Source organism: Eschscholzia californica, unplaced genomic scaffold (assembly GCF_041429995.1).
Source record: "Eschscholzia californica isolate CP2 unplaced genomic scaffold, dmEscCali1.0.p SCAF_1, whole genome shotgun sequence".
NCBI lineage: Eukaryota > Viridiplantae > Streptophyta > Magnoliopsida > Ranunculales > Papaveraceae > Eschscholzia > Eschscholzia californica.
The window spans coordinates 43,637,532-43,781,710 of record NW_028238198.1 but is presented as its reverse complement, the minus strand read 5'-3'; the positions used below and the strand labels follow the sequence as shown (position 1 = coordinate 43,781,710).

The 144,179-nt window shown below is 39.5% G+C and overlaps 5 protein-coding genes, 1 long non-coding RNA gene and 1 pseudogene across 8 annotated transcripts; 1 reads left to right on the top strand and 6 right to left on the bottom strand.

Moving 5' to 3' along the window:
* Window positions 1-23,797: 23,797 nt before the first annotated feature.
* LOC147567028 (uncharacterized) lies at window positions 23,798-113,050 on the bottom strand. The gene is made up of 2 exons (XM_086653650.1): window positions 112,228-113,050; window positions 23,798-27,023 (listed from the first exon to the last, which is right to left on the bottom strand). The coding sequence occupies exon 2, from the start codon at window positions 26,337-26,339 to the stop codon at window positions 25,299-25,301; it is 1,041 nt and encodes a 346-aa protein (XP_086509776.1). The 5' UTR covers window positions 26,340-27,023; window positions 112,228-113,050; the 3' UTR covers window positions 23,798-25,298.
* LOC147567031 (uncharacterized) lies at window positions 50,631-53,105 on the bottom strand (annotated as a pseudogene). The gene is made up of 4 exons (XR_015231370.1): window positions 52,641-53,105; window positions 52,015-52,530; window positions 51,777-51,928; window positions 50,631-51,188 (listed from the first exon to the last, which is right to left on the bottom strand). The product of XR_015231370.1 is annotated as an uncharacterized LOC147567031 (transcript).
* Window positions 53,909-55,599, bottom strand: LOC147567030 (F-box/kelch-repeat protein At3g06240-like). The gene has a single exon (XM_086668857.1). It carries the CDS (start codon window positions 55,396-55,398, stop codon window positions 54,133-54,135), a length of 1,266 nt encoding a protein of 421 aa, XP_086524983.1. The 5' UTR covers window positions 55,399-55,599; the 3' UTR covers window positions 53,909-54,132.
* Window positions 71,256-72,227, bottom strand: LOC147567029 (uncharacterized). The gene is made up of 2 exons (XM_086656548.1): window positions 71,634-72,227; window positions 71,256-71,519 (listed from the first exon to the last, which is right to left on the bottom strand). The coding sequence occupies exons 1-2, from the start codon at window positions 72,225-72,227 to the stop codon at window positions 71,256-71,258; spliced, it is 858 nt and encodes a 285-aa protein (XP_086512674.1).
* A 15,811-nt stretch (window positions 113,051-128,861) lies between the features above and the next one.
* Window positions 128,862-130,443, bottom strand: LOC147567027 (uncharacterized). The gene is made up of 2 exons (XM_086656510.1): window positions 129,937-130,443; window positions 128,862-129,626 (listed from the first exon to the last, which is right to left on the bottom strand). Exons 1-2 carry the CDS (start codon window positions 130,441-130,443, stop codon window positions 128,862-128,864), a joined length of 1,272 nt encoding a protein of 423 aa, XP_086512636.1.
* Window positions 130,444-134,011: 3,568 nt separating this feature from the next.
* On the top strand, window positions 134,012-134,518 carry LOC147567026 (uncharacterized). Its single transcript, XM_086656498.1, has one exon. The coding sequence runs from the start codon at window positions 134,012-134,014 to the stop codon at window positions 134,516-134,518; it is 507 nt and encodes a 168-aa protein (XP_086512624.1).
* A 4,273-nt stretch (window positions 134,519-138,791) lies between these two features.
* On the bottom strand, window positions 138,792-141,438 carry LOC147567025 (uncharacterized). Of its 2 annotated transcripts, none has more exons than XR_015230650.1 (3): window positions 141,155-141,438; window positions 140,440-140,514; window positions 138,792-139,014 (listed from the first exon to the last, which is right to left on the bottom strand). It is a non-coding gene; the product is annotated as an uncharacterized LOC147567025 (long non-coding RNA). The 2 variants fall into 2 exon arrangements; XR_015230651.1 differs by having other exon boundaries at window positions 140,440-140,495.
* Window positions 141,439-144,179: the final 2,741 nt, after the last annotated feature.

Here is a 144,179-nt window from a genome sequence, read left to right as displayed (position 1 = left end):
TCAGCGTCCTTATCAAAAGTACTATGCACTTTAACGATTCTACCTTTTCGAGGCTCTCCATCAGACGAAACTAACATATATAACCCGTCTTCAGGATAAGAATCTTCGTAAATATCACCTCCATGAATATCCAATAAGATTTCTCCATTCTTTGATAATTCTATGGGATTCGAGTGATAAACATTTGTGGGTGAGGTAATAAACATTTTAGTCCAAGATTCAACCACTCCATACTCTTTCATCTCCCAGAATTCGATGCCATCCTTATTAAGATTTTTGAGTAAGCAAAGGCTTCCTCTCAACGCACTTACATTGGTCAGGAACAGCTCAGCTGAATAGCTATAGTTAGCAGGTAATGGTAACTCATTGAATATCTCTTTGACAATGTCGAAAGAAATTATGGACGTGTAAGGTGAGAGAAACCAATGAAAATATCCATTCAAAACCACAGGGATGTGATCATCCCAGCCAAAATTAAAATCATATGGAATAACGGATGGATTGGTTCGCCATGAATTTGATCCTAAAGTATAGACTTGCACTTTAGAAACCTTAAGTGGATATAATGACACAAAAGTTATCAATTTGTAGTCATCAATCACATGATCGTAACCAAAACAATATAAGCATGAAGTTTCTTCACCTAGTAATGGTGGCGATGGAATTTCCTTGTATTCAGTAGTAGAGGGATTGAAAAGAATAGGATACTCGAAACAACATGTATTTACTATGCAAATCAAGCCATTACAAGAACCAACAATTTTAGCATCCGGAAACAGCTTAATGATCACCTCTTGTTGATCAAAACAGAACGATGGATCATAAGCAATTGAGTAAAATTCGCCATTTAGTCTGGAATTAGTCAGCAATAGATTAAATTTGTCGTTTTGGATAGAGTAATCTAGTTGGATCTTAATAAAATTAGGGTTTGTGATTAGGTCAAACCAAAATTTAGATACACATCTGAACCGAACTAGAGATTTCACAGGACATCTCAAGAGGATGTTGAAGATGATATCTTCTGGCAGGATTATCATGGCTCTCGCCTCGCTGCTACGAAGAAACCAGCACTTCAACCGTCTCACAAAAGCTTTTAAGATAGTATTCGTAGTGGATATGTTTTTCGGTTGCAGCTCCATAGATAGAATATAAATAGATATTTATAGAAGGTCAAGAAGAACTTACAGATACAAACCTTACTTGATCATAGATATATAGGAGAAGATTTAAAAATAGTACTCGTAGTGGTATTGATATACTAGAAGAATCTGTTTTGTTGTTACCGATGGAGATTGTGTTTCTTATTTCTTAGTCTTATTCTGAAATCAAGTTTGATTTTGAGATGGATTACAATAAGAAGTTTGTATGTGGGTTAATTTGATAACAGAATTTCAGTAGGATTAGGAAACCCTACCCTTTCAACAAGAAAAAAAAGGAAACCCTACCCACACCGCCACACGTAGTGTTTGTTTCTGGGTTAATTTGATATAGACACTCAATAATATGTGGTATTCCATGTTGACCCTTTTTGCCAAAATATTACTGATATAGACCCCAGTTTCTAGTTTTCTCATAAATTAAGTGGTGTGTATGCCATTGGCACATGCCAAACTTGATAGAATTACCCATCTCCACATGCCACACTTGATGGCTCATTATAGTCTTACTTTTTCTTTTTTTTTTAAGACAACGGTAAACATCGTATTATTTATATAACAAGAGTTTACAGAAGGGAAAACAAAGTTACAACAAAGGAGATAAAACCTGAAAGATACAACTTGAAATTAATTCTCCTCAATATAACCCTCTTGGTTGTACGATAAGCCGTCGGACTAACTATGTAGTATCTAGTAGTCCAACCATCATTCACAGGAGGATATGAAGCAACAAAACTCAACGGATAAATAATCAGCAAAGTTTGGGTCCATTGCAACTCATCCATAGTCGAGCATGAGATCTCACGAAAACAGCCCATCTCCATAAGACTTCGAAACTGATCTATCCATACATGTCCCAAACACACAAAAACGAACAACTCCCATGTAGGGTGGTATAGGAAATTATCATCTTCGGAGAAGATATATAAATTCCAGAGTTCGGAATCATGTGACTCCAAGGTTACCCTCCAGACTTATCTCGATAGAGAAATAATACCCAAATGTCTACCAAAGGAAGAAAATTTGGATACCTGATATTTAGGGTTGCTGATCCAATTCAAGTCGAAAGACTAGACTGAACCAGTTAAAAGAAGTAGCATGGCTACTAAAGGTGGAGAGAGTGTTACTAGATTTGTATTCCATGACAAGTAAAGAACATTTCCATTTCGAAGAGCAACTAAAGAGATGTATCCCTTTACAGAAGAGAAGCAATCAGCTCTAATAGTATCTTGGTAGGTAGAACTAAACAATCTACCAGGGTCGAATGGTCTGCCCAACACGAATAAGGCCCACGCTCGAGAAGAAATTCCTGGATCAAAAGAATGCCCCAAACAGTGACTCATATAGGCCAAAAGGCAGGTAAGTGAGTTGGGCCCAGAACATATCACCAAGCCCATTAAGTTGTAATAATCGACCAAAGTGGGAGAGCAAGTGTAAGGACACGTGTAGGGACGCGTTTAGCATTCAGAATGAACAAGCTCTACACAGGAGACATGTGCTATATCTTCTACAGTTGGCCGGAAAGGAAATCATGAACAAAAACTTCAAACAAACCCTAAAAGAAAAATTCATCTACTACCATCCTAACAAGGTTAACATATCATGACTGAGAAAGAAGGGTGAGAGAGTAACAAAGAATCTTCTGGAAAACAAACCAGGAAGATGAGGAAGAACACAAAGAGATAAGAGAGTATTCTTAGAAATTTATACACTAAATTCAGGGAAACTAAATATGATAAAATAAATTAAAAAAATTAATAAAATAAAGTGAAATAGATTTGATTTCATTCGTGATGGGCCTAAAAGGTTACCCTAAAAGGTCTCCACCCGCAAGTATACGGGCGTCAAGTAATAAGTCCGGTAAGACCGGTTCGTTCCTCAGAGACTAAGTTAAACTAAAATCTAACCTTAAAACTATTGAGATTTAAAAATGGTTTGATGGAGGTTTAATAAAAATAAAACAAAAAAAATAAATAAACAAAGAAATAAGTCGGTATTCAGAAAAAGGGAACCTAGGGTTTTCGAATCCGTCTTCGTAACAATTCTAACGACAATTTAATTTTGATCTAATTCAAGAGTTCTTTATATAACTCAGGTTTTAGTCCATGAACGGTCTAAAAACCCGGAAGATTTTATCGTTAAAATGGTAAAAACTTTAATAAATTATCGAGAAAATAATTATTATGACTTCGTCTAAAACCCTAGATATAAAATTAGTTCTTCATAATAAAGGATGGAAGCTTAACTATATAGAAAAATGAGAGAAAAGTAGAAAAGTTGGATTTCTTACTGATTTTGTAGCCAAACAGAGCCTAAGGAATTGAATTTCTTCTGTTTTTCTGAAATCTGCCAAACGCACCCTCTGGGAAAACGATTTGCTCGTCTTCCCGGAAATGGTTTCCCTCTGGGAAATTTATTTTCTCACCTTCTTCGACCTCCTGTTTCTCTCTCTAAACTTTCTGTTTCTTTCTCTTTTCTTAATCTTTCTGTTAATTCTCTCTCTCTATCTCTCTCACAAAGACAAAGTAATTAAAATCAAAGAGATATAAAATTGACATCAAAAATTACCTCCATTAAAGCTCTCGGGTTTCTCTCTCTCTACAATATCCTTCTCTGTAAACTCTCTATCTCTCTGTAATCTCTCTATCTCTCACAAATAGAAAAATACAACCAAAGAAATAAAGGGAAAAACTAAGAAATCAAAAGCTCTCGGTTCTCTCTCTCTCTCTACTTTTTTTGTTCTAAAACCGATCATCTAAACCGTGATGATACCTACTGTTCTATCAAAAACCGATTCTCTCTCTATTCTCCTCTCTCTCTTTCTCTAATAATTTCTGTTAGGGTTGAGCTCCGGGAAGATGAACCCCCAGCCGAGAGATGATCCTTCTCTCTCTCTCTACTGTTCTTTATAGACCGAGCTCTCCTTCTCTCCTCCTTTGTTTCTGATTTTATTTTGAATCGAATCCCATCGAATCCGAACAACCCTCTCGGTTGTTATCTTCCTCTCTGTTCGGTTTTGATTCTTCTTAAGATCTTCTCATCCATCTTTCTCGGTATTAACCAACAGATCCTACTTGAATTTGAATTTGAGAAAGGAGGGAGAGAGATCACGTACTGCTACTTATTCGGTGTGTTGCGGCCGGCTGAAGAGATTTCAGCGCATCCTTAGATTTAAAGCACGTGTCACTGAGGTGAAGCAGGCCGCTGGATCTTAATGGACGTGCTACTGAGACTATTTGTCCCGATTTGTGACCGACAGTATACCGATAATCTTCACTTGGCCGTCAGATTACGTTGTGTCCTCCTGATGGATCTGCGCCACGTGGCTCTAGGTGTTTTGGTCAAATGATTTTGACCCCAATCTTTGACCTTGAATATTTCATTGATCCGGACTCCGATTTGACTTCCGTTTTCGCCTACGGGCTCGTCTTGGACTCTACTTTCTATCCGAACACTAATGTTGACCGAGAAGTCAGAATCAACAAATGACCAAAATGCCCCTAGTCTGTATTCTTTCCGACTTTATCCGTTTTGCACGCGTAACTCTGTAAAAAGGTACCTGAACATAAAAGAGAGTAATTCGTGAGAGTAACTGCTCTAGAGAGACTAACTCGTCTAAATTAAGAGACTCAGATGGGACATTTTCATGTCTCATCAATTCGCATCTTACAAACCTCTTACAAATAAATCGAAGTTTGATCACAAATAGTTGACCAAATCAACAGAGATATTCAATCAACAAAGATATCCAATCTGGATTAAAGAAACTGATTTGGTATTCGATTTAATTTTTAAAATACCCTAAATCTTGATTTTAGGATTTTAAGACCCATGAATCCAGAAAAATCAAAGATTTCATCTCTTAATAAAAACCTAACCGTATGAAACCGATTATAAATCATCAACGATCCTTGATCTTCTGAACCATATGAAGTCGATTTTTGATCTTCTTCTGGAAAATCCGGCGAAGGGGGTTTCCTTTCACCGGAGTTCTGGTCTGTTGAAGAACAGACCAGTTCATTTCCATGAAAATAGGGGCCATATTTAAATTTACAGAAATTTGGGGGCCATAAACTATATAGGAATTAACTATTAAAAATTTCTTTCAAAATAATTCACCCTACTGTCACGCCGACCCTGGGCCCAAAGCGAGCCTTGCTTTGGGCCACAAAATTTAGGGGCCCCCAACCTCTAATCTTCTCTTGAGCATCAACCACGGGCCAAACCTATTACAATACTAGTTAAGGGCCCCCAACTCAACTTTTGTTTATCAAATGGCAACAATTTACGGGATTGGGAAGCCAACATTCTTTACTTGGTGAACAATAGTAACGTGGGACCCACACGATTCATTAGTTCAAGCAAATTAGTTTTTTTTTTTGTTGAACTAACTTTCATTTAAATCAAAACGTTATTACAATATTTGCCAGCTAAGATACAAGGTACATTCTTCCACACTTTACCAATATTCTTCTTCCTCGCCCATTTTGCTAGTTTGTCTGCATTTGTATTAAGTTCTCTCCCGGTGTAAGTGAATTTGATCATCCGAAATTCTTTCCTGCATTCCTGTATTTTCTTTATGTGATTGATAGATTGCCATTGTATTGCATGTTGTGTGTCGTTCAGGTGTTTGATAAGGTTGATGTTGTCACTTTCTATGATGATGAAAGTATGGTTCATTACTTTAGCCCATTCAATACCAAGTAAGATTGCCATAGCTTCGCTCTCTTCACTGTTCCTAGCTCTAGAAGATTTTGCCTGTGCGCCGATAAACTTCGATTCTGCATCATGAGCATTTATGCTAATTCCCATATTGGATATTATATTCATAAAAGATGCATCTACATTGATCTTAATAAAATTATTTTGAGGAGGTTGCCATTTTTCATATATAGTGGGGAGGTTAGTCCTAGAAGTGATATTTCCTGATTTATTGGGGATTCTCGGATAATTTGCAATCATATTGATGATCTTATGTAGATCATTGATTTCATGTTGAAAGCAGTGATCACATCTACCTTTCCATAATATGCGCAGAATCGTAGACAAGTGAATATTCTCCGCGGTGTAGCAAAGATGAAAGAAATTTTTGACCAAGTCATAGATATCCTCTCGAATAGTATCCCAGTTGGATTGAAAGAAGAATGGCGGGTAGCCATCCGGCCCGGGGCTGCCTCCTTTTTGAGACTCTGTATAGCCCTACCTTTGTTATTTGATTGTTCTTGTAGGGTGCCCACCTTTGTCCTTTAAATTTCACACTATACCCAAACAAGTACTGCAATGAAAAGAAAACATAAAGTATTATAAGAACATGACCACAACATATGTATTGGAAAAAATTGAACTCCCGCTACAATATATCAGGAGGGTTAAAGAAATGATTAAAAAAAGGGTTATTTCCCAAATGTCCCCCAACTTTGTGACCAGCTTCCTGCCTAGCCCCCTAAATTAGCAAAAATACCCTTATGGCCCCCTTTTTGAGTTTCCGTTATAACACCGTTAACCAGTCAATATTTCTCTCTCCTCCATCTCATAACCTCTCTCTGCCACCTCATCTTCTAGCCAACTCATCATCTTCTCCGGCAAAGGTCGTTGGCCGACCAATTTTCCGGCCGGCGACCTTCAAACCTAAAATTATTTGTTTTTTCTCTTCTTCTTCCTCTCTCTCCTGTTTTCTCTCTCTTCTTCTTCCTCTCTCTCTTGTTTTCTTTTTCTTCTTTCTCTCTCTTCCCTCTTTTTTTTCTCTCTTTTTTCACTGTCTCTATAAACGGCCGGCGGGTCTGGGAAGCCAGACCTTCAAAGGTCTCTTTTATTTGTCGGAAAAAAGAGTCCATCATACCAATTTTCATTTTTAGAGAGAGAAACCAAAACCACCAAATACTCTCTCTCTCTCCTTCAAGGTCTTCTTCTGAGAGAACTTTGATGGTTCTGAACTTCTCTATACATTAATGGGGGATCTCTAGTTTCTTTATAATTTAGTCGTTCATTTGTACTGATTGTTGACTGATACAAATCGCGACGGCTGAATTTCTGGTTTTGGGGGGAAAATAGGGATCATACACAAGTATCATTTGGGAAATAACCCTTAAAAAAAGAGAAAACTAAACTTGCCCTTAATTGGTAGCTCCTTATGCTTTCAACTATGTAGCGAGCCAACTCAAATATATCATGTTAACGTACCATATGAAAATTGGTCTCTAGAAAGTAATATTTTCACTATTTTTCCACTCATTGAGTTGTCGGTCGATTCTTATATAACCCCTAGTTTAAAATTGGTCTCTAAAAACTAATATTGTCATCCATTTTTCACTTATTAAGGTATCCGCCCATTCTTATACGACCTCTAGTTTAAAATTAGTTTCTTGCTCGACCCTTATATGCTCTCCTTCAATTACGTTCTTATCTTCTTTCTTTGTCTCTTTCTATAACTTATTTCTGCATTTCAACTCTTCATTCTTATCGATCTCATAAAAAAAAACTCTTCATTCTTTCTAAAAAAAATTTAGCTAACACATTCTTATTTATTTTTCGTCTCTCCTTTCTCACTTCCTCTTCGTCTTCGCAAAGTCACATTTGCTCAATTTTCTTCCCGGTTCATACTGCATCTATACAAAAGTCTGTGAGAATATCTCAAATTATTTGTTGGTTTGGAGGGGATTGACCCAAACCGCACTATTTTGGAGGATCTTTTCCTTTGTCGGAACAGATAGAGAGAACATGAAGAGGAGGAGAAGAAGAGAGAGAAGGGAGAGAAGAGAGGAAAGATAAATGGTGGTGGTGGCTGGAGGATTAGAGAAGACGAAGTAGAAGAAAAAAAAGTTTTGTTGTCCTAGAAAATGCAAAATCCACAACATTCTCTCACAATTTAGTGCCCTAAAAGATTTTCTTTTTCTCGGAGCGTCGATCAAAATTTTACTTGGATGGCATACCACATTTTAAAAGTTTTTTTTAAAGGGGCTCAAGGGCCTCAAAATCTAAGTTCGCTTAGGGCCACCAAAAACTCAAGACCGGCCCTGCCTACTGTTCACGCATTTTCTTTCCCTCTCTGTTCACGTCCAAATTTCCAGCTCTCTCTCTCTCTGCAAATCAATAGAGTTGAGAGAGAAAAAGATAAAACAAATTTCCCATAAATATGGGAACTAATAGTATGCTGAAACGAATATGGGAATTAATTAGTTGTCAACGTGGGATGCTTGGATGTCAACGCGGAGTTATTATGGTGTATCATGGTGCAAGTTAATAAGCAGCAATACGCTCTAAAATGAACCCATGTGCATGGAAATATTCTATGTCGTTTGATGAAGGAGGGTGCACAGATGAAGGGATAGAATGCCCTGGGATCATCGTAGCAACCTGTTCCAGATGTATTGGATCTCAACTTCTTATCCATCCCGAGAGTGTACCAGCAGAGCCCCATAGTGTACCGAAATCTCATGTTACTGTTCTGGATTTGCGACACGCGTCTACGGAATTATTTGCTTCACTAGTCAACTAACTTTGACCCGCATTTTGACTTGGTCTAACTTCCTCATCCAGGCACCGATTTGACTTCCGTTTTCGCCGTTGGGTTCGTCTTGGACTCTACATTTCACTCGACCACCAAATTTGACCACATAGCCAGAATACCATAATTCTCAAATGACCAAATGCCCTCAGGAGTGTCTTTCTCTCGATTTTATCCATTTTTCGAGCTTAATTTCATAAAAGATACCTGAGTAGGAAAAACAAGCAAATCATGAGAGTAACCGCTCGAAATGGACTAACTAGTCCGAGTTAAGAGATTCAGATGGGACATTTTCATGTCTCATCAGGCATGTTTCGGGTTCGGACTTCTTCCGAAGATTTTTTTTCCAGCTCATTCTCTTGATTAGTCGAATCTTCAGAGATTATGGAATAGGTGTGTCTAAGATGTCTGCCTTGTTTTCGGGTCTGAGAACGAGTCCTAGATTCCGTTCTCAAACAATGAAGTTATCTCCATTTAACTTTTTTTCTCTAGAAGCAAACAGATGTTGAAGGATTCTTTGGTTGTCGTAATTAAACTACATGTAAGAAACGCAAAAGTCACTTAAACTTTGTGTCCTGACATAATTCTTAATTTGCCTATATTATTCTAGATTTATTGTCCCCTAAGGATAATATAATTTCAAGATCCCATTCCTTCGAGGTTAAGCGTACTTGGGCACTGTCCTTAACCCGTCGTCCTGGGTAAGTAACATTTTACTAATCATACTCTTATGATTCTTAGTTGACAAATTTCACACTTAAGTTTCAAATTGTACTTTAGCCCCGAAACCCAAAACCCTTTTACTGACTCGTTGAGAATAACCATTTAGACATGTAGACCTCTTCATAGATCTACCCGTATTGTCCCGAGCTAAAAGATAGCACCCTGCTTTGGCAGACCCACCATTAATGAACAAGCACTCAACAGGTGTCTTAATCTGGGTAGGCTCTACTTAAAATTCTTTTTGAGACTATTACGTAATTTATCAAGTTGCGTTACTGTGAAGTCTAGCATAAACATTCATGATTTATTACGTAAAAGTTTATGTGGGTTTGCGTAATGATTTATTAAATCTTATTATAGCCCCTAAAAGATCTCATCTTTTAGGTTATTTCTTGTTCACCTATGATTCGTTTAGATTCATATCCTTGAACCTCCATTGATTACTCCCACTTGAACCATGATCTCATCGTCCGGTTCATCAATGCATTCTAAGACCCTATACTCTACGTATTATTCGGGCACACACACTTGTGCTTAGAAACTAGACTCAATTACTTATCTAAAGGCATACTAATCTATCCAATAAGATACATTTATAAATACAATATAATGACATTCATAATTTAAAATAAAATATGTAACCTAGACTCGTTTCTAGGTTCGCTATATTTCGTATAGCTAATCGTGGACAATTGTGAAATCTCTATGTCTAATGGGCTCTAAAGTCTATTTTCGTAAAATTCGGACTAATGGCGCATTATGTTTCTTCCTTAACGATTTCCAAAATCGATTCAAGGAAAAACTCAGTTTGGGCCCTCCGATGGCCCGGATCAGTGTCGGGAAAATATGCTTGGAACCGGGAAAAAAGATTCGAAAAACTCTCATTCGGGTCAAGGCCCAAAAGACCTCGAGTCAAACTCGAAAAAACCCAAGTCAACCCTGGTCAAAGTCCATTGACTTGTCTCGGGTCAACCCTTGACTTGTCTCGGCTCACCCTAGGCACAGGCCGGACCTAGGGGCAGCATGTTCCTATCGCGCTTTGTCGTCCCTCGTTCAGACGTGTCTTACCCTAACTAGACGCGTTCCAGACAGGTCAGTCGCGTCCTAGACTCTTCTGACCTAGGAAAGATCGTAGGCATCTCAGATGGGATGCCTAGGATGCGTCCTAGACACGTCCAAACCATCAGGTCTTCAGTGCACCCTCTCAGACTCCAGGTCCGAGAGGTATTGAAACAGTCGGACGCGTCCTAGATGTGTCTCGGGTTGGGACAGCACGTAGGCCATCTCGGATGCACGGTCCAAGATGCCTTGGTGCATCACAGTCGCGTCCTGGACGCTTCTGTGCTTGGACGGCATAGGAATCTCGAATGAGATGCCTCCTGACGCGTTCCAGACGCGTCTTAGACGCATCTGGATGCTCCAGTCGCATCTTAGGTGCATCTGGTAGCTTCCAGACGCATTTCAGGCGCGTCCAGTCGCTCTAGACGCATCCTAGATGCGTCTGGACTTGCGTCTAGGGTCTACGATTTACCAGACGCGTCCTAGACGCGTTTTTCTCGGACTTCCTTGTCCGTCTCGGACAGGGATATCCCAGACGCGTCCTAGACGCATTGGGATATCCGAGACGTATAAGTCAAGGACTCCTAGTCCGTGTTGGACTGGGATATCCCAGACGCGTCCTAGACGCGCCAAAATATAGGTTTGATGACCTCTAAGTGCCACATAAGAAAATCAATTAGTTTTAAACCAAAATATAGGTTTTTAGAGTTTCTCTTGAGTGTTGCATTGGAGAAGGTTTTGCAATAGAGTATCTCTAAATGGCCAAATAGCAAAGAGACTATTTAGAGATCCATTTTTCACACTTGACACATATGATTTTTTGAGTTTTTCTTGAGTCTTGCATTGGAGATGCTCATTTCCAATGCAACACTCAATCTTAGAAGCTCGGAGTGCGACATAAGCCTTCTAGAGTTTTTTTTTTCAAAATATCATCTCCAATGCAAAATTTAACTTACATCTTAAAAGTGACTTGGTGGTTGTTGAATAGAGATATCTCAAGAGGACACTCTAGAAATGATGCCTCTTGAGATATCTCTAAGTGTCAACTCATCATTTATTATATTTTTAATTTAAAAAACTTATTGCCAAAAACGAAAATCTAATAAAATCAAAACTAACAAAAAGAAACTACTCTCCCTCTTTCACCGTAGGTTCTCTCTTGGTAGAGTTTCGTTCTCTATGCGTGTTTTTCTCTCTCTAGATCTCTGTTTCTCGATGGCCTCTGTTAGTGGTTGGAGACCATGGGGAAGACTTGAAGAGAAACAAGTATAATTGATGGCTATAATTTTGATCTTGTTTCTGATAGTGGTTCTAATGAATATCCATTGCAGAGTCAACGAGGGGCATTAAAAATCTTCAAACTTTTCAATCCATATATGAGTAAACCAGGCTCAAGAAAGTTCAATTAGATAGAGCAAAATGAGATCATTCAATATTTACACTGCCATCCAATGAAGATAGAGCTAAAAAGAAAAAAGAAATCCATTGACTGGTTTTTGAAACAATTTCATCTTTTGACAAAAAGTTCAATTGTTGTTGGAAATATAGAGTTGGATCAATGAAAAGTATTATCACTCGGAAGAAATCAAGAACGAAGTTTGATGTGTCATGGTATGAAGGCCACTGCCTTGAAAGTGATTTCGGTACAACCTCGGTGCAAAAGAAAATAAGAATTAGACAACGCTGTATTACGTGGTCAATATATGGACAAACAAAAATCTTACACACACGAAACTTATCGGGCTCTGTCTAAGCCAAACATAGTGATTTCAACAACTTTCGTATCGGTAAAAGAAACCAAAGATGCAAAAGGCCCCAAAAGGATAATAATTGACATAGTTTTAGAGAGACAAATAAGTACAAATGAAGAAGGAAGAAGAAGGTGAAAGATTAGTTTCAAAAGTTATCTCATAGTCGTGTGTATCTTTTCGTTTTTTTATATCAAATCAATTACATACTTATTTCATTTATACTAATCTCGTATATTCTTCTACCTTCACTTGATATAACTATGTATTTGATATAAGGTATTCCTATTTGTTCAATGTAGGCAGTTAGAGACGTGAGTCAAAGTATTGGAAGAGAAAACATAGTTTGGGGGTTTTCTTTATAACATTTTAGGATTTCAGTTTAACATACCAAATCAGTATGAGGTGAGATCTTTCGTCCTGGTAATTTTGTTAAAGATTTATCATTTGCTTCGGTCTACTGATCTATTCCAAAAATATGAATGTCTTAATCACTCTTATGTAAATATATGTAAACATGGGTAGTGAAGACAATATAAGTCTGAAGTCAAAATTTTGAGTTGTGGTTTATAAATTGAATTTTTGGGCTTATAGCCCAAAAAACGGGTCCTAATAATAGATATAATCATCTCTAATCCTATAAAGGGTTTTAAAATAAAAAAAATAATATAAATGGATATCTAGTCGATTTGGTCTCATCTAGAGAGAAAACACAAATCTCTAAAATAATATTATTTCATAATCTCTAATCTTACCTTTCCATATTTTATAACTGATTTACCTTAGAAATCTACGCATATCTTTTTCCATATTTATCTCTCATATTTCTCTCCAATCATGTTTCTATTCAAAGTAAGGATATCTTCATTATTTTCAGTAACGGAAACTTTTTATTTGATCTCTCTAAAACCGATTCAGTTGACAAACCTCCATTAAACTCATAAAATCTTCTTCTTCTACATTATATTGCTGTCGAACTTCATCATTTATCAGGTTTAATACTTTCGAAATCTTTATAAACACCATTGTTAATATCTAATGTTTTTTCTTATAACTAAAACCCTAATTATTTCGCTTCATTATAAAACGTATCAGATTTATGATACATATCGATAAGATCTGTTTACTAATTCAATAACTTCGAATGTATGATGTTTATTTTCTCTGTCTAAAATTTTCATAACTGTTTAAGATCTTTATGTTTATTCCTTATTCAATGATTCATAACTAAAACCCTAAAATTTTCATAACTGTTTAAGATCTTTATGTTTATTCCTTATTCAATAATTCCTTCAAAGTTAGTATGTTATGTTTGCATCCAGTGATAATATCATATTTCTTTAGATCTATGTTTAATCTTCTGTTGTTTCTGATATTTCGTGAGATCAGATTATCAATATCATCAATCGAATGTTTGATGTTTATTTTCTTCCTCTCTTTTAAAATTTCATTTATGTTTTTGATCTTGACGTTTAATCCTTCAACTCGAGTTTGACATTATTGCAATCAATCATCATAGCAGATATCTTTAGATTTGTAGTTTAAGCTTAATGATATTCTCCATTTTTTCTTCAGATCTGGTTTTCAATCTGTACGGATTTATGAAACATTTGTTCTTTCGTACGGTTACTCATAACAGAATTTACAGTACATGTACTTTATCGTAAATTACCACAATTTATAGTAAATTATGAGTAATTTATAGAACATTACCGGTGCTCTAACACCAAAACAGTACTCATTTTATTAATATAAATACTTCGCTTTACTATCAAATCTCGTGTACTTTGCAATAAAGTATATATAATTTACGTATATCTTCATGTTCTTACCATTATGTATATAATTTAGCTATAAGTGCACATAAATTATGTATTATTTATTTACCATTACGTGTACTTTTCACCCAAAACAGTAGCCTTGATAAGTTTACCAAACTACTCAAAACCTTCAAATGTTGTCAAAATTTAACAAACATTATACATAATTTACAAAACTGTACATGTAGTTTATAATACAATATATGATTTTTTTTTTCTTTAATGTATATGTATTTATGTGTGTAGATTTGATATACCAGATGAAATTTCAAAGAGAATCATCAAATCAAAGTGAGTCAACGAAACTAATGGAGAGTACATGGATGGGCACCATTTTTTAACCCAAGAAGATTTTGTACTTTTTTTGTAACAGAATGTAAAGGATGTGTAATATAAAAGAAATTATTTGTAATGTAAAAGAAATTATGTGTAATTTATTGAACAAGACCCACATACATTTGATAAATTATGTTGTATACTTGACAAATGATGGTTTCCTCGTCATAAATAATACATAATTTACGTATTTGTTTCATAATTTGTATTCTATGTGTATTTATGTACGAGTAAAAACGAAAACATATGTTGCTTTAATGTTCCTAGAAAAATATACTATTTCCAAATCAGAAAGTTAAGTGAGAGAAAGTGATATATATGTTTTGTATATTAACCCCCAAATCACGCTAAATTGATCCTATAAAATATACTATTTCCAAATCTGAAAGTTAAGTGAGAGAAAATTGATTTGAATCGGAAAAAATTTACATAGTAAGAGAGAGAAAATTGATTTGGTTTCCAAATCTGTAAAGAGAGAGAAAATTGATTTGGTTTCCAAATCTGTAAAGAGAGAGAAAATTTATTTGGTTACGATTTTTGTTTTGCATTGATTTGGAAATAGATTTGCTTTCCAAAACGGTTGGAAGATAGAGAAAAATCAATTTCGGATTTATACGTTAGCTGCTTTAAATCCCCTAAATCACGCCCACATTAGAAACATTCCAAATTCACCCTGGAAAATTAAAAATCCCGTGATTTTTGTAGGAGGGACATGGACGGTAGTTATCTCATAAAGAATGGGTTATTATGTCCATAATGTAAAAGGACTAAATATCCATGTTTTGGGAAGATTGGATCATAAACCTTTTTTGAATATTATTTTGGTCTATATACCCACGCACTCTTATAAATTCATTGTAGTAATATGAATGTTTCAATGACCGTAATTTCTTACAAATTTATCATTTGCTTCGGTCTATTGATCTATTCCAAAAATTTACGACAAGTTAGATCTATTTGGTGTAAGATTTATGATGAATTTCAACTAAAATGAAACTGCAACCAGGTTGATCTATGAGGATTAGTTTTTCCAGCTTCCGTAAAGAAGTGGTTGGAGATACTATTAGTGATACCATTAGTTTATTTGTAAGTAGAGATAATCTTAAGGGATTGTTAAGACAATAAAAAGGAGTTTTCGTGTCTACAAAAACCACCCCCAAAACGAGTTGAAAGTTTTACATTTAATCTTGGTGTACTCTAATACCGATCAATTAGTTTAAACTTGTATTTGATTATTCTCGCCCTTTATCTTTCATTGAATTTCAGGTTATGGAACTTATCTCTAAGTTACTTAACCTAAGACATTTTTGGATGGAGAAGCAGAGTTAGCTGTTAAAATGTCAAAGGTCGTTAGAGAAACCAATAGATAAATTCGTTCGTATGCTTTAGTAGATAGTTGTTTTCATTTGTGGATGGTAGACTCAGACAACTACATCCATTACCAAATTCTGTTGTGTGAAAATTTGTTTACTAGAAGAAAGCATTTTATTGGATGGATTATTAAATGTATTTACTTCTTTTTTAAATTGGTAAGAAATGTCAAAAGTTGATTATTATAAGGTATTATTTTCACGTGGACGAGATTTTTAGCTTTCATTTAGTTAATTATTTGTATATTCGCGTTAGACAAAACAATAAGAGTACAATCTAAGTTCATTCAATCATAAACCTTAGTCACATCCATTTTGTGGGAGAAGTAAAATATTTATGATGTAGATAATTTTATAGAAAGTGTGATCTCAACCAATTTCCCAAAACCTTAGTGATTACCTTGTAAGAAACATTTCATAATTTAATTGATCGATAATCAATCAACGAATTTGATTTAGTTTTATTTAGTATAGAAACTAGATAAAGAGTATTTAAATTATGATCTACTATTTGGAACAGAATTCATGTCGAAATGTTGAAATGTAAATGCACGCCCACAATTATAAATGCTCCATATTATGTTGCTTTTTATCTTCATCTTCGGTCCATCTCTCTCCTCTTTCACATCCTCTTGCTTTATGAAGCTGGCAGACTATTATATATTTATGTGTTTTATAAATAATATGGAGAAGCAATTTCTTAATTTAAGGCACTGACCCTTAATTTGTTTTTGAGGGATTGGGTTAACCATCCAAAATGAGGGAGGAAATAGGTTTCCCGTCCTAATTAGCCAAAAAATGAAAGGCAGTGATGTAGAGGAATTGGCCGAGAAATACATGGATGAGATCGAAGCGGCCAAATACAAGGGTGACAGACTAAAACGGCCAAAATGGAAGCTACGAGTGTCGGAATTGGACGAAATTTTGAGGGATGGTGCGAAATAACGTTCCGGTCATTCGTTGTGGCAAGCCACAACGGGCCCACTTTGAGGGGCAAATTCCATTGTTTAGGGCCTCAAAACGGACTTTTACTAGTTTTTTTCTATTTCTGGTAATTGTTTTCAGTTTAGGATTTCTACTATTCTAGTATTTTATTTTTTAGGAGTTTCTATTGGAGTTTGACCAAGATTAGGAAACCCTAAGTCTATATAATGAGGGCTTAGAAGTTGTTTCAGTCATTCATTCAATCAATAAAATTCAGTCTTTTTAGTATTCTTGTTTTTAATTTCGGTTCAATAGTCTTTAGACGGAGTTCTAAGGCTTTTTATCAGTTTTCCGCTGCGTCAGTTGGCATCAAGAGCGAGGTTTCTCCTGCCTTAATGGCAGAAGACAAAGCTAGAAACACAAACCTCGACGGTGAACGAGGTAACGATGCTTTGTGGGTAAAAGTTGACGGTTTCAGTCATCAACTAAATCAGATGATGGAGATGATTAACAACCTGAATGTCAACATAAACCCTAGGCAACCTATTAACAGAGAACGTGTTGAGGGATTCGGCCACAACCAAGCTGTTAATGGAAACGAAGGCAGAGCACAAATACTTCAACAATATGCTGGCAACCAAGAACGTGATGGTAACTATTATCCTTACCAACATTACCCGCGCAGAGATTACGATGAATACAAAATCAAGGCAGAAATTCCAATCTTCAGTGGCTATTTGCCGATCGAAGAGTTCCTTGATTGGCTACATGAGGTGGAGCGACAAGTGGATATGTCTTATACTGTTCCTGGCGAACAGATGGTAAACATTATCGCTTGTAGACTCAAAGGGAGTGATGCGGTTTGGTGGGATGAATTACAACGCCAAAGAAAGGGGCAAGGAAAGGCTCCAATCCAGAATTGGCCGTCTATGAAAGAACACTTGAGGGAGAGGTTCTTACCCCCTGATTATCAACAACACTTGTTCAGGATCTACCAAAATTGTAAACAAGGGTTGCGTTCGGTGGGAGAGTACTACGAGGAGTTTTCAAGATTGGCCCAGAGAAATAGGATGGAACAATTGACAGAATCAAATAACGTGTTAGTGGATCGTTTTATGAATGGTTTAAAATTTAATCTAAGGGAAAAGATTGGATTGGTTACGGTTTGGACTATCCAGGACGCGTACAATCTAGCACTAAAGGCGGAAGCCTGGGAGAAAGATCGTCGAAATTCAGGATTCAGAGGAGACGAACAACCTCGATTAACTGCTGAAAAGAGCAAGGGACTCGGGGAAAATACTGAATCCCCACGAAACGAGACAAGAAGCAATTCCAGTACTGCTAATCAGAGACCCCCAGCTAACACAGGAGCCAATCCAAATCCGTATACAAAATTTCGTGGGACTAAGTGCTACTCCTGTCAAGAAATCGGCCACACGTCAAGCAATTGTCCCCAAGGAAGGAACAGAACGTCAGTGAACGTCGTGGCAGAGAATAGAGAAGATGGTTTTCCGGAAGAAGACGAAGATGGTGGTGAAGATTATGAGGGTTATGAATGTGCCGAAGAGGAAGGTGAACGAGTAGCTTGCATGATTCATCCAGTCTTACTCACACCAATGAAGGAAGATCGTAGCCAACGGAAAAAGATCTTCCGATCTGAATGTACTATCAAAGGAAAAGTGTGTTCTCTAATCATAGACTCCGCAAGTTTTGAGAATTTTATTTCTAGAAAACTTGTTCAGCATCTACAGTTACCCGTGGAAGATAATCCGTCACCATACACCATTGGTTGGATAGAACCGGGACATGTTAAGAAAATTGTCAAGACGTGTCGAGTTCCTATCTCTATCGGAAAGTACTACAAACAGGAAGTCGTCTGTGATGTGACCGATATGGATGCCAGTCATGTTCTTCTAGGACGACCATGGTCAGTGGCGAAGCCAGGATGTTTTCGATGTGGGGGCACATTTAAGTCAAAAGGAATACAATTTCACATGCTATAAGATTTTTATTGATTCATAATATTTTACTTATTTACATTTTTACAGTTGTCTTCGACGAGTTTTTATTTTCTGAAACCGTTGCATAATAACTTCATTACTAATAATATCAAATACATCATTCTCAATGTATGCAATTAAATTAACATTCATCCATTCGTCTCCCACCCGATTCCTTAATCTATATTTCTTGTTCCATTGGTGGTGATAGCGACAAGATATCATCATGATTTTCTTCAAAATTCTTGTCTTTGTTATTTTCTTATGAACTATTACAAAATTTCTTGAATTATGATGAAGGTTCATCCGTAATTTTTCGTTTAAAATATCTCTCAGTGATTTTCTGAGAATATAAGTAACATATATATAGAGTCGAATCAATTTACGGACTTTAAGAAACTTATTACAAATAAAAATTTAATTTAAATCATATAAGAACAGAAAAGAAAAATCATATACCTGTCTTCTTTTGATGTCACGATAAAGAAAAAAAAATATAAGACTGCAGTTTTGTAGGAAAATCTGACTACCAAATTTATAACCTCTACATCTTTGTTTGTTTATTATTAGGGTTAGAATTAGGATTTGAATTAGTATATAAGGTAGATTGAAAAGGAGCAGCAAAAATATTTAAGGATTTTCTTGAAACAAAAACTTTGAAGGTCAATGAAAACTTCATATTTAAGTGGTCTAGGCTTAGTCCGGTAATTGCTTCATGTCCACGTTTACCAAAGGGAGGGGTTGGGCCATTGGTCCAAAAAGGGGGCCAAAATGAAAATCCCACCCAAAGTTACCTAAAAATGTAAAGGAGGTCCAATGTGTCAGTTTGGGGGTCAAAATTACGTAAAGGGCCCTTACAAAATAAAGTATTTACCGTTCATGCCATCGAAAATTACAAAATTGCCATCGATAATTCTCGGAAAACGATTTTTTTTCTGAAAAATAATCTGACAACCCGTCCATCAGAATGTGTACTGTTCAGAAAATTACGGAACAGCCACCGAAAAATTCCCGGGAAACGCAATTTTTTTTGGTAAATTATTTTATTTACTGGAAATTTTTTTCTGTACAAGACATTTTTGCTGGGCGGGAATTGAAATTTCGTAAAAAAATTTGAAATTTTGGCCGGGAATTTGAAATTTCGTTTGAAAATTTCGAAAAAAAGATTTCGTTTGAAAAATTCAAAAAAAATTGAAAATTGGAATTTTTTTGTACAGGATATTATTTTATTTACCGGGAAGAGATGGTTTGCTGGGCGGGAATTTGAAATTTCGTTTGAAAATTTCAAATTTTCAAAAAATTTTGAAACTTTGAATTTTTCGTGTACTGGTAAATTATTTTATTTACCAGACATTTTTTTTTTTCAGGAAAACGTCAGCATGTCCCGTCCAAGGGCAAGAGGGGAATAAAAAAAAAACTGACATTTGGACCTGCAACTAATTTTTGGGCAAGAGTGGATTTTTTTTGGGTTTACCCCCCAGATTTTGGACTGTTGACTCAAAAATCCTTACCAAAGGTGCGAATAGATAGGTTGGCAAAGGTGATGGGTAATAATTGTTTTAATTAAAGTTAACATTAAGGTGGGCCTTGAAATCTTTTGCTTAAACAAGATTGTATTAATATTGGGCGGGTCTTGATTAATGAGTTGGCTGGTTATAAACTAAAACTAGAGGCACTTCTTGTTCTTTTATTCTTTAAACAGAAAAGGAGCTCACATTTGGGTCCGTGGGGGCGCAAACGGGCCCCTATGTGGGCCCGCCCCTGACCATGGCAATGGGACACCGATTGTACCTTCAGAGGCCGATCCAACACTTATACATTCGATTGGGAGGGACATAAGATTCTCATGGTGCCCCAAGGAAGTAAGGTTAAAAGTATTTCACCTAAATCCTCATCTAAAGAAACTTTTCTTACATTGAGCAGGTCAGACGACGAAGTCTTTGCTGATGTGAAGGAAGCGCAAGGAGTCTATGCCATTGTCGTTAAAGCAGCAGTGGAAGAAGGAGTACATAAGCTGCCAATCCAAATTCCAGAACAGGTTGAGGGAATACTAGGAGAGTTTCAGGAAATCATTGCTGAAGATTTACCTGAAAAGCTACCACCTCTTAGGGACGTACAACATCATATCGACTTCATTCCAGGAGCCAGCTTGCCTAATATGAGACATTACCGTATGAGTCCGAAGGAAGATGAGATTTTAAGAGAGAAGATCGAAGAATTACTATACCTGTGATAGGCCCATGGAATGAGATTTTAAGAGAGAAGATCGAAGAATTACCGTAAAGGATTCATCCGCCCGAGCATGAGTCCTTGTGCTGTACCTGTGATAGGCCCAAAATAGGTCTTTTCCCGCAAGTATACGGGGTCAAGTTATAGTATAATTTGTAAATCGGGAAATCGTCCCAAGGAATAGGTAGGTAACTTTGGATATTGACGCCGAGTTTAGCCCAATAATCAAAATGTCAATAGCTAACTTAGACTAACACACACACACCACTTCATAAATTTAATAATTGATTTGCAAGAAATAAGAAAACAAATAAAACTATCTAAGTGAGAGGTAAGAGGATATCTAAGGTTATAAAATCCACCGCATAATTTCACTTTATAAAACAAGCACTTAATTACTTAAATCTCTTTTGTATTTACTCGGGATCCAATATAATGAACTATTTGGATTCCGGATGATGTTCTAGATAAAACAATTTTATAATTACTAATTCTAATTGTCTACCTTATAGAGATTCGGATCGCTTAACTATTATTCATCATCTAAAAAGCATACTCCATCTAACAACTTAACGAAAGTATGAAATATCTAATTATGAGGCATGAGTAATGGAAAGAAAATCCAATCCATATAGAAAAACAATCAATAGACATTAAAGCACATCAAAGGATTTAATTAATCAAGAACAAGTAATATAAAGATCCATAATGGGTTTCATTTACAACCTTAGATGACTAAATTAACTATAAATGGAATCTAGAATAACATTCATTGACATTGTAAAATAAATGAAAATACTAAGAAATTAATGGAAAGAAATCACCAATCAAATTCCATATCCCCATGTATCTCCAATTTGTCTAAGATTTGCTCCATTTGTGCTCAAAAATCTTACTCCAAGAATTCCATGTAATAGCTATTTTATTGCACCCAAATAAGAAAAAGAAAGAGAAGGAAGAAATTAGATGTAGAAAGAAGTTGGAAATAAGAGATGAAAGGGGATAAAGATGTAGAAGAATATGGAAGGATGAAGGAGAAGACTATTAATGGAAGAAAGAATAGTGGTAGAGAAGAAGTAGTAGTAGAGAAAGATGGTAAAATAATAGAGAAAATGGATTTAGTAGTAGAGAAGAGAGAAAGAAATAGGTAAGAGGGGATTGAAAGAGGAGAAGGATTGAGAGGGTTTGCAAGTCTAGCTTTAATGGAGGATCAAGAGTTATTATATAGGGTTAGGGTTTTTGTTGGGTTAAAGTGGTAAAAAGTGAAAAAGAGAGGGTTACTTTGGGAATTCTAGGGGCTTAAAATATAAGAAACCCTAAATTGGATGGCGGCTGGGTTAAGGGTTGAAATCCGGATGTTAACGTGTACCCGGTTTCATGGAGTTAAGTTGCGGGAGGGACAGCAACCGTCGGATGCTAGAGCACGCAGATCTGGAGTTTTTAGAGGGAGACACGTGCTTGGGAGCACGGTAGCTCTGTTGCTACGAGTGACACGGGATCAGAACAAACGAGCAGACCATCGGAAGCCGTCATATCTTGAAAACGCGGAAGCGAGAGGCTGAGGTTAAAACGTTGGATCGGGACCACTGGACTAAGTTGCAATGGGATGTACGGGATCATGCTCTAAGGGTCCTATTTCGCTGCTCAACGGGAATACGGGAACTGGATGTAACGGCCTCCGGGTCTCAACACGTGTCCAAAGGTATACCGCTGGCCAGAATAGTGCCCGACATTGTACCGAAAGCTGACCAAATGTTGACCTGACTTTGACTTTGCATTTTTCACTCATTCGGACTCCGAATAGACTTCCGTTTTCTCCTACGGACTCATCTCGACCTCTACTTTTCAACCACGCACTGACCTTGGCCAAATTTCCAGAATGTCTTTGATTCAAAATGACCAAAATACCTTTCATGCATCTTTTCCTCGTTTTTAACCATTTTTCACACCTAACTCTGCAAAAGACACCTGATCAAGAAAACCAACCATTTTATTACAATAAAGACTCGAAACGAACTAACTCGACTAAATTAAACGACTCAGATGGGACATTTTCGTGACCCATCAAACATCCCCAAACTTAGATTTTGCTAGTCCTCGAGCAAAACAAAACAAAAGAAAAGACCTAACTCACTTTCGGAGGCATCCCGGTTGCATATAGCGTATGCAACAAGCCGTTAAACCCCTAGGTTGCCCTAGTGGACGAGTGTGGTCTCGTGAGGGTTTTCATAGATGACACCCACAAACATCATGGTTTCAAATACACAAGGGTCCAACATCGAAATCGTAGATAAGCATGATTGATATAGTAAAGGGTTTAAGCATGTCAACACATAATGAATCAAGTAAATAAGCTCTTGAAAAAGCTAAAGGCCCCTTCACTAATGATCTTACCCTAAAATGCAAGTGTCATACCATAATAAGCACATCTATGTTCCGAAGTCACAAAACCTTGATTCCCAAGTAGTACATTTCGCCTCGACTTCGGCCTCACGGACATACACTCCAAATATGAAATCACTCAAGAATGGTTCGCTCGTATGTGTGAGTGTGATCACTTAACTTGAACTCAACACATAAAAAAGGGTGAGGACAACATTTTGGAACAAATGATCTTCGTAAAGGAATTAGCCACTAAATAGAGAGGGAAGCTCACTCGCCCTTCTCACCCATTCTACCTTCTACAAATGCCTTCTAAAGTTTAGCAGATACTAGAGATAGATGATGATGGTGGATTTCCGAGAATTTTGACCTCTTCATTATGGTAGAACCTCTTCAGCATCTCAACATTTGTTTCTTGCTTCGAATACTTATTCATGAACAAAAACACCAACACATATGTACAATCACATCACTCACACAAAAGAGCTAACACATGCTCAAACATACAAAAAAATCACTTTATTTCACTATTTTTCTTTCTTTTTTTTTTTTCTTTTTTTTCTTTTTTTCATATCACTTTTTTTTCATTCTTTTTTTCTCTTTTTTTTCTTTTTCTTTTCATAACACAAATACAAACAACCAAAACAAAATACAACACACACAACTCTATTCTTGCAATCAACTTTCATTTCATACTTGCTTTTGACATTCTTCATTCTTTTATCTCATGTCTTCATTCTCGGGATATAAGATGGTGATGGAGTATCCGCCTCCATTTAGTTGGCATTCTCATTGGGTTTCATGGACTACAAGGGCAAGGTTAATTCGCTATCCTAATGTCACTCCTAGTGGCTAAGGAAGTTGAGCACACGAGATCAAATGAGCTCTTTTATAAGTTACGAGGTTGAGTAGCTCTTCATTCTACTCGGAGTTAGCGCTGAAGAGTACACTCGAATGACAATTTAGGCTTTGAGCTCTCACATGGGTTAAGTCTCCATTAATGACTACTTTAGGTTTCTTAGAAATGTTTCTTCTTCACTAAGATGTCACCCACATGGCACAACACAAACACTAAAAGACTCGACTTTCATGCAAAGGCCATTAGCAATCACAAAACTCATCAACTCGACACATATGCATCAAAATTCTTAAAACTATCACTAGAATCACATGCAAATCTACTCAAAATGTTCAAAATTTTCAAATTTTGGCTAATTTGAACCCTTTTGTCTTTGAAATCCATGGTCATGCATTGGTTATGGTCATATCCCGCATCCCCAAACTTAAAACTAACATTGTCCTCAATGTTCTAAGCATACACTCACCAAAAGATAAAGAGGCACATCAATCTAAAGAGAAGAGTGGAGAGATATTACCATAACCGAAGGAGATAAAAGATGATACTACCAAGGCTCATGTATAAAGAGGTTCCAAGTTGATGTCAAGCTCGAGCCATCCCCAAACTTGGAATAAACCACGCCTTAGAAGTAAAACATATAAGAATTGCTCCTAAAATATCAACAAATATCATGAGAATGAATCACAAAAAAGACATGACCACATACAAATCTACCACTAACGTGGGTATACACGATTGCATTGAGCTATGCAATTAGCCTTTAATTCTCTTGATTTCACACAAGAACACGAGTTATGTCTCGTGGAGGGTTTCCAGATATGATACCCACAAACATCAAGACCCATTAATCGGCCTAACGATCATAAAGCAAAAGACGAAATACTTGGGGGTCAACCCAAAGAAAGCTATATACAAATGATAATCGTCTCACAACTGTGTACAAACCATAAAGTGCAAGTAAGACGATTGAAGAAAATAAGCCATCCCCAAACTTAGTGGATGCACGGTCTACTAAGTAAGCATAAATGCTAGGGCCGACGACTAAGAAGTCGTCAAAAGGATCGACATACAAGTGAAGGGCTAAGAGGTCAGTCGAAGGCAAAAAGTCATCTGGAAGCTTAGTGGATAGAACATCGACTATGTCCATAGACACTCTAGGAAAGAGGTCTGAAATGTCCCAAAAGAGATCAATGACCGAGTCTGAGACCACGTGAAAGGTTGAACTGGACTCTAAGGGTAAGGCAAGGCTCAGGGACCAAGTCAAGGTCCATGGTTTTCTTAGGTAAATGGTCCGACAAACTATCCAACATGTCTCCAGGTACTATGTCATCGATGTCCTCAAAGGCATCTAAAGCTTCATAATCAATTATAACATCACGTACAACATCTAAGACTGACTCCTTACAAGTGTCGAAAATCGGAAAGTTCAAAATAGTGTCATCCCCAAACTTGTTCCTAGAGTCATCATCCTGAATCTCAAAGTCTAATATAGTCCTATCATGATGAGACGATACATGGTGAGGAAACGAGACAACAAGGTTATCAGTTTGTTCAAGCTCTTGGGTCCTCTCAGTTGATTCGTCGACATTTAACTTAGTACTAGGGTTAGACGTATTACCCTCGCCATCGGACCTAGTACCCTCTTGAGTTTGGGGTGGTAAAACCCCTTCCTCGTCGGCTAATAACTGTGATGTAATCATATGTACTTGATGATTTAGAGACTCAAACCTCTGTTGTAACTCTTGTTGCATTTGAATCTGCGTCTGTTGAAATAGATCTTGTGTCTCTTCATGTTGTAACATCATTTCAGTCAGACGACTCACAGACTCTAATTGAGATCTATCTTCAAGAGTCTCTTCGTGATAAGGCTCACAAGTGTAATTAAATGAAGACTCTTGATAATAACTCCCACCGTACATACTAGGATCATACCTGCCTCTAAAATCATTGGTCTCAGAATAATGTGGACTATAAGGTCTCTCATACATATTTAGTGTCGGACCATATCCATCACTAATTCGACCATCTCTACACATCCGTCGGTATTCTCCTAGGGTCATACGAGATCTGTCATGCTCAAATGGTCTATTCCCCTCACTAATCGAAACATCCCTACACATCCGTTGGTATTCACCTAAGGTCATATCAGGTCGGTTAGTGCGGGGAATCCTCGAAATAAGCTCATCATCATCAACATCGAATGGCCAACCGTTATAAGAACGGGCCATGATCTAACAATATTCAAAGATGGTAACACATAATCACAAAATGGGAACTAACAATTGTAGAACTAAACAATCGCACAAAAGTAAGAAGGAAGAGATAGAATGCGATACTATCGACTTTTCGCTTGACTTATCGATTCCTTCCTTTCCTTCGCTCCTATGTCTCTTCTGCCTATTTCCTAGAAATGGTACCTAAAAGAAAATACAATTAAGAAAATAGAAAAACAAATAAAGCAAAAATGTCTAAGTAAGAAATTAACACTAAACTAATGAACTAACAAGCAAACGATATCTTAACTACTAAACCTATCCCCGGCAGCGGCGCCAAAACCTTGATAGGCCCAAAATAGGTCTTTTCCCGCAAGTATACAGGGTCAAGTTATAGTATAATTTGTAAATCGGGAAATCGTCCCAAGGAATAGGTAGGTAACTTTGGATATTGACAGCGAGTTTAGCCCAATAATCAAAATGTCAATAGCTAACTTAGACTAACACACACACACCACTTCATAAATTTGATAATTGATTTGCAAGAAATAAGAAAACAAATAAAACAATCTAAACTATCTAAGTGAGAGGTAAGAGGATATCTAAGGTTATAAAATCCACCGCATAATTTCACTTTATAAAACAAGCACTTAATTACTTAAATCTCTTTTGTATTTACTCGGGATCCAATATAATGAACTATTTGGATTCCGGATGATGTTCTAGATAAAACAATTTTATAATTACTAATTCTAATTGTCTACCTTATAGAGATTCGGATTGCTTAACTATTATTCATCATCTAAAAAGCATACTCCATCTAACAACTTAACGAAAGTATGAAATATCTAATTATGAGGCATGAGTAATGGAAAGAAAATCCAATCCATATAGATAAACAATCAATAGACATTAAAGCACATCAAAGGATTTAATTAATCAAGAACAAGTATTACAAAGATCCATAATGGATTTCATTTACAACCTTAGATGAATAAATTAACTATACATGGAATCTAGAATAACATTCATTGACATTATAAAATAAATGAAAATACTAAGAAATTAATGGAAAGAAATCACCAATCAAATTCCATATCCCCATGTATCTCCAATTTGTCTAAGATTTGCTCCATTTGTGCTCAAAAATCTTACTCCAAGAATTCCAAGTAATAGCTATTTTATTTCACCCAAATAAGAAAAAGAAAGAGAAGGAAGAAATTAGATGTAGAAAGAAGTTGGAAATAAGAGATGAAAGGGGATAAAGATGTAGAAGAATATGGAAGGATGAAGGAGAAGACTATTAATGGAAGAAAGAATAGTGGTAAAGAAGAAGTAGTAGTAGAGAAAGATGGTAAAATAATAGAGAAAATGGATTTAGTAGTAGAGAAGAGAGAAAGAAATAGGTAAGAGGGGATTGAAAGAGGAGAAGGATTGAGAAGGTTTGCAAGTCTAGCTTTAATGGAGGATCAAGAGTTATTATATAGGGTTAGGGTTTTTGTTGGGTTAAAGTGGTAAAAAGTGAAAAAGAGAGGGTTACTTTGGGAATTCTAGGGGCTTAAAATATAAGAAACCCTGTATGGGCAAATATCCGCCCCACGAGGCGCCCGCAGAATTTATGAACAACCGCTTCGTAAGGATAAAATCCGCGAGGCTAAATAAGAAGGCCCGATAGTGGCCCGAGTCGCTATTCGGGCCACCGAATCCATACCCGTTGGGCACTAAGCGTATCTGACACGCGTCACGCGATAGCCACCTGCCAGTACTAGGCAATCTTACGGCCAGAGGATTATTGCGCAATCCATAACCGCACTAGTGGTAAATATTCCGTATCTGTCACTTAAAGACGGGTGTTACCAGCCAGTAGCTTACCGCACACGCGGTAACATCTTAGCCGTCCCTCGAGAAATTCGAATATTCATCTGACGGTCAGATCCTCTAGCCCTTAACGTATCTCTCAGAAGTAATGACGCGGAATAAATACGTCGGTTACTAGCTGGTTGTCATCAAGGCAATCCCTCTCCACCACTATAAATACGAGAAGCAAAACTCAGACAAAGGCATCCAATATTCGACAACAATACTCGAGTAACCTAATCCATTCTCTCTATTCACTTGCTCTCTCATAAGCATTTCAAAGATCTTCTGATCCTCTCAAAGTCTCTGACTCATTGTCTTAGAAATTGGGAGATAGGGGTCTGATAGTCACAAATCAAACGACAACTAGCCAACCGTATCAACACCATACGACCACCACCTTGTTGCATAAGAGCCCTCTGGTCTGAAATATCTCCCTCCCAACGGTAAGGAGCTGACGGTAACACCCATCCAGCAGTAACTAGCTGGCTGTATCACCATCCTAATACCACCACCTCCTTATCGCATCATTCACCTAGCGATAAGACGCTAGGCGTATCATCTTCATTCATCCTCACCGTCCGATCCACTTACGACCAGCACTCTATTGCGGATCCCTTTACGACCAGCACTCTATTGCGGATCCCTTTACGACCAGCACTCTATTGCGGATCCCTTTACGACCAGCGAGTTAACGACGATACTTCATTACCATCACCCTCTTAATTACCGTAAGTAAATCACTACCGTGGGGATCTGTTCCGACAACTTCACGAGCCGCGACACCTAAGCACTCCGACGACGGTTACCCTTCTATTGCCCACTTTGACTTTCTTATTTATATTTGACCGAGTATCTGACTTGACCGTCGGAGCCCCCTTAGGCCGGCACCATCCCGGTGTCCCAGAGGCTTCACGATCTCTTCTCTCTTTTTGTGTGCAGGTTCTTTTCGACACGTAGCCGGTCCCCGAAGCATCCGACCCGACCCGACAAGACTTTGACCGTTGACCCGTTGACTGTCAGACTTTCCGACCCGTAGACATTTTACCGTCTACAATTTGGCGCTAGAAGGAGGGGGCCAGCCACTAACTACCGAAAAGACAAGTACCATGGAAGGAGACATGTCCAACGCTTCTGTGGATTTCTCATCACAACTTGCTGCACTCACTGCCCAGATGCAAGAAAACGCCGAAAGATTGAGAGCTTTGGAGGAGGAGAACTCTACTGTCCGGGCAGAGAACATGCTACTGCAAGAAAGAATTACCAAGTTGGTGGTTCCAAGAAGACAAAGTTTGGGGGACAACCGACCACCTCCCAACGGTTCTGAAGTAGGAGGAACATCTAATCGCCCAACACCCCCTCACAACACTACTGCAGGCTTCACCACCAGCCAAGTAGGGACAGGATCCGCAAGTGCTCCATTCGTAGCTCCAACACATACCTTTCAACAACCTCTCACTCCACAGCAGACCATGGCTGCTCCTCTTTACTCATCTTCTACTATTGCTATGCCTACTATCTTCCCTATGCCTACTCAACCCACCATGGCTTCTAATCCCTTATTATTTTCACATACAGGTACCCCTTTAGAGCAAGCTTTAGCAAAGAGGCTAGCTGAAATGGAGGCTCTGATCACTAGAATTCCAGGAGTCCCGACCCCCTTCAAGAAGGGTCTTCCTCAAAGCTACGCCGATTCTCCGTTCGTCGATGCAATTGCTCTGGTAGAGATGCCCAGAAAGTTCACTTTTCCCAACATGAAGATGTATGACGGCACCTCTGACCCGGACAATCACATAGCCTCTTACAAACAGAGGATGTTTACTGCTGCGATTCCAAGGGACTTGCGGGAAGCGTGTATGTGCAAGAGTTCTGGGTCTAGTCTGATTGGCCCAGCTCTGCAATGGTACACTAACCTCCCACATAACTCAATCGCTTCATTTGCCCAGCTCACAGACACCTTTGTCGAGCAATTTGCAAGCAGCAAGAAGTTAGAGAAACTCTCTGGTGATCTCTACCGAATCCAACAACGAAGAGGTGAACCACTCAGAGAGTATGTGGGAAGATTCAATCGGGAGAAGGTGTCAATTCCTTACTGCAACCAGGAGACAGCAGTTGATGCATTCAGGAAAGGTCTACTGCCAGATGGGGAGCTGTACAAAGAACTCACCAAGTTCAATTGCACAACGATGGAGGATGTTCTTTCCAGAGCTTGGGTTGAAATTAGGTGGGAGGAAGACGAAGCCCACAGGAACAGATACTATTCACAGGAAGATAGGTCAAGAGACCGTCACTCCAGAAGATACGAACGACGGTCAGAAGCCAGGAGCAATGATCCGTACCCAACCAGACGACCAATTCCAAGGGAGAACAGGAGGCCATTCAACCCTTCACCTAATCGTCAGAACGAGAAACCGCAAGGACCCATTCGTACCAAGATTCCAGAATACAACCTCAACATTGAACCAAGTGAGGTGATTGCTGTAATGAAGGGGATGGGTAACACGGTAAGGTGGCCAGGGAAGACAAAGACGCCAAGCGACAAGAGGGATACTTCCAAGTGGTGTGAATTCCACTCGGACCATGGGCACACTACTGCAGATTGCATTGCCCTTAGGCTCGAAGTTGCTGAGCTCCTAAAGAGGGGTCACCTCACCGACTTACTGACAGATAAAGGCAAGAAAACCATGTCCTAAGGAGATGCCCGACCCAAAGAGCCAGAGGAGCCGATTCCAACATTGACTTGCAACATGATCACAGGTGGCTCGGAAGTGAGTGGAGTAAGCCACTCAGCAGCTAAAAGAAGTGCACGAATCGTAGCAAATCCAACTGCCCACTCGACAGAGGCGTCAACCCTAACTTTCACCAACCAAACCATCAGCTTCGTTGACAACGAAGTCTCAGGGCTCGTCAACCCTCATCATGACGCTCTCGTCCTCTCTCTCACTATTGCGAATGTGTTAGTTAAACGTATACTTATTGATAACGGATCCTCCACTAATGTCTTGTTTCTTCATGCCTTGCTAGGAATGGGACTAGAAGAATCGAGCATCTGCCGACGTTCTACTGTCCTTATAGGATTTAGTGGAGAACAGAAGTATACCTTGGGAGAAATCGTATTGCCGGTATATGCAGGAGGAATTAACCTTAGCACCACTTTTGTGGTACTGGACTGCCCATCAGCTTATAACATGATCCTTGGAAGACCTTGGATCCATGAGATGAGGGCAGTACCATCGACATACCACCAAGTTTTGAGGTTTCCAACACCTTGGGGAGTATGGGAAATCAAAGGAGACCAAGGAGCTTCCAGGAACTGCTACAAGAACACAATGAAGGCTCCCAAGAAGCCCTTGTAGCAATTACAGAACAAAGTGCCCCTCAACTCAAACCTCAACCAACCAAACATGGAGGAGTTAGACGAAGTCCAAATTAACCCCAACATCCCAGAGCACAAAGTCCAAATTGGAGCACAGCTAGCTCCTACTCTCAGAGAAAAACTCATTGAATTCCTAACCGATAACTCTGATTGTTTTGCTTGGTCTCATGCAGATATGACAGGGATAGACCCCTCTATAATAGTTCATGAATTACAAGTAGACCCTTCCCATACCCCGGTCAGACAGAAAAGAAGGAAATTCGCACCAGAACGCAACAAGGTGATCAATGAGGAGATCAGGAAGCTACTTGACATCGGATCTGTAAGGGAAGTGCGCTATCCAGATTGGCTCGCTAATGTGGTGGTCGTTAAAAAGAAGAATGGTAAGTGGCGGGTATGTATTGACTTTACGGACTTGAACAAAGCATGCCCGAAGGATTCCTTCCCACTACCTCACATCGACATGCTAGTAGACGCCACAGCCGGACACGAACTCTTGAGCTTCATGGATGCATTCTCGGGCTACAATCAAATCCTTATGCATCCAAACGACCAGGAGAAAACCGCCTTCGTCACGGAGAGAGGTATATTCTGTTACAAAGTCATGCCTTTTGGACTAAAAAATGCAGGTGCCACCTACCAGAGGCTCGTAAACAAAATGTTCGCCAACATGCTAGGCAACACTATGGAGGTCTACATCGATGATATGTTGGTCAAGTCCTTAGTAGCAGAACAACACTTGGAACACCTCAAACAAGCATTTGAGGTACTCAGGAGGTATAATATGAAACTAAACCCTGCTAAGTGTTCTTTTGGTGTGTCCTCTGGAAAGTTTTTAGGGTATATGGTGACTCAAAGGGGGATCGAAGCTAACCCAGATCAGATCAATTCGGTGATGGGTATTCCTTCCCCGAAATGCATCAAGGACGTCCAGAAGCTTGCAGGTAGAGTGGCGGCACTTAGCCGATTCATTTCTAAATCTTCCGAGAGATGCTATCTGTTCTTCACCACTCTGCGAAAAGGGAAAAACTTCGAGTGGACACCTGCCTGTGAAGAAGCTCTACAACAGCTGAAGAGATACCTCACTTCTCCACCTTTGCTCTCCAAACCAAAAGATGGAGAAAAATTATTCATATACCTGGCTGTTTCAGAGACAGCGGTAAGTGCAGTACTCGTTCGTGAGGAAAACGGTAAGCAGCTGCCTGTCTACTACACAAGCAAGTCATTGCTCGACGCTGAAACTCGATACAGCCAACTAGAGAAGCTAGCCCTTGCCCTTGTTACTGCAGCCTGAAAGCTGAGACCTTACTTTCAATGCCACCCAATTGTGGTGGTTACAACTTTCCCAATGAAGAATATTCTTCACAAACCAGAGCTGTCTGGGAGATTGACCAAATGGGCAGTGGAGTTAAGCGAACATGACATCAGCTACCAGCCAAGAACAGCGATCAAATCTCAGGTACTGGCTGATTTTATTGCTGATTTTACACCTAACACCTTAGTGCAGGCACAAGGAGAATTGCTCCATCTACAGGAACATAGCCAACTCAAATGGACCTTATCAGTAGATGGTTCCAGCAACATGAATGGAGTAGGACTTGATGTTGTTCTCACTTCCCCAGAAGGTGACCTAATCCAACAAGCAATAAGGTGTGGGCTCAAAGCCACCAACAATGAAACAGAGTACGAGGCCCTAATTGCAGGAATGAACCTGGCAAAGGAGATGGGAGTCCAGAAACTTGTGATAAAATCAGACTCCCAACTCGTAGTTAACCAGCTGCAAGGAACCTACCAGGCCAAAGACATGAAGATGGCAGCCTATGTGTCGCATGTAAAAGAACTACAAAGTCAGTTCACCGAGGTTAGTTTTGAACAGGTACCCAGACTCGAGAATGGGCACGCTGATGGCTTGGCCAATTTAGGGTCATCAATTCCAACCAAGGATGCACAGACAATCCCCCTAACGCTACTTCAGTGGCCGGCAGTATGGAAAACAAAGCCTTCAGAGGTAGCGGATACAGATGCAGAAGAGACCTGGATGACACCAATAATCAGGTACTTAACTAACGATGAGTTGCCACAGGACCGAAATGAAGCTAGAAGACTCAAAGTCAAAGCTGCAAGGTTTTGCATCATGGACGGCCAGCTCCTTAAGAGATCATACTCTGGGCCTTACTTGAAATGCATCACCCAAGAGGAATCCAAATATGTCCTCAAGGAATTACATGAGGGGGAATGCGGTAACCACTCTGGCGATCACAGCCTGGCCAACAGAGCACTGACTGCAGGTTACTACTGGCCGACTATGAGAGCAGACTCTACTGACTATGCTAAACGTTGCGACAGCTGCCAGAGGTTCGCCCAAACTTCCCACCTCCCTCCAGAGAAGTTAAGTTCAATTCTATCCCCATGGCCTTTCATGAAATGGGGGATGGATATAGTAGGCAAACTACCAACGGCCCCAGGCCAGAGAGTCTACATGCTTGCTGTCACAGACTACTTCACCAAGTGGGTGGAAGCCGAAGCCTACCACCAAATCAGAGACCGCGAGGTAAAAAGTTTTGTTTGGAAACATGTCATTTGCAGGTTTGGAGTTCCCAAGGAGATTGTCACAGACAATGGTTCACAGTTTATCAGTTTTGATTTCCAAGACTTCTGCAAGGAATGGGGAATCAAACTAAGTTTTTCAACTCCTAGATACCCTCAATCCAATGGGCAAGCAGAATCGTCAAACAAAACGATAATGAATTCACTGAAAAAACGACTCAAGAAAGCTAAAGGGGCATGGGCAGATGAACTACCAGGAGTGTTGTGGTCATACCGAACCACTTCAAAGACCCCAACTGGGGAAACCCCATTCTCCCTTGCATACGGTTGTGAGGCGGTAATACCAGCTGAAACAGGAGTTCCCTCTGCCCGATACCAGTGGACTACAGAAGAGAGCAATTGGGAACTACTTAACCATAACCTGGATACAGTAGACGAGGTAAGGGACATGGCGGCAATCAGGAATGCCGCATACCAACAGAAAGCAGCCAAACATTACAACAAGAACGTCAGGGTTCGAACATTCAAAGTTGGCGACTGGGTTCTGAGGAAAGTATTTCAAAATACTAAAGAAACAGGAGCTGGCAAGTTAGCCTCTACTTGGGAAGGCCCATACCTCATTACCAAGGTAGTGGGACAAGGAGCTTACAAACTTCAATCAAAAGATGGCTTAAACATAGGCAATAGCTGGAATGCCATTCACTTACGAAGGTACTACTTCTAACCTTGAAACTTCTCCTATTTTGCCTTTTTCCAAAGATCACCTACTGACTTGGGCGTCGGAGGGTTGTTGGCTACGCCAACAACCACCCCTCACCATCTATGTGTGATGACAGGAACTGTCTCCAAGAGACGACAAAGTAGCAAAAACAATAAGAGGCTGGACGTCAGAGTCGAAGTCCAAACCACCAGAAGAGTTCCGCACTTCGACTGGGGGCATGAGGATATTATAAGAAGACTATGAAGAAACTGAAGAACAATACGGGTTAAGCAACCCTCACATGTCCAACAGGCAACTAAAATCACCAGGCACCTAAGTTGAATGACGAACACTTCTTCATTTGACAACAACAAGTTCAACGTACTGTTCATCAAATTAATTTAGAAGGAACAAAGTCCCGCACTTATTCCTCAAGCTCAATGTAATGTTCTTAAATCTAAGATATCATTTCCGATGTAAACAAAAACTTAGAAATAAAATCTCAAGTATTTATCCAGTAATTACTTGTGTCGATGTCATTTCACTACTTGTCTGGAGAGAAACAGTAGGTCGCTAGACGATCCCAAAATACAATAAAGTGTTGGTCGTATCACTTTTATAAGTGAAGATTGGTAACCCATCCAAGACGGGACAACAAGTAGCTAGCCGTCACCTGAACACAGTAAGGTGCTGGCCGTATCCCGTATGTAAATTAGCATTTATAATCCATTCAAGTTGGGACAACAAGCAGCTGGCCGTCACCTAAACGCAGTAAGGTGCTGGCCGTATCCCGTGTATAACTTAGGATTCATAATCCATTCAAGTTGGGACGACAAGCTACTAGTCGTCACCTGAACACAGTAAGGTGCTGGCCGTATCACTTGTATAAATTAGGATTGGTAATCCATCCAAGATGAGACAATAAGTTACTGGCCGACACCTAAACGCAATAAGGCGCTAGTCGTCTTCCCTACATAAGTTGGCATCACAACCACTCAACTAAGAAGAAAAACAGGTACATAACCATAGCAATATATCCTTAAAGGGAGAGTCTCAAAGAAATCCAGGGGGGTTCACTTGAACCGTTAAAATAAAAATCCAGAAGTCTAGCTGAATCATCAGTCAACAACAACATATATCCGACGCGTGTCGTCCAAACAAAAGGGCTGAACGCTTGACGACACACGACGACGACCACATATGGTTCGTCACATAGAAAAGAAATCAACAACACACATAGTATTTCTAAACAAGTAAAGTAAAGGAAAGCACTAATGAGGCGAACTACCTCCAGTTGCATCATCACCCCTCATCACCTCGTCCATATCTATCGTCATCTCTCCCGCCCGCTGCTCTGCCAAGAGCTCCTCGTAACGAACCCGCCAGGCCTCTATGTTATCATCCATATCCCATCTGTCGGGTCCATGCTCGCGATATTCGACGAACAAGTCTGCACGGGTCCGTAACGCCGCGTCAGTCGCAATCTGATCCCTCTCACGGGGAAATTCGTCAACTAGTTGTTGGTTGTACGCCGCTTCTCGCTCCAGCACAGTGTACCGCCCCCGAAGATCCTCCAGCTCTCTCTCCCGGGCACGCATCCTGTCACCCTGCTCCTGAAAGGAAACCACCTGGCTGTCGTAACGAGTCTGCAACCTGGAGAATGATCCCGTCAACTCTAAAACTCGATCCACACTCTCGCTCAATTGACGACGGGAGGAAATCGATGCCATGAGAGCCTACCAAGACCCAAAACAAAGATGAGCATGTAATTATAAAAAGAAATAGCTGCAACTCGAATAAGAGGTAAATACCTGGTATTGGTGCGAAACACCATAGTCTGCACAACCGCAGGGACCATAAGCAAGGAACTTCTGATGATCCTCAGAAGAGAGCAGCTGGTCCCCTCCAGTAGACAAAAAAGTGGAACCATCGAAGGGAGAAGCAGAAGGATGATGCCTCCACATAGAAACCCCACCAGAAGACTCAGATAGGGGTATCGCCGAGTAAACCGGCTCCGCAGCTGGGACCTCCTCGGTAACAGGAACAGACGAAGAAGAATGCGGAAGAGAACTCGAACCGGTGCCTGCCTTGGACCTCTTCCTCTGGCCACCCTTCCGGATGTCCGCGTAAGGAGCAGGGATGTAACCAGATCCCACCATTTGCGACGATGCGAATGACTCTGTACTTGCCGAAGGAGGTGGAAAGAGTACCGGAGCACCAAATAACTCTTCGTAGGCTCGAAGCGCACCTCGAATCTCTATAGGCGTTGCAGGTGCAGGGGGACGACTTGTTAGGGTCGCACCAGGAACAAAGTCCCACAAAGGGGTACCTGTAATAAGAGAGTGGCTCAGAAGAAAGGAAGAACTCCTCTCTGGATCACGACGCTCGAACAACTTTGAAATCCTCTCCTTCCAATGCGGCAGGCGCTCAACTTGTTTGTTGTTGAACGAACAATCTATCAAAGGAACAATACAAACTTAAGCTACAACAACGCAAACGCATAAGGTACTCTAAGTTAAAAAATTACATACTTACGAGCATCTTGCCAACTGGAAGGAATCTGCCCTACCCCCCGGTCACCATATACAAACAAGGTCACCGCGCGCAAGAAAGTAACAAGTTTGCCACTTTCGGTCGCTAGCCGGCATTCCAGTGATTAAGTGAGCACCGGGGTTCCGCAATTTGAAACCATAACGACCATTGTCCCTAGAATGGCTCGTCAAGTGATAGAAGCGAATTACATCGTTAGCTGAAAGCTCAACCTGCTGTAGGTAAGCCAGCACTTCCAAGCACAAGAGAAGTCTCCACGCGCTAGGCATGAGTTGTGAAGGAGCTATCTCGTAGTAACTCAAAACCCCATGCACCAAACGAGGGATGGGAAACCTAAATCCCATCAAGAAGGAAATCATGTAGAACGCGGTCCAGCCGCCATGGTCTTCGTCGACAAGTTCGTTAGGCTGCGGAAGCCTAAGCTCTATGGATTCGGGGATATTGAACATAAACCGTATATCCCGTAATCCGCCCTCCGTAATGGTTGAAGCCGGATTTAGAGATGGGCGTTTCAAGGCCACCCGTTCAAGCACCTTCTGTCGCCGGAATTCAGAAGGTTCTGGCACGCGAAGTGATCTAGAAGAACTACCTTGCCCATGATGACTCATCTCGGGATGCAAAGTCTGTAGGACAAAGGGATAAGGCTTCAAACCCAACAACTAGCTTGAAGGGTGCATTTAAACGAAACAGTAGCTCACTCAAGGTATCGATCCTAACAGTAGCTCACTCAAGGTATTGATCCTAGCAGTAGTTCACTCAAGGTATCAATCCTAGCAGTAGTTCACACAACGTATCGATCCTAGCAGTAATTCACTCAAGGTATCAATCCTAACAGTAGTTCACTCAACGTATCGATCCTAGCAGTAACTAACTCAAGGTATGCAATCTCGAAAACACATTACGACAAATAAGGAAACTAACTTTAAAGATCAAAACATCATGGATATTCAATATCAACTGAAGAACAATTCAAGAACTCAACAAAACCAAATAGGAGAGAGAAAATACCTGATTACAAGTGAAGAATCCCCCAAAAATCTCTCTCTTCAAGTTTCAAATGGTAAGTAAAATAATGATCCTTCACCCCTTTTATAGGGTCCGAATCAAGGGGCATCCCCTACCTCCTTCCCGCCAAGGAGCCCTCGAACAAATGCACACGATTAGCGTATTACAGATTACCACCATAGCAGAGTGTCCCACTCGCAAACCTTAAACAAATGCAAAAATTGCCAGGCGTAGAGGAAGGATGTCCGTCCGAGATAGATATTCGGGACAGAGATGGACGCTCCTAAAGACTTAGTGGGAGTCGGACATCTGAAAGATGCAGAACTGGGCTAAACGTCCGAAAGAGGCGAAGCGAGATAGACGTCCCGAGGGACGCGGAAGAGAGCTGGGCGTATACACACGCCCAGCTCGCGCCACGTGGCGCGTTCACGCAGTAACGCGCTGGGCGTCCCGGGACGCCCAGCGCGCGCCACGTGGCGCGTTCCTGCGCCTTCACGCAGGAACGCGCTGGGCGTCAAGGGACGCCCAGCGCGCGCCACGTGGCGCGTTCCTGCGCAATCCCGCAGGAACGCGCTGGGCGTCAAGGGACGCCCAGCGCGCGCCACGTGGCGCGTTCCTGCGCAATCCCGCAGGAACGCGCTGGGCGTCACGGGACGCCCAGCGAGCGCCACGTGGCGCGTTCCTGTGCCTTCGCGCAGGAACGCGCTGGGCGTCCCGGCGCCAGGCGCCCCTGCTATGGGCGTCCAGGCGCCAGGCGCCCCTGCTATGGGCGCCCGACGTTCTTGTTAAAGGCACCAAAAATGTCCTTTTCTTCATTGCGCCCCTCTTTGTGTGTCTTTTCTGAATTTTTCAAGACAATCTCCGGAATATTGTTTTAAACACGTCCCGAAAACTCGCACCTAGCGCCTAAAAAATCCGGGCAAGACACCCAACCTCGAAACAACCATCGCTACGATGCAAAGTGGCACTCCCACTAGTAAAATATGATCGAGACGCGCACTCCTCCGCTGACACGGTCATACCTCACTACTCTCTAACTCCGCACCCGGACTTAGAGAGTGGGGGCAAATTGTATGGGCAAATATCCGCCCCACGAGGCGCCCGCAGAATTTATGAACAACCGCTTCGTAAGGATAAAATCCGCGAGGCTAAATAAGAAGGCCCGATAGTGGCCCGAGTCGCTATTCGGGCCACCGAATCCATACCCGTTGGGCACTAAGCGTATCTGACACGCGTCACGCGATAGCCACCTGCCAGTATTAGGCAATCTTACCGCCAGAGGATTATTGCGCAATCCATAACCGCACTAGTGGTAATATTCCGTATCTGCCACTTAAAGACGGGTGTTACCAGCCAGTAGCTTACCGCACACGCGGTAACATCTTAGCCGTCCCTCGAGAAATTCGAATATTCATCTGACGGTCAGATCCTCTAGCCCTTAACGTATCTCTCAGAAGTAATGACGCGGAATAAATACGTCGGTTACTAGCTGGTTGTCATCAAGGCAATCCCTCTCCACCACTATAAATACGAGAAGCAAAACTCAGACAAAGGCATCCAATATTCGACAACAATACTCGAGTAACCTAATCCATTCTCTCTATTCACTTGCTCTCTCATAAGCATTTCAAAGATCTTCTGATCCTCTCAAAGTCTGACTCATTGTCTTAGAAATTGGGAGATAGGGGTCTGATAGTCACAAATCAAACGACAACTAGCTAACCGTATCAACACCATACGACCACCACCTTGTTGCATAAGAGCCCTCTGGTCTGAAATATCTCCCTCCCAACGGTAAGGAGCTGACGGTAACACCCATCCAGCAGTAACTAGCTGGCTGTATCACCATCCTAATACCACCACCTCCTTATCGCATCATTCACCTAGCGATAAGACGCTAGGCGTATCATCTTCATTCATCCTCACCGTCCGATCCACTTACGACCAGCACTCTATTGCGGATCCCTTTACGACCAGCACTCTATTGCGGATCCCTTTACGACCAGCACTCTATTGCGGATCCCTTTACGACTAGCGAGTTAACGACGATACTTCATTACCATCACCCTCTTAATTACCGTAAGTAAATCACTACCGTGGGGATCTGTTCCGAGAACTTCACGAGCCGCGACACCTAAGCACTCCGACGACGGTTACCCTTCTATTGCCCACTTTGACTTTCTTATTTATATTTGACCGAGTATCTGACTTGACCGTCGGAGGCCCCTTAGGCCGGCACCATCCCGGTGTCCCAGAGGCTTCACGATCTCTTCTCTCTTTTTGTGTGCAGGTTCTTTTCGACACGTAGCCGGTCCCCGAAGCATCCGAACCGACCCGACAAGACTTTGACCGTTGACCCGTTGACTGTCAGACTTTCCGACCCGTAGACATTTTACCGTCTACAAACCCTAAATTGGATGGCGGCTGGGTTAAGGGTTGAAATCCGGATGTAAACGTGTACCCGGTTTCATGGAGTTAAGTTGCGGGAGGGACAACGGCCGTCGGATGCTAGAGCACGCGGATCTGGAGTGTTTAGAGGGAGACACGTGCTTGGGAGCACGGTAGCTCTGTTGCTACGAGTGACACGGGATCAGAACAAACGAGCAGACCATCCGAAGCCGTCAGATCTTGAAAACGCGGAAGCGAGAGGCTGAGATTAAAACGTTGGATCGGGACCACTGGACTAAGTTGCAATGGGATGTACGGGATCATGCTCTAAGGGTCCTATTTCGCTGCTCAACGGGAATACGGGAACTGGATGTAACGGCCTCCGGGTCTCAACACGTGTCCAAAGGTATACCGCTGGCCAGAATAGTGCCCGACATTGTACCGAAAGCTGACCAAATGTTGACCTGACTTTGACTTGCATTTTTCACTCATCCGGACTCCGAATTGACTTCCGTTTTCTCCTACGGACTCGTCTCGACCTCTACTTCTCAACCACGCACTGACCTTGGCCAAATTTCCAGAATGTCTTTGATTCCAAATGACCAAAATACCCTTCATGCATCTTTTCCTCGTTTTTAACCGTTTTTCACACCTAACTCTGCAAAAGACACCTAATCAAGAAAACCAACCATTTTATTACAATAAAGACTCGAAACGAACTAACTCGACTAAATTAAACGACTCAGATGGGACATTTTCATGACCCATCAACCTGCTTTATTGATTCCAAAGAAAGATGGAAGGTTGAGAATGTGTGTGGACAGTCGAGCTATCAACAAAATAACTGTGAAATACCGTTTTCCAATTCCACGACTAGAGGATATGTTGGATAAATTAGAGGGCTCCCAAATCTTTTCCAAAATTGATTTGAGGAGTGGATATCATCAGATCACAATCCGACCAGGAGATGAATGGAAAACGGCTTTCAAAAGTAAAGATGGACTGTATGAATGGTTGGACATGCCCTTCGGTCTTAGCAATGCTCCCAGCACCTTCATGCGAGTGATGAACCAGGTACTTGAACCTTGTATTACTGGAAAATTCGTTGTTGTTTATTTCGATGATATCCTTATTTTCAGTAAAACTGAGGCGGAACACCTCGTACACCTCCGAAAAGTATTGATGGTTCTACAGGAGAATGAATTACACCTGGATCTGAAGAAGTGTACTTTCCTCACACATAGTCTTATATTTCTGGGCTTTGTAATAAGTTCAGAAGGAATTCATGTTGATAACGAGAAGATACAGGCTATACAAGAGTGGCCGACTCCGAAAACAGTCACTGAAGTAAGTAGTTTTCATGGATTAGCCACCTTTTACCGACGATTTATTCGGAATTTTAGCACTATCATGGCACCTATCACTGAGTGCATGAAGAAAGGAAAGTTTGACTGGTGTGTCGAAGCAGACGAAGCCTTTTCCCTTATTAAGGAAAAATTATGCAATGCACCGGTCTTAGCCTTACCCAACTTTGATAAACCTTTCGAAGTCGAGTGTGATGCTAGTGGGGTAGGAATTGGAGCAGTTTTATCACAAGAAAGGCGTCTTGTAGCCTTCTTTAGTGAGAAATTGAATGAAGCCCGGCAAAAGTGGAGTACTTATAACCAGGAGTTTTATGCAGTAGTTCGAGCTTTACAACGTTAGGAGGTTTATTTGTACCAGAATGAGTTTGTCTTATACTCAGATCATCAGGCCCTGAAATTCATTAACAGTCAGAAACAAGTAGACAAGATGCACATCAGGTTGGCCACTTTTATTCAGAAATTCAACTTTGTTATTCGACACAAATCTGGAGCAACGAATAGTCGCAGATGCACTTAGTAGACGTGCCACACTGTTGGTAACGTTAACACAAGAAGTTGTGGATTTTGAAGTATTAAAAGAGTCGTACGAAGATGATGAGGACTTCAAAGAAATCTGGGCTAAGTGTAAGGAAGATCAACCTGTGGCAGATTATCTTATTTCAGAGGGTTACCTATTTAAGGGCAGCATCTTATGCATTCCCAAAACATCCCTACGGGAAAATTTGATCCGCGAGTTACACGCTAGTGGATTAAACGCACATCTCGAAAGAGATAAAACAGTTCCGAGCTTATCCAGTCGATATTTCTGGCCAAAGTTGAAGAGAGATGTGGGGAATTATGTTCAGAAGTGCTATGTTTGCCAAGTCTCAAAGGGTCAGGCACAAAATACGGGTCTTTACATGCCTCTTCCCATTCCAGCAACCATTTGGGAGGATTTATCCATGGATTTTGTGTTAGGACTCCCTCGTACACAAAGGGGAGTAGACTCAGTTTTGTGGTCGTCGATAGGTTTTCGAAGATGGTTCACTTTATTCCGTGTAGGAAGACTTCGGATGCTACCCATATAGCAAAATTGTTTTTTCGTGAAGTTGTCAAGCTACATGGAGTACCCAAATCGATTACTTCAGACCGGGACTCAAAGTTTCTTAGCCATTTTTGGGTCACCTTATGGAAGATGTTCGACACTTCTTTAAACAGAAGTACTACAGCTCATTCTCAAACAGATGGACAGACAGAGGTAACAAACCGAACTTTAGGTAACATGATTCGATGTATCTGTGGAGATAAACCCAAACAATGGGATCATGCATTATCTCAAGCAGAATTTGCCTACAACAATGCAGTGCATAGTGCTACTGGAAGAACTCCATTTTCTGTCGTGAAAGCTCCTAATCACGCTGTAGATTTAGCGAAATTACCCAAAGGAATAGGAGTTAGTATGGCACTACAAAACATGGCCGAGCAAATTCAGACAATGCACGAAGAAGTGCGACTTTGCCTCGAGGAGACTAACGCTAAGAACAAAGCAGCTGCCGATAGACATCGTCGAAAGAAGGTATATAAGGAGGGTGATGAATTGATGATTTTCCTACGAAAAGAGCGTGTTCCTGCAGGCACATATAATAAATTGAAACCTAAGAAGTATGGTCCATTCAAGATCTTGAAGAAAATCAATGACAATGCTTATGTGGTGGATCTTCCTGAAGACATGGGAATTTCAAATACTTTTAATGTTGTTGATATCTATACCTTTTATCCAGATACACCACTTTCTCCTAACAATCACTCGAGGTCGAGTTCTTTCCAAGTGGAGGAGACTAATGTAGAGGAATTGGCCGAGAAATACATGGATGAGATCGAAGCGGCCAAATACAAGGGTGACCAACTAAAACGGCCAAAATCGAAGCTACGAGTGTCGGAATTGGACGAAATTTTGAGGGATGGTGCGAAATAGCGTTCCGGTCATTCGCTACAACGGGCCCACTTTGAGGGGCAAATTCCATCATTTAGGGCCTCAAAACGGACTTTTACTAGTTTTTTTCTATTTTTGGTAATTGTTTTCAGTTTAGGATTTCTACTATTCTAGTATTTTATTTTTTAGGATTTTCTATTGGAGTTTGACCAAGATTAGGAAACCCTAAGTCTATATAATGAGGGCTTAGAAGTTGTTTCAGTCATTATTTCAATCAATAAAATTCAGTCTTTTTAGTATTCTTGTTATCAATTTCGATTCAATAGTCTTTAGACGGTGTTCTAAGGCTTTTTATCAGTTTTCCGCTGCGTCAGGCAGGTCCAAAAAGTCAGGTTAAGAAAAAAATTGACGAAATGGCCCTTGGAAAAATAGTATTTACGGTTCATGCCATCGAAAATTACAAAATTGCCATCGAAATTTTCTCGGGAAACGATTTTTTGTCTGAAAAAGAATTTGACAACCCGTCCATCAGATTCTGTACGGGTCAGAAATTTACGGAATTGCCACCGAAAAATTCCCGGGAAACGAAGTTTTTTTGAAAAATTGTCTGACGGACCGGGAAATTATTTTATTTACTGGAAATTTTCTTCTGTACTAGAAACTTTTGTACCCAGAATTTTTTTATGACTGGGAAATTATTTTATTTAACCGGAAATTTTCTTCTATACTAGACACTTTTGTACCCGGAACTTTCTTGTGACCTGGAAATTATTTTATTTACCGAAAATTTTCTTCTGTACTAGACACTTTTGTTCCGAGAATTTGAAATTTCGTTAGAAAATTTCAAATTTTCAAAAAAATTGATGGGAAATTATTTTATTTACCGGGAAGAGATGGTTTGCTGGGCGGGAATTTGAAATTTCGTTTGAAAATTTGAATTTTCTTGTGTACGGGAAATTATTTTATTTACTGGGAAGAGATGGTTTGCTGGGCGGGAATTTGAAATTTTGTTTGAATTTTCAAAAAAATTTGAATTTTTTTGTGTACGAAAAATTATTTTATTTACCATCCAGTTTTTTTTTGTCAGGAAACGTCAGCATGGCCCGTCCAAGGGCAAGAGGGGGATAAAAAAAAAAGCAGGAAATAATGAGCTGTCCTGACATTTGGACTGGAAACTCATTTTTTGGCAAGGTTGGATTTATTTTGGTTTTACCCCCCAAAAATTGGACCTCTCACTTAAAGATCCTTTATTTTTATCTTTTGAAAGGCACCAACCCTTAATTGTGAAAAGGAATTCAAAGTTTTATATTTTACTCGGGCACAGAAATTCGATTTACAAAAATCTTTTCAAAAGTAGCACAAGAATATGAAATCGTCGAAACACGAAAACCTATATACAAAAATCATTTTTACAATAGCATAAGAAGATGAAGTCGTCGAAACGTGAAAGCGATAAGTATAGAAAACATAGTTACCACATGATCACTCTGTCAAAGTATTATCTTGGAATTAATTAAATATTTTATCCCTTTTGAGTTTCAATCATTTTTTACTTGCCATGATGAGTATTTTTTACATTTAAATTTGTTTCATCAATAATTATGTAATTGTTCTTTAACATTGGATTATGATAGGTTTTAATTAGGGTTGTCATTTTCTCGTGTTATACTAATGGTAGGTTAAATCTCTGGTCCCTTTCTACTTCTAATCTGATTTTACTTTAAGAAGTATTAGGTTTCCGTCGTGTCCTACGGACGCGATAGATCCCTCTTGGCTACGCCAATAAACCACATTTTATCTTAAGAAAGAAAATAAAGATAATGATGGTTAAAAAAGGCCTTTGGTATAGGTGATGGGTCATGAAAACGTCCCATCTGAGTCGTTTAATTTAGCCATGTTAGCCGGTTTCGAGTCTTTATTATAATAAAATGATGGCTTTCTTGATTAGGTGTTTTTTGTAGAGTTAGGTGTGAAAAACGGTTAAAAATGAGAAAAGGGATGCATGAAGGGTATTTTGGTCATTTGGAGTCAACAGTATTCTGGGAAATTGGACCAAGATCAGTACATGGGTGAAAAATAGAGTCCGAGACGAGCCCGTAGAACAAAACAGAAGTCAATTCGGAGACTGGACGAGGGAAATATGCAAAGTCAAAGATGAAGTCAAATAATGTTGACCGGTGGGATCGTGTCGGTCACATTTCTGGCTGGTGGGACAATATTACATGACGTGGCGAACTCCAAAGGGGGGAGTATCTTAGTTTGCTGTACCCGCTAAGTATTGTAGTTTTCCTTAAACCAGATGATCGTTTACGACCGTGGCCACATAACTTCTGTAGTCCCACATCATTTCTTTTAATCTTGGCCATCTAATTCCTTTCATTTTAATCCGACAGGTACTGCTCCTAGCACAAGATAACATGGTGAACCAGCATTGGAATTAATGCCCAAACGGACAGAAGACGCGTGGTCTTTCTGTTCTACTTTTAACCCCCCGAAATTACCTAATAGCCCCTCCTTTTTGTCCTTTTCAATTTTCAACCAATAAAAATCCAATTATTGAGTAGAAAGCAACCCTAACTTCCTATTTTAACCCTCTTTCTCCCATTTTCTCCCAATTAACTCCTAAAACCCTAGCCATCAACCCATCTATAAATAAATCTCTACCTCTCTCATTTCTCTCTAGACTTGAACAATCCCTCTCATTTAGTATTAGTAATAGTAGCTAGTCTTCTTCCCACTACTCCTTCCTCTTCTTACTACTACTATTACTACTTCTTCTCTACCACTATTATTCTTTCATTAATAGTCTTCTCCTTCTTCCTTCCATATTCTTCTATCATCTTTATCCCCTTTCATCTTTTCTTTCCAACTTCTTGCTACATCTAATTTCTTCCTTCTCTTTCTTTTTCTTATTTGGGTGGCAACAAAATAGCTATTACTTGGATTTCTTGGAGTAAAATTATTGAGCACAAATTGAGCAAATCTTGGACAAAATGGAGATACATGAGTATATGGATTTTGAACATTCTTGGTGATTTCTTTCCATTAATGTCTTAGTATTTTCATTTATTTTACAATGTCAATGAATATTACTCTAGATTCCATGTATAGTTAACTTAGCAATCTAAGGTTGTAGATGAACCCATTTTGGATCTTTGTAATACTTGTTCTTGATTAATTAAATCTCTTGATGTGCTTTAATGTCTATTGATTGTTTATCTATATGAATTGGATTTTCTTTCCATTACTCATGCCTCATAACTAGATATTTCATACTTTCGTTAAGTTGTTAGATGGAGTATGCTTTATAGATGATGAATAATAGTTAAGCAATCCAAATCTTTATAAGGAAGACAATTAGAATTAGTAATTATAAAATTATTTTATCTAGAACATCATCTGGAATCCAAATAGTTCATTATATTGGATTCCGAGTATATACAAAAGAGATTTAGGTAATTAAGTGCTTGTTTTATAAAGTGAAATTATGCGGGAGATTTTATAACCTTAGATATCCTCTTACCTCTCACTTAGATAGTTTAGTTAGTTTTATTTATTTTCTTATTTCCTGCAAATCAATTATCAAATTTATGAGTGGGGTGGGTGTGTGTTTTAGTCTAAGTTAGCTATTGACATCTTGATTATTGGGTTAAACTCGCATTCAATATCCGAAGTTACCTACCTATTCCTTGGGACGATTCACGAATTTACTTACTATAACTTGACCCCGTATACTTGTGGAAATAAACTTATTTTAGGCCTATCAATAGGAAGAACATTTTTTAGTAAAGACAGTGCGCTAGAAAGGTCAACTTATGTATTTATTCTTCGTTTACTAAATTAGTTTAAGGAGGTCGATCTAAGGATCATTTAATAAATAGTGCTAAAATATAAGGACTTTGATAAAAATAAATATTAAATTTAATATTCTATCCATTTGTAGTTTTCTCTCACATAAATAACTCTACCCCAATATCGTCACTACTATCAACATCACGATTAGTATTAAAAAACTGGCAAAATTTACCATCACTATAGTCTTAGTTTCAAGCTTTTAATGATGCCTCAAGATCTCATGGATGAGGAACCACCATTAATGAAGAAGGAGGCAACCTACATCAAGAAAGAAGAATCCTTTGGCTTAAACGAAGACATCGACATAAACGAAACCATTGACTTAAACGAGGACATTGACTTAAACGAAGATATCGACTTAAACAAAGACATATATAATGAAGATAATATGTCTCAGGTAAAGAAAACATTTTCTTGTCTTCCTTTATGGTTTAAAAAACATTTTAGGGTTTTAGGTCGTTTTTGTTTGTAAAGGTTTTTCGGTTGGGTCGACTGAAAAAGACAAAAAAATTTCAACTAGGATGGCTGAAGACAACAAATTTCAGTCGGGTACGCTGGAAAAAACAATAAATTTCGGCTGAGCCGGTTGAAATTATTATGTTTTTTCATCCGCTCTGGACGAAATTTGTTTAAATTTTCAGTTGTTCTTGACGAAAATTTTTCCTATTTTCATTCATCAAATTTTATTTACGCTGAGTGAAATTTCTTTTTTGAATCTTCAAAAGTTACTTTAATCAGTGTTAAAACCCTATAGATCTATGGAGAAATCAAGCAATAACAAGAATTACAAACCCCTATATGAAGATGAGTGTTGTGTTAGGGCAAAGGCAGTTTATGGGGGCTAGGCTCCCAAAATTCATGTTAGGGCAAAGCCATTTTGGGAGCCCAGCCGCCATAAACTGCTGCCCAACCCGGGAGCCCGGGCTGGGGGGGCTCGCAACCCCCAAAAAGAGCCGTTGGGAGTTCCCAACGGCTGAATTGGGGTGGATCCCCTATTACTCAAATCCATCTTTCTCTCTCAATTTTTTTTCTTTCTCTCTCAATTTCTTGCAAGTTCTCTCAATCTCTCTTCCTCAATTCATTTTTCTTTCTTCAATGGATAGTCCAAATCCCAATTTCAACAATTTAGGCTATCTAGAAATGTTAAACTCCGATTTCAATTGTAATGAAGTTAATTTATCAAATGATGTGGTCGAAGAAAATTTTGATTGTAATGAAACGCAAACGCCAACGTCGTCGGTAAATCCTCAGCGTTATACTCATGAAGATGATAATGTGCTCTTGAATGCTTATTTACATATTGCCACCGATGCGATTATTGGCAATGATCAAAGAGCGGGTACTTTTTGGAACAAGATTACCGAACACTTCAACGAACGTAAAAATCAAAATTGTGTAGCAAAGGGTCTTAAATGTCGTTGGACCGAAATTAACAACCAATGCGCGAAGTTTTGTGGGTATTTGTCATTGTTGCAAAGGAACCCAAAAAGCGGAGAAAATGATGATGATCCGGTAATTACTATTATTACATTTTGACAACATTATGATATTTTTTTACACAAATTTGAATTTAATTCTTTTATTTTTGTAGTTAAACTTCGCAAAACTATTGTTCAAACAAAACAATGAGAACAACAAATATTTTAAGTTCGAACATTGTTATAAAATTTTGAAAGACCATCCCAAATGGTCGTCAAACTTATCTCAATCTTCGTCACATAAAAGAAAAACTTCTTTGGACCAAGACGAAGGATCTCCCTCTACAATCCAACAAAGACCACTTAGAAGAAAAGCAAGCAAGGAGGCTAGAGATAAATCCAACGGTAGTGAAAGTTCTGCAACGATTGACTTTTGGAAAGAGTGAAATGCGAATCAGGAGAATAGAGATAAACTTCTCAATGACGTCATGGAGTCGGAAAAAGAAAGTCGACTACTTCAAAAACAACAATTAGAAATGAAAGCAAGAGAATTAGTCGTGAAAGAAAAAAAAAAATAGACACTCAAGTGATGCAAATGGGATAGACTTGATAAACAAAGATACTTCGAACATGACTCCCGGACAAGTTGGTATGCATAGGTTATTGGCGAATGAGGATAAAATTTAGTTGTTTTAATTAGATCCTTTTAATTATGAATGAATTTTAATTATGTATGAATTTTAATTATTTATTGAATTTTTATTATAAAATAATTGAATATTTTGAATTTGGAAGCCCAGACGTTGGAATTGAGACAAAGCCCCGGGCTCCCAAAATTGGGAGCCCGAGCCCCACACTGGCTTTGCCCTTAGAGCTTGAAAGATCAAATGTTGCACATGATTTGATGCATACTGGAGTTTTATATGCACATGGAAAATAAATGCAAATGCGAGGTTTTACAATATTGATCAATCTCATGTCCAGTACTCAAATAGGTTCTCCAAACAGAGTTCAAACTTCAGTTACAATATCGACCAAAACATGATTTACCAAGTCAATGACATGATGTTTAAGAAGACACATAGTGATCCTAATAAAAAAAAAGGAAAAGAAAGAGACACCCATGTATTTGAATGGTTAATCAAAACATTTGAACCACCAAATTCAGGCATCTTCCCTCCATGAAGTTCTTAACACACTAACATCAGACACAGCCTGATTTCCTGCCTACAGAAAATTTCTTCAAACCTGCAATTATAACATAATATATATGTATATGGAGAGAGAGAGAGACAGACACCAGTCTTTAACACCAAAGTATTATCAACGAAGGATCAGAAATGCATCATACAAATATGAGCAGTTCAAATTCCTGACTCACATGTTCTTGTTTCTCTGAGATGTAATTTTAGCTGCAACTTGTTCTTCTGACAATGGCAGGTAGTAGATTCGAGGAGTGGCATTGGTTTTCTTGAAGAGGTCGTCAAGGGTTAGAATTGGATATCTGCTTTAGCGGGGAGTGGTGGTGGAGGTGGAAGTTGAACCCTCTCCCTTGCTGGTGGTGGTGGTGGTGGTAGTGAAACTGGTGAAGCAAGCGACTCTTTCTGAAAATGCTAACGAGGCTGAGGCTGAGACAGAGGAGGTGGTGGTGGAAGTTGTTCTTTCTGCAAATGCTGACGAGGCAAAGGCTTGGACAGAGAGGGTGTCGGGCCGGCAGGTGTAGTGGGACTGTTGCTTACAATTGGCCCCGCCTTCTGGGCTGTGGCTTCAGCCCGAATTTTCACTTCTTCGGGTTCAACAAACTCGGCCACCAGCAGGTGTCCTCCATTCGGAGGCCATTGCAAATTGTATACAGCATTTCGAGTCTCTTTGGCTTCTTCCACTGATGAGAACTGTAGAACCAAAAGTTATATTCGTTAAAATCCTGCACCTGACAAGATATAAAACAAAGCCACAAAAGTAGATCCTGTTCAACTATTCAAGCACCAATGCACCAGAACCAGTATTGATCCAAGGATTATAAGTTGAACAGGTCCACAAACAAATGTTTCATGTAAATTTTCAGAACGGCTATATGGTACCAGGAGAACGGCATGTCACGTCAGTTCTTCAAAAAAAAACTTACTGTGGTCGGTAAAAAAAACTTTTCCAGTCAGTTCTTCAAAAAAAAAACTTGTTCACGTCAGTTTAGATATCACAAATATTTCATTTATTTAAGTGCATCATTTAAGGTGGCTGATAGGATCTATTAAGCACCCTAGGAAGTTGGATGTAAGGAGTTGTTAATTATATGATGGGCTGATCCAGATTTTAAGCAAAAAAAATGTTATTTAAACACGTCGAAGAGAGATCTCCGGCAAATTCTGTAAAATATGTAAACAAAAATAGCTGCTCAAGGATTAACTTTATCAAATTGTGACATCCAGAGGGACTGATGACTGTTCCATTTAGAATACAAAAAAGAGATAATAGGAATTTACCGTAACATAGCAGTGGGTCTTGATATGGTCCATCCAGAAACTGGAGATAGTTCCAGTTTTTGCCAAAAGCTCCTGTACAGCTTTAAGAGTGAACGGGCGCAGAAAACGGTCGATTCTAAGAGAATTGGTAGGAGCTTTTGATGATTGAGGAACTGTCAATGTGATAACAAAGACCCACATTACAAACAAGAGAGTTACTAGTTTGGAAACTGAGGAAACCGAAGCCATGAACTCTTACCAACACGCTCCTTTGGTGTATCTGCACCACTACTAGTCGTTGAATCAGATCTACTGAAGTTGCCTTTAGGGATTGCAGACCGAAATGTATCTTTAGGCGTTGTTGGTGTTAGAGTAGAGTTTGGTGGCTCAGAAACTTTAGGGGCTTCAGAATTCCACCTACGCTGCCGCTTTGGAGGTTCACTGTTTTCCACTACTATTTTGCCTGCACAAAACACAAGACAACTCATAAAATTGTAATTCTGACATCGGAATTGTGATTTGAATCCACTTGCTTACTCTGTAATACATCTTCCTCCATTGAATCATCCCCTGAACTTCGATCCAAATTCAATTTTTCTGCAGATCTTCCATCTGCAATATCAATTTTTCTGCTAAGGTCTGCACTTGTAGCATTAGTATCATCTGTCTCTTCAACAGAGATTTGGTTCTCACACTGCATGGCCTCAGCCGGAGCAGGCATATTGCCACCTTTAGGAGGTGAGTCATTTGATGATGGTTCCACCGTTACTGGAAATTATAAGCATTTAAAGAATCCTTTAGTTCATTCATTTCATTAATTGACTCAGAATCAGAAGAAATAGACTCATTTACTTTTAACCCTATAATGGAGCTGACCTCAGATACCTGTTTGTTTGATTCAGAAACATTAACGATGTCATGTTCATGGAGAAGCTTTGGGTCCTCAATCTTTACCTGGTTATCACTGTCTCTGCACTCCTCTCTGAAGACCGATATCTGGGATACCACAGTCTCGACATCTACTCGCTCATCATCATTATCAACAATGGCTGCAGTATCATCCATCTTCTGGGTTTTATCCTGCCCATCATCCACGGTGTATTCAACATTTTGACATTCCACGGGCTTACCATTCACATCTTGCTTATCACTGATTTCAATAGTGACTGAAGTTTCATCCACCTCTTGAGTTTTATTTTCACCATGACTTGTATCCTCAACTAAATGTGGTTCCACTGGCTTTTCCTTCACATCTTCGAGTTGACCATCCGTTTCTTTACCCGATTCCACCTTAATACACTCAGTCCCCTCATCTACTGCACCTTTTTTATCAGCAGCATCCCTCTCCATTAGTTTCCTTCTCTTAAGTTCTTCTTTTAACTCGGTTACCTTCCACTATTCAATCGGACGGGTGTCAATTACTGGATACCGAGACAACATCTTTCTCAATTGATATTCGTGCAAAACTTGTATTAGAAAGCCTGACCGGTGACAAAATTACATTTAGCATAACAAAATAATTGAATTAGAAAACTCTACCTATGACAAACAGATATTGAATACAACGAAACGCTGTGACAAATGACAAAAAACTAAAGGAAACTGAAACTAGTACTAACACAATCTAGTACTAGTTTATGTGAGTCCCACATAAACAGGCGTGTAACGAATAATACATGCCACTCGTTGTCAATTTGTTATGAATTCGTCGTCTACAAACATAACAAGATGTAGAACTAGGCTCATGCGTGATGTTGGTAGATGAATGCTACATCTCTCCTTCCAAAACTAAATTTCTTAAATTCTACACTTCATAGTTAAACCGACATGTTCTTAAAAATTAATTCTAACTCACATATCCAACAACAATTCCACTTCACATTATCTAAAAAAAAAAAAATCCTCTTCACATTGTTCTCTTCAGCGGTTCCTATATTTTCTACTTCATCCTTAATAACTATATGTCCCGCCAATACCCCTTGGGTGGAGTGGTAAGAAGTTTAATCTTTCACCTTCGAGGTCAATAGCACGAGGTACGCTGACAATTAAAAAAAATAAAAAATTGTAGTTCTCCATATGATATTGTATTTGTATCTTCTGTCACTTTTTTGACGTGGTTTGTGAGTTGCAGAAGATCAAAGTGAAACTCGGAAAGGTAGAAGGTTGGAATTTTTTTCAAGCTTTTCATTATCATACACTAACTCTAAAATTGAACATTCACCGTGTCGAAGGCACCGGTTATGCCTAGTATATTTATATGGGATAAACATTAAAGAAACATCTAAACCACAAAAAAAAGGATAACATGAGTTCATGCCAGAGGAAAAAAAACATGGAATGCTGTTACAAGATAATAGCATCCCCAACACTTGTGTCCTTATGAAAAATCACCTCCTTTTCGCCTTCGATATCTTCCAGAACATTTCTTTTCTTCACAAAGTTTCATATTATTTCCCAAGTAAGTATGAGAGTTAAGAGAAACTAGGCTATCCACGTAAGTCGTTTCAGCGTCCTTATCAAAAGTACTATGCACTTTAACGATTCTACCTTTTTGAGGCTCTCCATCAGACGAAACTAACATATATAACCCGTCTTCAGGATAAGAATCTTCGTAAATATCACCTCCATGAATATCCAATAAGATTTCTCCATTCTTTGATAATTCTATGGGATTCGAGTGATAAACATTTGTGGGTGAGGTAATAAACATTTTAGTCCAAGATTCAACCACTCCATACTCTTTCATCTCCCAGAATTCGATGCCATCCTTATTAAGATTTTTGAGTAAGCAAAGGCTTCCTCTCAACGCACTTACATTGGTCAGGAACAGCTCAGCTGAATAGCTATAGTTAGCAGGTAATGGTAACTCATTGAATATCTCTTTGACAATGTCGAAAGAAATTATGGACGTGTAAGGTGAGAGAAACCAATGAAAATATCCATTCAAAACCACAGGGATGTGATCATCCCAGCCAAAATTAAAATCATATGGAATAACGGATGGATTGGTTCGCCATGAATTTGATCCTAAAGTATAGACTTGCACTTTAGAAACCTTAAGTGGATATAATGACACAAAAGTTATCAATTTGTAGTCATCAATCACATGATCGTAACCAAAACAATATAAGCATGAAGTTTCTTCACCTAGTAATGGTGGCGATGGAATTTCCTTGTATTCAGTAGTAGAGGGATTGAAAAGAATAGGATACTCGAAACAACATGTATTTACTATGCAAATCAAGCCATTACAAGAACCAACAATTTTAGCATCCGGAAACAGCTTAATGATCACCTCTTGTTGATCAAAACAGAACGATGGATCATAAGCAATTGAGTAAAATTCGCCATTTAGTCTGGAATTAGTCAGCAATAGATTAAATTTGTCGTTTTGGATAGAGTAATCTAGTTGGATCTTAATAAAATTAGGGTTTGTGATTAGGTCAAACCAAAATTTAGATACACATCTGAACCGAACTAGAGATTTCACAGGACATCTCAAGAGGATGTTGAAGATGATATCTTCTGGCAGGATTATCATGGCTCTCGCCTCGCTGCTACGAAGAAACCAGCACTTCAACCGTCTCACAAAAGCTTTTAAGATAGTATTCGTAGTGGATATGTTTTTCGGTTGCAGCTCCATAGATAGAATATAAATAGATATTTATAGAAGGTCAAGAAGAACTTACAGATACAAACCTTACTTGATCATAGATATATAGGAGAAGATTTAAAAATAGTACTCGTAGTGGTATTGATATACTAGAAGAATCTGTTTTGTTGTTACCGATGGAGATTGTGTTTCTTATTTCTTAGTCTTATTCTGAAATCAAGTTTGATTTTGAGATGGATTACAATAAGAAGTTTGTATGTGGGTTAATTTGATAACAGAATTTCAGTAGGATTAGGAAACCCTACCCTTTCAACAAGAAAAAAAAGGAAACCCTACCCACACCGCCACACGTAGTGTTTGTTTCTGGGTTAATTTGATATAGACACTCAATAATATGTGGTATTCCATGTTGACCCTTTTTGCCAAAATATTACTGATATAGACCCCAGTTTCTAGTTTTCTCATAAATTAAGTGGTGTGTATGCCATTGGCACATGCCAAACTTGATAGAATTACCCATCTCCACATGCCACACTTGATGGCTCATTATAGTCTTACTTTTTCTTTTTTTTTAAGACAACGGTAAACATCGTATTATTTATATAACAAGAGTTTACAGAAGGGAAAACAAAGTTACAACAAAGGAGATAAAACCTGAAAGATACAACTTGAAATTAATTCTCCTCAATATAACCCTCTTGGTTGTATGATAAGCCGTCGGACTAACTATGTAGTATCTAGTAGTCCAACCATCATTCACAGGAGGATATGAAGCAACAAAACTCAACGGATAAATAATCAGCAAAGTTTGGGTCCATTGCAACTCATCCATAGTCGAGCATGAGATCTCACGAAAACAGCCCATCTCCATAAGACTTCGAAACTGATCTATCCATACATGTCCCAAAAACACAAAAACGAACAACTCCCATGTAGGGTGGTATAGGAAATTATCATCTTCGGAGAAGATATATAAATTCCAGAGTTCGGAATCATGTGACTCCAAGGTTACCCTCCAGACTTATCTCGATAGAGAAATAATACCCAAATGTCTACCAAAGGAAGAAAATTTGGATACCTGATATTTAGGGTTGCTGATCCAATTCAAGTCGAAAGACTAGACTGAACCAGTTAAAAGAAGTAGCATGGCTACTAAAGGTGGACTGAAACCGATCATAAATCATCAATGATTTTTTATCTTCTTCTAGAAAGAGAAAGAAACCCAAAATATCGATCCTAGAAAAGAAACGTTAAAGAAAACCATTCACCTGGAAAAAGAAGAATAAAAAAGTTTTATATGTTTAAGACATTTGGATATATAAATAAAAAGGAAGAAGGAACCGAAACAAAATAATGGGTGGGATCCCAAAAGTTCGGCCAAAATTTCAGAAAAAAAGGCTTCACAGATCAAAATTTGTGAGAGAAAAAGATGAAGAAGATAAGATCTCAAAGTTTTAGAGAGAGAACGAGAAAGAAAATATCCCACATATAGTGAGAATTTCGGATTTTGAAAAAAGTTTAGTTTTCCGCGCCATATTGTCAGAAAACTTCAGAATGTCCAGTCAGAATGTCAGTTGTCTTTGCCCTGACATTTGGACTTGAAACGAATTTTTTGACAAAACCGGACTGAGCACTCATTTACAAAGGAATTATACTATTTCTTGTAGACAACAAACTCTACAGCAGACTTTGAGATCTCCCACCTCCTATTCGCCGACGATTGCATCATTTTTGGTAAAAACACAATAGACAACATCCACATCCTCAAAAAGATTCTTCAGGACTTCTGTGATAGCTCGGGTCAAATGATTAATTATGCTAAATCCAACATCTTCTACTCTAAGAATTCACACCCCAAGTTCAAAAGGCTGATTATGCGCACTCTGAAAGTTAAATATGCCTCCGCCTCAGAGAAATACCTGGGTGCCCAGCTATTCATCGGAGCACAAAAAACCAAAGTATTCAAGGATATCCTGGAGCACATCAAGAATAAGCTCAACAAGTGGAACCACTCGTTCTTATCCCAAGCTGGTCGCTTTGTGGTCATCTCAGCCATAGCGGCGGCCGTACCCCGATACCAGATGCAGTGCTTTGCAATTCCTAAAGGAATAAGCAAAAGCATCAAGGCCGTTCAACGGAATTTCTGGTGGGGTAAGCCGAAAGGTATTTGCACCAAAGCATGGTCTTATATCTGCACTCCTAAAAAACTTGGAGGGCTAGGGCTTCATCTGCCTGATCTGGATAATACAGCTCTCCTTTCTAAGATGGCATGGCGGCTCAAGACTGAACCAGAAGCAATATGGGTCAAACTCCTTAAAGACAAGTATTTTCCGCACTCCAACACCCCAGGCCCAGCTTAATCTCATCACTCCTGGAATTGGAAGACGATCAGAAAGCACTATAGCCTTCTTGATGATCTATCAACTTGGGAAGTACAATCGGGTAATGACATAAACATCTGGACTGACAATTGGATCCCTGAAATCAATGGAACTATTCAGAACAACAATCAATCCGATCTTACCAAAGTAGCTCAACTTATCTCGAACAACAACTGGAATAATGAAGTGCTCAGAGCCAACTTCGACGTTAATACTCAGAATTTTATCAAAACTATACCGGTGAACAGCGAAGGTAAGGACCAGCTCAAATGGAAACTTACCAAATCGGGTAAATTCACGGTTGCTTCAATGTATCAGCACCTCAGCAATAATAACAATAATTACAACCCTAACAACCATAACTGGAATTTCATCTAGTCTCTCCCGACCGTTCCGCGCATCAAAATGTTCATCTGGAAAATCTGCACCAAAGCTCTCCCTGTTAGGAAAGAATCGGAAAATACATCGACAATAATACCACTTGTCCCAACTGCACTAGTATAGAATCTATTGAACATGCTCTTTTACACTGCGCTTTGGCTAAAAACATCTGGTTTAACTACAATATTATATCTGAAAATATTACGTCCATATCTGACTGGATCTTCTCTTGGGAAAATCATATTCATCTTTGCTATACCAGAGAAAATATTCACTTTTCGACCATTTTATGGATTTTATGGAAAGTGAGGTGTGACCATTGTTTTCAATATGAAATCAATGACCTGAATAAAATAATCAGAATGATCGAAAACTTCCCAAAAATCAATATGAAACATGAGAAAATCAAACATACTTCTAGTGAGAAATGGCAACCCCCGCCCCAGAATTTTATTAAGGTGAATGTTGATGCATCTTTTACTAATATAACATCTAATGTGGGAATTAGCTTGATTGTTCACAATGCAGAATCGAAATTCATAGAAGCGAAAGTAAAATCCACTAGAGCCAGAAACAGTGAAGAAGGAGAGTCGATGGCAATCTTACTCGGCCTCGAATGGGCGAAAGCTATTCAACTCAAGAATATAATTGTAGAAAGCGACAATATCAATCTCATCAAGCATCTTCACAATAAACATCACATGATACACTGGCAATCTTTAATCCACATCCGAAGAATTCGAGAAAGCAGAAAAGAATTCGAAGTGGTGAAGTTCAAGTATATTAAAAGAGAACTCAATTCCAGCGCAGACAAATTAGCTAAATGGGCAAAGAAGAAAAACGCGAGCAAAGAGTGGAAGAATGTACCTTGTATTTTAGTTAATAAGTATTGTAATAACGCTGTTATTTAATCTATGTAAGCTAGTTCAACACAAAAAAAAAAGACAACAAACTCTACAATATCTACATATAAAGCTAACCCATCAAGCAATTTCGGACTTTTCGGACTGTGGAAGTGATTAGGTGATCTTTTGCTATCGGCCTGAACTGCCTTATAAGAACATCTTTTGCAACCTTTCCTCCTGACAAAATCATGGAAAATTCTATTTTAGAGTCGTTCTCAACCTGTACCAAAAAAAATTAAGAAAAGTATTTGTTTTTGGAATTGGTACTCCGTCCTGTAAACCTGAAAACTACAATCTGAATTCAGTCCAAGAAAAAGATCCAAAATGGAGTATGAAACGAGAAGAAAGTAATTACCTTGTCGACCATCCAAAGGCTTGTAACTGACGATGTATTCAGGAAGAATGTGGTTGTTCATATTCTCCCTCCATACTATATACCATTTAGGGTTTAGAAGATCATCGACTCCAGTATCAAATTCTGCACTACTGGGGCAACATTGTTGAGCCCCTAATTCAACCTTTTCGATGTTTCCCATTATAACCCGACAAAGCATTACATGTCACCATTTTTATCGGCTACCGACACCAAAGCACTGAAATAGAAATAAACTCACATCAATCACACATATATATATATTCGAATGTGAGTAATTATTCTCTTTATCTAATATACTCAGGGCCGTGCCTTAGAATTTCGGGACCCTGTGCTAAATTTAGTTCTGGATTTGTCGTACAATAAAAAATTGCAAACAAAATTCGAAAAAAATGCAAGATGATTCCACAGTAGATAGATGAAAACTATAGAAGAATCCAAAATGTATTATGAAGAAAATAATCGTAGGAAAAAACTTATTTTTTAATATCATTTTTATAAGAGATCTAGTATATATATATATACTTATTCTAACTAAATTATACTTATAGCTACATTTAACATAATGAAATTCTAAACTTTAATAGAATGTTTGGATCTTTAACATAAAACCATATTAAATATTGAGTTTCCAACTTATCAAACATGATTAGGGGCGAACGAAGGATTTTAGCGAGCATATCAGCCTTAAAAGGATAGAAAGAAAATATTATCTTATTACAATGTATAATTTAGAACGTAAAAGTGATTTTTCGAACATGAAATCTTTCGTATCATGATTTTCACATATATATATATATATATATATATATATATATTTACCTGTGGTTGAAATTTTACAAAAATCTATTGAGATATAAAACAACTTGCTCTGTACCGCGGGGCTAAGCTTGGAGCCAATTTGTACTTTGCAATCTTGGAAGTCTGGGTGAATCTGGACTTCATCTAATTCCTCCATGCTTGGGCAGTCTAGGTCGGCGCTATCGAGCTCCTCCTTCTGTAATTGCTACAAAGGCGATTTTGGTGCTTTCATTGCATTTTTGTAGCAATTCTCTGAGGTACTCTCCTCTAACCTCCTGCACATCTCAGGGAGTTGGAAACTTGGTGGAAAGTGGATGGCACTGCTCTCATATTGTGGATCCATGGGCTGCCAAGTATGATGTTGTAGGCAGAAGGATAGTCCACTACAATGAACCTAGTGCTGAGGTTGATTCCTCCTGCCTAGACGGGGAGGGTGACTTCTCCTAATGTGTGCTTCTGCTCTCCACTGAATCCTTACCAGAACAGTAGATCTTCGGCAGATGCAAGATTCGTCCAAGCCTATACCTTGCAAAGCATTCAAGAAAAGAGCGTTAGTAGACAAACCATTATCGATTAGAATATGCTTAACTAGACCATTTGCAATGTTAAGCGAGATGACAAGAGCGTCACGATGAGGGTTAACGAGCCTTGTGGCTTCATTATCCATGAAGCTTATCGTCTGGCTAGCGTAAGTATGATGAGTGGCTTCTATGGAGCGGGCCAGAGGCTTGGCTGTAACTCTAGCACTCTTCTTGGCGGCAGAGTGTCTGACTCCACTCACTTCTGAACCTCCTGAGATTAATAGGCACGTCTTCGTAGGAACTGGCTTCTCTGGTTCCTTAACTTGGGTGTCTCGATGTGCCAAGGTACTCTTCCCATTGTCTGTCAGCAAGTCAGTAAGGTGGCCTCTTTTCAGCAACTCAACAACTTTTAGCCCGAGGGCTATGCAATCTACGGTGTTGTGGCCGTGATCTCCGTGGAACTCACACCACTTGGTTGTATCTCTCTTCTCGTTAGGAGTCTTTATCTTTCCTGGTCATCTTACTACACTCCACATACCCTTCATAACTGCTACTAGTTCGACTGGTTCAAAGCTTAGGTTGTACTATGGAATCCTGGTGCAAATAGGCCCTTGAGGCTTCTCATCTGAGCGACCTGATGGAGGGTCAAGTGGCCTCCTTTTCTCACTAGGAGGGCCACGTCTGGAAGTTGGGTAGGGCTCCCCTGGGCTGCCATCTGTTCTACTATATGGTTTTCTAGAGCAAGGGTCCATGTTTCTGTCATCATAAGAATAGTACTTGCTGCGGTGGGCTTCGTCTTCCACCCACCAAATTTCTACCCAAGCGCGAGCGAGGGCATCTTCCATGGTAGTGCAGTTGAATTTAGCAAGCTCCTTGTATAACTCTCCCTTTTGCAACAAGCTTTTTCGGAATGCATCAACTGCAGTCTCCTGGTCGCAGTAGGGACACCTTTTCTCGATTGAATCTCCCCATAAAGTCCCTGAGTGGCTCGCCCCTTCCTTGGTGAACTCGGTAGAGGTCGCGAAATAGTTTTTCTAACTTTTTGCTACTAGCAAACTACTCTACAAATGTTTTTGTGAGTTTGGCAAAGAAGGTGACCGAATTGTTGAGCAGGTTCGTGTACCACTGCAAGGTTGAGCCGATGAAGCTTGAACCGAAACTCTTGCACTTGCATGCCTCCCTGAGATTTGTGGGTATTGCAGCAGTGAAGTGAAAGAGATATATTCTAAATATGAAGGTATGACCTTCCTGATAGAAATAAATCCTAAAAGTCTGAAGGTATAACCTTCCGAAGGAGTGTCCTTCGACCAATATGGCAATGCGTATGATTTGGCCAATAGGATAATAGATAAGTGAAGATATCTCCAGCCTTCCTTCCATTTATGATCTTCAAATGAATCAACAGTATCTCTCTCTGATCTTCAAATCAATGTATCCAGCCCCTGTTATGTGTGAAAAGAAGACCAGGTTCAGTCCTCTCTGTGATTCCAATCATCTCTCTCTAAATATAATTCTTGAACCGAATCTCGGTGTCGATTTCCAATCTTTTCCAATTATCAATCTCTCTCTAGAATATATCATCATAGAGAGAGAGACAACCGGCCAGCAATCAATCTCTCTATTAATAATACCATTTTCATGATTCCTCCTTTCTCTAAAAAATATCTCTTCAGTTCTCTGCTTTTATGAATCAAATCCATCAATATCTCTCTTAATCTTCTCTAATTAGTGCAACAATCTGTCTAAATAATCTCTTCATCTTTCCATTAATTTTCTTTCTTTCAAAAGATCTCTAATAATCTTTTCTTTCATGGGGTGTAGAGAGAAGATAATATAATATCTATCTATATATATAATGGCTAAGTGTGGAGATGAGAGACAAAAACGGAATGAAACCACATACCAAATGTGCTGCCTCTTTTGTTGGAAATAAGAGTTGATATGGTGTTTCTCAAAGTAGCCAAATAATGTGCCAAAACAACTCATAAACACGGGATCAAATAAGAGTGAGTTTCAGCCGTTAGATTCCCCTGGACCCACTGTAATATATTGCGCTCAGTTGCGTGCAATTAAGAACTCCTGAAATCCCTCACATACACCAGTGTGCAACCGAAAAGAGCCCACACTCCATCCGATGCATGCCATGTGTCATAATCTAGCTTATTTTTGCCAACATCTTTAACCTTCTCTAACTTTCTCATCGGGGCCCCGATTTGCCTTCCGTTTTCGCCACTGAATTCTTTTTGAATTCTACTTTCCATCCAAGCAACAATATTGAAAAAAATTACCATAATTCAGAAATGACCAAAATACCCCCAACATCTCGATTTCATCCGTTTTTCACACTGGACCCGTAAAAGACACCTGGGAAAGAGAAATACACAATTCATCAGAGTAACTGCTCGAAATAGACTAACTAGCCCAAATTAAGAGATACAGATGGGACATTTTCATGTCTCATCAAACATCCCCAAACTTAGATTTTGCTAGTCCTCGAGCAAAAGAGAAAAATAAAACCAAACCTATTTTCACCACTTTCGTAGGGAATCACGATTGCACTTAGCACGTGCAACAAGCCGTTAAACCTCTAGGTTACCCTAGAGGACGAGTTTTGTCTCGTGAGGGTTTGCAGTGATTGTACCCACAAAATTCCAAAAATCTCAAAAATCTAGAAGGGTCTAAATATGACGTGGACTAAAAATGTTTATCCGAGATAAGTTTTTTGAAAGCTAATAGAAATGAAATCCAAGTCAACCAAACCATACAAATGCTAAAAATCCCTTCACTAGTAATCTTGATTCGAAGTGCACGTGACCAGCCAATATGAGCATCATTTTAGTTCCGAATAGACAAGACCTCGATCACTTTCTCAATACATTTCGCCTCGACTGTTGCCTCACGGTCATACACTCGAAAAATTAAAGTCATTGAGAACTGGTTCAGTCAATGTGTGAGTATGAGTATGAGTATGAAGGAAAACTCAACACATGAAAAAGACGGACTACAATTTTTACGAACGACTGATCTCATAGGAAGGAAACAACCACTAATAAGAATGGGGAAGCTAACCAACTCTTCTCACCTGATCTACTTTCTAACAATGCTTCCTAGAGGTCGCTAGACTAAGGATGAACTAGAACTCTTGAGAACTCGACGTCTTCAAATCTTCAAGAACTACTTTGGGATAAACATTTAAACACGAACAAACACTTTTTTTTTTCTATTTTCTTTTTTTTTTTTTTTTTTTTTTTTTTTTTAATGGACTCTGGTAATAAAACTCAAAATACATAACATACTTTCTTCACATTATTCTTTCCTTGGGTAAAATTCTTTCATTTTGCTTCATGCCTTATTCTCATGGTTCTAAATAATGGTGGGGTCCCTATCTTCTGACACTGTTTTCAAGTTTCCAGACTACAAGAGAAAGGTTTACTTTATGATGACATCCCTAGTGGTTGTAAAATTCGAACTCAAGAGATCAACTGACCTCTAATGAATGTTGCGAGGTTGAGTAGCTCTTCACTCTACTCGGAGTTAACGCAGAAGATGAACTTTTGATGGGATTCCGTGCTAGGGTTGCTGGGTTGCTAGAGAGGCACCCCTCCTGTTGTATGAAGGCGGGCATAGAAGGAAGGCCCAGTACGAATTCCGTCTCTGTTAAGCCCAATACTGTTTTTGGCCACTACAACGCGTTGAAAGCAATGATCACATCTCGCTTTCCATATGTAACATAGAGTGGTTGTGAAGTGAATATCTATTGATGTATGACTAGTTTATGTTTGGTCCTGCCAAGAAAAAATCCAGTCAGCTACAGAGTGAATGTTAGTAGATACTATGTTTAAGTAAAACTAGACGTTTTTGGCAAAGTGCAAGAAGTAGGGCATGCTCTATGGATTCGATGTGATTGCAGTTGGGATAGATATATTGGTCCGCTATGAACTTTCCTATTCTTTGTGTAACCGGGACTGCTCCCGAGCAACATTTCCAAAGAAACGAATGAATACGTAGTTATTGTCCATATGGATGACCATTGGGTGGATGGGGGCGGCTAGGGATAATGAGTCGTACTCAGATGTTGGTACATGGATTTCACAGGGAATTGCCTGAAGGTGTTAAAGTCCATCTTATTGGAACGATGCCATCATTTGTGAGAGGGATGGCCTTAATAAACTCATAGATAGGTTCATCGAAATGAGCTGTCAGGATTCCCTCGCTCCATTAGTTGTTATCAATTAGCTGGGATACCAACGAGAGGTTGGAGTTAGTATCATTGGTTTGAAGACCTTGGGTGTCAAGGATCTAGTGATCATTCCAGATGTTAATCTTCGATCCATTGTGCACTTCTCAAGTAGTTAGGTTTCTGATCAGGTCATTCTGTTTTCTAATTAGTTTCCAGATCCAAGAATGTGCTGCTTTGGCCGACCCAGGGTAATCAACATTGTGGAAGTATTTATTTAATTTCTTCTATTTTGTGATCAAACAAAGTTAATTGAGAGATTGGAGTATATTTATTTAATTTCTTCTTTTATAACTACGAAAAATACTAAGATATAAAATAAACGAAAAAAAGACTTATAACGAAAAATAAACACTAAAAATTATATCATGTATTGTTAGTTGATCAATGTTGATGAGGACTTGTATATATATTATTGGAATCGGAGGCGATTTTGGCTCGACCCAAATCTTCCAACTCAGAAAAGGAACGCGCCTTTGCGTTCGTCTCGTCGAGATCTTAAACTTAGAGCAAAGAATCACTCGTATCCCATTCTGGATGAGTGAGAAATGTTCGAAGATCGGTGAGATTAGGGACTAAAGTGTCAAACCGGAAAAGTTGGATTGAGGGCCATTTGAGCGAAGAGAACACGTTCAGATCTGGATGGTGGGCGTTCCTTCCGCGGGATTGCACAAGATCTGACGGTTGCGCGATGATTCTCTCGGGCAGTGTTGGGACGCGTCTAACAGCGTTGGATCAGATAGATCCAACGACCCACGTTACTTCCGCGTTGGGCACCTGGTGGGATTTATTCCAATCCTTCATCTAACGGTCGGATTCGTCACCTGTTGTGCATGTTTCGGGCCAGACCTATCTTCATCTAACGATGGTCGTTCCCTCCGCGTTTTCTAGAGAAATCTGACGGTCCAGATTACAACCGACTATATTAATCAGTTACTCTTCAAGTTGAGTCCCCAGTTCCGAACAAATGTGTCCTTATAACCCAATAGACACATATTCCTATTCACTTCCTATATAAACCACCTGAACCCTTCTCATTTCAATCAATTCATTATCTTCTTCTCTTCTCTTCTGACAATTAGTATTCTGGTGTGTCTGGAATATTTTATTGGGAAGTATTCTAGTATATTCTGGTGTGTTTGGAATATCTAGAAAAATGAAGAACGAAGTTTTGAGTGAAGTTAGAGTTCTAAAGCGTCTAGAAGATCCAAGTCATTCTCTTCTCTTCTAACAATTAGTATTCTGGTGTGTCTGGAATATCTAATTGGAAAGTAATTCTAATATCTCTAGAAAAAGGAATTAAGAAGCTCTGAGTGAACTTATAATCTTAAAGTGTTTAGAAGATCCAATCGCATCATTCCAAGAGCTCTTATTATTTACGAAGGTTCGCCCGCTTTCAGAAAGAAGAAATTACTGATAAAGTCGGTATTCGCTTATCAATTATCTCTCTATAACTTAGAGAAAGGAAGTTCCCTACTTCAACCCAAACTCTGTCTTAATCAAGACAAGATGTGAGGGTAGGAAATCGCGGGTCAGGAAGTTAGCGGAGACCGGGTCAGTGACCGGATGTCGTACCTCCACCTGTTAATATTTTTGCAGGCACCAACGACGTCTTTGGGCTTAACCTACGACAAAAGAGACAAGAGCGCACATGACCGTGAGGTCTTAGGGGACACCGGGATGGTTCCGGCCTAAGGGGGCTCCGACGGTCAAGTCAGTAAGCTTGCAAGAGAAGTAATCGAGCGTAAATGATATCCTTAGAAATGTTACCGTTGGTTGGATGGTGGTCGGAGCTTAGGCACGACTCGTAGAGTGGCCGGAGCACGCTCTTTACAGATGACTGACTTAGATGAAGATTGATTACGACAGCCTATGAGGTCCGTCCTTGAGTAAGGCAACCCTGGAGTGGTTTGCCTTGTCCAGGGGTATGTATCGTAAATAAGTGGAAAGTTTAAGGGTCTGACCTTATAATTCACGTGGGGGGTATGTTAAGGCAGCCCTGATGAGGTAAGGAAGGCCTGCCCTCCAGGAGAGATAAAGAAGCTTGCCTACGTTGAGGAGAGATAATGGTAGGTCGCCCTTCCTTGATAATACGGTCGTCCAGGAGAAAGAAAGTAATGGTCGACCTTCCTTCAGTGTCAGGTCGCCCAGGAGAGAGAAAGTAATGGTCGACCTTCCTTGGTTGTCACGTCACCCAGGAGAGAGAAAGCAACGGTCGACCTCCCTTGGTTGTCTGGTCACCCAAGAGAGAGAAAGTAATGGTCGACCTTCCTTGGTTGTCACGTCGCCCAGGAGAGAGAAAGGTATTAAGTAATCACTTAGTATGCTCGTTACTGATCGGATGGTCCCTGTGTATGAGAGAGAAAGTAACAGAGTATCTTAGGTGGTGACCGGATGATATTAGAGTGCTTGATAGTGATATCAGTGGAGTATGGATATGTTCGGTGATAACCAGATGATCAAGTGCATTTGTCGGGAATTCGATGGTAGTATTGAGTCTGTACTCGATGTGTTTTTCCGGAATCATATGATCTGTATCATTTTTGGTTCCGTACTTTTATAGTGTCTTGGGTCGACTGTTACGCGATGATGAGTTGTCATCTTTAATGGCGGTAACGCATGGGTTGTCACCATTAGTATGGGTTTCGTAACCCCCTAACGGATATTTCCGGGGTACGGTCATCTTGAACGATTGTAATGTCTCTCCAACGGATATACGGGAGGAGGTCTGTTGAGGATTTGAGGCGGATCTTTTTATCCAGGGCTGGATGTGCTTCTGAACTTAGGTCTGCTGAGAAGGTGAGGGCATACCTCTTCTTCCACGGTTGGAAGTGCTCACATATTTCAGCCCAGTGAGGAGGCAAGGGCGGACCTCTGACTCTAGAGATGGAAATGCATGGGTATTTTGACGCTACCTTCAGGGTGCCCGAAGGTAAATGGGTTGGGCCCAATAGCCTTCAATTCGTGGGCTTAGTCGTCGTATGAGCCCATCAATCATGGATTTTTGGGAGCGCTCCTGGTGACGTATTTTGGCCCATACAATTTGTCCCCCACTCTCTAAGTTGACGGAGTGCGGAAACTTAGAGAGTAGTTTGAAGTTATATGGCCAATTCAAAGTTCGATTTTGCTGCATTTGTGGCCGAATTCGTGTCCCGTGGGGACTTGACCGCGAGTGGTGTCGCGGGTATCGAATCAATTCAGGTTGCTCTGGGGGAGAGACATCGGATTAATCCGGTATAATATTCGAGTGTCCTTGATTCTCTGAGTTACCAACTGGTGGTTTGATTGTTGACGCTTTGACTGAGATGATCGGTCTCTTGGTTGCAATATTCATATGCTTTCAGAGAGACATTAAAGATTGTTAGCACAATTGACAAAAATTATTTCGGTAACATAGACGTGTCCGACCAGATTCTTTTTTCAGCCTCATGAAAAAGTGTTACCAATTGAAGCGAGGCACCGGTAGTCTTGACTTAAATTTTTAATGAGGCGGGCTCATGAGGCGGGAGTACGGATCAAGGCAAGACATTTGTCAGGTGGTCCTGACTTAATTTTTAATGAGGCGGGCTCATGTGGCAGGATCACCAACTGAAGCACGGTGTGTGCCGTGTGGTCCTGATAGGCTCGCGAAGCAGATTTACAAATCCAAGCTCATGAGACAAGCTCATGAAGCAGGACTATAAATCCATGCAACGATACTGGGTAGTTCTGACATATACTTTTTGATGAGGCAGGACTACAGATCCAGGCAAGGTATTTGTCGGGTAGTCTTGACGTAAGTTTTCTAACGAAACAGGTTCGGAGCTCGTGGCGAGGCGGACCTAGTGCTCTTGTCGAGGCACGTTGTGATGTTGCCAGGGCAGGGTTTATATGCACTTGACGAGAGGGTAGAACTACCGATCAAGGCAGGGTATTTGCCTGTAGTCCTGACATAAATTTGTTAATGAGGCGGATCCGGAGCTCCTAGCGAGGCGGACCTAGTGCTCTTGGCGAGGCACGTGATGCAGGGCTGTCAATCAAGGCAAGGCTTATACGCCGAGTGCACTTGACGCAAACTTAGTGTAAGCTACTCAAATCGAGGCAGGATTGTGGAGTAGGGCTACTGATCGAGGCATGGCTTAAAAGCCAAGTGCTTATCGATCATAGACTTTTAATGAAGCCTGCTGTAATCAAGGTAGGCTTGCGAAGAAGGGCTACAAATCAAGGCAAAACTTATACGCCGAGTGCTTTTAATCGTAGACTTTTAATGAGGCGGAGTTGGTGTGCTGATCGAGGCACGAGCAAGCTCGTCGTTTCAAAGCAAGGCGAGTTTGCCGAGTGCTCTTGGTGTGGGCTTAGCAGTTGTTCTAAGGTGTAGCTCCGCCGACGAATGCCTCATATCCATAAGGGTAAGGCTATTACCCTTTACAGATACATATTGTTTGCCTCTTTTATCTATAAGGGTAAGGGTATTACCCTTTACAGATAGTAATTTATATTATACCTGCATTGTGTTTAGTGTGGCCAAAGTTTGGAGTATTTTGGCGAAGCGTGGCTTGCCTTGTTTGAACGCTTGAGTCAGTGCATGCTGAGCGTCATGAAGCGTTAGAAATCCGTGGAGGATGACTGTCTATTTATCCCCCTAGTCTGAGCTTGGACCTTGAGAAGATCAAGGGTTAGACTAAGTTTCGTGGCGTTGAGGCCCTTAGTCTGCTTTGCATAGACAAAATATGACTTGAATTGAAACATCATTGTATTTGAAATAATATTGTTTTACAAGAGAAATATTCATGTGATACGAGCAGTGTCGTTTTAGTAAGGATCTTTTGACATCAAGACTTTCGCATGTACTGACGTGAATAGACATGAAGTCAGAAGCAGTGTGGAGCTGGCTTGCAGAGCTGGGCCGACTTTGGGTAGTGTTAGGGTCTGAAGTAGTGCGGAGCTGGCTTGCAGATTCGGGTTGTAGGCAGAATCGAAGTCTAAAGTAGTGCGGAGCTAGCTTGTAGAGCTGGACCGACTTTGGGCAGAGTTAGGGTCTGAAGCAGTGCGAAGCTGGCTTGCAGATCCGGGTTGTAGGCAGAACCGGAGTCTGAAGTAGTGCGGAGCTAGCTTATTGAGCTGGTTGTCGTCAAGTGAGGTAGACGCGGAGTTGTGTTTATCGTTGTTTGTGTCTTGGAGAGATACAGTGATGTCGTCGACTTTTGCTTGGCAAAGTTATCGTTGTTTCCTTCCTCTTGTCCCCCAGTCAAAGCTTGATTTGCCTATACGCCCCTTAGTTGGGGTGAGGTGCCATCGACCCTCCGTCGCCCAAGTCAGTAAGTGATGGAGAAAGGTAGAAAATAAGTCAGTGAAATGGAGTCAGAAAATAATACCGTTTTAGGTGTTTTGCATTCCAACTGTTGTTGATGTCCAGACCTTCTTGTGAGCGGAGCTTGTATGCTCCCTGTCCCACTACTTGGGTGATTAGGTAAGGCCCTTCCCACGTGGGAGCTAGTTTGCCTACTCCTGTCTGCTTGGTGTTCTGAAAGACCCTTCGAAGTACCCAATCCCCAACTTTGAAGGATCTGATTCTGACATTTTTGTTATAATGAGAGACTGCTCTCTGTTGGTAGACGGCGTTTCTGATGGCTGCCTTGTCTCTTAGCTCATCGATAGTATCGAGGTTGTGGTTAAGCTCGACCCAATTGCTTTCTTCTTCAGTCCACTGGTACCGTGCGGTAGGGACACCTGTTTCAGCAGGGATTACAGCTTCAGAACCATAAGCTAATGAGAAAGGGGTTTCACCCGTTGACGTCCGTACAGTTGTTCGGTAAGCCCATAGTACCGCTGGCAGTTGGTCTGCCCAGGTTCCTTTAGCTTTTTCCAGTTTCTTCTTCAGAGAGTTCATGATAGTTTTGTTAGATGATTCAGCTTGGCCGTTAGCTTGAGGATACCTTAGAGTCGAAAAGCTGAGCTTTATCCCCAGTCCTTGCAAATATCTTGGAAGGCGAAGCTGATGAATTGAGATCCGTTGTCGGTGACTATCTCCTTAGGTATCCCAAACCTGCAAATTATGTGCTTCCAGACAAAATTCATGACCTATTTGTTTTTTATTTGGTGGAAGGCCTCAGCTTCGATCCACTTAGAGAAATAGTCAGTCATGGCCAACATGTATAGCCCGAGGCAGTGGGAAGTTTTCCCACTATGTCCATGCCCCATTTCATGAAAGGCCAGGGAGATAATATGGAATTTAATTTTTCTAGAGGGAGGTGAGAAGTTTGAGCGAACCTTTGGCATTTGTCACATCGTTTGGCATGATCGATTGAATCAACCCTCATGGTTGGCCAGTAATAGCCGACAGTCAGAGCCCTCCCTATTGGCTAAGCTACGACCGCCAGAGTGGTTGTCACATTCTCCCTCGTGTAATTCTTTTAAAACATATTTACCTTCTTCTGGAGTGATGCACTTGAGGTAAGGGCCTGAATAAGACCTTCTAAGCAGTTGACCGTCGAGTATGCAAAATCTTGCGGCTTTTGCTTTTAACCTTCTGGCTTCATTCTTATCTGAGGGAAGCTCATCATTGTTCAGGTACTGTATGATAGAGGTCATCCAGGTGTCAACGGTATCTGTAGCTGCTACTTCAGGTTGCGGGATTCTCCAGACGGCTGGCCACTAAAGCAGGACCAGAGATATGTCTTGTGCTACCTTGGTTTGAATGGACGAGCCAAGGTTTGCCAATGCATCTGCATGCCCATTTTCAGGTCTCGATATCTGCTCATACTTTACCTCCTGAAAGTGTTTTTGGATTTCCTTGACATGCTCCAAGTAGGCTGTCATTCTAGCATCTTTGGCTTGGTAGGTGCTTTGAAGTTGGTTGACCACCAATTGGGAGTCAGACCTCACATCGAGGTTCTTGATCCCCAATTCTTTTGCCAAGGACATACCTGCAATTAACGTTTCGTATTCTGCCTCATTGTTAGTTGCTTTAATTTCGCACCTGATTGCTTGCTGGACTATGTCCCCCTGTGGGGAGGTCAGGATGACGCCAAGACCGGCTCCGTTCATATTACTTGACCTATTTACGGACAAGGTCCACTTTTGAGGGTCTGGATCAGCGAGACAGAGCAATTCCTTTTGGGCCTTCACTAGAGAGTCAGGAGTAAAATCGGCAATGAAGTCAGCTAATACTTGGGATTTGATCGTTGTCCTTGGTTGGTATGTGATGTCGTGCTCACTCAGTTTGACTGCCCACTTAGTCAAACGTCCAGATATGTCTGGCTTGTGCAAGACATTCTTCATTGGAAAGGCAGTGACGACCACAACGTAATGACATTGGAGGTACGGTCTCAACTTTCTAGACTATTACTAGCCGTGGGTAGAAATAAGGTTCAACACATGGTGACCATGAATGTTGACTTTGCTGATGACTCTTAAATATATTCTCGATTATAGAGACATCGCAGAGCCAAGCGACACCCTGACCACCAAGTATCGACATAAATACTGGGTGTGAAACTGGCTATCGAGAATACAGAGAGGCGTCAATGACGTTGGCACAAGTCTTAAATACTTGATCTTAAAGGTTCAATTTGATGACGAATTGAAGAAGACAACCGCATAAGTGAGGGGAGAAGTGTGTCAACCCAAATGTCAAAACCTAAACGGTTAAACTAGGTCAGTGACAGAATGTCCTCATAGTACAAAGAATTACAAGACGATGAAATGTTCGAAAGAACTCATCGGTCTGAGATAACGAAAATTCCGTGAAACAGTCTCGAATACAAAGTTGACGGAGAATGCAAAATTCTTAAATTAAACTTGTCTTCGAGAAAGTAATTTATTTCTCATAACATATTCAGACGGTAAATTAGTATAATTCTCTAGAAGGTCCTTAGACTTGTCTAAGAATTACAAAAGGATCCTCATATATGTTAAAAGGAAGGACCTTTGCTGAAAGATCTCGAGATCAGGAGTTATTACAAATAAATCCTTAAGTCTTTTTAAGTAGGTCCTTAATTCTCTATAATTACAGAATAGTCCTTCATAAATCCTCATGGGCAACCTAATCTTATTGGATAACTAAGGGAATTAAGGTTGATAAGACATAAAGTTGAATATTACATCATTCGGTCTAGACGTGACTCGAATAGTAAATTCAAGGGTCTTGGTAAGATTTTCGATTCAAGAGGGTGAACGCAATCTAGAGACGATGAAGGACAAAATTAGGAATGATAACTTTGATGATCATGCGATAGTTTAAATCTATCAAGGGAGTATATATGTCAAGACATATAACTTAAGAAAGAGTTAAAAGAGAAACTCACCTTGTGTTATATTTCAAGGTTCTAATGATCATAAATTATCATGTTATGAAGCAAAACTAAAAATGCTACACTAAAGAAATTGTGTAAGAAAATAGTTTTGTCAAAAAGAAGAATGCATTGGTTACCCTAGAACTGTGGGGGCAGATATTGTTAAATATCTGAACGGAACCCTATATAAAATATTATGAGATTCCATCTAAGTCGATGGATAAGAGAAAATACTCTTGAAATGTGTGTGGGGGGGGGGGGGGGGACTGAGAAGGAACCGAAAACTAAATTATAAAGAAATAAAATGGCATATAGAACTCCAATTTCTCCTAAAGATATAACGTCATAAAGACGTGAGAAGAAGGAAATTATGGAGTACCTCGAAAACCAGATTTAGCCAAAAAGAATGTTTGATCAATAAGGTTTCATTCAGCTAAGAACTCGTAATTATATTCCTCAAGTTGTGACAAGACTAAGAATTCAAGTGTGTGAATATAAGTCATGACATGAATGTCTAATTCACTCAACAAATTTGGAGAAACACAAACGGAAAGAACTTCTCTTTCTACTCCTAAACTAAGTAACGAGATTCAACCGTGAATCATCTGTTCAAGATAATAGACGATACTAGTTAGGAATAAGGAAGTGTTTGAGAAGATATGATCACGATGTTTTTTCAAATTAAATCGTTACTCCTAAATGAAAATTCAAAGTGTGTGTTCGGACTAAGAAAGGTAGAATTACCACTCAAGAACCACGATAAACATAAATACTTGAATTTGAACAAATTCAAGACAGAGTTGTCTGAGTAACAAATAGTTCTTAGGTATCTGAGTAGACTCGTATAATTTGGTGTTACATATCATAAACGAATGAAAATAAAGATATATTGACAACACTTGAATATCAGATACAATGTCTGACAGTGGATTTGAAAAATTACTAAGGGCTACGATATCATGAAACTCCTCAAAGGGCAGACGTGCATAGCTGGATCGACAATGTAATCCTAAAGGCCTTGATAGATAGCTCTGGAGAAAGAAAAGGAAGTTGGTGGACTTACTGGAGGATATTTGTTTGTTATTGAAGCCAGTGCACGCAATAAACCGAAGTAATTGTTGCGTAGGCACTAATACGGTAAGTCTAGAGAATTCAAAACAAATAGACTAGCACCGCAAAACAATTGTTCTCAAGGAATGTATACATTGAAATTATGTTAAATCCTAAGTTACCTGGCAGATCCATATAAAACAAGGGTGAACAAGAGAGTTGAAATTGCATCATCAAGGGGAATGTGGCAAAAACGCCTAAAGTTAATTAGTAAAGGAATGGTGAAACCCTACCTAGACGACTGGAGATCCCACGATCTAGTTCAAAGGGCAACTAAAGCTATACCCTGACTCGATAGTAACACTTTAAAAGATTTCTATCTCTTACCCATTCCTAGGATGAAAATAGTGTTGCCTGCAGTGAGAGGCTAAGCATTAAGCTTTTAATGAATCCAAAAACTTAGAACTTGATTCTAACGAGAGGTATAGCAGGATACCTTATTACGAATAACCTATATGGGTGTGAATTGATGCCGGTTCCATGGGAAGGTCGTCTAGGCCGACTTCTCTAAAGGACCCACGAAATCGGGATTGTTCAAGGCCGAAATAAACACAACCGAGAACCAGAGTAAATAAGGGATTAGTTGTGTGATAGCTATTTTAGTTTACAATTCCCAGGACTCAATTCAAGACGAAAAGTTCACTGTCGTCCTTGTAGACCATGTAGTTATTCATTAGAAATGGTTCAAAGTCGAAAACTACTTTCTTCTGATGTAGCGAAGTTCCGCATATGAGCTCTTCTAGTGTCAGTATGTCAATAAGTATGTTTGTATATAGTAAACCTCAAATTTTCATTCATGTGGGGGATTGTTGGAATCGGAGCCGATTTTGGCTCGACCCGACTCGTCAAACTCAAAAACGGAATGCGGCATTGCATTCGTCTCGTCGGGCTCTTAAACTTAGAGCCAAGAATCACTCGAATCCGATTCCAGATGAATGATAAATTCAAGTTTAAAGTGTGGTCGAAGATCGGTGAGATTAGGGACTAAAGCGTCAAACCGGACAAGTAGGATTGAGGGCCATTTGAGCGAAGAGAACGCGTTCAGATTTGGACGGTGGGCGTTCCTTCCGCGGGATTGCGCCAGGTCTGACGGTTGTGCGATGATTCTCTCGAGACAGTGTTAGGATGCGTCTAACAACGTTGGATCGGATAGATCCAACGACCCGCGTTACTTCCGCGTCGGGCACCTGGTGGAATTTGTTCTGATCCTTCATCTAACGGTCGGAAGTGTCACTTGTTGGGCATGTTTCGACCAGACCTATCTTCATCTAACGGTGGTCGTTCCTTCGCGTTTTCTAGAGAAATCTGACGGTCCAGATTACAACCAACTATATTAATCAGTTACTCTTCAAGTTGAGTCCCTAGTTCCGAGCAGATGTGTCCTTATAACCCTATAAACACATATACCCATTCACTTCCTATATAAACCACCCAAACCCTTCTCATTTCAATCAATTCATTCTCTTCTTCTCTTTACTTCTAACAATTAGTATTCTGGTGTGTCTGGAATATTTTATTAGGAAGTAATTCTAGTATATTCTGGTGTGTCTGGAATACCTAGAAAAAGGAAGTATTAAGTTTCGAGTGAAGTTAGAATTCTAAAGCGTCTAGAAGATCCAAGTCATAATCTTCTTCTATTCTCTTCTAAGAATTAGTATTCTAGTGTGTCTAGAATATCTAATTGGGAAGTAATTCTTGTATCTCTAGAAAAAGGAAGTAAGAAGCTTTGAGTGAACTTATAATCTGAAAGTGTTTAGAAGATCCAATCGCATCAGTCCAAGAGCTCATATTATTTACGAAGGTTCGCCAACTTTCAGAATATAGAAGTACCATCTTAAATTCTGAAAGGAAAGTCGTTGTATCCCGAAGGCATACACTCTAACGATTGGTACTGTTACGGAGGTGTAAACTGTCTTAAGGAAAGAGAGTTTATTCTCGCCTCGACTCACTATCTTTTGTCTATCTCGGTTAATTCGAAAGACAGAATTCCTGATATAGTTTTATATGGGCTCCTAGTCCGAGACGCGCTTGATTTTCCCAGTCGCACCTGCTGATGTCAAAAAATGGCTTTCCGTTAAATCAGCATAAAATAGGGAGTTGATGCATGACAGCCTCCGTTATGTTGGATTATTCTGTTAAGTCGAGTGTTGTTCGTCTCAGAGTTCCTGCTTCCGGCTCTGCTTCTTGCTCTGCTTCCTGCTCTGCTCCTTTTCCAACTCCTTGCTCCAGCTCCTCGTTCCTCGCTCATGTTCTCGTTCGTCTGCTCCCAAGGGGGCAAAACCTGCAAAGGGTTCGAAAACCACTCCGACGCTCAAGCTAGTCAGGGTTCTCTTTGCAGTAAAAGAATGCATATTGATTGATCCTTTTGGGGCCGAGTTGTGGGAACTCTGATTTTTGGGTGATGTTTTTAGGGTAAAGAGATCGTGTCCTGAGAAGGACGATGTAGGGGGCCATTTATAGGCGATGTTAGGCCGACTATGATCAGTGGCGGTGGTGAGGCGGGGGGTTGTCGGTTCGTCATCTATTGTCATGATTTCGCCCATCCTCCGACGCTTTTTGCTACCCTGCCTCTTGCGCAGGCAGGTTCGCCAGCTATGACATTGATGTCTTCCCCGCTTTCGGACTCCCACTCCTTTTCTCTTCTGGCGAGCTCCTTTGTCAAGGTTTCTGACATACTATCGAATTCTTTTGTCAGCTCTCCCCTAGCCATTATTGTGGTGAAAGTTATCTCTCAGAGTGCATGTCCGTCTGTCTTGCTGTCCCTGTTGGGGTGGACGGCTCGCCTGTCGGTTGGCTTTTCCGAGAGCAAGGATTCGAATGTTTCTGAAACGGGCTTTCTTGACGTGGTTTCTGTTGAGCTGAGACTCCTCCGTAACTGTGTCATTCGATGAAGAGATCTTTCCCGGGTTTCGCCGGGCAGATGGTCTTCCGCTAACATGTTTGTTTGAAAAACTTAGGGGAATAGTTAGTCTAAACAGTAATAGATATGGTTCGGGTTACCGAAGTGATGATTCTGCTGGAGATGCACTCCTTCTAGTGCCAAATGCTGATGTCAAAAATAGTTTTCCGTTAAATCAGCATGAAATAGGGAGTTGATGCATGACAGCCTCCGTTATGTTGGATTATTCTGTTAAGTCGAGTGTTGTTCGTCTTAGTGTTCCTGCTTCCTACTCTGCTTCCTGCTCTGCTCCTTTTCCAACTCCTTGCTCTTGCTCCTCGCTCTTGTTCCTGTTCGTCTGCTCCCAAGGGGGAAAAACATGCAAAGGGTTCGAAAACCGCTCCGACGCTCAAGCCAGTCAGGGTGCTCTTTGCAGTAAAAGAATGAATATTGATTGATCATTTTGGGGGCGAGTTGTGGGAACCCTGCGTTTTGGATGATCTTTTTAGGGTAAACAGATCGTGTCCTGAGAAGGACGATGTGGGGGGCCTTTTATAGGCGATGTTAGGCCGACTATGATCAGTGGCGGTGGTGAGGCGGTTGCCGTCAAACCAAAGAGAAAGTTTCCTCTCTTGAGTATCTAGGGTTTCTCTTAGAGTCTATCTCAGATCTTTGATAAGTGGAAGTTCCTTAGTTTAATGATCCTTCGTGAATATCTAGCCGATGTGATAGATCTTAGAAGAGAAGTTTCCTCCTTTAGTTACGTGGAGTCCAAGCGGGCTTAAACACTTCGAGATGTGTGGCCGACTGAGATCCTTCTGGAAGTTTCGGGATTAAGTTCGTAGATCGCCTAGCGCTGCTGCCTTCCCAGTTCTGGGCGTAAGACATTGGCCGGATCTGTTTGGACCTCCCTTACTCCTCTAAAGACCTCAGGGCTGATCTGTCCATGCCAAGGGCGTTTTGCAGAGCTGGTTTCTTTTGGTCGACCTCCCAGTTAGGGAATATTTGGTGGACCATCAGAGGCTCAACGGTCCTGACCTTGACTCTTCAGACGTTAGTCAACGTCTGGACATTTTGTTCATCATCAACATCCTATGACGCGACTAGAAGTCCGAGACGGTTTCGGACTAGCTCCGAGACGCGCCCGTCTGGCCCAGTCGCGTCCCAGACGCGACCTGACTAGATAGGAAGCTTTCAATATTTTGTTGTTGTTTCACCTACTGGATTTTAATGATTCAAACTCATAAATCCAGATTTTGTAAAGCTTTTGATCTTTCCTTTCAAAAACACTTTTCAACACTCGAAAATCTAACTTATTGAAACTCTTTCAAATCAATTTGATTAAGCATAAATATCATTCAAACTATTCAAATTGATGCCCGAAAATCTTATTAGGACTTATCTATTTAACTAAACTAGTCCAAATTTAGTCCGTCTAACTAAAGTTAGCTCGTACAAGATGCTCTGATGCCACTATAAACTTTCGTAGTCACCTAGTGTTTTAAGCGGAATCTCAGGCGTCTAGTACTTCTCTACTAGCTACCAGGATCAAGTGCTAGAAGTAAAGATGAAGTCGAACGGTATAGAGATAATACCTGAATAACTTTCCCTTGAACTAAATCTGATACCTTTATCGCGAGGTTGAGAGCTCCAAACTGCAACTCCTTTACTTAGGCCACCCGATCAAGTGACTTGATATCCCTCCTTTAAATTCAAGTAGGACCTTATTTAGGTTGAGATGAAGAACACTTGTTCTTTGACTAGACAGATAGGTTGAGAGTTTTTCTCTAAAATTTCTCTCTCCATTAGATGGTTGTAAAGGTGGACTGAAATTGTCTTTGGATTCAAAATAAGGATAAGTGGACAGTGAAGTTTATAACTACAACGATTATTTAAAGGGAACCCACTTCTGGGTTAAGGGGCACATACCCACATATGCTCCTTGTTGAGCCCACCCCCGCTTACTATAACGGTAGCTAATACGTGGACACCCAATTGCGAGTCAAACATAGTTTGACTTTGATTTAATAAGGGGACAACTTCATAAAGCCTAAAATATTAACCGTTATAAATTTGTGGACCATTAACAAAAACAAAAGTTAAAAGTAGAAAACAGAACTGTAGAGAGAGAAAATAACTTTATCAACTGCTTTTTCTTCCTGTTCTTGTTTGTCTTATTAGGGTTTCACTCTCTAAAATTCTGTACGAAATTCTCATATCAAAGTATTATGATAATTAGGGTCGTGGATGGGGAAGTGCGGACCGTACTGTCACGGAGTAAAGTTTCGGCCTATGCTTTAACACCGTGCGGCACTTGTCTTAGCACAAGTCTAAGCCTTCTCCACTAAAATGCCTAAGTAACCTTGACTTATTAGGCAAGATCTAGCACTATAACTCCAAGAAAAGGAAGCTATCAAAGTATGCACAAGTTTGAGAGAAGATGATCTTTGTTGATGAAACTTAAAGATTACAAGAAAGCTTTTGGGCACGTCTCCCAAGTCACTCAATCTCTCTCTAACACTTCTTGAATCCTTGCTTGGATGCCTTACAAATGAGGGGTGATCCCCTATTTATACTAGTTCCTATATACAATGGACGGTTGGGATTTACACACATGTAACCTATCTAATGGCTATGGAAATCTCTAGGTTACTTGGGCTCCAAGTATCTCTAGAAAACTCTCAAAATATCTCCATGCCATCTCTAGAGGACTCCATTGGGCTGGGCCAAAATGGTTGCTCCAACTATGCACCATGCAGCCTAGTGTATAGGTGCTGTTTGGGCTGCTGTTTGGGCTGCTGTTGAGCTCTCTGTCCGGCCCTTTTAGCTGCTGTCCGGGCCCTTCTTAGCTGCTGTTTGGGTGCTCAAAATGGGTCAAAATGAGTGGGCTGTGACATTCTCCCCCACTTAAGCCGCGGACGTCCTCGTCGCGATATCCTCGTGGTACTTGCTGATAAGATCCTTGTGTTGCCACAGGGTGTCTTCATGCTCCCAGCTTGCTTCACTATCTGGTAGCCCCTTCCATCGTACCAAGTACTCTTTGTAGATGCGCCCGGCTCTGGAAATCCGCCTATGTGACTCAATGCTTTCTACCTCTTTGTCAAATGAGGTAGTCATAGTGACAGGTGCTCTGCTGCTTTGGCCTCTGGTTGCATCTTCTGGATCTGCATGATATGGCTTTAGGCAGCTTACATGAAAGACGGGATGGATTTTGAGATGTGCTGGAAGCTCCAACCTATAAGATGCCTTCCCGACTTTCTTAAGTATGGGGAATGGTCCCTCATACCTCCTGATCAGCCCCTTGTGTACCTTCCTAAGGGACTTGAACTGATTTTGATTGAACTTGAGCATTACCAAGTCTCCATCCTGAAACTCTAAAGGGCGCCTCTTTTGATCGGCCCATTTCTTCATCTTCTTGGCTGCCTTCTCTAAGTATGACCTGGCAACGTCGAGTTCCTCTTGCCATCCTTTGGCAACTTGATAAGCTGCCGGGCTAGCTCCTCCATACCCACCTGCAACAGTATGGGGAGTAAGTGGCTGCTGGCCTATAGCCAACTCGAAAGGACTATGCCCCGTAGATTCACTCCTCTGCAAGTTATAGCTAAACTGGGCGATGTCCAAGAGCTCCACCCAATTCCTTTGGTTAGCGGTCACAAAATGCCTCAAGTATAATTCCAACAATGCATTGACCCGTTCCGTCTGGCCATCGGTTTGAGGATGGAAGCTCGTAGAAAAGCTCAACTCCGACCCAAGTAGCCTGAAGATCTCGGTCCAAAACTTCCCGGTGAACCTTGGGTCTCGGTCGCTTACTATGTTGGCTGGGACACCCCAATACTTCACGACATGCTTGACAAACAATCGTGCTGCCTGCTCTGCTGTGCAATCAACGGGGGCAGCTATGAAAGTTGCATATTTTGTGAATCTGTCCACTACCACTAGAATGGAACCCAAACCATCAACTTTTGGTAAGGCAGATATGAAATCCAAAGAAACACTTGCCCATGGTTTTTCAGCGATGGGAAGTGGCTCCAACAGTCCCGCCGCCTTCTTCTGTTCCACCTTATCTTGTTGACATATAAGGCAGGTTCTCACATATGCATCTATGTCATCCTTCATCCTGGGCTAATAATATTTAAGCTCGAGTAAGGCCATGGTTCTCCTTTGGCCAGGGTGTCCTGCCCACTTGCTATCATGGCACTCTCTTATGAGAGCTCTCCTTAGATCACCAACCTTTGGTACATAAAGTTGGTTCCTCCGGGTGAAGAGAAGACCATTATACATCATGAATTTCTTGGTCTTTCTCTCTAAGGATGCCTGTATAAGTCCCTTAGCATGGGGATCTTGTTGAAGACCCTCTCTAATCCGCTCCAAGATGGTAGAGTCCGGCTTACTAACTGTGGCATGGAACTCCATGGATGCAAGTTCGGCTTTCCGACTTAGTGCATCAGCTACATTGTTGGTGCGTCCGGGCTTGTACTCCATCTTCATGTCGAATTCGGCCAAGAAATCCTGCCACCTTGCTTGCTTGGGACTTAGCTTCTTCTGAGTTTGGAAGTAGCTTGTTGCCACATTATCAGTATAGACGGTGAAGGAAGTCCCTAATAGATAGTGCCTCCAAGTCCTTAGACAATGCACTACGGCTGTCATTTCCTTCTCTTGCACCGTGTACCGCCTCTCCGTGTCATTGAGCTTCCGGCTTTCATAGGCAATGGGATGACCTTCCTGCATAAGAACACCTCCTATGGCAAAGTCAGAAGCATCAGTATATACCTCGTATGGCAGCAAATGGTTTGGTAACTTAAGAACAGGCTCCTTTGTTATTGCATGCTTAAGATCATCAAAAGCGGCTTGGCACTCGTCTGTCCACGACCAAGTATGGTTTTTCTTTAGAAGATCCGTCAAAGGGACGGCCCTTTTTGAATACCCTTCAATGAATCTCCTGTAGTAATTCACAAGGCCCAAGAAGGACCTAAGCTGAGTTACCTTAGTTGGCTCCTCCCAATCTTGGATGGCCTGCACCTTCTTGCCATCCATCCAAATCTGCCCATCCCCAATCCAATGTCCAAGAAAGGACACCTTGCTAGAAGCAAATGAGCACTTCTCCCTTTTGACAAAGAGAGAGTTTTCCCTTAAGGCTTGGAAGACAGTTCGTAGGTGGTCGATGTGCTCCTCCATAGTCCGGCTATATATAACAATGTCATCGAGATATACTACTACGAATTTGTCTAAGTATGGGTGGAATACCTTGTTCATCAAAGTACAAAATGTAGCTGGAGCATTTGTTAGACCAAAAGGCATCACAAGGAATTCATAAGCTCCGTACCTGGTGACGCACGTAGTCTTTGGTTCATCTCCTTCGGCTATCCTGACTTGATAGTATCCTGATCTCAAGTCAAGTTTGGAAAAGACCTTGGCGCCTCCCAGTTGATCGAACAGGTCTTCCACTCGTGGGATGGGATATTTATTCTTTACTGTCACCTTGTTTAAAGCCCTATAGTCTATGCAGAGACGAAGGCTTCCATCATGCTTCTTCTGGAACAGGACCGGTGCTCCATAAGGTGACTTTGACGGCTGAATGAACCCTGCATCTAAGAGCTCCTTGAGTTGCTTCCTTAACTCTGCCAACTCAGGTGGGGCCATTCTGTATGGTGCCAATGCAAGTGGTTTGGCCCCGGGTTCCAGCTCAATCTCATGATCCACCTCCCTCCTAGGTGGTAATTGCTTTGGTAACTCAGCGGGCATGACGTCCTTGTACTCTGCAAGGACAACATCAACCTCGAGTGGGACTAAGGCATCAGTCCCTTCATCTTCCTCCTTCAAGGTAGCCAGGAAGGTCTCTTCCCCTTTGGCAAGCCCCCTACCAAGTTGAATAGCAGAAAGAGTACCTTGCTTTGAGGTACTTCTAGTAGCTTGGACCATGCACGGACTCTTTTCATCGTTGATGCTCACCACATTGAGATATGGAATGACTGCGGCTCTGGCGGCTTCCATGAACTCTAGTCCCAACACGATTTTGAAGTCGTCCATCTCAGCTACCATGAAGTCCATTACACCACCCCATGTGCCAATCTTCAGGGGTACGCTCCGTGCTATGCCGTGTACGGCCTTAGGTGGGGCATTCACTGACTTCATCTTACTCTGGTCTTCTTCGAACTTAAGTCCGAGCCTCTTTGCTTCTTCCGGCCTGATGAAATTGTCTGTGGCTCCGCAATCAACCATGGCTTTAGCCTCCTTCCCGTTCAATGCTATGCTCACGTACATGAGGGACCTTCTCTTCTTTGGCTTGGCAGCTTCTGTCCCCTTTAGAGCATTCAAGCTGAGTGCTCCCATCTGTGGCTCATCCTCTTCTTCCTCTTCGAGATGCGGCTCTGCCTCCTTTGTGAACATGGCGTTGACTTTGGTCCGGTTCGGACATTCGTATGCATAGTGATCCCCCGTGCAGATGAAGCATTTTCTGGGGCGATCTCCTCCGCTCTTCCATCGGGCCTTCCATTCTTTGGGACCTCTCTGGTTTTCCTTGGGTGCATCCTTCCTTGACTCCTTCATTGGTGGCCTCTCTCCCCCACTTTTGCTCGGACTACTCTTTGGTTTGAACTGGTCCGACCTACTGTACGAGTAGTCTTCTAGCTTCTCCACCGTACACAAGGCTGTGGGCAGATCTTCGACACCTCTTCTTCGTAGCTCGGTTGCTGCCCATGGTTTGAGGCCATGAAGGAAGTGATACAGCCTATCTTTCTCGTGCATGTCTGGAATATCAAGCATAAGGGTGTTAAATTGTTTCACATAATCAGTGATGGTACCTGTATGCTTGAGGGTCATGAGCTTATCCCTTGCTCGAAACTCCACGTTTTCCGGGAAGAACTGCGCCTTGAACTCCTTCTTGAAGTCCTCCCATGTATCGATCCGACATAACCCTCTCTCGACTTCCACGGTTTTGCGTCGCCACCACAGCATCGCATCCTCCACGAGGTACATGGCTGCTGCATCCACCATAGCATCCTCGTCTTCAAGATGGAGGGCCTTGAAGTACCTCTCCATGTTCCATAGGAAGTTGTCAACTTCCTTGGCACTCCTGGCTCCACTAAAGCTCATAGGGTCTGGTACCTTGACCCTAGCTCCTCCTTGAGCAGAGCTACTCGCACTATTGGCCACTGCCTTCTCCATCAATAAGTATCGAGTCTTGAAGTCCTCGAACTCGGCAAGCATTTTCTCCGACGCTCTAAGCTTGCTGGCCATCTCCCTTTTCATCACATCTAATGTCGCCTCTACCGACTTCTCCATTCCATCGAAAGCATCTTGCTGGCGTGATAAGATGCCGGTAACATCATTAGCAAACTCCTCTTGCTTCTCTATACGTTCCAGCAGCATGTCTAGCTTCTCTTCAGCTGCAACCAACCTTGCTTCTAGGGAAGCTTCCCGGTCTCTTGACTTCTCTCGGGCAGCCCTCTTGGCTTTTGGACGTCCCTCCTGTGGAACATTCTCAATTTCACTCGACATAGTTCCGGCGTGGCTCTGATACCAACTGTCACGGAGTAAAGTTTCGGCCTATGCTTTAACACCGTGCGGCACTTGTCTTAGCACAAGTCTAAGCCTTCTCCACTAAAATGCCTAAGTAACCTTGACTTATTAGGCAAGATCTAGCACTATAACTCCAAGAAAAGGAAGCTATCAAAGTATGCACAAGTTTGAGAGAAGATGATCTTTGTTGATGAAACTTAAAGATTACAAGAAAGCTTTTGGGCACGTCTCCCAAGTCACTCAATCTCTCTCTAACACTTCTTGAATCCTTGCTTGGATGCCTTACAAATGAGGGGTGATCCCCTATTTATACTAGTTCCTATATACAATGGACGGTTGGGATTTACACACATGTAACCTATCTAATGGCTATGGAAATCTCTAGGTTACTTGGGCTCCAAGTATCTCTAGAAAACTCTCAAAATATCTCCATGCCATCTCTAGAGGACTCCATTGGGCTGGGCCAAAATGGTTGCTCCAACTATGCACCATGCAGCCTAGTGTATAGGTGCTGTTTGGGCTGCTGTTTGGGCTGCTGTTGAGCTCTCTGTCCGGCCCTTTTAGCTGCTGTCCGGGCCCTTCTTAGCTGCTGTTTGGGTGCTCAAAATGGGTCAAAATGAGTGGGCTGTGACAGTACGCCCGCACTCGGCCCCCCACCCACAAGGGCCCACTTTTAATTATTTCTTTATAATACCCTTTAATTAAGTATAAGCATTCGGAGTATATAATTAGGAAATGAATGCTAGCTCAACGGATGAAGAAGGCCAGTTTGAGTAAAGCAACTAGGGGTCGAAGTCCATCATAGCCTAATTTTTAGTATTAGCTTACTGAACTCACTTGTCATACAAAATCAATCACTATTTTGAATACCATGTTGATTTTAGTATTTTTCAACAAAAAGAAATATTTATTTTAGTACAATATATAATTAAGTTTTTTTTGAAATAGATGATTGCATTAAACACGAAGACTGTCATTACAGTACGCACGCATAGTAAATTTTGGCCCACAAATCCCGTATCTTCGCTTTCTCCCTCTCTCTCTCTCTCTCTCTCTTGCAAATCTGTCTCCCACACTGTTTTATTCTCTCTCCCTCTTCAATATCTCTTTCTTGCAAGTCTCTCTTCTGTTTTCGCCTTTTCTTTGTTTTTCGCGATATTTTTTTCTCTCTATCTCTCAGTCTAATTTCTCTTTCTTTAAAATTTATATTCTAAATCCTAATTTTAGTTTTTGTGGTGTAATACAAAATAAACTCTTGTTATTACGCATGGGAAAAGTAAGAGTTTAATCGTCCCATTAAATTTCCAAATACTAACATCTCATTATCTCGTAAGTAAGGTTAGTTTCCTTAAATGAAAAAATTCGGTCTTCTCATCCAATTCTTTTCGTGCAAGCGAATGAAAAACACAAACTTCAGGTTTCTATTTTAGACTTTTAGTTTCTTTTTTAGATTCTATAATATGTTTGGAGGAAACAATAATCTCAACAACTAAGAAAATGAAAAATTGATAGGTCGATTATGTAACAATTTCATATGTTAAGCTTCAATTTATTTACGGTTTAATATCTTTTTAACAAATAAATTATTCTAAATTTTCTTATTATTATTATTTCATGTATATAATTTTTTACATGGGCCTCGATAAAAAATTGGCACTGGCCCCCTCAACTGTCAGCCACGACCCATATCATCATTCTTCTCTCTGTAGAGAGAGAAAATAATTCTATCATAATGGCTTCTAGAGCAATTCAAAGAAAGAAGTCCATTTCCAATTACTTCGACATCAACAACAACACTCGATCAATTCAATCTTCTTCTGTTTTTAGTTTCCGTCAAATCAAACCATCATCATCTTTATTCTCGAACTCTTCTTTTTCTCATCTTTACCTTCTTATGAAAAATTTTCACTATCTAAGAAGAGATTATCAACCACTCCCACTAAAATGTCTTATCGACATCTGCTAGCTGGTTGTGGAGATGGAAGATCAATATATTATTATCAACAGTTAGGTTTTCTTCGGTAGGGTGTCAGTCGTATCGTTATGATTTTACAGCTGCGGCAAGGGCACCTGAACCTGAATCAAATGAAAAAGATGAAGGAGTTATTAAAGCTCAGAGAGAGGAAACATCTCCAAAAGATTGTGATCAAGCAGTTAAAGGTTTGAATCTCAAAAATAATTACTTGAATCTCAAAAGCTTGATAGAGATAAGTCTTTTATAAAGAAACTATGGGCTAAGTGGTTCCAAGGTGTTGACATAAATTCCAAAAGAGAGATGCTAGAAGCACAAAAGATTGATGTTAGAATAACTTGAAGCATTAGTGGTTAGGTTTGAAGTTTTTATGGGCTGATGTTAGAATAACTTGAAGATTGATGTTGAAACTTGTAGGAGGGAAAGAGTTTATCCAGAATAGAGATATAACAATTAACACGAACCACAACTGATGTTTGTAGGCTGGTTCATGTTGCAGTTTTTCTTATTGCTCCATTCATGGAGTTGTTGCTTCCAGTTTTGTGGATGGTGGTGATGAAGAAGAAGTAGTAGAAGAAGAAGACTAAAGCCTTAGGTTTATGGGAAAATAGAGGGTGGATATAACCTAAAGTTCTAATTCTTTGAGGACTTACATTGAAAAATAACAGTATTATCCCCTTAAAAACTGTTGTCCATATAAAACTTTTAATTTTTTTGGTTGTCTACATAAAATAGTCGTCCGTATAAGAAAATTCGTTGTCCACGTATTGGCCACCATTATAGTAGAGGATCAAAATTCTCTATTCAAATAGTAAAACTTTGTTGAACACTACCTATGGACAACTATACATGTTATTCTAGCAACAATTACCTAAAAATATTAGACTTTATTTTAAGTAGATAAAATTGGGGATTTTGTGAACCAAAAAGTGTTGAACATTTGAAGATTATTTCAACAACATTTTGTAGTATAAATAAGCCCATCACATCAAAACCTAGAGAGGACATTAAAGACATTCAGGATACTTTCACTTCCCACCTGCTCAATATCAGCACCACTATCAACCCTAAAGAGGATCCTAATACCCTTAACCTTTTCAATACCATTATCACCCCTACCCAGAATATGGAACTTCTAGCTATTCCTAGTAAAGAAGAAATTGACGGAGCCATTAATAGTCTTAAGAAGGAGGCTGCTCCAGGCCCTGATGGTTACCCTTCCTTTTTCTTTCAGACTAACTGGGAAACTATTAACTCTGATATTTATGATATGGTGCAAGAGTTATTTAAAACAGCTTACCTGCCCCCGGAAATCAATCATACACACATTTGTCTCATTCCTAAAACTCCCACACCTCAAACCCCAGCGGACTACCGTTCGATTAGCCTTCTTAATACCACCTACAAGATCATCACCAAGCTGCTAGCTGAGAAATTTAAAAATACATTAAACCCTATAATTTCTCCTTTCCAAGCAGCCTATGTCCCTGGGAGACAAATCACTGACAACATCATCATGGGTCAGGAAATCATCCACTCTTTCAAAAAGATGAAAGGCTCAGCTGGCTATTTTGGTCTTAAATTAGACATGTCCAAAGCCTTCGACAGAATTGAATGGAATTTTTTGACGGACATCATGAGGAAATTAGGCTACGCTGATCAGTGGATTAAGATGATACATAATTGCATATCGACCTCTTCCATGTCAGTGCTAATTAATGGTCGGCCAGGAAAAGCCTTCCATCCAACCAGGGGAATTAGACAAGGAGATCTTCTTTCGCCCTTCCTCTTTACGCTTGCAATGGAAGGTCTTAGTCAGAAGCTAACATCAGACAATATCCAAGACAGATTTATGGGTTTCCCTAGTTACCACTCTGATATAGAGATTTCTCATCTACTTTTCGCTGATGACTGCATTATCTTTGGTAAGAACACGATTGACAACATCCACAATCTTAAGAAGATTCTTCAGGAATTTTGTGACTCTTCGGGTCAAATGATAAACTACACCAAGTCCCATATTTACTACTCAAAGAATTCTCATCCCAAATTCAAACGCCTAATTATGAGAGCTCTTAAGGTTAAATACGCCTCCACCTCAGAGAATTACTTGGGAGCACAACTCTTCATTGGAGCCCAAAAAACTACAGTGTTCAAAGACATTCTCAATCAGATCAAGAATAAGCTTAACAAATGGAATCATTCCTTCTTATCTCAAGCAGGTCGAACTGTGGTCATCTCAACCATAGCAGCGGCCGTACCCCGATATCAGATGCAATGCTTTGTTATCCCTAAAGAAATTAGCAAGAGCATCAAGTACGCTCAACGGAATTTCTGGTGGGGTAAGTCGAAAGGTATATGCACCAAAGCATGGTCGCATATTTGTTTGCCGAAGAGACTGGGTGGACTTGGAATCCGTCTACCTGAGCTTGACAACACAGCTCCCCTCTTGAAGATGGCATGGAGACTTAAAACAGATCCGGATGCAATGTGGGCTAAACTCCTCAAAGCTAAATACTTCCCACACTCGGATACCCCAGGCCCAACAAAGGCTCATCACTCCTGGACTTGGAAAACGATCAGAAAACACTACAATGTTATAGATAGTTTATCCACATGGGAAGTACAATCAGGTAAGGATATCAACATTTGGTCGGACAATTGGATCCCAAAAATCAGTGGTACAATCCCGAACAACAACAATTCTGATCTTACCAAGGTGGCCCATCTAATTATGAATAGCAACTGGAAGAATGAAGCCCTCAACGCCAATTTTGATGCCAATACTAAGAACCTTATCAAGGCCATCCTGTTGAATATCGAAGGGGGAGATCAACTTAAATGGAACTTAACCAAGTCGGGTAAATTTACGGTAGTATCAATGTACCAGCACCTTAGTACCACGAATATCAAACAAAATCCTAACACTCAGAACTGGAAATTTATCTGGAATCTCCCGGTAATACCGAGAATCAAAATCTTTATCTGGAAAATTTGCTTAAAAGCTCTCCCAGTGAGAGAGAGAATTGGAAAAAATACATAGACAACAATACTAATTGCCCATATTGTACTAATTCTGAATCCATAGAACATGCATTGTTACATTGTGCTCTGGCTAAGAATGTTTGGTTCAAGTTCAATGTCATTTCTGAGAATATATCCTCCATCTCGGATTGGATTTTCTCATAAGAGAAGAATGGTGATTCTTGTTATACTAAAGAGAATATACATTTTACGTCTATTCTCTGGATCTTATGTAAAGTTAGATGTGATCACTGTTTCTAGCATGAAATAAATGATCTTCATACTATCACTAAAATGATAGAAAATTTTCCTAAAATCAATACTAAACATCTGAAGAATAATCACAAAACATACGAAAAATGGAAACCTTTGGAAAATAACTTTATTAAGATTAATGTTGATGCATCTTTTACGAATATATCATCCAATATGGGAATTAGTTTAATTGCTCATAATGCAGAATCAAAATTTATAGCAGCGCAGGCAAAAACAACAAGAGCTAGGAATAGTGAAGAAAGTGAAGCTATGGCAATTTTATTCGGCTTAGAATGGGCGAATGAAAAGAATCTAAAGTCTATTATCATTGAAAGCGACAACATGAATCTCATCAACCATCTGCACAATAAACGTCATTCAGTTCACTGGCAATCACTTATCCACATCAAGAAAATCCGAGAAAGCAGGAAAAATTTCGAAGCGGTGCAATTCAAATACATCAGAAGAACTTCCAACTCGAAAGTAGACAAACTTGCGAGATGCGCAAGAAAGAAGAATATGAGCAAGAAGTGGAATAATATTCCTTGTATGTTAGTTCATAAATACTGTAATAACGCTTTAATATTTTAATGAAAATCTGGTTCAACAAAAAAAAAAAGTTGGTAAGAAGATGATGACTGTAGCTATGTTTTTTTATGGTAGTACTTTTTTTTTGTTGAACTAATTTTATGGTAGTACTTGTTATGCTAGACATGTTCAATCAACAAGCTTCGGCAACAGATATGAAACTGGGCCCATGGACATTCAATCCACAACAGACTATCAAACCCCAATAGACCTGGCCTTTCTGGCATGGACTGTTAGGGGTGTGGCAATTTCACAAACAGAAAACATCTGTGGCACCGAATTAAAGAGCATAATCCCGATTTTATCTTCTTGTCTGAAACAAAATGTATCAATGTTAACTTAGAAAAAATTTTAAATCTAGGCAACATTTATAAACACCATACAAGTAATGCTATTAACAAAGCCGGTGGGCTGGCTTTATACTGGTCTCCTCATTACTCCTTTGACATCTTATACACAAACCAGAACTTGATTCACTCTAAAGACACCCAAATTGATAACAATTATCAATTCTATCTTACTGGCTTTTATGGGTGCCCTTATAGCAACAACAAAATGAGACCCTGGGAGACGCTAGCTAGCCATACCCCAGACAACCAGAACCCTTGGTTAGTGATAGGTGATCTAAATTGTATCTTGCACCCGTCTGAAAAATTTGGCGGGAAAGAGGCCTATTGCTCTAACATGATTAATGCAAGCAAGCAATAAATCATTTAGGCCTCTAAGACATTGGTTACTCGGGCCATTCTTTCACTTGGACTAATAAACAATTTAAGGGCTACCTAATTCAAGAGAGGCTGGATAGAGCACTGGTCAATCACAATTGGCTATCCACCTTTCCTCACTCCAAGCTCACCCACCTCCCTACTCTTGGCTCTGACCATAATCCCACTATACTAACCACCAAACCAAACTCTTCTCTGGGGCGCAAACCCTTCAAATTTATCCGAACTTGGATGTCTCGTCCTAACTGTGCTCAATTCATCAAAACCAATTGGACTTCTCTCCCAAATCAAATCCAGTCCAAACTTAACTCTCTAGCCACAAACATAAAATAACTTAGCAACAAAATTAAGAACATTCAAGACCCTGCGATCTTTACAGAGACGTTCACCCAAATCGAAACCCTTCTTCTTTAGCAAGAGAGTCTCTGGAAAGAAAAATCCAGAATAGCCAATATTAATCTGGGTGACAGAAATACCAAATACTTCCATGCCAGAGCTGTTACTCGTAATCGTAAAAACAAAATTCACTCTATTAAGAAAGATGATAACTCTTGGACCAAAGATGAGGTGGAAATTTCTTCCATCTTTTGCAATCATCTTTTTAACATCTCCACCTCGGTTGGTTCCAGTTTCTCCACTAATCTTCTGGAGTGTTTCTCTGACCAAATCAATCCACTTCATAATGAATCCCTTACCTTTACCCCAATAATGGAGGAGATTAGGAAGGAAACTTTCTCTCTCAAGCAAGAGGCAGCACCTGGTCCAGACGACTACCCCCCTTTCTTCTATCAATCCAATTGGGATACCTACAGGACGACATAAAAGATATGGTCACTCAGTTCTTTAGCACTGCCTTCCTCCCGCCTCAGTCCAATCATACTCACATTTGTCTTCTCCCTAAAACTAAAAGCCCTCAAACCCCGACTGGTTTCCGGCCGATTAGCTTTCTCAATACGACCTATAAAATTATCACTAAATCATGGCTAACCGTTTTAAAATCATTATACCGGATCTCATTTCCCCCTTTCAAGAAGCTTACGTGCCTGGTAGGCTGATCACGGACAACATTCTTATTAGCCAAGAACTTGTCCATTCCTTTAAAAAGATCCGCGAGTCTAAAGCTACTTCAGACTCAAACTTGACATGTCTAAAGTTTTAACCACATTGAATGGAGCTATCTAGAGAAAATCATGACTATCACGGGTTTCTCTTGTCATTAGATCAATCTGATCAAAGCTTGTCTCAACTCCAGCACCATGGAAGTGCTCATTAATGGTCGCCCTGGATCTGCTTTCGAGGTTAGTCGAGGAATCAGGCAAGGTGACCCCCTCTCTCCCTTCTTGTTCGCTATTGCCATGGAAGGCCTCAGTCGTATGCTAGAGAATAATGACAACCAGAACTCTTTCGTCGGTTTTCCTGTTCCCAACTCCAATCTTACCATTAAGCACCTCTTATTTGCGGATGATTGCATTATTTTTGGCCAAAATACTCTTGAGAATGAGCACAATCTCAAACAAATTCTGAAAGAATTCAGTGAGGCCTTCGGTCAAATGATAAACTATGCTAAAGTCAACATCTTTTTATCCAAAAACTCGCACCCCAAATTTAAAAGGATGATCATTCGTAACCTCAAAGTCCAGCAATCTTCTTCCAGAGATAAATACCTTGACACAAATCTTTTCATCGATAGAAACAAAAATCAAGCTTTCAAATCCCTTCTCGCCCAAATTAAGAATAAACTCTCCAAGTGGCAAACCAACCTTCTCTCGCAAGTTGGTCGCTTGATAGTGATCTCAACTATTGCAGCGATCGTTCCCCGATACCAAATGAAGTGCTTTGCCATTCCCAAAGGCATTTGTAACAGCATCGAGTCCTTACAAAGGACTTTCTGGTGGGGAAAATCTAAAACCTTCCATACCATCAACTGGTCAGCAATTTGGCAGCCACGCAAATTAGGAGAACTAAATCGTCGATTTCCTCTCCTTGATAATCAAGCATTCCTCAACAAACTTAATTGGCGGCTACTCAGCAATCCCTAATCCATCTGGGTTCAAGTTTTCAAAGCTAAATATTTCCCTAAAACGGCTAAACCCTCCCCTCCTAAAGCTAACCATTCCTGGCCCTGGAATGCAATAGGCAAACAGTTTAATCAAGTGGCCGGTTAAGTCTTCTGGGATATCAACAAAGGCACTCAAATCAGTATCTAGCACGATTCTGGATCCCGAACCACCCTCGCCCAATCACAAATCAGAGTAACTCAAAGCCTTAACTGGGTTGCCCAGCTAATTACTAATAAAACTTGGAATACTAACTTAATAAAAATGGTTTTAATAGTGACACTTGCAGCGTAATTTTAAGTATTGATTTGCAGTCTGATAAGGAAGACACGGCAAAATGGACACTCACTAAATTAGGTAACTTCTCGATTAAATCAATGGATCAATGCATGACTCCAATAACTGGTTTTTCATATGGAATCTAAATACCATACCACGCATAAAACTATTCCTTTGAAAATGTTGTACGAACAGTCTACCAGTAAGGGACAAAATTGGTAGTTATATTGGTAACATCTATACTTGTATTAACTGTGACGATAATGAAACTTTGGACCATGTGATGTTACACTGCAACTATGCCAGAGCAATTTGGTTTCACTTTCAAGTTAGATCTGAACAGTTAACCACGGTAAGGCAATGGATTCAGCAATGGAAAAAATTAGATGAGGAAATTACTACTTTATATGCTAAAATCCTATGGTTTATCTGGAAAGATAGGTGCGAAAACTGCTTCACCACTAAAAAACAAACTTGTTTACAGATGATCAATCGCATTAACAAATCTGGCCATTTTGCTGCAGTAAGAGCTAGATGAGTTGAAAAGAATCTATCTTTCAACACACTGTTATGAACTTCTATAGGATAAAGTTTTTGCTTCATAGGGCCCTCAGCCAAAATTTTCTTTGACCATAAGTCTTTTATACTATAGCCCCAAGGTAGAAACTCAACAGAACATGAGTTATCTTTAGTGAATTTGGAGATAGGCAAAAGATTTCTTTTGAGATTTGGAACAAACAATACCTAATTAAGCTCAAAAGTATGAGTGACAGTAGATAAAATAGATGATCCAGTCTCAGTGATAGGTAAAAATTTGCCACTCCCTACCATGACTGCCTCTGTACCTGTATAAGATTGAATTGAATTTAAGGTAGAAGCACTGTGAGTCATATGACTGCTTACCCCTGTATCAGTTAACCAGGCTGTATCATTTACATATGCAGTCTCACTGATAGCATGACATTCTTCTGCTGCATTAATATATGATTCACAATAAAAAAAGATATCCTCTGCCATATCGATAACAATTGTTGTATGACATTCTTGAAAAACATCATCATCAGTAGAACTGTGATAACCTTGGAACTGAGTAGGAAAATCATATAATTCAGCATTATTACATTCTAATAGGGCCTCATCTTCATAAAGATAGGACTGTGAGTCTGGTATATGTGCAGTAATGTCTATAGAAGGATCTTGCTTATCTTGAGATTCAGAGTGATAACCCATATGAGTTTTGTTTGGTTGATATCTGAAATAACAAACACCAGCTGAATGACCACATCTCTTACAAATGCGACAAGGGACTTTTGAGAAATCAAAGTCATCAGCTCCTTTCCCCTTATATTGTTGATTTGAAATATCCGACACCTGAGATGATGAGACATTTTCATCTTTCTTGGTTGAGGATTGATTTTTATAATAAGAAGGTAAAGGTTTAAAACCTTGTCCGGATTGTTGTTGTTGATTATATCTTCTTACATAATAGGCCTCTTGGTCTACTTCTCTTGATAACAACCAATGTTCATGCTGAATTTGCCTAGATTTGAGTTGAGCAAGAGATACGTGCTCATTATTTACTCTCACAGCAATAGTAAATTGATCATAATCAACACTTAAACCTTGAATGGCAATACTAATTAACCAACTCAGATTCACTTACTTTATCATTGACAAAAAGCAAAGAATCAGATAGTTGTTTTAATTCCGTAAGATGAACAGAAATAGTAGAGTTGCCTTTCTTTAGATTCTGTAATTTTCTTCTCAATTGATCTTTTTGAGATTCCAGACCCTCATTGTTTGTGAGAAACAGATAGTCCCAAATCTCTTTTGCAGTTTGAAGACCATAGGTATCATAATATACAGATTTGGAGAGAGTACTTTTTAGATATGATTTGACAAAGTTCTCTTTACTTCTCCACTGCTGAAAGTCTGGATTTACTAGCTCAACACCATAGATATATAGTTAAGTTGAGGAGGTTCCTGGATAGTACCAGTGACAAACCCTAGTAACACATAAGTACTAAGAAGGGTTTCAAATTGGTCTTTCCACATGAGATAGTTAGGATCATCGAACTTTTTAGTAATGAAACTGGTAACAGATGAAATTGGAGGCAAATTACCTGTATTCGAAGCCATTTGAAGAAATCTTGAGGAATGCCTGAAAAAACCGTAAGTGATCTTGTATTCTTTATCAATTTTGAACTAAATCTTCTTAATTTTGAACTAAATCTTCTTAATTTTGAACTAAATCTTCTTAATTTTGATGATGATCTTCGTAATTTTGATGATAATCTTCTGAATTTTGATGATGAATGTTAAATTTTCTAAATGTTAAATGTTTTCTTTGTATGCGAGATGATGATTGTTATTGAGTTCAAGAAGAGAAAACTCTAGTTTTTGGATCACAAAACCTAGACTGCTACCATGTAAGAAATCTCTAATAACTCTAATTTTATTTTCCAATTAATGATTCAGTTTCTTACAACCATTTATTTATACTAATGAGCTACAAGAAAATGGAGAAGAAGAGAAAACAGAACAGTTAGTTAGACAACTAAACTATAATTAGTTGTAACTAACTTTTATTGTTAATATTGCTGTAGATGGTTGACTACAGGTCAAGTTGACTGGTCAGAAGACTTCATGGACTCGGCTTGACTGAAAACTTAGTCAAAATAGACCTAAGTATAAAAGGCAGAAAATTTGCCCTAATCTTTAATTTCATTGTCTTCGAAACCCTAGTTTCACAAATGGCATTACTCATTCCTACTTGTTTCTGAAACTGGATTACCACCTATTTCATATACTATCATAGAGAGTGTTAGGTTTTGTGTGTATCTAATACACTATCTAGTGTTCTAAACGGAATCTCAAACATCATATGTTAACACTAGAATGCCCAGAATCATATGAATGAACTAATCAATGAACTAGAAGAGGGATAAATACCTTTATCGCGTTTTTCCCTCGAACCTTTCCAATCGCGTGTGAAGATCGAGAGCTCCAAGTGTAGCTCCTCTACTTGAGACACCGAGTGTATAGACTTGATTTCCCTTCCTTTACTGCTATGACTTACTAGAAGGTTGAGAAGAACTCTTCTTCTTGACTAGATTGATGGAACAGGAGCTTTTTCTGTATATTCCTCTCTTTCCACTAGTTGTATATTGAGATAAAGAGAGCTGTATATTTTTCTTCTAAAGAAAAATCCACACCTTTTCTGTTCTCTAATGATCCTATATATAGAGAAATCCTAATTAGAATCTCATTCAGATTAGGTCTTTCTATTTTCGGGTCATAGAAAAGATAATTACCAAAATACCCTTTTGGGGTATTTTGGCTATCCCCTTAAGTGTGGCCGGCCAGGTCAGGCCACCATGGGCTTTATATGGCCGAGCCACTTACCTTGGTCGGCCATCACATGGCCGGCCTAATAAGCCTTCCTCCGGGAACCCTTTTTTAGCCCGGTTCTTTCTATCTTGTTCCGAATCTCCATTCGAACCTTTTCGGCCTTTCCAGTTGGATCCAATTCATCTTTAGCCTGTTCCCGTCTAGTCAAGTCTCTCCGATCAAGTTCCCACTCTTATGTGTAACCCGTTGTAGGATCCGGTCTATGTTAGCCGCGAATCAACGACTTGATCCGACGATCGTAGTTGGCTTCTAGGAAAGCTTTGCGACCCCTAATTGGACCGGACTGGATGATCTTCACCGTATGGTCATCGTTATCCTAGCTGACAAATTGATCGCATTGCCATCTTGGTCGAAGGACATCTCCTTCAGACCGAACGGATATATCCTTCAGTCTCCCACTTGTACTTAGAACAAGTGCAATGCTCGATTCCCATGTCTCTTCGTATCTCATCTGATAGGTCATATCTTTTCAGACTTTCTTGATCTAGAGAACAACTGTCAAGGCAAATGATTAACCATTAATCCATTTGAGTGTGGCCACACATTTTCCAGTTACTTCTCCTCAAGTGGTCGGAGATACTTATCCTAACTCAATAGGAGGACATCATTCAGTCTTGTACTCCCACTTAATTTCATGTCTATCCTGTCTCCCTCAGTAATCCGCCTTTATAACCTCCTTTCACGGCACGGTGATGGGTCATGAAAATGTCCCATCTAAGTCGTTTAATTTAGTCGAGTTAGTTCGTTTCGGGTCTTTATTATAATAAAATGGTTGATTTTCTTGATTAGGTGTGTTTTGTGGAGTTAGGTGTAAAAAATGGTTAAAAACGAGGAAAAGACGCATGAAGGGTATTTTGGTCATTTGGAGTCAAGGACATTCTGGTAATTTGGCCAAGGTCAGTGTGTGGTTGAAAAGTAGAGGCCGAGACGAGTCCGTAGGAGAAAACGGAAGTCAAATCGGAGTCTGGATGGAGGAATAAATCAAGGTCAAAGTTGGGTCAACATTTGGTCAACATTCGGTACAAGCTCGGGCTAGTTTCTGGTCCGCGGTACGCTTAGGGACACGTGTCGATGTATGGAGGTTGGTACACGCGGTTCCCGTGTTAGCGCTCAGCAGCAAAGTGACCCTTATAAGCTTGATTCAGTGTAGCGCGTCTCAGCGAGCTTCGGTAGTCCCTTGTTCACGTTTTAATCTGGACCGTAGCCTTCCGCGTGTCCTAGATCGGACGGTTACTGTGCATCCCGTGTTTTATTCCATCCCGTGTAGCCCGTCACAACTTAGAATCCGTAGCCCCTTCCCACGTTATAATCTTGGCCGCAACCTCCCGCGTCATCAAGATCGGACGGCTCCTGTGCATCTCCTCCTATAGGCCAGATCCGGTGAAGCGCGCTGCAGTTTAACTTAGTAGTCTGGATCCCACGTTTTAATCTCAGCCTCTCCCTTCCGTGTTTTTGAAACTAACGGCTTCTGAACGTCTGACTCATTTACTAATGTTTCCTTATAACCCGAAGCTCCTTAATAAGATACTTCCGGACATGTGGCTCAATCCGAACCGCTCCCTTCCCCGTTTTCTTCATCCAACGATCCAAGCTTGATGCCGCACCTCAACTGATCGACCGAGAAGCACCATAGCATCCGAATTTCAACCAGCAGAACCCTAGCCGCCGGGGTCACTTGTTAATTTGGCGTTTTTCTCATTTAAATCCCTAAAATTCCAAAAGTAACCCTCATATTTCCACTTTTTTACCATTTAACCCAACAAAAACCCTAACCCCACCTATAAATAAGTTCCTTTCTCCTCCATTAAACCCTAGACTTCAACAACCCTCTCAAATGGCTTCCTTATCTAATTTCTAAGCCACTTCTCTTTCTATCTTCTAACCCTAATCCCCCATTCTTTTCTGTTACTTCCTCTTACCTAATCTTTCTTCTCTACTACCTAATCCATTTTTCCCATTCTTTTTCTATCTTCTCTACTAATACTACTACTTTCTTCTCTACCACTATTCTTTCTACCATTAATAGTCATCTCCTTCTTTCTTCCATATTCTTCCATCATCTTTATCCCCTTTCATCTCTTCTTTCTAACTTCTTTCTACATCTAATTTCTTCCTTCTTTTCCTTCTTTTTCTTATTTGGGTGGCAATAAAATAGCTATTACTTAGATTTCTTGGAGTAACATTCTTGAGCATAAATGGAGCAAATCTTGGACAAATTGGAGATATATGGGGATATGGAATTTGAGCATTCTTGGTGATTTCTTTCCATTAATTTCTTAGTATTTTCATTTATTTTACAATGTCAATGAATGTTATTCTAGATTCCATGTATAGTTAATTTAGCAATCTAAGGTTGTGAATGAAACCCATTTTGGATCTTTATAATACTTGTTCTTGATTAATTAAATCCTTTGATGTGCTTCAATGCCTATTGATTGTCATTTCATGTTGATTCTATAACCTTATTATCATTCATGTATTATAATTAGATATTTCATGCTTTTATTGATTTATTAGATGAGATATGCCTTTTAGATCTTGAATGATAGTGTAGGAAATTAGTTTTATATGGTAGTCAATCATACATTCTTAATTATAAAAAGTGATTTTTGTGTATGTTTGAGCATGTGTTAGCTCTTTTGTGTGAGTGATGTGATTGTATTCATGTGTTGGTGTTTTTGTTCATGAAAAAGTGAAAAAAAGTGATTTTTGTGTATGTTTGAGCATGTGTTAGCTCTTTTGTGTGAGTGATGTGATTGTATACATGTGTTGGTGTTTTTGTTCATGAATAAGTATTCGAAGCAAGAAACAAATGTTGAGATGCTTAAGAGATTCTACCATAATGAAGAGGTCAAAATTCTCGGGAATCCACCATCATCATCTATTGTATCCGCTAACCTTTAGAAGACATCTTAATAGGGTAGAATGGGTGAGAAGGGTGAGTGAGCTTCCCCACTCTATATAGTGGCTAATTCCTTTTCGAAGATCATTTGTTCCAAATGTTATCCTCACCCCTTTTTATGTGTTGAGTTCTATTTAAGTGATCACACTCACACATACGAGCGAACCATTCTTGAGTGATTTCATTTTTGGAGTGTATGTCCGTGAGGCCGAAGTCGAGGCGAAATGTACTAACTTGGGAATCAAGGTTTTGTGACTTCGGAACATAGATGTGCTTATTATGGTATGACACTTGCATTTTAGGGTAAGATCATTAGTGAAGAGATCTTTAGCTTTCACTTGAACTTGTTTACTTGATTCATTATGTTTTGACATGCTTAAACCCTTCACTATATGAATCATGCTTATCTACGATTTGGATTTTGGACCCTTGTGTATTTGAAACCATGATGTTTGTGGGTGTCATCTATGGAAACCCTCACGAGACCACACTCGTCCACTAGGGCAACCTAGGGGTTTAACGGCTTGTCGCATACGCTAAATGCAACCGGGATGCCTCCGAAAGTGAGTTAGGTTTTTCTTTTATTTTGTTTTGCTCGAGGACTAGCAAAATCTAAGTTTGGGGATGTTTGATGGGTCATGAAAATGTCCCATCTAAGTCGTTTAATTTAGTCGAGTTAGTTCGTTTCGAGTCTCTATTATAATAAAATGGTTGGTTTTCTTGATTAGGTGTCTTTTGGAGTGTTAAGTGTGAAAAACGGTTAAAAACGAGGAAAAGATGCATGAAGGGTATTTTGGTCATTTGGAGTCAAGGACAATCTGGTAATTTGGCCAAGGTTAGTGCGTGGTTCAAAAGTAGAGGTCGAGACGAGTCCGTAGGAGAAAACGGAAGTTAAATCGGAGTCCGGATGAGCGAACTAGGCAAAGTCAAAGATGGAGTCAAATCAGGTTGACTAGCGGGACAATGTCGGGCATTATTTTGGCGCGCGGTACACCAAGGAACACGTGGCGCGCTCCGGAGATCGTTGCATCAAATTCCCGTGTTTCCGCTTAACAGCGAAATGGCCCAATGACCTTGATCCGGTGTATCCGAAGCAACTTAATACCATAGACCCGGAAGCAACGTTTTAATCTTAGCCGCTCCCTTCCGCGTGTCCCAGATCGACGGTTGATGCTTCTGTGTAGCCCGTTGCAACTTAACTCCGTGCATCCCGATCCCACGTTTTAATCTTGGTAGTCCGCTACCGCGTTCTTCAGATCGTGCGGCTGCTGAGCATCTGGCCCTTTTATTGGTGTTTCCGTGTAACCCGAAGCTGTGTATGAGGATAGTCCCGGACGCGTGTCCATGCCCCGACCGTCCAGATCTCGCGTTTTACCGATCCGACAGATGCTGCTTGATGTCGCACCTAACTTCATTACCCGAGAAGCACATTAACATCCGAATTTGAACCCAACCAAACCCTAGCCGCCCAGACTTGTCCTTTCTTCCTTTTTAACCCCTAGAATTCCAATTTTGACCCTCAGCTTTCCATTTTTTTTACCAATTTTAACCCCAACTCAAACCCTAACCCTATAAATAAATCCCTTTCTCCTCCATTAGAACTTAGACTTCAGCAACCCTCTCAAATGGCTTCCTTATCTAATTTCTAAGCCACTTCTCTTTCTATCTTCTAACCCTAATCCCCCATTCTTTTCTTCTACTTCTTACCTAACTTTCTTCTCTACTACCTAATCCATTTTTCCCATTCTTTTTATATCTTCTCTACTAATACTACTACTTTCTTCTCTACCACTATTCTTTCTACCATTAATAGTCATCTCCTTCTTTCTTCCATATTCTTCTACCATTTCTATTCCTTTTCATCTCTTCTTTCTAACTCCTTTTTACATCTATTCCTACTTTTCCTTCTTTTTCTTATTTGGGTGGCAATAATATAGCTATTACTTGGATTTCTTGGAGTAACATTCTTGAGCATAAATGGAGCAAATCTTGGACAAATTGGAGATACATGGGGATATGGAATTTGAGCATTCTTGGTGATTTCTTTCCATTAATTTCTTAGTATTTTCATTTATTTTACAATGTCAATGAATGTTATTCTAGATTCCATGTATAGTTAATTTAGCAATCTAAGGTTGTGAATGAAACCCATATTGGATCTTTATAATACTTGTTCTTGATTAATTAAATCCTTTGATGTGCTTCAATGCCTATTGATTGTCATTTCATGTTGATTCTATAACCTTATTATCATTCATGTATTATAATTAGATATTTCATGCTTTTATTGATTTATTAGATGAGATATGCCTTTTAGATCTTGAATGATAGTGTAGGAAATTAGTTTTATATGGTAGTCAATCATACATTCTTAATTATAAAATTGTTTTATCTAGAATATCATCCGGAATCCAAATAGTTCATTATATTGGATCCCGAGTAAATACAAAAGAGATTTAAGTAATTAAGTGCTTGTTTTATAAAGTGAAATTATGTGGTGGATTTTATAACCTTAGATATCTTCTCCCCTCTCTTAGATAGTTTAGATAGTTTCATTTGTTTTCTTATTGCTTATATATGCAAATCAAATCAATTTTATGAGGGGTGTGTGTGTAGTCTAAGTTAGCTATTGACATTTTAATTATTAGGCTAAACTCGTCGTCAATATCCGAAGTTACCTACTTATCCCTTGGGACGATACTCGATCTTATTTTCAATACTATAACTTGACCCCGTATACTTGCGGGAATAGACCTATTTTTAGGCCCATCAAGTTTTTGTGGGATGCTCTTATGTCAAGTGTACGGGGTCAAGTTATAGTATTGAAAATTAAGATCGAGTATACGGGGTCAAGTTATAGTATTTCTAATAAGTCGAGTATCGTCCCAAGAGACAAGCTAATTTATCTAAATCTCGAATTAAACCCCCTTTCAAACTTTTGATTTGATTTGGAAACTACTATGAAAAAAAGAAAGCAATACTACTAGACTAATAAGAATTAAATCAAGATGAGAAGAAGAATCTAGGGATTTCGATTTCACCACATAAATGGACTACTTAAGACAAGCATTCAATCAACAAATCACTATTTGTTTATAACTCAAAACCTAGCTTAATGAACTAATTAGGTTTCGGATAATATTCTTTAATAGCATAATTCAAAATCAAGAATGTATGATTGACTACCATATAAAACTAATTTCCTACACTATCATTCAAGATCTAAAAGGCATATCTCATCTAATAAATCAATAAAAGCATGAAATATCTAATTATAATACATGAATGATAACAAGGTAATAGAATCAACATGAAATGACAATCAATAGGCATTGAAGCTCAAAATAAGGATTCATTGATTTATAACATATCTCAAAATAAGCCCAAATATGGGTTTCCTCTACACCCTAGATACAAAATTTAGCTACTCATGGAATCTAAAATAATATTCATTGAATTCATAAAATAAATGGAATTACAAAAGATTAATGGAAAGAAATCACCAAGAATGTTCCCAATCCATACTCCCATGTATCTCCATTTTGATGTCCAATTTAAGATCCAAGTATCTCAAGAATATTGCTCAAAACTCCAAATAATAGCTTATTAGAAGATAAAAGAAGAGAAATTTAGAAGAGAAATAGAAGAAGAAGAGATATTAGAGAAGAAGGTATGGAGAAATTAGAAGGATAGAAGAAGAAATTAGAAGGAGAAAGTAAATCTAGAGAAAAGATGAAGGTGGTAGAGAAAAGAATGGTGGCTAGGGTTTTTAGTTGAGAAGAGGTAGAGAGAAAAGGAGGCTAAGAGAAGCTAAGAGGGGAAAAGAAGGGTTAGGGTTTTACAACTACAAGTAGGAGGAAAGAGGGGATAAGAAAGGAGAGGTTGGTTGGTCTTCTAAAAGTGTTTATATAGGATTAGGGTTGAGTTGGGGTTAAAATTGGTAAAAAGAATAAAAGAAGTGCTATATTGGGAATTTTTGGAAACCCTAATCTCTTCCGCTGGCGGCTAGGGTTTAATATGAAGGAAGAGGGAGCGCCATGTGTCGGCTGGAGAATGGGCAGGGTAATTTGTCCGTTACTGCTTGGGAGCCGGCGGTTAAAATGCTTCGCGGCGGATGAAGGATTTGACCGGCAGCAACAGCATCCGTCGGATGAAACGCGCACGGATCTGGAGTGACGATATAATGCCACGTGTCTCGGAGCACGGTACTTAAATTGCTTCGGGTGCACGGGATAATCACTAAAACACGGGATGCACAGGAGCCGTCCGATCTTGATGACGCGGGAGGTTGCGGCCAAGATTATAACGTGGGAACGGGACTACTAGAGCAAGCTGCTACGCGCTACACTGAATCAAGCTTATAAGGGTCACTTCGCTGCTGAGCGCTAACACGGGAACCGCGTGTACCAACCTCCATACGTCGACACGTGTCCCTAAGCGTACCGCGGGCCAGAAACTAGCCCGAGCTTGTACCGAATGTTGACCAAATGTTGACCTGACTTTGACCTTGGTTTATTCCTTCGTCCGGACTCCGATTTGACTTCCGTTTTCTCTTACGGACTCGTCTCGACCTCTACTTTTCAACCACGCACTGACCTTGGCCAAATTTCCAGAATGTCCTTGACTCCAAATGACCAAAATACCCTTTATGCTCATTTTTAACCGTTTTTCACACCTAACTCTGCAAAAGACACCTAATCAAGAAAACCAACCATTTTATTACAATAAAGACTCGAAACATACTAACTCGGCTAATTTAAACGACTCTGATGGGACATTTTCATGACCCATCAAACATCCCCAAACTTAGATTTTGCTAGTCCTCGAGTAAAACAAAATAAAAGAAAAACCTAACTCACTGTCGGAGGAATCCCGGTTGCATTTAGCATATGCAACAAGCCGTTAAACCCCTAGGTTGCCCTAGTGGACGAGTTTTGTCTCGTGAGGGTATCCAGAGAATATACCCACAAAATTCAAAAACATTTCAAAAATACAATAGGGTCCAAAAGCACTCAAAGTCAACTAAGACGGACCAAATATGTTTATCTCCTAGAAAATTTAAGCAAGCTAATAGGAATCAGTCAAAGTTAACAACACTATACAGACGCTAAAAATCTCTTCACTAATAATCTAGACTCAAAGTGTACGTGACTAGCCACAAAAAGAATCACTTCAGTTCCAAGCAGGCAGACCCTTGATCCCTATCTTAATACATTTCGCCTCGACTTTGGCCTCACAGACATACGCTCTAAAAGATGAATCACTCAGAAATGGTTCGCTCGTATGTGCGAGTGTGATCACTAAACTTGAACTCAACACATAAAAAGGGTGAGGACAACATTTTAGAACGAATGATCTACGAAAAGGAATATAACCACTAAATGGAATGGGGAAGCTCACTTACCCTTCTCACCCACTCTACCTTATAATAATGCTTCCTAAAGGTCAACGGATACAAGTGATGAGATGGATGGTGATGAGATCCCGAGAATGTCGACGCCTTCAATGCTAGAGAACTTCAAGCAACTTCCATACTTAGCTTTTTGCTTTGAACACTTATTTTACATAACAAACTAAAGTTCACATGAACTTTTTTTACACACTATACACAATTTCTTTTTCAGAGATTTTCATTTTTTTTTTTGATAACTCAACTATAAACAATGAAAACAATGCAATACCAACACTAGTATTCTCAACAATCGACTTTTCTATTTTTCGCACTTTGCTTTCACATTCTTCTTTCTTTACTTTTCATGCCTTCATTCTCGGGAGTCATATGATCGAGTATCGTCCCGTATACGGGGTCATATGATTATCTTCTAAAGGTTACCATCAAGTGTAGTCTATCTATACCTACTTAGTGGACTGTGCACCCACTAAGTTTGGGGATGGCTTGTTTTCTTTTATCGTCTCATGTGCACTTCGTATTCTTTATCTTTTTTTGAGACGATTAGCACCTGCATATAGCTTTCTTTGGGTTGACCCCCAAATATTTCGTCTTTTGCTTTATGATCGTTAGGCCGATTGAGATGGATCTTGATGTTTGTGGGTATCATCTCTGGAAACCCTCTACGAGACATAACTCGTGTTCTTGTGTGAAATCAAGAGAACTAAAGGCTAATTGCATAGCTCAATGCAATCGTGTATACCCACGTTAGTGGTAGATTTATATGTGGTCATGTCTTTTATGTGCTTCATTCTCATTATGTTTTGGATATTTTAGGAGCAATTCTTATATGTTTTACTTCTAAGGCGTGGTTTGTTCCAAGTTTGGGGATGGCGCGAGCTTGGCGTCAACTTGGAACCTCTTTATACATGAGCCTTGGTAGTATCACCTTTTATCTCCTTCGGTTATGGTAATATCTCTCCACTCTTCTCTTTAGATTGACGTGCCTCTTTATCTTTTGGTGAGTGTATGCTTAGAACATTGAGGACAATGTTAGTTTTAAGTTTGGGGATGCGGGATATGACCATAACCAATGCATGACCATGGGTTTGAAAGACAAAAGGGTTCAAAGTAGCCAAAATTTGAAAATTTTGAACATTTTAAGTAGATTTGCATGTGATTCTAGTGATAGTTTTAAGAATTTTGATGCATATGTGTCGAGTTGATGAGTTTTGTGATTGCTAATGGCCTTTGCATGAAAGTCGAGTCTTTTAGTGTTTGTGTTGTGCCATGTGAGTGACATCTTAGTGAAGAAGAAACTTTTCTAAGAGACCTAAAGTAGTCATTAGTTGAGACTTAACCCATGTGAGAGCTCAAAGCCTAAATTGCCATTCGAGTGTACTCTTCTGCGCTAACTCCGAGTAGAATGAAGAGCTACTCAACCTCGTAACTTATAAAAGCGCTCATTTGATCTCGTGTGCTCAATTTCCTTAGCCACTAGGAGTGACATTAGGATAACGAATTAACCTTGCCCTTGTAGTCCATGAAACCCAATAAGAATGCCAACTAGAGGAAAGCGGATACTCCATCACAATCCATCATCTTATATCCCGAGAATGAAGACATGAGATAAAAGAATGAAGAATGTCAAAAGCAAGTATGAAATGAAAAGTTGATTGCAGGAATAGAGTTATGTGTGTAGTGTTTTATTTTGGTTGATTGAATTTGTGTTATAAGAAAAAAAAAATGAAAAAAAAAATGAAATATGAAAAAAGAAAAAAAAAGTGATATGAAAAAAAGAAAAAAAAAGAAGAAAAAAAAAAGTGAAATATAGTGATTTTTGTGTATGTTTGAGCATGTGTTAGCTCTTTTGTGTGAGTGATGTGACTGTATATGTGTTGGTGTTTTTGTTCATGAATAAGTATTCGAAGCAAGAAACAAATGTTGAGATGCTTAAGAGGTTCTACCATAATGAAGAGGTCGAAATTCTCGGGAATCCACCACCATCACATCATCTATTGTATCCGCTAACCTTTAGAAGGCATTTTTAGAGGGTAGAATGGGTGAGAAGGGCGAGTGAGCTTCCCCACTCTATATAGTGGCTAATTCCTTTTCGAAGATCATTCGTTCCAAAATGTTGTCCTCACCCATTTTTATGTGTTGAGTCCTAGTTAAGTGATCACACTCACACATACGAGCGAACCATTCTTGAGTGATTTCATATTTGGAGTGTATGTCCGTGAGGCCGAAGTCGAGGCGAAATGTACAAACTTGGGAATCAAGGTTTTGTGACTTCGGAACATAGATTTGCTTATTATGGTATGACACTTGCATTTTAGGGTAAGATCATTAGTGAAGGGGCCTTTAGCTTTTACAAGAGCTTATTTACTTGATTCATTATGTTTTTACATGCTTAAACCCTTCACTATATGAACCATGCTTATCTACGATTTGGATTTTGGACCTTTGTGTATTTGAAACCATGATGTTTGTGGGTGTCATCTATGGAAACCCTCACGAGACCACACTCGTCCACTAGGGCAACCTAGGGGTTTAACGGCTTGTTGCATATGCTAAATGCAACCGGGATTCCTCCGAAAGTGAGTTAGGTTTTTCTTTTATTTTGTTTTGCTCGAGGGCTAGCAAAATCTAAGTTTGGGGATGTTTGATGGGTCATGAAAATGTCCCATCTTAGTCGTTTAATTTAGTCGAGTTAGTTCGTTTCGAGTCTTTATTATAATAAAATGGTTGGTTTTCTTGATTAGGTGTCTTTTGCGGAGTTAGACGTGAAAAACGGTTAAAAATGAGAAAAATATGCATAAAGGGTATTTTGGTCATTTGGAGTCAAGGGTATTCTGGAAATTTGGTCAAGGTCAGTGCATGGTTGGAAAGTAGAGGTCGAGACGAGTCCGTAGGAGAAAACGGAAGTCAAATCGGAGTTCGGATGAGTGAAATATGCAAAGTCAAAGTCAGTCAACATTTGGTGCACATTTGGTCAACACTCGGGACAGTGTCGGGCACAGATTTGGCGCGCGGTACACCAACAGGCACGTGTCGAAGGACGGAGGCTGGTGCATCTATATCCCGTGTTCCCGCTGAGCCTCCAAGCGCACCCTATAGGCCTGATCCGATGGAGCGCGTTGCAAGTTAGTACGGTAGTCCCACTTCAACGTTTTAATCTTGACCGTTCTTCTCCGCGTGTCCCAGATCGACGGTTGCTGAGCGTCCTTCCAATCTAATGCTTCTGTGTAGCCCGTTGCAACTTAACTCCATGCTCCCGGGCCAACGTTTTAATCTCAGCCTCTCCCTTCCGCGTCCTTCAGATCTAACGGCTGCTAAGCGTCACCCCTTTGTTCTAATCCCGTGTTACCCGTTGCAGCTTAGCTGCCGTGCTCCCAGCCACGCGTCCCTTCCCGAACCATCCAGATCCCGCGTTCTCCTCATCCGACGCTCCCTGCTTGATGCCGCACCTAATGTCATTACCCGAGAAACACCTTAGCATCCGGATTTCAGCAACTAACCCTAGCCACATGGGTTTTGTCCTTTAAACCCCAATAATTCCAAATATAACCCCCTCTTTTATTCCTTTTTACCACTTTAACCCAACAAAACCCTAATTTCACCTAAACCATCTTTCCCATTTTATCCCTTTTGTACCAAAACCCACCTATAAATATATCATTTTCTCCTCCATTAAAACCTAGACTTCAACAACCCTCTAAAATGGCTTCCTTATCTAATTTCTAAGCCACTTCTCTTTCTATCTTCTAACCCTAATCCCCCATTCTTTTCTTCTACTTCCTCTTACCTAATCTTTCTTCTCTACTACCTAATCCATTTTTCCCATTCTTTTTCTATCTTCTCTACTAATACTACTACTTTCTTCTCTACCACTATTCTTTCTACCATTAATAGTCATCTCCTTCTTTCTTCCATATTCTTCTACCATTTCTATTCCTTTTCATCTCTTCTTTCTAACTCCTTTCTACATCTAATTTCTTCCTACTTTTCCTTCTTTTTCTTATTTGGGTGGCAATAAAATAGCTATTACTTGGATTTCTTGGAGTAACATTCTTGAGCATAAATGGAGCAAATCTTGGACAAATTAGAGATACATGGGGATATGGAATTTGAGCATTCTTGGTGATTTCTTTCCATTAATTTCTTAGTATTTTCATTTATTTTACAATGTCAATGAATGTTATTCTAGATTCCATGTATAGTTAATTTAGCAATCTAAGGTTGTGAATGAAACCCATTTTGGATCTTTATAATACTTGTTCTTGATTAATTAAATCCTTTGATGTTCTTCAATGCCTATTGATTGTCATTTCATGTTGATTCTATAACCTTATTATCATTCATGTATTATAATTAGATATTTCATGCTTTTATTGATTTATTAGATGAGATATGCCTTTTAGATCTTGAATGATAGTGTAGGAAATTAGTTTTATATGGTAGTCAATCATACATTCTTAATTATAAAATTGTTTTATCTAGAATATCATCCGGAATCCAAATAGTTCATTATATTGGATCCCGAGTAAATACAAAAGAGATTTAAGTAATTAAGTGCTTGTTTTATAAAGTGAAATTATGTGGTGGATTTTATAACCTTAGATATCTTCTCCCCTCTCTTAGTTAGTTTATTTAGTTTTATTCGTTTTCTTATTTCTTACATATCAATCATAAAATTTATGAAGTGGGGTGTGTGTGTGTGTGTGTTAGTCTAAGTTAGTTTTTGACATTTGGATTATTGGGCTAGACTCGCCGTTAATATCTGAAGTTACCTACCTATCCCTTGGGACGATACTCGATTTACTAAAATACTATAACTTGACCCCGTATACTTGCGGGAATAGACCTATTTTTAGGCCCATCAAGTTTTTGGCGCCGCTGCCGGGGAACCAAAAACTTGATGTTCATTATGTTGGAGACCTATTTTAATTAAACCCTAGTTTTCCTCCCCGGCAGCGGCGCCAAAAACTTGATAGGCCTAAAAATAGGTCTATTCCCGCAAGTATACGGGGTCAAGTTATAGTATTTATAATAAGATCGAGTATCGTCCCAAGGGATAAGTAGGCAATTTCGGATATTGACGGCGAGTTTAGCCCAATAATCAAAATGTCAATAGCTAACTTAGACTAACACACACACACCCCACTCATAAATTTGATTTGATTTGCAAGAAATAAGAAAACAAAAAGAACTAACTAAACTATCTAAGTAAAATGGGCGAGAGAGATTCGAGAGAAGAGTCGGAGGAACAAGAGTCGGGAGACGGCAAGAGTTGATTCGGGCAAAAGTTAAGTGAGACGGATACTTCGATCCACAAGATTGACAATGACAAATACTATGTATTTATTCGCATGCAAATGTAATTAACTTCACCCACATTGACAATCCTAGGTGTCATATATAACTCGAAATCTAACATAGTGAACTATTTAGATTTCGGAAGATATTCTTTAATAACACAATTCAAAATCAAGAATGTATGATTGACTATCATATAAAACTAATTTCCTACACTATCATTCAAGATCTAAAAGGCATATCTCATCTAATAATTCAATAAAAGCATGAAATATCTAATTATAATACATGAATGACAATAAGGTTATAGAATCAACATGAAATGACAATCAATAGGCATCGACTATCAAACTTACACACACTATCTAATGGATTGAGAATGAACAAGTATGACACTAATAAGCATAATATGTCCAATTAAGTGTAATCGATTAAACGTCACTAAGTATCGATTATCAACTAAGTACACATTATCGAACTTCATGTCAATTAGACGATTAAGATCGAGGCTTCTAGTTTATAAAACTAGACGAAGACAATTAAACTCACAGGTTAACAAATAATAAGCCAATCATCACATTCAAATCATGTATTATAATTAGATATTTCATACTTTTATTGATTTATTAGATGAGATATGCCTTTTAGATCTTGAATGATAGTGTAGGAAATTAGTTTTATATGGTAGTCAATCATACATTCTTAATTATAAAATTGTTTTATCTAGAATATCATCCGGAATCCAAATAGTTCATTATATTGGATCCCGAGTAAATACAAAAGAGATTTAAGTAATTAAGTGCTTGTTCTATAAAGTGAAATTATGTGGTGGATTTTATAACCTTAGATATCTTCTCCCCTCTCTTAGTTAGTTCATTTAGTTTTATTCGTTTTCTTATTTCTTACATATCAATCATAAAATTTATGAAGTGGGGTGTGTGTGTGTGTTAGTCTAAGTTAGTTTTTGACATTTGGATTATTGGGCTAGACTCGCCGTTAATATCTGAAGTTACCTACCTATCCCTTGGGACGATACTCGATTTACTAAAATACTATAACTTGACCCCGTATACTTGCGGGAATAGACCTATTTTTAAGCCCATCAAGTTTTTGGCGCCGCTGCCGGGGACAACAACTTGGAACCAACAGTATACGGGGTCAGCACACAACATAAGAGCATCCCACTATTAAAAGGAGAATGCTTGATGTTTCCAATACTAAAGGTCTATTCCCGCAAGTATACGGGGTCAAGTTATAGTATTGAAAATAAGATCGAGTATCGTCCCAAGAGATAGGTAGGTAACTTTAGATATTGACGGCAAGTTTAGCCCAATAATCAAGATGTCAATAACTAACTTAGACTAACACACTCACACACCCCTCATAAAATTTATGATTGATATATAAGAAATAAGAAAACAAATGAAACTAACTAAACTATCTAAGAGAGGGGAGAAGATATCTAAGGTTATAAAATCCACCACATAATTTCACTTTATAAAACAAGCACTTAATTACTTAAATCTCTTTTGTATTTACTCGGGATCCAATATAATGAACTATTTGGATTCCGGATGATATTCTAGATAAAACAATTTTATAATTAAGAATGTATGATTGACTACCATATAAAACTAATTTCCTACACTATCATTCAAGATCTAAAAGGCATATCTCATCTAATAAATCAATAAAAGCATGAAATATCTAATTATAATACATGAATGATAATAAGGTTATAGAATCAACATGAAATGACAATCAATAGGCATTGAAGCACATCAAAGGATTTAATTAATCAAGAACAAGTATTATAAAGATCCAAAATGGGTTTCATTCACAACCTTAGATTGCTAAATTAACTATACATGGAATCTAGAATAACATTCATTGACATTGTAAAATAAATGAAAATACTAAGAAATTAATGGAAAGAAATCACCAAGAATGCTCAAATTCCATATCCCCATGTATCTCCAATTTGTCCAAGATTTGCTCCATTTATGCTCAAGAATGTTACTCCAAGAAATCCAAGTAATAGCTATTTTATTGCCACCCAAATAAGAAAAAGAAGGAAAAGTAGGAAGAAATTAGATGTAGAAAGAAGTTAGAAAGAAGAGATGAAAGGGGATAAAGATGATGGAAGAATATGGAAGAAAGAAGGAGATGACTATTAATGGTAGAATGAATAGTGGTAGAGAAGAAAGTAGTAGTATTAGTAAAGAAGATAGAAAAAGAATGGGAAAAATGGATTAGGTAGTAGAGAAGAAAGATTAGGTAAGAGGAAGTAGAAGAAAAGAATGGGGGATTAGGGTTAGAAGATAGAAAGAGAAGTGGCTTAGAAATTAGATAAGGAAGCCATTTGAGAGGGTTGTTGAAGTCTAGGGTTTAATGGAGGAGAAAGGAACTTATTTATAGGTGGGGTTAGGGTTTTTGTTGGGTTAAATGGTAAAAAAGTGGAAATATGAGGGTTACTTTTGGAATTCTAGGGATTTAAATGAGAAAAACGCCAAATTAACAAGTGACCCCGGCGGCTAGGGTTCTGCTGGTTGAAATTCGGATGCTATGGTGCTTCTCGGTCGATCAGTCGAGGTGCGGCATCAAGCTCGGATCGTTGGATGAAGAAAACGCGGAAGGGAGCGGTTCGGATTGAGCCACATGTCCGGAAGTATCTTATTAAGGAGCTTCGGGTTATAAGGAAACATTAGTAAATGAGTCAGACGCTCAGAAGCCGTTAGATTTCAAAAACACGGAAGGGAGAGGCTGAGATTAAAACGTGGGATCCGGACTACCAAGTTAAACTGCAGCGCGCTTCACCGGATCTGGCCTATAGGAGGAGATGCACAGGAGCCGTCTGATCTTGATGACGCGGGAGGTTGAGGCCAAGATTATAACGTGGGAAGGGGCTACGGATTCTAAGTTGCGACGGGCTACACGGGATGGAATAAAACACGGGATGCACAGTAACCGTCCGATCTAGGACACGCGGAAGGCTACGGTCCAGATTAAAACGTGAACAAGGGACTACCGAAGCTCGCTGAGACGCGCTACACTGAATCAAGCTTATAAGGGTCACTTTGCTGCTGAGCGCTAACACGGGAACCGCGTATACCAACCTCCATACATCGACACGTGTCCCCAAGCGTACCGCGGGCCAGAAACTAGCCCGAGCTTGTACCGAATGTTGACCAAATGTTGACCCAACTTTGACCTTGATTTATTCCTCCATCCGGACTCCGATTTGACTTCCGTTTTCTCCTACGGACTCGTCTCGACCTCTACTTTTCAACCACACACTGCCCTTGGCCAAATTACCAGAATGTCCTTGACTCCAAATGACCAAAATACCCTTCATGCGTCTTTTCCTCGTTTTTAACCATTTTTTACACCTAACTCCACAAAACACACCTAATCAAGAAAATCAACCATTTTATTATAATAAAGACCCGAAACGAACTAACTCGACTAAATTAAACGACTGAGATGGGACATTTTCATGACCCATCAAACATCCCCAAACTTAGATTTTGCTAGTCCTCGAGCAAAACAAAACAAAAGAAAAGACCTAACTCACTTTCGGAGGCATCCCGGTTGCATTTAGCGTATGCAACAAGCCGTTAAACCCCTAGGTTGCCCTAGTGGACGAGTGTGGTCTCGTGAGGGTTTCCATAGATGACACCCACAAACATCATGGTTTCAAATACACAAGGATCCAAAATCCAAATCGTAGATAAGCATGATTGATATAGTAAAGGGTTTAAGCATGTCAACACATAATGAATCAAGTAAATAAGCTCTTGTAAAAGCTAAAGGCCTCTTCACTAATGGTCTTACCTTAAAATGCAAGTGTCATACTATAATAAGCACATCTATGTTCCGAAGTCAGAAAACCTTGATTCCCACGTAAGTACATTTTGCCTCGACTTCGGCCTCACGGACATACACTCCAAAAATGAAATCACTCAAGAATGGTTCGCTCGTATGTGTGAGTGTGATCACTTAACTAGGACTCAACACATAAAAAAGGGGTGAGGACAACATTTTGGAACGAATGATCTTCGAAAAGGAATTAGCCACTATATAGAATGAGGAAGCTCACTCGCCCTTCTCACCCATTCTACCCTCTAAAAATGCCTTCTAAAGTTTAGCGGATACTAGAGATGGATGACGATGGTGGATTCCCGAGAATTTTGACCTCTTCATGATGGTAGAACCTTTTAAGCATCTCAACATTCGTTTCTTGCTTCGAATACTTATTCATGAACAAAAACACCAACACATATATACAATCACATTACTCACACAAAAGAGCTAACACATGCTCAAACATACACAAAAATCACTTTATTTCACTCTTTTTCTTTCTTTTTCTTTTTTTTCATATCACTTTTTTTCATTTTTCATTTTTCATTTTTTTTTTCTTATAACACAAATTCAATCAACCAAAATAAAACACTACACACATAACTGTATTCTTGCAATCAACTTTTCATTTCAATACTTGCTTTTGACATTCTTCATTCTTTTATCTCATGTCTTCATTCTCGGGATATAAGATGATGGATGGTGATGGAGTATCCGCTTTCCTCTAGTTGGCATTCTCATTGGGTTTCATGGACTACAAGGGCAAGGTTAATTCGCTATCCTAATGTCACTCCTAGTGGCTAAGGAAATTGAGCACACGAGATCAAATGAGCTCTTTTACAAGTTACGAGGTTGAGTAGCTCTTCATTCTACTCGGAGTTAGCGCGGAAGAGTACACTCGAATGGCAATTTAGGCTTTGAGCTCTCACATGGGTTAAGTCTCCACTAATGACTACTTTAGGTCTCTTAGAAATGTTTCTTCTTCACTAAGATGTCACTCACATGGCACAACACAAACACTAAAAGACTCGACTTTCATGCAAAGGCCATTAGCAATCACAAAACTCATCAACTCGACACATATGCATCAAAATTCTTAAAACTATCACTGGAATCACATGCAAATCTACTCAAAATGTTCAAAATTTTCAATTTTTGGCTAATTTGAACCCTTTTGTCTTTGAAACCCATGGTCATGCATCGGTTATGGTCATATCCCGCATCCCCAAACTTAAAACTAACATTGTCCTCAATGTTCTAAGCATATACTCACCAAAAGATAAAGAGACACATCAATCTAAAGAGAAGAGTGGAGAGATATTACCATAACCGAAGGAGATAAAAGATGATACTACCAAGGCTCATGTATAAAGAGGTTCCAAGTTGATGCCAAGCTCGCGCCATCCCCAAACTTGAAACAAACCACGCCTTAGAAGTAAAACATATAAGAATTGCTCCTAAAATATCAACAAATATCATGAGAATGAAGCACATAAAACATATGACCACATACAAATCTACCACTAACGCGGGTATACACGATTGCATTGAGCTATGCAATTAGCCTTTGATTCTCTTGATTTCACACAAGAACACGAGTTATGTCTCGTGGAGGGTTTCCAGAGATGATACCCACAAACATCAAGACCCATCAATCGGCCTAACGATCATAAAGCAAAAGACGGAATATTTGGGGGTCAACCCAAAGAAAGATATATACAGGTGCTAATCGTCTAAAAAAAAAATAAAGAATACGAAGTGCACATGAGACGATAAAAGAAAACAAGCCATCCCCAAACTTAGTGGGTGCACAGTCCACTAAGTAGGTATAAATAGAAGGAACGACAACAAAGAAATCATCAAAAGGATCGACATACATGTGAAGAGTCAAAATATCAGTCGAAGGCAAAAAATCATCTGGAAGCTTAGTGGACAGAATATCCACTATGTCCATAGACGTCTTTTGAAAGACGTCTGAAATGTTTCAAAAGGGATCAACAACCGAGTTTGAGATCATGTGGAAAGTCGAACTAGACTCTAAGGGTAAGGCAGTATGCTCGGGGACCAAGTCAAGGTCCATGGTTTCCTTAGGTAAATAGTCTGACAAACTATCCAACATGTCTCTAACTACTACGTCATCAATATCCTCAAAGACATCTGGGGCCTCGCAGTCAGTTATAATATCAGGCCTTCCTAGCATTGCATCTAAGACTGACTCCTTACAAGTGTCAAAAATTGGATAGTTCGGAATCGTGTCATCCTCAAACTTGTTCGTAGAGCCATCACCCTGAACATCAACGTCTAATGTAGTCCTATCATGATGAGATGACACATGGTGAGGAAACGAGACAACAAGGTTATCAGTTTGTTCAAGCTCTTGGGCCCTCTCAGTTGATTCGTCGACATTTAACTTAGTATTAGGGTTAGACGTATTACCCTCGCCATCGGACCTAGTACCCTCTTGAGTTTAGGGTGGTAAAACCCCTTCCTCGTCGGCTAATAACTGTGACATCATCATCTCTAATGGACGATTTAGAGATTCTAATTGATGATTTAGAGACTCAAACCTCTGATGTAACTCTTGTTGCAGTTGAGTCTGCGTTTGTTGTAACTCTTGCTGCATTTGAGTCTGCATATGTTTAAATCGGTCTTGTGTCTCTTTAAGTTGTAACATCATTTCAGTCAGACGACTCATAAATTCTAATTGAGATTTATCTTCAAGAGTCTCTTCGTGATAAGGCTCACAAGTGTAATTAAATGAAGACTCTTGATAATAACTCCCACCGTACATACTAGGATCATACCTGCCTCTAAAATCATTGGTCTCCGAATAGTGTGGACTATAAGGTCTCTCATACATATTTAGTGTCGGACCATATCCATCACTAATTCGACCATCTCTACACATCTGTCGGTATTCTCCTAGGGTCATACGAGATCTGTCAGACTCAAATGGTCTATTCCCCTCACTAATCGAAACATCCCTACACATCCTTTGGTATTCACCTAAGGTCATATCAGGTCGGTTAGTGCGGGGAATCCTCGAAATAAGCTCATCGTCATCAACATCGAATGGCCAACCATTATAAGAACGTGCCATGATCTCACAATGCTCAAGGAACTAACAAACAAGCTATCAATGCAAATCAAAACTGATCCAACCAATTGATGCACCCGAAAGGTTGCACACCCAAGCGGAGGTATCAAGTAGTAACCCGGTAAAGCCGGGGTCGATCCAAGGATAGGTTGGTAACTCAGATATCGAAGGATCTTATCCACCGATTTAGATATCAAAGGCTAACTTAGACAAAAAAAACATAAACAAATAAAGTAAAGAGGGGGGGTTTTAATTAGGCATTGACAAGAAAGAAATAGAAGAGAAATAAGTAAACTTGCTCTATTAACTAAAGATTCTTGGGAGGCTAGGGTTTTATTCTAAATATGAGAGAGGTTAAGGATTCGGGAATCCATCGAGATATATTTGCGTAGATGCTTGTTTGGGTCAATTCTCAAGTTTGAGTCTTCTCGACTCTAAATTAGATGCTCTAAGTGCTAGATATACCTAATGGTCATAACTAGTCAAAGGATCATCATATTCCATTAACATCGAGTCTAGATCGGAAAGATCGATTAACAAGTAACTATATGACATATGCTTGACATAAGACATGAAACAAGTTTAACCGATTAACCTAACATGATAGAGATATCAAACATACTAATCTAATCAAACAAACAAATAAATAAACATATCAAGATTTCATCATAATCCTCAACAAGAGGTTTATCTAGACATGGAGAAATTCTTGAATTCAAGCACAATTGAGAGTGTGATTAACATTATAAACACCATAAAATCCATAATCATACTCACTTTATTTTAATTTCTCTCTCTCTAGGGTGTATGTAGCAAGAACAACTAGTAATCAAGCTTTAGAAGGATTATTTATAAACTTTGAATCAAGAATGAGAGTAGTTATTCATAAAGATAATCAAATTAAAGCATAATAACATATATCACTCATATTAAGTACTTTATCTCTCTAAAATTCATCACAAGCAAGTTCAAATAACTCAATACAACCTTAAGAATAGCTTAAAAAACCTTAGAAATCAAAAGAAGAAGAAGATACAAACAAAGGAACATAAGGGAAGCAAGAGGGGTGTTTGGACGACCAAACCCTATGCAAAACAAGCTTTCCCACGCCATTAATGGGCTGAAAAAGCTGCTGGCCGAGCTGGGTAGCCATGGCCAAGAGCACCAAAGCATAGCCAACCCATTCTTCACCTTCTCTACCTTCTTTGTTTCACTTCCTTTTGATTTCTTCTTGTTTTCCCTCTTTAGATCTTTAAATCTCCATGAACCCTAGCCTCCATTCTCATTTTCTCTCTCTAAAGTTCAGCACATAAGCAAGAAGATGAAGTGTAGACCAAGTTAGGGCATTAATTTCTATTTCCTACCCCAAAAGACCACTTTGCCCTTCCTTAGTAGTTATAGTCACTCCTTTGTCTAGCTTGACTTCTTCAAGTTATTTTGACTCATTTAATGACTCCATTTCATTTTAACTTGAATAATGGGCTCTCTAACTTGACCAAAGGGTGCAAATGACAATTTTGCCCTTGTCTCCTAACTTGCTCATTTCTTATGCTTTTTATCTCTAGTCTTCACCAAAGTGATAATCATGTTCCAAAGACTTCATAGACTTTCTCAAATTATATTTTGACCCTCTTAGATGCAAATGACCATAATACTCTTGGTGAGTCTTTATCTCCTTACTTGCTCCCTTTTGCTTTTAGACTTTAAGGACCTTTTCTTAGATTCTTTTAAGTGCTTTTGACTCTTCTAGGGTCTCCTCAGCTCATTTCCTTGCATAGTTCTTTTATGGTACCTTGTCATGAATATAAACATATCTTATTAGAATTGAAGCATAAAATGGACTAATTCATCTAAGTTAAGTGACCTAAATGTGATGTTCTCACATCACATCACCAATCACACACAAGTAAGAAAGAAAGAGATAGAATACGATACTAGCGGATGCTCCTCTCGTTTCGTTCTTCCTTCTGATTCCTTTCTGATTCTTTTGTTCCCCTTCGCTCCTATGTTCCTGTTTTTGGGCTTTTCTCTTAAAGTGGTACCTGAAAAAAGAAAAGATAAGAAACTACGAAAATAAAGAAAGAAAAACGTCTAAGTTAACAAATAACACTAAACTAATGAACAAAACAAGCAAACAATATCCTAACTACTAAACCTATCCCCGACAGCGGGCCAAAAACTTGATGGGCCTAAAAATAGGTCTATTCCCGCAAGTACACGGGGTCAAGTTATAGTATTGAAAATAAGATCGAGTATCGTCCCAATGGATAAGTAGGTAACTTCGGATATTGACGGCGAGTTTAGCCTAATAATTAAAATGTCAATAGCTAACTTAGACTACACACACACCCCTCATAAAATTGATTTGATTTGCATATATAAGCAATAAGAAAACAAATGAAACTATCTAAACTATCTAAGAGAGGGGAGAAGATATCTAAGGTTATAAAATCCACCACATAATTTCACTTTATAAAACAAGCACTTAATTACTTAAATCTCTTTTGTATTTACTCGGGATCCAATATAATGAACTATTTGGATTCCGGATGATATTCTAGATAAAACAATTTTATAATTAAGAATGTATGATTGACTACCATATAAAACTAATTTCCTACACTATCATTCAAGATCTAAAAGGCACATCTCATCTAATAAATTAATAAAAGCATGAAATATCTAATTATAATACATGAATGATAATAAGGTTTTAGAATCAACATGAAATGACAATCAATAGGCATTGAAGCACATCAAAGGATTTAATTAATCAAGAACAAGTATTATAAAGATCCAAAATGGGTTTCATTCACAACCTTAGATTGCTAAATTAACTATACATGGAATCTAGAATAACATTCATTGACATTGTAAAATAAATGAAAATACTAAGAAATTAATGGAAAGAAATCACCAATAATGCTCAAATTCCATATCCCCATGTATCTCCAATTTGTCCAAGATTTGCTCCATTTATGCTCAAGAATGTTACTCCAAGAAATCCAAGTAATAGCTATTTTATTGCCACCCAAATAAGAAAAAGAAGGAAAAGTAGGAAGAAATTAGATGTAGAAAGGAGTTAGAAAGAAGAGATGAAAAGGAATAGAAATGGTAGAAGAATATGGAAGAAAGAAGGAGATGACTATTAATGGTAGAAAGAATAGTGGTAGAGAAGAAAGTAGTAGTATTAGTAGAGAAGATAGAAAAACAATGGGAAAAATGGATTAGGTAGTAGAGAAGAAAGATTAGGTAAGAGGAAGTAGAAGAAAAGAATGGGGGATTAGGGTTAGAAGATAGAAAGAGAAGTGGCTTAGAAATTAGATAAGGAAGCCATTTGAGAGGGTTGTTGAAGTCTAAGTTCTAATGGAGGAGAAAGGGATTTATTTATAGGGTTAGGGTTTGAGTTGGGGTTAAAATTGGTAAAAAAATGGAAAGCTGAGGGTCAAAATTGGAATTCTAGGGGTTAAAAAGGAAAAAAGGACAGGTCTGGGCGGCTAGGGTTTGGTTGGGTTCAAATTCGGATGTTAATGTGCTTCTTGGGTAATGAAGTTAGGTGCGACATCAAGCAGCATCTGTCGGATCGGTAAAACGCGAGATCTGGACTGTCGGGGCATGGACACGCGTCCGGGACTATCCTCATACACAGCTTCGGGTTACACGGAAACACCAATAAAAGGGCCAGATGCTCAGCAGCCGCACGATCTGAAGAACGCGGTAGCGGACGACCAAGATTAAAACGTGGGCTCGGGATGCACGGAGTTAAGTTGCAACGGGCTACACAGAAGCATCAACCGTCGATCTGGGACACGCGGAAGGGAGCGACTAAGATTAAAACGTTGCTTCCGGGTCTATGGTATTAAGTTGCTTCGGATACACCGGATCAAGGTCATTGGGCCATTTCGCTGTTAAGCGGAAACACGGGAATTTGATGCAACGATCTCCGGAGCGCGCCACGTGTTCCTTGGTGTACCGCGCGCCAAAATAATGCCCGACATTGTCCCGCTAGTCAACCTGATTTGACTCCATCTTTGACTTTGCCTAGTTCGCTCATCCGGACTCCGATTTAACTTCCGTTTTCTCCTACGGACTCGTCTCGACCTCTACTTTTCAACCACGCACTAACCTTGGCCAAATTACTAGATTGTCCTTGACTCCAAATGACCAAAATACCCTTCATGCATCTTTTCCTCGTTTTTAACCGTTTTTCTCACCTAACACTCCAAAAGACACCTAATCAAGAAAACCAACCATTTTATTATAATAGAGACTCGAAACGAACTAACTCGACTAAATTAAACGACTTAGATGGGACATTTTCATGACCCATCACACGGCGTTTGACGGTACCAAAGTTCGACATTCCTTACATAAGATGAATGAAGTAATCATGTTTAAGGAATCTCTCCAATCTTGCCTATGAGCGTTCATGATGTTTTTTTCAACTCTGGAAGAACTCTCATGTTTGGGTTATCCAGTGTATATTCCCCAATCATACACCCATGTAATTGACTTAAATACTATATTCCTATAGCCCATGGAACTGCACTATCAGTCAATCTCCCATGCTAGTCTTCATGAGTCAGTTTTGTCCATGCAATGACATGGACTAGGGACTTAATAATGAATCTATTCCATGTTCACTTAGTAGGGTTTCATTTACTACATCACGTATCTGATAAACCTACTTGGAATGCCTCGTTATTTTTGGACTGTCTATTAAACACTAAACCATTAGTTAATGACAGAAATAACTTATTTATTTCTTTTATTGAATGTAGCTAATTGATTACATGAAACTCCTTTCATTAATCCAATTATAACCTAAAGCCATTCATCGATGCGCTTTATACCTATGCCCCTTCTATGACTCTCATACTTGGGCTGAGGCAGTGGTTTAGTTAACGGATCGGCAACGTTGTCGTCCGTATCGATTTTGCAAATGGCCACATCTTTTCGCTCAGTGATTTCCCTAATCACGTGGTACTTCCTTAGCATATGTTTGGACTTCTGGTGTGCTCTTGGTTCCTTAGCTCGGGCAATAGCTCCATTGTTGTCACAATATAGAGTTACCCCATTTTCTATGCTAGGAACGACACCAAGTTCGGAGATAAACTTCTTTATGCAAACTCCTTCCTTGGCTGCTTCCGAAGCGGCTAGGTATTCTGCTTCTGTGGTAGAGTCTGCTACAGTAGTCTGCTTTGAGCTTTTCCAGCTTACTGCTCCTCCGTTTAGACAAAAGACGTAACCCGACTGCGATCGGAAATCATTTCTGTCCGTTTGGAAGCTCGCATCCACATGGCCTTCCACGATTAGTTCATCTTTCCCTCCATAAACCAAGAAGTGATCCTTTGTCCTTCTCAAGTACTTCAGGATATTCTTGGCTGCGGTCCAGTGTTTCTCACCTGGATTAGATTGATAACGACTACACATGCTCAGAGCATATGAGACGTCTGGGCGAGTGCAGACCATGGCGTACATGATTGATCCTATTGCCGAAGCATAAGGCACCTCCTTTATGTATGCTAGCTCATCAGGATCTCGGGGACACCGAGTCTTGCTTAGCATCGTGACATGTGTCATGAGTAGAAATCCTCTCTTAGACTCTTCCATCTTGAATCTCCCAAGAATCTTATCAATATAAGTCTCTTGACTGAGTCCACTCATCTTCCTCGATCTATCTCTATAGATCTTGATGCCCAATATATACTCTGCATCTCTTAGGTCTTTCATTGAAAAACACTTCCTAAGCCACTCTTTCACGGAGTTAAGCATAGGAACGTTATTTCCAACGATCAGTATGTCATCTACATACAGGACAAAGAAAACTAGGTTGCTCCCACTAACCTTCTTGTATACACAAGATTCTTCTTCGTTCTTCAGAAAGCCAAACTCTTTGATTTTCTCGGCGAACCGAAGATTCCAGCTCCGACTTGCTTGCTTCAACCCGTAGATGGACCTTTGAAGCTTGCAAACTTTTCCAACATTTTTGGAGTCCTCAAAACTTTCAGGTTGTGTCATGTACACATCCTCTTCCAGTTTTCCGTTTAGGAAGGCGGTTTTGACATCCATTTGTCATATCTCATAATCGTAATGAGATGCAATTGCTAGAACAATCCTAATGGACTTAAGCATTGCGACAGGGGAAAAGGTTTCTTCGTAGTCTATTCCTTGGACTTGTCTGTAACCTTTTTCCACGAGTCTAGCTTTGAAAATCCATTTGCATCCGATGGGTTCTACTCCATCGGGCAAATCAACCAAATTCCAAACTTAATTTTCAGACATGGATTCCATTTCGGATTTCATGGCTCTCACCCATTTTTCAGAGTTTGGGCTCGTCATAGCTTCTTTGTAGGTGTTGGGTTCATTATCTTCTATTAACAAGACCTTTTATTGTTGAGATAACTCAATCAGCCTTGCGGACCTACGCGGGGCTTGAACAACAGGTGAGACACTCTCAACTCCTTGAGGGTTCTCCTGCGAATCACAATCGCTTTGCGCGAGATGATCTCCGAGATCTACCATCTCTTCCTCTGTTCCCTTTGCTATCGGCTCTGAATAGTTAGGAATCGCGACTTCTGACATCGGTACAATGGTGTCAGTTTGTTGCTCGGATCGAATCTCTTCGGTCTCTATATTTCTCCCACTTGTCTTCTCGGAAAGAAACTCCTTTTCAAGGAAGACACCATCACGAGCAACAAACACTTTGTTCTCTGATGGGTTGTAGAAGTAATACCCTTTTGTTTCTTTTGGATAACCAACAAAGAGACATTTGTCTGATCTTGGTGCTAGTTTATCTCCTTCTAAACGTTTTACATAAACATCGCAACCCCAGACTTTGAGAAAAGACAACTTTGAAACCTTTCCAGTCCATAACTCATATGGCGTCTTTTCTACAGCTTTTGACGGAGCTCGGTTTAGTGTGAAAGCAGCCGTTTCTAGAGCATATCCCCAGAAAGTGTTAGGAAGATTGACTAAGTTCATCATTGATCGAACCATGTCCATCAAGGTTCGATTTCTCCTTTCGGACACACCGTTCATATGAGGTGTTCCTGGTGGAGTGAGTTGGGATACTATTCCGCAACTCCTAAGATGATCCTCAAATTCTTGACTCAAATATTCACCACCTCGATCCGATCGAATGACTTTTATTTTCTTGCCAAGTTGATTCTCTACTTCGTTCTGGAATTGTTTGAACATTTCAAACGATTCTGACTTATGCTGTATAAGATATATGTAACCATATCTAGTGAAGTGATCTGTGAACGTTATGAAGTAGCCATAGTTACCTCTCGCGAGTGTACTTATAGGTCCGCATACATCTGTATGTATCAGTCCTAATGGTTCACTCACTCGATCTCCTTTCCCCTTGAAGGACGATCGTGTCATTTTGCCCACTAAGCATGGTTCACATGTATCGTATGATTATAAATCACACGATCCCAGAAGTCCATCTGCATGAAGCTTCTGCATGCGTTTCATGTTAATGTGACCCAGACGACAATGCCAGAGATAGCTTTGGTTAGAATCGTGAGTACGAAGCCGTTTCGTGTGTATGTTCAGGATTTCGTCTTCTATGTTCATAACATAAAGACCATTGCGTAGTCTAGCACAGGTATAGAACATCTCATCTTTGTATAAAGAACAACACTTGTCCTTTATTATTGCATGATATCCTTCCTTGTCTAGTACTGACACAGAGATGATTTTCATTGAAATAGTGGGTACATAATAGCAATTATACAGCACTAATATCAATCCAGTCTCTAGACTAAGCTTATAAGTTCCTACAGCCACAGCAGCAACTCTTGCTTTATTTGCGACTCGTAGAACCATCTCGTTCTTTGTCAGATACCTGATCTCCTTGAGCTCATCTAATTCCGAGATTATATGTGCTCCACATCCGGTATCAAATACCCATGAGGTAGAGTCAGCCGTATCTGCCAAATTGACCTCTATAACATAGGCACTGACTTCCACTTCCCTTTCTGGTATCTCTATTACGCTTTCTTTATTCGAAGCATCGAGAACTCTTCTCTGATCTTCCTCTCAATCTAGAAAGTCGTATAGATCTCTATCTAAGTGTGAATTAATTCTATATGTCATCTCTACTCTACATAAACAAAATAAGGATATTGCTAAGTACTACATTCAATGTTTAAGCAAAAACAGTTTTTGACATATTATTCAATGAAAACCGTCCCCCTTTGAATAATATGATTCCAAGATCCCATTCCTGTGGAGTTAAGCGTACTTTGGCACTGCCCTTAACTCCACCCTCCTGGGTGAGTAACTCTTTACTAATCATTGATGGGTCATGAAAATGTCCCATCTGAGTCGTTTAATTTAGTCGAGTTAGTTCGTTTCGAGTCTTTATTATAATAAAATGGTTGATTTTCTTGATTAGGTGTCTTTTGCGGAGTTAGATGTGAAAAACGGTTAAAAACGAGGAAAAGATGCATGAAGGGTATTTTGGTCATTTGGAGTCAAGGACAATCTGGTAATTTGGCCAAGGTCAGTGCGTGGTAATCTGGTGATCTGGTGTAACGCGCTGCAAGTTAGTACGGTGCTCCCAGTCCCACGTTTTAATCGTGGCCGTTACCCTCCGCGTCCTCAACATCCAACGGCTCCTGTGCATCTGCACTTTTAGGTTTGATCCAATGTTTCCGTCGCATCTTGCTCCAGTAGTCCCGCTCCCACGTTATAATTTGGACCGTACCTTTTCGCGTTTTTTAGATCGGACGGTTGTTGTGCGTCTCCACTTCCGTGTTACCCGAAGTAGCATAGCTAGCGTGCTCCCAAACGCGTGTCCACGCCGCGACCGTCCAGATCCCGCGTTATCCTGATCCGACGGATGCTGCTGTATGTCACGTAGTTCGTCCACATCCGCGAAGCATCCTAGCCGCGTGACCCAGCTCCTAACGACCAGATTGCTTACCCTCTGTCCAATTGACAAGTGTCCTTTCCCCTCATTTGACCAGGTCCTTACATCTTAATTAACGGCCAGATTTCTCTCCTCTTTCATTAGCCGACAAATGGCAGCCTCTCCCTTTCCCATTAGCTCCACCAAAAACCCTAGCCGACTTCATTATTAAAAACAAATGAAAAAATCCCCATTTTGTCCTTAATAAACCCTAACTCTATTTAATGGCCCTTCCTCCCTCATTAGCACTTAGACTTGCAAACCCTCTCATATTTCTCTTCTCTACTCAACCTATACCTCTTCTTACCTATTTCTTTTTACCTATTTCTTCATACTTCCTCTTACCTAATCTTTCTTCTCTACTACTAAATCCATTTCTTTTCCATTCTTTTTCCATCTTCTTTTCTACTACTATTCTTTCTTCCATTAATAGTCTTCTTCTTCTTCCTTCCATATTCTTCTATCATCTTTACCCTCTTCATCTCTTCTTTCCAACTTTCTAGATCTAATTTCTTCTTTCCCTTTCTTTTTCTTATTTGGGTGGCAATAAAATAGCTATTACTTGAATTTCTTGGAGTAACATTCTTGAGCATAAATGGAGCAAATCTTGGACAAATTGGAGATACATGGGGATATGGAATTTGAGCATTCTTGGTGATTTCTTTCCATTAATTTCTTAGTATTTTCATTTATTTTACAATGTCAATGAATGTTATTCTAGATTCCATGTATAGTTAATTTAGCAATCTAAGGTTGTGAATGAAACCCATTTTAGATCTTTATAATACTGGTTCTTGATTTATTAAATCTTTTGATGTGCTTTAATGTCTATTGATTGTTTATCTATATGGATTGGATTTTCTTCCTATTACTCATGCCTCATAATTAGATATTTCATACTTTCGTTAAGTTGTTAGATGGAGTATGCTTTTTAGATGATGAATAATAGTTAAGCGATCCGAACCATCTATAAGGAAGACAATTAGAATTAGTAATTATAAATTGTTTTATCTAGAATATCATCCGGAATCCAAATAGTTCATTATATTGGATCCCGAGTAAATACAAAAGAGATTTAAGTAATTAAGTGCTTGTTTTATAAAGTTAAATTATGTGGTGGATTTTATAACCTTAGATATCTTCTCGCCCGTTTTACTTAGATAGTTTAGTTAGTTCTTTTTGTTTTCTTATCTCTTACAAATCAATCATCAAACTTATAAAGTGGGGTGTGTGTGTTAGTCTAAGTTAGCTATTGACATTTTGATTATTGGGCTAAACTCGCCGTTAATATCTGAAGTTACCTACCTATCCCTTGGGACGATACTCGATCTTATTTTCAATACTATAACTTGACCCCGTATACTTGCGGGAATAGACCTATTTTTAGGCCTATCAATCATAATTTTATGACTCTTGGTTGATGAATAACACTTATGTGTTCAATTCATCCTTTTGCCTCGAAATCCAAAACTCTTTTGCTGACTCGTTGAGAATAACCATTTAGACATGTAGACCTCTTCATAGGTCTACCCGTGTTGTCCCGGGGTAAAAGATGGAAGCCTGCTTTGGCATGACCCACCATCGATGAACAAGGGCTTAACAGGTGTCTTAATCTGGGTAGGCATTACTCAAAATTCTTTTTGGGCACGTTTACGTTTTTAGCATGCATGCATTACTGTGAACTCTAACATAATCATACACGACATAAAACGTAAATAAGTAAATGCCCGCGAGAAAATAAATCAAGCAGACATGATCCTAGTATGGCCCCTAACCTAAAAAATCTAATCTTCTTAGGTTCTTGCTTGTTTTGCCTCTGTTCGCCTGGATCTCCATCCTCGAACCTCCATTGAATTCTCCCACTCGAACCACGATCTCATCCTTAAGGGACTCTATTGGACCCTTAACTCTAATTACAAGACTCAACGATTTGCAGATCGTATAAAACTTGAAATTAAATTAATTACATCGGGCACCCATCCGTGCTTAAAAACCAGAATAGAACAATTCTATGGACATACTAGAACCCGCATTCACATTCATACATACATATTAATATGACAATCATAAAACACCCAAGTATGTATGAGATTCGCTTCTTTAGGTCGAATCTAGGTTTGCTATGTTCTAGATAGCTATTCGGGAGATACTACCGACAATCTATGTCTAATGTGCCTTAAGTCTAATTTTCTCAAATTTCGGACTAATGGCTTGTTCTGGTTTTATCCTAAAAGATTTTGAAATCATTTTTGGAAAAACTCCGTTTTAGGCTTTTGGTTGGCCCGGGTCGCTTTTGGAAAACAAATATGGTTAATGTCTGTTCAGAGTTCTTGGTCCAGCGTGATTTCCAGCTGCTCCTTCGTGCATCTCCTTCATCACGTATTCTTGTTCGTCCTTCGCCAAACAACGTCGTAAAGGGTGAGCCAATGATTTCCAGTATAGCAGTCCTCCTAGCAAGGTGTACCTCGCGGCGTTTCTACGTACCCTTCTAGCTTCGCTGGCGTCTTCAGGTAATTTCCGTGTTAATAGATACTCAACGTATGGTCTCATCCAGGTATCCCCCTGGTTTATTCTGATCGCCATAATTTCATGTGCTTTGTCGATACTTCTTTCTTCAAAGGTGTGAAAAATTACTCCGGGGATTGCGGTTTGTTCGTTGATCATCTTCGAGTGTGCGTCAGCCAGAGTATTCTCCTCCCGGGGTATTCTGGTGATGGTGAACTTCTGGAAGGAGCTGACCAGTTCTTTTACCTTCTTTAGATATTTAATCATATTTGTTCCTTTCGCCTCATAGTCACCGTTTACGTGGTTAACTATCAGCTGAGAATCACTGAAAACCCTAACGCTTGCAGCTCTGGCCTTCAGAGCTAATTGGAGTCCCGCCAGTAAAGCTTCGTATTCGGCCTCGTTGTTTGTTACCGCGAATTTGATTGAGGTAGTCTGGAAGGTCTTTTCCTCTTCAGGGCTGATTAGCACCGCCCTTGCTCCTTTCAAGGATTCGCTAGATGCTCTGTCCACGAAGAGAGTGCAAATCTGCTCTGGGCCAAGGCTTGCTGCTTGCTGCGATTGAGCATTCTGCTACAAAATTTGCCAATGCTTGCCCTTTTATAGCGGTTCGGGGCTCGTACCTGATGTCGAATTCACTCAACTCCACCGCCCATTTCGTCAAACGCCCTGAGAGATCCATTTTTTGGAGTATATTCCTGAGCGGTTGGTCTGTCTAAACCACTATTGTGTGAGCTTGGAAGTATGGGCGCTGCTTCCTAGCGGTCAAAATGAGCGCGTAAGCTAATTTCTCTATAGTCGGGTAATTCAGTTCTGCCCCACTTAGCACTTTACTCACAAAGTATACGGGGTGCATGACTCCTTATATTGTTTTGATTACCGCTACTGAGACGACCTCTCCGGAAGTCGCAAGATAAACATTGAGCTCGTCTCCGGGGTTCGGGCTGACCAGCAGTTGCTGAACGTCCTTCCGGCTCTGCGGGCTGGGCATATCTTGCAGGGCTGTGATCTTGGCCGGGTTGGCTTCTATCCCTCTGTGGCTAACCATGAACCCCAGGAACTTTCCCAAAGTTACGCCAAACGCGCACTTTTCAGGGTTTAGTTTCATATTGTAAGCTTGGAGCCTGTCGAACGCGATCTTAAGATTAAGGATCAAATCTCGGCGAGCTTTGCTTTTCACAATCATGTCATCCACGTAACATTCGACTGTTTTCCCGTGCTGATCCCCGAATATCCCGTTAACGAGACGTTGATATGTTGCCCCCGCATTCTTGAGACCGAAAGGCATTTGTTGATAACAGTATAGCCCTCGATCTGTTAGGAATGCGGTGTTCTCTTGGTCAGCCCAGTGCATGGCGATCTGGTGGTATCCAGCGAAGGCATCCATGAATCTTAGTAGTTCGTGGCCAGCCGTGGAGTCTACCCGCTGATCTATGGACGACAGCGGGAAACTATCCTTTGGGCAAGCCTTGTTTAGGTCGGAGAAATCTATGCACATTCTCCACGTTCCATTCTTCTTCTTGACCCGGACCACGTTGGCTAGCCATTTTGGGTATCGGGCTTCCCTTATTACTCCCGACGTCAGGAGCTTTTCAACTTGTTCGGCTACTCAGCCTTCTTGTGTGCTGAAAAATTCCTTTTCTTTTGCTTCATCGACTTGCTTCCTTCTCTGATGTTTAATTTATAAGTGATGATCCCCAGGTCTATCCCAGGCACCTCATCTGTCCCGAACGCGAAGACATGGAGGTATTCTCTCAAGAAACTGGTTAGTTCCGCCTTCTCGTCGTCATTTAACGTACTCCCGACATAAGTCACTTCACTGGCCTTTTCTCCAATTTGTACGGGTATGGTAGATCTGCTATTCGTTCTTCTCCTTCTTGGATTTCTTCATCTGCAGGCGTCTCGGTTCCGAGTATTTGTCTTTTTGGAGGAGGTGGCTCCACCGCTGGATTGGTGGCCTCTTCCAGTTTCGACATTATGTTTTCCTGGTAGACTTTTATAGAAAGTAATTAGTTCTGAAAAAATTATTAAGTAGGATTCGAGTTACCGAATGTGGTGATTTGCTGGAGAGATCCTCTCCTTATAGCGCCAAATGCTGATGTCGAAAATTGGCTCCCGGTTAAATCAGCATGAAAAAGGGAGTTGATGCATGACAACCTCCGTTATGATGGTTTATTCTGTTTAGAGAGGGAAGATTCTTCTGTTCAGCTCTGCTTTTCTACTCTGCTCCGCTCCTCTGCTCTGCTTCTCTGCTCTGTGCTTCTTTCTCCAGCTCCTGACTCCTTGCTCTAGCTCCTGATTCCTTGCTCCTGTACGTCTGTTCCCGAGGGGGCAAAACCTGTAAAGGGTTCGAAAACCGCTCCGATGCTCAAGACAGTCAGGGTGCTCTTTGCAGTAAAAGAATGAATATTGATTGATCCTTTTGGAGGGAGAGTTATGAGAACTCTGTTTTTTGGGGGCGATCCTTCTGGTATGAAGAGATCTTATTTTTTAGAAGAGAGGATGTGAGTTGTCCTGCAGAGATCGTGTCCTTTGAAGGATGATGTGGGGGGCCTTTTACGGGCGAAGGTAGGCCGACTGTGATTAGTGGTGGTGGCGAGGCGGTGGCCGTCAAACCGTAATAGAAGTTACCTCTTTTGCGTATCTAGGGTTTCTCTTCGAGTAAATCCCGGATCTTTGATAAGTGAAAGTTTCTAAGTTCAAGGATACTTTGTATATATCTTGTCGGATTGATAGACTCTAAAGAAGAAGTTTCTTCCTTTAGATACGTGGAGTCCAATCGAGCTTAAACACTTTAAGATGTGTAACTGATGTGGCGTGAAAATGCCACATTTAGGTCACTTAACTTTGATGAGTTAGTTCTTTTCGAGTTTTATTTCTCATTATTTATGTGTTTTTATTGCTAGGTAGTTCGGAATAAAGAGAGCGAATTATCACATTTTCATCTTATGCGGCAAAATGGAAGAAAAGAGCACCAAGGGTATTTTGGTCATTTTGGTCAAAATCAGAAGTCAAACAACAAGTGAAGTCAATGACGAGTTCGACGGTGAAAACGGAATTCAATTCGGAGTTCGGACGGGGAAGTTACAAAAGAAAGAAGCCAAAGTCTTTCCTTGAAGGCACTCCCCTTGATTTCTAGATGAGAGCCAAAGCCCAACCCATAACCAAGAGCCCAAAGAAGAGAAAGCAAGGAAGATTTCTATGAGCACCTCTTAAAGAAGTCTAAGTCAAAATAGCCCAAGACTTAGTCAAACTTGACTAAGTCTAGGGTTTGGGTATACACAAGTTAGAAAAAGGGTCAAGGGATCTATCTACTACTATTGATCTTCTTCACCAAGAAGGGGGAGGCAAAAGGTGCTAGGGTTTGTGAGTGTTCTTGAGTTAGAGATAAAGGTTAGGGCTTGAGAGATCTTGAAGGAGAGGAGGAGGAGTGCCGGCCAACTTGGCCGGCACCACAGAGAGCTCGGGAAGTGGCACAACATAGCACGGGATCTTCAAGCAGCTGCTGTTCGGAGCTTCAAGCAGCACGGGATGCGGCTGCAGCTTTGTTCATCTGCACGGGACGCGGCTGCAGCTGGAGACGGCAAGGAGTGAGCACGGGACAGCTGTTGCAAGCTTGGGACGGCCATGGATGTCAAAGAACAGCTCGGGACAACAAGAAACTCGGCCGGAAGCAGCTCGGTTCGCTCGGGATGAGCACGGGACGCCTAAGCACGGCTCGGGATAGCTTGATTTGGCCGGATTTGTGCTTTGGCCGGACCTCATCAACCTTGGCCGGACTTTTCTAGGGTTTTCCGGCCACTTTCTTGGCCGGAAACCTTAGGGCTTTTACTCCCCATCATCTTGGCTAGCTTCGTATGTAGTTTGATTTGATTTTGGATTTGAAATGTCTAGAGAGAGGAAGTTTGGTGAAGCTTTAATGGAGTTTGTTTTCAAAATAGGTCATTCTTTTTGGGACGGAGGGAGTATAAAAGATTCCAGGACAAAAGAAACACACAATTCATCAAAGTAACAGCTCGAATTGGACTAACTGGTCCGAGTTAAGAGATTCAGATGAGACATTTTCATGTCTCATCATAGGGCTTCGATTTCCTCTCCTTGATAATCAAGCATTCCTCAACAAACTTAATTGGCGGCTACTCAACAATCTTCAATCCATCTAGGTACAAGTTTTCAAAGCTAAATATTTCCCTAAAACGGCTAAACCCTCCCCTCCTAAAGCTAACCATTCATGGCCCTGGAAAGCAATAGGCCAACAGTTTAATCAAGTGGCCGGTTTATTATTCTGGGATATCAACAAAGGCACTCAAATCAGTATCTAGCACGATTCTGGATCCTAAACCACCCTTCCGCAATCACAAATCAAAGTAACTCAAGCCTCAACTGGGTTGCCCAGCTCACTACGAATAATACATGGAATACTAACTTGATAATAATTGTTTTGATAGTGACACTTGCAGCGCAATTTTAAGTATTAATTTGCAGTCTGATAAGGAGGACACGGCAAAATGGACACTCACTAAATCAGGTAACTTCTCGATTAAATCAATGTATAATTATTTGAGAACTGGTGCGATGGACATATGCATGACTCCAATGACTGGTTTTTCATATGGAATCTGAATACCATACCACGTATAAAACTATTCCTTTGAAAATGTTGTACGAACAGTCTACCAGTAAGGGACAAAATTCTTGTATTAACTGTGACGATAATGAAACTTTGGACCATGTGATGTTACACTGCAACTACGCCAGAGCAATTTGGTTTCACTTTCAGGTTAGATCTGAACAGTTAACCACGGTAAGCAATGGATTCAGCAATGGAAAAAATTGGATGAGGAAATTACTACTTTATATGCTAAAATCCTATGGTTTATTTGGAAAGCTAGGTGCAAAAACTGCTTCACCACTAAAAAACAAACTCCTTTAAGATGATCAATCACATTAAAAATATGACAACCACACCACTCAAAATTGAATCCATACTAACTAACAAATGCAGGGAAAACCTACAGCAACAGCAATGTAGACCTCCATCGACACCATTTCTTAAGATCGATGTAGACGCCTCTTTTATGCAACTTACAAAACCACCAGGAATAGGGTGCATCATTCATGATGACGAAGCAAATTTTATCATAGCAGTAGCAGATAATGTCAGAGGACAAAATGCAGAAGAATGTGAAAGTCTAACTATACACTACGGCATCTTATGGGCAATCCAACTTCAAATACAACATGTTCACATCAAAAGCGATAATCAAAATATCATCAAGTACATCAATAGTCTAAGCGTTAGTTTACATTGGCAGTATAGGCAAATCATCTCAAATATTCTAGATCTCAAGAATCAGTTCACAGATATCATCTTCACCTATGCGCCCAGGGGATGCAACTCCAAAGCCGATGCTCTAGCTAAATGGGTAAGGAATAATACTCAGAAAAAATATGGAATGTAGTACCATCTTTTCCTTCTGCTTTAAATTAAGGATTTCCTGTGAGAAGATTGTAGTTGGTTTATTCTAATATATTATAAAAAAAAAACTTTTTTCTCAAACTTGGTGATTTGCATCGTTGCTTTGTCAATATGAATGCATTTGGAATTGCGATCACAATATTAACTAAAATTTAATTCTTTTGAAAGAAGATGTATTTGAAGCGAATGTGTGCACTGAATTTGTCATTTTATGAGTTTTGTGACCTAAATAAATTACGGGGGATGAGATTTAAGTCCAAAATCGCATGATCAATGAGTCTAGAGACCAAAGATAATCTGAAATAGAAAATAAATCCACTCAAAGTAAATTACTTGTCTATCCTCTTATTTTCATTTACTGCCTAACCTATCCTAAGTTTAAAAAAAAAACCCAAAATAAAAGATACTATAATATATAGATTTTCATTACATTTATTTCTTCAAAAACAAACTTTCTTTCCCCGGAAAAATTTGCCTTTTTCGTTTAACATTACAAAAAAAAGTAGCCTTTTCTGTTTCAAAAAAATAACCAAAAAAAAAAGTTGCATTTTCCTCAAATATCAAAACAAAGAGAGAGAGAGAGAGGGAAACTCTTATCTTAAACACGCCCAAAATAAACCTAACAGAGAGAGAGAGCATCGAGAAAGAGAGAGGGAGAATCCATTGTTGGTTTCGTTCATCATCATCAACAGTAAAGAGTAAGTTATTTTGGTTTTCATCATTTTTGTTGTTCCTTCAATTTTGTCTATGATTTAGATTGATTTCGACATCACAAAACGAATTAGGTTTTGATTTTTACAACTTTAACTATGATTTATTTTTCTGAAATTGATTAGTTAATAAAAAAATTTCTAGGTTTAGTTGTTTCGAAGTGGTTTAATGGAAGTTATTTTCAAAACCCTAAATCAGTTCAAAGTGAAGAGTATGTTTCTTTTTTGCATGCAACAAAAAATTTGTATTGTTACCTTGTCCCTGTTGTTGTGTAATTTCTTTGAAGAAATGGTTTCTGCTTAAATTTTTTATTTTAGACCGACAATTTAGGGTTCTATCTAATTTAGGATTTTGTATTGTAGACTTTCAAGCATAGTGTTAGATCCAGAATATAGTTAATTTCAATAAAAACTTAATATTTTGTCTAGCATTATTAAGTTTCTTATAAAACTTTATCAATGGTTACCAGTCAAACCTGATTTTTTGACAACCATAGAACATTACATGGTGTAATATGGGAAAAAAATGAGAGAATAAATTGGATTGTAAAAACAATGTCATTTTTTTGTCTAGCATTTTTGAAGTTTATCATAGAAACTTGAAATGGTTACTGTTCAAAACGGGTTTCATAAGAAAAATGACTTGTTTGACTAACATTTCTTAGTTTCTTATAGAAACGCATAAATGGTTACAACCCAAAGATATTGAATTGGTTTGTTGTTTGAACTTTGACAGGCCTGATTGTAGGTTGTATGTGATTTTGCACATGGAAGAACTTTATATCGAATCGAACTATAAATATTTTCCTAACGAGATGTAAAAAGATGATTGGACAAAACTAGCGCAAAGGAAGAGGGGTGAACTAACTTGGTTGTTCTTGAATGAATCGAAAGATATATGAAGAAAAAATGTTTAAGTACTTTAACTTGTATTTTGTAACAGACTATGTGATAAAATGTAGCAAACATGTTTATGTTTTAAGTTTGAATAACATCTTGAGCAGTTATGGGATTATTTATCAATGTTCTACAATACCACAATTATATTATATTTTAGATGTCGTTGAACAGGTTTATAGATACGATAAAGATGTTACTCAAATTTCTTGGACACTACTGAAACTATACAATTATAATACGTGGTAGGGCAAAGGCATGATGAACTCAAACACTTAATGTTGAATCCATTGATAACATATATAACTAAGGAAACAAATAGTTCGCACAAAAATATATCAAAAATCTGGACATTTTGATTAAAATATAACCAAGGCTAAAACCAACCTGCTTTGATTGTATTGAAAATTGCTAAATTGCTAGAAACATCAAACAAATTTTTCTAGCATGGTCCAATGGGTATAAAAATACCAGTAAGATGTTGACAAAATTTCTCCAACACTACCAGCATTTTTCAGTTTTTCGACATTTTGTAACTTATTCTAGCCAAATACATATGAGTATAACTACGATATTAGCGTAACCATTGGTAAAATTTAATAGGAAATAGGAAAATCTTCTTGCTTAAATACGATAATCTGGTAACATTGATCAAATTCTCTAAACATATAAAAGACATAAGTAGAATATTTATGTTTCTAGCAGAATAAGTAAACCTGCATATCAAAATTTAAGTTAGATATTATATAGCTGCCGTGCATGAGACACTATTGTGATAAGCCGGTTTTTTACACCGATCGCAAACCCTCATTTTTTTGGGTATGTTTCCTGAGCTCTCTCTTCTTACTGTCCTTGGTCTTCCCGGTTTTCTCTTTGTTAACGGAGGTAGTGTTCTTATTTCATCGATGTACTCCATTGGCTCATCATAATTTGGTATTGGGTAGACATAACATTGATAAGTGTTGACGAACGCTTGTTTGGTGAAAATGATCAAATATCACCATCATAATTCTTGATGCACAACATGGCATGTTAACAAGGGATACCATCTATCGACCACCTACCGCAACTACATGTGAGATCAATGAGATTGACAGAGTAGAATACGAATGTAGAAAATGCTAGTAGATGTCACTAGAATCGATAAAATGCTAGTAGAATACGGAAAATGTAACAAAAACAATTTCACCTTATACATTTTAATTACTAAAAAGTATTTGTTAACCTACTGTAACAAATTCATTGAACAAATACTGATAGAATGTAGAATATGCTAGTAGAATCAATAGGATGCTAGAGTATTTGCAGTTTAACCTACTGCAATAAATACATTCAACATATGCTAATGGAATGTAAAAAATGTTATTAGAATCAATAAGATGCTAACAAAATAGTATTTTCTTTTTAACCTATTGTAACAAATTTATAACAGATGCTAATAGAATGTAGAATGCTAGTAGAATACCGAAAATGTAGCAAACACAATTTCACTTTATAAAACTTTTTTATGAAAAAAATGTTGAATTAATAGAGATTTCAACATTCACTTTTTACCAAAAAGTGATAAAAAATGTTACATATAAGTTTTTTGTTAGAATAAATAAATTTTTTAAGAAGATTGTAGTAATAGAGATTTATAGATTCTGACGATCAATTTAAGTTGGACATACCTCACAAACGAATTTGTAGATGTCTAATTAGATCGAGGTAGAGATAAAACGCAAATCACAACTTCATACTTTCTTGAAGTTCAAAGAACAAAGAGTTACAGAGAGAGAAATTCGTTTTTGAGATTGAGCATCTCGTTTTAGGTAAATATCCATTGATTTGGTAGGTTACTTTAATCAAATACAACGGATTTAGAAATAATATACTTTCTTGAATTCAAAGAATATAGAGTTACATAGATGGAAACTCGTTTCTTTGAGAGTGCAACTCATTTTTGTTAAATATCCACTGATTTGGTTAAATATTTATGGAGTTTATGGAAATAAAGATTGGTATTAAATATCCAACATAAATATTCTTTCATAAAATATATGGAAAGAGTTATTAACTTAACCAGTATAAACCTTTGGTTTACCAATGGTTAAAAAATATTTATGAAAGGGCAAAAATGAGAGATAATTAAAGGATTGATGCATGGGGCCCACCAAATAGTTAATTTTTGGACTTATTTTACATTTTCGGTTTATTTTGGTTTTATTTTATTTATTAATTTAGGAGTGGATATATGACTCATTACCCCCCCTATTTTTGGACCTTAAACTCAAAAATCCATCTTATAATGGGTTAAGTGCCCTGTGACGCCCCGTGTTCCGAATCACGGTTTGCCCGGCAGTTTATAAAAGAAACTCGGTCTAATACTAACTCAAACCAGTTTCAAATATAAACCCAAGCCAAAACTCTCATCACGGGTTACAAATCAAGAACAAACACAGCGGAAAAACAAATATAGTTTAAACCTTTTGAAAATATGCTCGGAAAATATGTAACCCAAAATAGTTTTTCATAAAGAGAAAAACAACTTGAATTCATGTTTATGAATAGTTCACAAAAGAGACTGAATTTGGACAGAGTCTCCTCTATAAATTGAACATATCAGACCTGAAAAACCTGAAAAACCTGTCAAACATTCATACATATCTCACAAACTTCTAAATAACAATAGCATCAAATAAAAAGTGATAATGTGCATACTATTTACATGTGTACAATCGCAAACAAGTGAGAGAACGATCCTAACTATTCTAGATGATACATATATAATATTAACGTTGTGATTATGTTGAAAATATAATAGAAATTACAATCTTACATAATGTGAACCGTCGAAGTAAACTATGTCACTCCGGGTCACCAATACCTGCAACTGAACAACAACAAATAGAAATGAGATAACCCGAAGGTCAGCTCAGTAGGATACCTAGACATCCTACCCGCACCACACACATCAGCATTTTAATATATCAATAGTTATAAGTGTTACATATATACAGAGATGTCAATATGCACATGAAGCAAAGCAATATAGCAAGATAGTTCTTCTAGCTTACCAAGATCACGACTGAATACGCCCTCAGTCGGGGTCACCTACTATTCGGCTAGGAAGAACCGGTAGGCCTTTGTTAGTGCGTAGGCAGGCGGCGCCTTATCGAACGTTTGACTACTGCAGTGTACACATGGATCCACGTAATACCCCGGTAAGAGCTTCCGTAACTCTCCCTTCGTCATCATCGCCCATCGGGCTGGCTTGTGATCTCAATACGCATCGAATAGTAAATCTCACCCAAACAATGATACGCTTAGAATATGTCATGACTTACCCAGACGACTATAAGAGTATCGTCGCTTAGTAGAGCCATATACCCACGGCGATACAATTATCTCGTCTTGAGGCGCGTCCTATCTACGGCCAGATCTGACGCTTCCTCGCAAGGTAACTCATTGACCATTCGAAGAATACCCAAACATATGCATGAACCTATAATAATATTAAATGATCTGATAGGCTCCCAAAGCTACAAGAACAGAGCCCTCCTAACAAGTCCCATCAACCAAGGAGAAGAGCGTTCTTGTGGCTCAAGGTAGGGTAAACCCTGTTTAAAGCCAAGCTTTTACAAGTTTTCACTTTCAGGGATTAAGTATTTTCTTTTAAGAAAACTTGGGTAAACACCCTCTTTCGGTTCGGTGAAACATTGTACGTATCAAACACAAGACATTACAGAATTCAAACCACACTTACCAGTGGCTTAGCAGAATAAATAAACAAACATGGCACTGGTCAGTCCCCTAATCACTCCAAGGGTCGGAATACCCCAACTCCCAATCTCTCTCGGACCCCATTCCGGGTAAACAAGAATGGTCGTTACCAAACGGCTGGCCAACGCACCGAGTGTAACCCTTAACATGAATTCATGGCTAATCCATAACAGAAATATAAACAAGGGGACCAACTGATGCCCGGCGTCAAACAATCAATACACGTAACACAGATCAAGCGATTCCGCCTCCATGTTATACACGTAACTCAAGCGATTCCGCCACCACGTGTTTACAATTCACAAAACGATCTCACAGATCAAGCGATTCCGCCTCCATGTGATCATTTTCGGAAAAACCAATTTGTTTTGAAAAGAGAAACATCCATAACATAGAGCACACAACTTACATACATATCATACCATATCATATCATAAATTGAACTAGAGAACTATAAAAAAGAAGAAAAATGACTATATATATAATGGTGAAACGGGGAATACCCGTGCTCCAAGTAAGATTCATAGGATCCTACCTCTTCTTGCGCTTCCAATGGTGCTCCTGACTAAGCTCCACTTCTCCTCGAGCTCCCTGTTGCAGTTCATTAGTCCTATTGAAATATGAAAGGACAAAACGGTCAACTGACAGTTACATAACTGTCAAGAGTCCTCTTGCAGAGCACGAATGCATAAAATGAATGAACTAGACTAAGAATGTCCTATCGGCACTATAGAGATCAAAGAAACATTCCGCCAGATACCTGAAATTCATACAAACCAACCAACGAACTTCCCATAAACTCTATTTTTCATTTCCGATATCCCATAAGCTGACAATTTATATAATGAACCAAATACTATGAATCTTGAACTATCAAATCATGAAATGAACCTAGTGTTACGAATCCATAACTCAACCTATCCATTTATGTGAAATATGACATAGTTCGGGTAACCATCTCTATTCCAATTCATTTCCAAAACTATTCCAAATATAAAATTCGACCCGAAAAATAATTCGGCAGCACCCCGTCTATATACGGACACCCCAAAATAGTTCATAACATCCTAAACATGATCCTGAACATTAATCATTCGACGAAACTAAAGAATAACTGCTCCAAATCATGAACCCAAAAGAAACTAGTACAACTATACAGTATTCGAAATAGCTATCCTAAAACCATCAAATTCGAACGAAATAGAAAATTCTGAACGGATAGATATGTAGAGCAAGTCGAATACAATTACCTGGAAGAAGTTTCATCGAATTCCGACCACCGAACGCGAAGAAACCGACGAAGGAAATCAAACACCAACCCACGGACAAAAACCCTTTTTATTTCTCACGGCTAACACTTGCTGTTTGTTTAGAAATCACTTTGGTAAAGGATGGAGATGGATATACAAGGATGGGGATGACGTGGGACCATTTAAAACGCCTCTTGCATGCAAGACAACATAAATTGGATTTCTTTTAAACCAACCAAATTGGTTTTGGGTGCCACATGTCCCGGTTTGAAGTGCCCATGCCATTTAATTTTCTTTTTGAGTCCTTAATTTCTATATACCTCTTAAACCCGTCCCTCCAATCTTATAGCCAACTAATTCCACTCTTATCAATTACTTAATAACCCTCGCTTTAACTTTTTCTTCCCTTTTTCACCCCACAACTAACCATGAAGAAACTATGTGGTCCCGTTAATTTCGATACCGAAGAAAATTATCGAACACGAAACGATAGTCAAACCATGTTCGGTCTTTACATGTGACTAGTCAAAATCTATTATTTCTCGAGATATATCAAATGAGTTGTCTGAATCAACTGAAATAAATACTCGAAACCAACTATTGAAAATTGCTAGCTTTGTTTGACGATCCAATTCGTCCGATTCTCCGACTCGAAGGTCAGGGCGCTACAATACTACCCCCCTTAATTGAAATTTCGTCCTCGAAATTCGAAGAGAGTCGAAAATGAAACAACATCTGCCAATAGCAACACAACCCGTCACAAGACTCGAACCAAGACAACAATCAGTTTTGACTCCAACCCAAACTTCTGTAACCTGTAAATTTCTTAAGATTCCCTTATTCCTAATGGTATTTCACCAAAGTCAGAATCTCCAGAACTTTTCTATTGTGACATTTTGACATAAGAAGAGAGTTCTCCCTAGCACTGGAGAGTCTCTGTTGATGAACAATAAAACTTCATTGTCCCTTTACCAATCTGAACCAAGAAGATCTACAACTCAAACTTGCAAATGATGACAAACACAAGCTACCAAACAAAAACTCAAAATGACATCATCTGATGAGAATAAATTGAGTGTTGGTTTTGTTGTGAGAAAACACTGACACATGAAAATACTTGCGCCACAATACTCTGTCGGTTCGAACAAAAGACATATTACATATACTCTAATATCTGAATAGTCTATTCTCGTAAAACACCTGTGGAGAAATGGATATAAAATTCAATCTGGCAGCCCTGTAAATAACTCCCTCATTCAAAATAACTCTCGAATTCTTACCCAAAGTAGTCCACACTAAAATCTGAGAAATCTAACAATTCACTAGATAATGCAATAAACCCTTGATAAGTAATCTCTCGATCCCATTTTAATCAGCGACTACGATGTTATAATCTGACTATATGCTAAGAAGACAACTAACCAACATTTTCTATTCTTTTGCCCAGTTCTATCTACCAACTCTGATCTTAAGAAAAACTATATCATTTCTGAAGTCACAAACTCACTGCATCTAACAAAAACCAAGCTGGTTAAACTCTATAAACAAACTAGATCCAACCCTTTATATCTTGAATTCTTCTATAGAACTACAACATTATGAGGTGAAAATGAGGTTAAACACTAATATGTGCAACCATAGAATAATTTGGCACATATGTTTCCTCTTCTTACATCAAACTCATACTCTGAAGCAATTTCTAAGATATCAGAATAACTTAACAATGAAATCCAGTTTCCATCTGACCACATGACCCTTATAATTGGCCACGATATAAAAAAAAATAAAGAATGAAGACCTCTATAACCTATAAATAAGAATAATATGTCGTTAATCCCACATCCTCAAAGAAAATACCATTCTCGATAATATAAGAAAATATTGTTGCCCATAATATAAGAAAATAAAGATTAAGGGCATCTATAATATATACAAGTCGATTTTGGCGTCGACACTATAATCCCAAAGAAAATATAGTTGTTGTGGATAAGACGATAAAATGAAAATAGAAGACCACTACAATATCTATACAAGTCAAAGATAAACCGACCCTCGAATAATTCTGCAATAACTTTTCAATCCCCAATACTTCTAACACCTAACATTATCTTAATCCACATAACCTCGAATATCGAAGTATCTCGTTGAACCAATATAATGCAATCACGTACATTAACCTGCTAGACCATATTTCCTCCGACTCTAAACAGAACTGTTAATAAAAACCATAATATTCTTATGTGAAAAGATATCCACTGTTCAGAAAGATCAGGCTCGATATCATATACATTCAATATATGCCTTGAGAATACCATTTCATATATAGACCAACTAAGATAAAATATGTGACTGATAAGAAATGACCCCTGAGAAGTATCCCTCTCACTGGTATACCCTGACAACTGACTAGAAATCCCGACATAACTGACATCTGTGCCACATCTATAAATCTGAAAACCAACACATCTACTATTTCCAGGTGACGAACTACCATTCAGTGAAGTAGTCTCTCTCAATAAGATTATGTGTCTGATGTCCCTGAATCTCACCACCAACAATTATGGTCAATAAAAGGTACGTGCCTCTACCTTATAACTCTCTCTTAACCAGACCATACATTACCTGTAGTCAAACTGAAACAATACATGCTCGAAACAAATCGATCAAGGTAAACCTCAACTCTGTGAATGATCTGCTCGAAGCTCATAGATGAAGGAATATGTACAACTACCCCGATATCCACAATAAAAGGTCTGACTCATCTTCTCATCTAGTGAATCCTTCGTAGCGTTGTGGTCATACCATTATAATCAGAATACTTCTTCAGTGGTTCAGTCTGCAGCTTCTTCATTACTCGATGGCATTTCTCATATTACCGATTCACCTAGGTTAATTACTCCTGGCAATGTCTTCATATGAGAATCACCTGCTCGAGTGACTTAGGCTCAAAAAAATTGTACCACAAGTCCATCTGTATCGAACACGTTGACCACACATATTAATCCATAACTTTGCTGCCCAAAGT

Excerpts from the sequence above, each read along its gene's own strand:
- LOC147567026 (XM_086656498.1), top strand. The coding sequence starts at position 134,012 with ATGACAACCACACCACTCAAAATTGAATCCATACTAACTAACAAATGC.
- LOC147567027 (XM_086656510.1), bottom strand. The coding sequence starts at position 130,443 with ATGGATGCCTTCGCTGGATACCACCAGATCGCCATGCACTGGGCTGAC. Across the intron at positions 129,627-129,936 it reads GAGAGGTCGTCTCAGTAGCG|AATGCTCAATCGCAGCAAGC; the intron begins GTAATCAAAACA and ends ATTTTGTAGCAG.
- LOC147567029 (XM_086656548.1), bottom strand. The coding sequence starts at position 72,227 with ATGAAGAATGTCTTGCACAAGCCAGACATATCTGGACGTTTGACTAAG. Across the intron at positions 71,520-71,633 it reads GCTCGTCCATTCAAACCAAG|TACCTGAACAATGATGAGCT; the intron begins GTAGCACAAGAC and ends TCTATCATACAG.
- LOC147567030 (XM_086668857.1), bottom strand. The coding sequence starts at position 55,398 with ATGGAGCTGCAACCGAAAAACATATCCACTACGAATACTATCTTAAAA.
- LOC147567028 (XM_086653650.1), bottom strand. The coding sequence starts at position 26,339 with ATGGCCCGTTCTTATAACGGTTGGCCATTCGATGTTGATGATGATGAG.